The sequence below is a fragment of the Trichosurus vulpecula genome, chromosome 4 (genome assembly GCF_011100635.1).
Source record: "Trichosurus vulpecula isolate mTriVul1 chromosome 4, mTriVul1.pri, whole genome shotgun sequence".
NCBI classification, from domain to species: Eukaryota; Metazoa; Chordata; class Mammalia; order Diprotodontia; family Phalangeridae; genus Trichosurus; species Trichosurus vulpecula.
The window spans coordinates 393,570,346-393,714,524 of NC_050576.1; the positions used below are offsets into that span (position 1 = coordinate 393,570,346).

Genomic DNA, 144,179 nt, shown 5'->3' on the forward strand with positions numbered 1-144,179 from the left:
TTCTTTTTGACCAAATCTTTCTAATAAATAACCTCTGTGGGAAGGAATTTCACCTTTATTTTTAAACCTAAAGTCTTCATGATATAGTTTAAACTCATTTATTGTCCAATAGATTTATTTTGTGGCTACTTTAAGACAGACACGTCAATTCAATGGCTCCTGAATAAGTTGTTAACTTAAGATTTTCTACTTGAGCTAGATTATTTTGATAAACATGGCATAATACTTATTCTAAAGAAGCATTACTTGTTCTATTAAAATTCTGGACTTCCAGAACCTACACTCATTTCCAGAATAAGCAGAACACTGTATTCTCCAAACACAAGAGAAAAAGACCAAGTATAAATGATAACTTTCAACCTCTTCCAATATTTTTGAAGTTGGTCAGTCTTAAATGTATGACTGATCCTCATTTAAATATCATTAACTAAAAACTACGGAAATAAGATTAGAAACAGATCTAAAAAGGATCTTGGGATATCATTTAATCCCCAACTTCCTGTAGTTGAAATCCAATTTTCTGAGAATTTAGCTTGTCATTAGCCATTTTCTTTCTAATGGATTTAACCATGTAACAAAAGAATTTCATCTTTATTTTTAAACCTAAAGCCTTCATGACATAGCTTAAATGAAATTCTCTCTAGTTAAGATGGGTACTTTTATTCAATTAAAAATCACCAGATCCTAAGAGATGGAGCAATTATGATTATTCTATATTTAACATAAAATTTATTTGTAGGATTAAAATTTGGAAGAAATCTCAGAGATTATTTTGTGTGATACTCTGACTTTATAGATCAGGAAAATGGGGTTTGGAGAAGTTAAATTACTTGCCTAAGGTCACCAAATACCCAAGGATTTGTGGTTTTCTCAGCATGGGCAACTCCACTTCTCTCTCACCCTAAAACCCTTCTATTCAGGACGTAGCAGATAAGTCCTAGGGAGTTTCTGGAGGGAGACAGAAGCTAAATAATTTGCCCAGAGTCATGAGGGAGGAAATAGCAGAGCCTGGTCTTCTGACTTTACAAATTCAGTGTTTTCTCCATTATACCACACTGATATATGTAGCTCCATTTCAAGACTGTGGAAGTTGCATGCAATTATAAGTATATTGAAAATAATAATCACATAGTTCTCTATCCATATGCCAGATTCCACTGAAGTGCACTAAAATCACAGACTGGTCATTTCAAAATTTTTAGTATCTTCAATTTTGTTTCAAAATGGTACATAAAGCACATGGAAATTAAGGTGTATTTTGACATTTTTTTGGTTGGTCAAATGTCATAGGATCACATATTTAGAGTTAGAAGCAATCTCAGAGATCATCTAGCCCAATCTCCTCATCTTACAGATGCAGGCACAGGCTCAGAAATTTAGTGATTTGTCCAAGGTCACATAGGCAAGTAAGTGGCAGGTTTAGGAACAGACGGCATTCCTCTTGACCCCAAATCCAAAGCTCTTTCTGTTGGGCCATGGGCCTTTATCAGCCAAATCCATTAATCAAGACAAATAAATGCTAAATGCCAAGCAAAGGAAATGAAGTAGAGACCTAACTTTAATTCAGTAAAGCTTGAAATAAGGCTGGTAGTTGACCTTTGCAAATATGGCAAAAGGTTTCTTTCTTTTTTTACGTTAATTTATTTATTTTTTGTTTTCAACATTCACTTCTATAAGTTTTAAATTTTCTCCCCTTTCCTTCCCTCCTCCTTGCCCAGGATCGTGTGCAATCCAATATAGGCTTTACATATCCATTTCTTTTAAACATATTTTCACATTAGTCATGTTGTATAGAAGAATTAGAACAAATGGGAGGAACCATGAGAAAGAAAAAAATAAAACAAAACAAAAAAAGAAAATAGTCTGCTTTGCTCTGCATTCAGACTCCATAGTTCTTTCTCTGAATGTGGATGGCATTTTCCATCAGCAGTCTTTTGGAACTGTTTTAGGTTCTTCTTTGCTGAGAAGGCCTGTGTAACTGTGGCTGTTATGGTGTACAATGTTCTCCTGGTTCTGCTCACTTCACTCAGAAATCAAAAGGTTTCTTTCATAAGCAATGTAAATAGAAAACTCATTTTTAAGCACCTTTTTCTAGAAGCACTAATTCAATTAGAATTGACAGGATTAGAATTCAATTAGAATTGACAAGGATTACAATCCTTGAATTGCAGAGTTTGGACATGACTTTAGATATCACATAGTTCAAATTCCTCCCCATTTTACCAATGAGAGCAATGAGACTCAAAATGGACAAAATCTTTTCTATTCATTAAAGCAGACCATGTAAGGATATATATTAAAGCAGCACTTTCTCTTTTGTATTTATTTGGTATATATTTTGCATACATGTATATGTTCATATCATCTCTTTTGATGGAACATAAGTTCCTTGAAGGCAGGAACTGTTTTATTTTCATTGTTGGATCACTATGGCACATAGTAGGTGCTTCATAAATGCTCACTGATTGTCTTTAAAAACAAGAAAATCACATTTCTTATAAAATATTCTATAATTCAGGGTTCTCATTAATATAGGTTTGGTTTCTCCTTTATGAGCCCAAGTTAATGAGGTTTCACTATATTTTGAGTACAATTTGAAGAGCTAGTGCTCGAGGAATTCTAGTTGGTAAGTTAAGCCTAAAGTAGCATTTTGCTGGAAGAAGAAATCAAGGACTGGATAAAGAAAGTGAATTAGGCACAGAAACAGAATGGATCATCTTATAGGTAGGGCTTACAAATGAATTAATTACCCGGAGCCAGTCCTAGACAAAACTTTTAAATGGACAATATTTATTTCTCCCATCCTGCCACCCAGTCTTATTCTACATTTAATCCTCACCTCTATATATAATTCTTCACTTTTCAATAATGTCCTCATTTTCTCCTTATCACATTACTTCAATTTACTTATCATTTATTAAGTCACTGCTATTTGCATGACATTGTAATGTCAATGTGTTGGGGTTATAAAAATGAAAAATGACCTGGTCCCTGACCTCAAAGAACTGACAGTCTAATGGAAGGAAAGAATGAGAACAAATAATTGGTATAAAATGATTAAGTACAGAGGATGTAAAAAAAATAGCTTGAGAGATTCAAAGAAGGGATCACTTTGTGGGGGAGGGGCAGGTATCAAAGAGGGCCATAGTGGAAGAGGTGTCACCTGAGCTGGCCTTGACCCAATAGCTATGGCTGGGTTGGGGGAGGTGGGGCAGGTAAAAAAAAAGCATAGGCCTCTAGACAGAATGAACAGTATGAATAAAACACAGTTGCCAGTTGGGGACCATGAGTGCCCAATCTGGCTAAAGCATAGATTATATAATATGAAATAAGACTGAAAAACTGAGTTGCAGCCAAATTCTGGAGGACCTTGAATTTCAGGCTCAGAAGTATATACTTATATTTGGTAGATAATGTGACTTTTTTGAATAAAGGTATGACATGGTTTGTCCATTAGGAGGATTAACAGAACAGTATTGCCTAGGAAGGCTAGGAAAGGCAAGAGAATGGAGATGGGAAGACCAATTAGTCCAGGGAAGACACAACTAAGAACAGAAGGCCAATTGCCAGTCATCCTAACTTACGTCTTGCCACTGGACTCCCAATGACTCCAGAGGAGAAAGTGAGGCTGATGACTTTGCACAGCCCTGCCTCACCTAAATCCAATTCACTTGCAAGTCAAGACATCACCCTGCTGATGTCATTGGTCCTTTTTGAGAACAAAGGTTGGACAACAATCCGTGAGTAGTAGTAGTTGCTCCACTGGGGACCTAACTGGCCAGTTCCAGTTGGGTAATGCTGCTATCTCCTTCCTTCCTTCCTTCCTTCCTTCTTCCTTCCTTCCTACAACTAAGGACATGAACTAGGATGGCGAGATTTTGTAAAGGTAAAGAAGAGAGATACAGAAGCTATTGCAGACACAGAAGTAATAAGGTTTGTACCTCATTGGATTTTTGGAACTGAGGTAAGAGATTACTCAAAGGTTAACACTTGCATATTATTCTATTGTTATTTCTTGTTTATAAAGCTTGTCTTCCTTATAAGATGGTAAGCTTTCCAAAGGCAGGAATGGATCATTGAGTAACCCCATGAACATCTGACCTGGCCAACCCATCCACATGTGGCTCTGGGAACCCAGCCTCTCTCCATCTCCAACAACCTGCAGACTTAGTATGCCCGAGCCCACACTAGTTTTCAATAAGTTGATTGATTTTAGTGTCTCAATATTTGTAGGTAATCTTACAAATCTTTTAGGGAGCAAAAAAGAAAATAACTATTATATCTGGAAGAAAAGACAGTACAAAAGACAAATGGAAAGGATCCTCATTGGCTGAGATGAGACCACGCCTGGCATTAGGGTTTCGAATTCCTTGGGCTTAAGAGAAGGGTAAGATCTAATGATAAGTGACATTGGTGGGGTTTAGTACACATAGTATGAAATAAAAAGCTCAAGAGGCTTTTATCTCCCTCTATGGGGCCTTTTCTGCCTGCTTTCAATGTTTAGCTTCTGAGAGAAGACCATCTGGCTCAAATAGTCTGTGCAGCACATTAAGTGGTCATTACTAGATCCTCTCTACTAATCCCAATTCTTTCTTCACTGATTTCATGAGTCTTTAAAAAAATGATCATTGGTAGAAAGGAAAGCCTGTCCCTGCCACAAGTCAGCCCTCTAATATTCCTAGTGGCTGTTTGACATATGGCCCTTTTGTTCTTCCAGCCCTTTATTCAGAAGCTGCTGTTCCTCCTTATGTTCCTGGGGCAGCCTGACACCAACCCTTCTTTTTCCAGCACCATCTTTTTAAGCTATCGTCCGAAACATGCGCTTAGCTTTCAGCCCCCTTGCAGGCTCCACCAAAACAATAAGGAGGGCCAAAGGGAGTGTTGTGGGTATCCAACAACGTGATATTTTGGGTTTTCCTATCCTGCTTGAGCACCATTGGTTCCAACTCCCAGACCTGGAGGTCTAGAATTATAGTGCAATCAATTACTTCCAAACAGTTTGAAAATGGACCTTGAGAGAGCCCTGGGCTCCCCATTAAGAAGTGAGCATGAAGGTGACTTGGCAATCTGACTGAACGCCAGGCAATCCTAATGCTAGGCAGGCGCTGAGTTCTCACAGGACTCTCTCTGTGATCTTTGATTTGCTTTAAGCCCATCTCTGTTCAGATTGCCTGTTTAGTGAAAAGGGGTGCTATGCTCCTCATTTAACAGATTGGGAAGGAATGCCAAATATTAAGAGGGGCTTTGGCAACAAATAGCACCATATAATTTATAATCACCAGTGTGAATTTATACTCTGCTCAAAGCCCTCTCACAGAGAAGGGCGAAGTTAAAAACAGACCTAGTGTACTCAAGCCAGGTGCTTTGCTAGGATTCTCTGTCTCCTAATTTAGTACCAAGAGAAATATGAGTTATTCTTTTAAGCTAATATTGTATAGTAATTGAACAGTATGGGCAGCTAGGTGGCACAGTGGATAGAGCTTGGTGATAGAACACCAAGCCTGAAGCCAGAAAGACCTGAGTTCAAATCCAGTCTCAGACAGTGATTAGCTGTGTGACTCTGGACAAGTCGCTTAACCCTGTTTGTCTCAGTTCCTCATCTACAAATGAGCTCGAGAGGGAAATGGCAAACCACTCCAGTATCTTTGCCAAGAAAACCCCAAATGGGCTCATGAAGAGTCAGACATGATTGAAAAATGGCTAAACAGCAACAAAAAAATCAAACAGTAGAATTAAAATAAGGTAAATAATTTGCTTTAGGGCCTCAAAGTCATAGGGTCATAGCTCTAGAGCTAGCAGGGACAGAAGATGCCATCTAGTCCCATCCCTTCATTTTATAGATGAAGAAACTGAGAAGACCCAGGGAATTTAAGTAACAATGCCCCACGGGAGAAAGTGGGGCAATGGATAGAGTTCTGGGCCTTGAGTCAGGAAGATCTGAGTTCAAATCCAGACACTTATGCAAGTCACAACCCTGATTGGCCTCAGTTTTCTCAACTACAAAATGAAGATGATAATAACCCTTACCTCCCAGGGTTGGGGGGAGGAGCAAATGAAATAATATTTATAAAGTACTTAGCACAGTGCCTGGCAATTAGTAGGAGATATATAATACATATCTATATATCTATATCTATATCTTATCTCTATCTCTATGTCTATATATCTATATCTGTCTGTATCTATATCTATCTACATGAAAACATATACGTACATATATGCATATACACAGATATACATACATACACACACACACATACACACACACACGCATATATATATATATATATATATATATATATATTAGTTTTTATCATCATTATTATCACTATATGTCAGAAGTGGAAGTTGAATTCAGGTCATATGACTTGAGAGCTGATTCTCTTCCCATTTTATTCCATTGACTCTTCTTTGTACAATCAAAGAACAATCGAATGAAAGAGTGTGAGATCTGCTTGAAGAATGCCATTGTGGTATCAGACATGGTACCGTTTCTGTGTTTCCAACTCACCTCCAAATGACTTAGAATTAACCAGCAGACCTGGACTAATGGTTGATGATCTACTAACACATCTACCCTCAACAGCTGTCAAAATTTCAACTTAAGAGACACAGGCAGAGGGGAATAAAAGAATTTTTTTAAAACCTTGTACCCTATTGACTTCTCTTGGTATGGAAATGTGAGACACATCCAGCTCTGTTACAACAAATACCTCCATAGAACAAATCCCTATATAAAACAACAATAGATTTCTAAATCTCCACCCATCATCCATTAAAAAATATTTCAAACGAAACTCCAGAACGAGATGCCCTTGACATTCACTGCTATAGAATTTCCCCATTAGCCATATTTCCTAGGTTCTTCAAAGCACATAGGCTTTAGTCTGGGGAATAGTTTAGCCACAGGGAAGTCTTCTGTAGACACCGAATATGAAGACAGAAACCTTGTCTACAGGAGTATATAAAGAAACTGGGCAGTTCAGCACAAGAACCAGTTCACCCTCCCGGTTTGTTTAAAAAAAAAAAAGACACAGACACACATACACACTCAGTTAACTCACATTAAAGTACCATAGTGGGGCAAGAACTATTATGAGAGAATTAAATTTTTAAAAAGAACACTAGGGCTGCTGTTGCTGCAGTTCCATTAAAAATCCATTAAAAATGTCAATAAGGGGTGGTTGTGTTATATGGAGGAGGGAGGGGATATTGTTAACAGCTGTTCACAATCCTGGGTCCCTGTGCACACCTACATCTTTGGAAATGTTTCACATTTTTCTGTTATGAGTCAGGCATTAAGTTGGAAGGCTGTAAAGTACAAAGAACTGAATTTTCAAACTAGTGAACGGCTAGAGGTCATACAGATGACTGAAAACTGGATGTGATGATTTTCCTGTGGGTGACACGGTCACAATCTGGATGTCGTCTTCAAAGTCAGGTGGGATAAAGGACATTGGATCAAACACACACATTTCCAAACCTGGTGGGAAGCTTCCTATTCCAGAATAAAAACTGATGCTTAAAGGGAAAACTTTACTTGTGTTTAAGAAAAGAAAAATCTCCTATTAAAAAACACCTACACCAAGAAATAATTCTAATTGAGAATTTTATATTCTAGACATGGGGGAAGTATAGCTTGCATGTTCATATTAAATAACTTTTAAATAATTATCTGTGTCTATGGAGCACACAAACTCCTTATCTGGAATTGACATGACACTGAGTTACATATTTTTGCTTATTGTCATGTCTGATTTTTTGTGACCCCATGGACTGTCCACGGGCTTTTCTTGGCAAAGTTACTGGAATGGTTTGCCATTTCCTTCTGCAGTGTGTCTCCATTCTACAGATGAGTAACTGAGACCAGTGGGAGTTAGAGTGACTTGCCCAGGGCCACACTGCTAGCAAGTATCTAAGGCTGGATTTAAACTCAGATCTTTCTGACATCAGACCTGGTACTCTATCCAATGCACCACCTAGCTGCCCTGTATTATTGTTTACTACTTTTTTATTTGGTCTTTTCAATGTCACTACGATATTAATGGGGGAAACAACATCTCTTGCATCTTGTCTTTCCCCACAATTTCTTCTCTGGTTCAGGCCCATATCACCTCTTGCTTGGTCTTCCAGATTGGATCTCTCCCCTCTTCAATCTCATTCTCTACACCAGAGGTGTCAAACACACTGCCCACAACAATCGTAAATGGGGCCAGAACCAGATTAAAATGTAATTGGGAAATATAACAAAATAAATAAATAACACTATCATATACGACAATATAATAAATATAACAAAATAACAAGATACTATGTAGTGAATATAACAATAAAATAAATAAGAATATAATAGAGCATAAACAATGGTAACGTGTGATTTTCTAAGTCAATATGCAGCTGTAGGGATCCTTATGTATGGTTAGTGGCCCTAATTGTCATTAGTTTGACACTGCTGCTCTACATAGATAACTAATTGGTAATCTCCAAACACTGTGTTGCTTCCCTAGTCACAAATGTTCAAGGGCTACCTAATGACTCCAGGACAAAATACAAACTACGCCCTGTGGGAAAGCTATCACCTACCTGCCTACATTTCCAGTCTTAATTGCTGTTACTCTCCCTTCGAGGGCTCCTCATTCTAATCAAACAGGTCTACTGGCTATCTCATATCCATCGCTTGCCTCGATGCCTATGGATAATCTGGTTCTCCATGTTTAGAATGCATTCACTATTATTACCTCTTTCTGCCGCACCCCACTCCCACCCCAGGCTTCCTTCAAAGTTTTGTTTCAGGTCCCATCTCCTTCCCTGATATTCTCCTTCCCCTCCCCCATTATTAGCACTCTCTTTCTCTTGAAATTACTTTTTATTACTTTATTTTTTATTTGTATTGGTTTACATGTATACATGTTATATTCTGCCGCTCCCCCCCCCCCCATAGATGTAAGCTCCTTGAAGGCGGGATTATTTGGATCTTGTCCCCAGCATTTAACATAGTGCCTGGCACACAATATGTGCTTAATAAATATTTTTTGAATTGAATTGAATGAAAAAATATATTTATTGGAGGGACATCCTCTTTAGGGACTCAGACATCTCCAAATTCCCACAGAAATTAAATATGAATAACAACTAGTTGTAGAATATCTGCTGTTTCTAGTACTGTGATGTCAAACTCAAATACAAATGGGGACCACTGAATTGTAGAGAAAGATCCTTGAAGGGTGCAAATTGATTTAGAAAGCCACGTATTCACATGATCTATGTTCTATTGAATTTTTATGTATTTTGTTAAATATTTCCCAATTACATTTTGATCTGGTTCTGGCAGCACCCAAGGATGCTGTGGCCACACGTAGCTCTCTCTGCATATTTTACACCTCTGCTCTCTTAGATAACTCAAAAAATAGTTCTTGAAAGCAAAAATTTAAAAAGAAAAAGACCCTTTCAACCTACCTACATACAGACATTAACTAAGTCTTGTCGATTCTTCCTTAAAAATATTTTTTCCATATCAGATTGCATGACATCTTGGGGAGGGGGAGAGGGAGGAGAGGGAGAAAATTTAAAACTTATGGAAGTGAGTATTGAGAACTAAAAATAAGTAAGTTAACTTACAAAAGTGTTTTTCCTCTACATAGCAATATGTAGAATGTGACCTAATGGTAATAGCTAGCTAGCACTTATATAGTGCTTCAAGATTTGCAAAGTTCTTCACTAATTTGTCATTTGATATTCACAACAACCTCGGGTGGTTGGTTGGTTGGTTGGTTGTTGTCCATTCCCAAAGAGCACAAAATGATTATGTTGGAATTGAGGCACAGTGTGTCTGACTGTTACTGATCAGACTGATGAGGGTGCAGTCTCTGGGAACCCCCTAGAATCTGGAATACAGTCTCTGGGAGCCCCCTTGAACTGTCCTTGAATCTTCCAACTGGATCTGGCCTTCCCCTAAGGCTACAAGTCTCACATTATCATTAGGCCCAAATCTCTACCTAGCCTCGCCCTTTATTGTCCAGCTACTTCCCACCCTTAATCCCATTACCCCACCTTAATCTCCTTAGACTTCCCCTCAAGACCCTCCCTAAACCCTTCCTCTAGTCACCCCAGACCACCCCTCAATCCCTCCCACAATCTTTGTGTATATAATCTCCATCTTGCCTCCATGAAGGTGCTCAGATTCAATCTAATTCAGTAGGTTGAATATGGCCTGCTTGTGGAAACAGGTGTCACAAGGTGGGGGGATTTCTTAAGACAGCCCATTATGGTGAATCCCTAATAAACTTTCTCTTTTCCCTTGGCTGAGAAGGCTTGAGTCGAATTCTTTTGGACCCGGTGCGTCAATATTTTGGGGTGTCGAGCACCTCTCAACCTTTTATCTCTTCAAGACCAGTATGAGCTGGGAAGGCTCTACCACAGTTTGGGCACAAATAGTCCATATGGACGTTTGGAGTGGAGATGTCTCTGAATTTTGCACATCTCATGTTTCTTCTGAGCTGCTGCAATTCTGCTTCGCTCATAGAACACAGTGCCTTCTTTGATGCAGGCGTGCTATGTTGGGCGGTCCCGTGCCAACGTCTCTCATATCTCACAATCGATTCCAAAGTTCTCCAGAGAGACCTTGAGAGCATCTATTAACAGATGAGGAAACTGAGGCAGATGGTTGTTAAGTTACTTGTCCAGGGTCACACAGCTAATAAGTGTCTGAGGCCAGATTTGGACCTAGGTCTTCCTGATTCCAGGTCTAGTATTCTATCCACTGTATCGCCTAACCTTTGTCCTGGTTCTCTTCCATGTCCCTTACCATCTCACCTCTTAGAATTCTTGAGTTTCCTTCATTTATTAAGACTCAGTTCCTCTTAGGCAGATGGCCTATCCTGGTGACCCAGCTGCTAGTACCTTCTCCTTCCCCCAAAAAGTTACACACATTTTGTCTGTTTTGTGTGTATTAGATTCAGCCCAATATCCTAGCATTAAAAAAAACAAAACAAAACAATTTGACTTATTCTATTGTCTCATCTCTGCTGAGATTACTTTCCATTCTTACTATATTATAACTTACGCATATTATAGTTATTTGCATGTTGTCTCTCCCATCGAATGTGAGGGACCTTGTTTTCTGCCTTTTGTAGCCATAGATCATGGCCCAGGGCCTCACATGTAATAAGTACATAATAAGTGCTTGTTGACTGACTGGCTGTTTTGTGTATTCCTACAAATGTACTTGAAGAGGTTATGGTAAAAATGATGATTGTAAGGAACTATAGGTTTTCTAGGGGTGCTCAAGACCCCAAAATACCTACACGCCGGGTCCTGCCAAAAGAATTCGACTCAAGCCTTCTCAGCCAAGGGAAAAGAGAAAATTTATTAGGGATTCACCATAATGGACTGTCTTAAGAAATCCCCCCACCTTGTGACACCTGTTTCCACAAGTGAGCCGGATTTAACCTACTGAATTAGATTGAATCTGAGCCCCTTCATGGAGGCAAGATGGAGATTATATACACAAAGATTGTAGGAGGGATTGAGGGGTGGTCTGGGGTGACTAGAGGAAGGGTTTAGGGAGGGTCTTGAGGGGAAGTCTAAGGAGGATAAGGTGGGGTCAGAGTCCAGGAACCTAGAGAATGGAATTAAGGATGGGAAGTAGCTGAAGGCATGGATACTGATATATCAAGGGTGGGGAAGTAGCTGGACAATAAAGGGTGAGGCTAGGTAGAGATTTGGGCCTAATGATAATGTGAGGCTTGTGGCCTTAGGGGAAGGCCAGATCCAGTTGGAAGATTCAAGGACAGTTCAAGGGGGCTCCCAGAGACTGTATTCCAGATTCTAGGGGGGTCCCAGAGACTGTGCCCTCATCATACTTAGAATATAAATTCCTTTAAGGCAGGACCATCTTATTTTTGTCTTTGTTCCTTCAGTGCTTATAGTGTGTAGCACTTAGTAGACCTTTAATAAATGCATGTTGATTAGGCACCATGACGGTGGTGGAAGACCTGTACTTCCTGTGGTTCACAGAGGGACTTGGGAACCATAATGGTTTCATGATAAATATGTTCCATCCACCCCTTCCTCATTGATCCTGAGCCATTATGACCCCCACCAGGGTCTTAGAACTGTCATACCCTTTTTCTAGTTCCCTACCTCCACGTTAGTGTGGATTGCAATTGACCTCAGTACCACCTGGTTTAGGGATCCAGTGATGGTAGCTGGGGCTGATGTCATCAGGTATCTATCTTTTCACTCCTCTCCAAATTAAATTTACCCTAAGTTCCAAATTCTCAGTTATGGCTCTACTACATGAGATTTGCATTGATTGGGCCGACTCTATTCTAGGCCCTCCTCATCTTAAGGCCCCTTAGAGCAATAGCCTATTGACTGGCCTCCCTTATCCAAGGTCTCCCTGTTCTAAAGCAACTTGAATATTACTGCCAGATATTTTCTTTAAACACCTCTTTTTATCATGTCACTCTTCTGCTCAAAAAATCTATGACTATTTTTTATTTTTACTGCATTAGATCTAAACTTCTGGGCTTGATTTTTAAGGCCTTTTGGGATATTACCCCACCATATTTAGCCAAACATACTTCCTGCTAGCCCCACAATGTTCAACCTTCATTCCAATAGGTTCTATCATCTTCTCCATATCCCACAAATATACTACATCTATCTCCATTGCCTTGATCAAGTTATTCCTCTGGCCTGAAATTCCTTTCCCTCCTCCTTATTCCCATAAGGCTCATTCAAATCCTACCATTCTTCAAGGCCAGTGTCAGGACCAATTTTTTCCCTGATTAACTCACTGCCCCCTTCAGCCCCCAATGATCCATTCCCTTCTTCTCTAAACTCTTTCAGCATTTGAATTTGTACTATGTAATGTAACACACGCACACACACACACACACACACACACACACATACACACACACACACACACACATATACATATAATCACATAATTGTTAACTTTGTCTCTCCAACTAGATTGTAAGAACTGAGATGGGGGTAATGTATAGGGGTGTATGGTGTGTCCAGGGAGGACTAGCTGTAACCAGAATGGCCTTTGTTTTCTTTTAGTGACTCAGCTTACCTCACTGAGCCTCACTGGATGCTGTGGCTTGCTCTTCCGGGGCAGGAAGCCTAGAGACCATGCCATGAATCAGAGAACTTCCTGTGTGATAAGTCATGGGGCTGGCTGAGGAGAGGTGTTAGCTCCAGAGCCACGCCCTATTGGGTGTTAACCTGGTCTACGCTAGGGGGAGGGCCAAGCTCAAGAACCAATCAGCCCTGGTCATTCAGGCGGCGCTTGATGATGTCAAAAACTCTATAAGAGGGGAGAGGACAGCTTGAAGAGCTCTCTTTCCTTTTCTGGTTGGTGTGGGAGCAGCGGGGAGTGTGACTCTGGGCCAGCCCTTGCTCTCGGGCTGAGCCCAGATGTTGGTAACTATGAATTGTACTGGGTCTGTCTGTTGATATTTGTAATTTGTTTGTATTTTGGTTTTGAGGTTCGGGATGCTGGTTTGTTTTCCCCCGAATTAAATGAATGTTTTAAACCTCAGGGTGCTGGCTTTTTCCCCTGAAGTACGTGAATGAATCTGTATTTGGCATATCTCTTGATGCTTGTCTCTTTGCTCCCCTGAACTAACTGAATGCTAACTGAATGCTGGCCTTTTCCCCTGAACTAAATGAATGTTGTCTATATGCTAACTGAATGCTGGATTAAAGTAAGCTGGTCAACCCCTTCACCGTGCTTTCCTTGTTTAAGCAGATAAAAAGAACCTGTGCTTTCCCGGTATCCTGGCAGCGTCCTGGGTCCCGGCAGCCTCCTGGGTCCCGGCAGCCTCCTGGGTGCTGGCTGTGGGTGCATCTTATGCCCCCACAGAAGCTGCTAGTTGGGTTATTAAAACACTAGCACCTCTGGTATGAGGGCTTACTGAATGCTTTTCAGAACTGCTTATACACCTTTGGTGTCTAACTGGTCACCCAACTCTCACCTGTGGCTCTGAGAAACTGTAGCATGTGCAGCAGCCATGTCCCAATAAACTGTCTTGGCAGATGGACTAAACAAGGTTGAGCACAACCCATCAGTAAGTTAGGGGGATGTCTATCCAAGCATGTGAAGACTTCTCCCAGTGGAGTTGGGTGGATGAGAATAATGTATTCTAATAGCCATGAAAGTGGCTGAAGCAGGCACTGTGGAATGCTTAAGAGCTTGGTCAGACATCAAAGATGCCAAGTTCATCCACTGCATCCCGGATCATTGCCAGTTATCCTGATTTTTATCTTGCTTCAATGATTCTGGAAGAAAGAATGAGGCTGATGATTTTGTGCAATTCTGCCTCACTTAAATCCAATTCACATGCCAAATCAAGACCACCCCATGATGTCATTGGTCCTCTTCAAAAATGAAGGAAAAACAACAATTATATGCTATATACGTACATATAGAGTTGTAATGGCAATTTAAATTTGAAGATCTTTCCCACTCATTAATAGGCCCATGTAACCTGCTTACACCATAGGAAGCCTAAGTCACATGTGGTATGAGGAGCTTGCTAAACAAGAGGAACTGAAAGGGTGGAGCAGGAAATGCTCAGAGTGGTTAAAGCTGGGAGAGAGAGCAGACATGTGCTGGCTGTGCTGTGAGTGTTTGTTGGTGGCAAGGCCCCAGCAGGGGGAGGGAATGGTTTTGAGATGGAGTCATTCTCTGCTGTGATAATGTATTTTAATTTCTTTGTTGCTATGATGTATTGGACTTATTGGTTTTGAGATCTAGTCCTTGGTGTCTGAATAAATGGTTTACTTCTTCTACCTCCTATATGGAGAGTTTGTTATATTTTGCAATACAGAACTGCATAGGCAGATTTACAATTATCATCTATATTGTGATTATTGCTTTGCTAATACAAGAGTACATATACAATTTATATATGTGTGAATATATTAAATGAATATATGTGCATATATACATAATTTTTTTATATCAAGAAGTTTGGCATGGCCTTGGGGAGGCTTGAAGAGACTATGGTCCCTTCAGACCAAACTAAATTGATATGGTGCTCATGTGGTCTTTGTGTCTGGGATTGCTATTAGAATTATCACCACTGGCAGTTCTGTCTCTGCCCAACAGCTGCAACCCAAAGGACAATCTCCAGGTGTATTCTTAAACATAAATAATCTTGGCACATTTTGTACACTCACTCAACTATCTGGCCCACGTATGCATGGTGCTTTACAGTGTACACAGCATTTTTATAAGCCAAGATGTAGTAGTGTAAAAAAGTTACTATCCTCATTTTACAGATAAGGAAAGTGATGTTTATAAAGGTTAATTAACTTGGCTTATTGTCACATAGGCAGTAAGTGTAGAATAACATCCTTGGTACTACTTTTGAATATTAAACTCAACTCAACTCAAGTCAAGTCAATTAGCTCTTATTTAGAGCCTACTGTGGGCCAGGCACTATGCTAAGCTGTATTAAAGCAAAGAAGATATTATTGCTAGGATTCAGATAATCCTATAAATACAAATGAAGGTGCTAACTGGGAAAAAAAAAGACATACAGCTAAGGGAAGATTTAACTTTTTAAATGATGAAGGTATTATTTGTAGGCTCACTTAGGAAAAAATTAAATTATAAACTAACTGAAGAAAAGTTTTTGATTCATGTAAACCTTAATTGTGTTTTAATCTAGCTTAAAAACCTGAGTCAGCTAATGCTGCTTCTAGGTATCACAGCTGCATATTGCAAACAATTCAGCTTCACTTACCACACATGGGGAGAATATAGTATTTCTACCACTGATTCTATATATATGTTTGCACAATAAGAAAAATATCCTAATGTACACAAAGGATATTACATAGAAAGCCTGAGTTGTTGATTTATGCTTGGCAAAGAATAGCACAGTAAATAGATGCCCATCAGTCTGAAATTTAATACTAAAGGTTATAGAAAGAAATGTGATTCAAACCCTTGAAGAGCAGGCTATTTACACTCGTTAAGTTTCTTAGTTTAACCAGTCAAATCTTGATATTTAGAGGTCTCAAAACAATGTGAAATATGGGTCAATGAATACAACATGTAAATTCCAATGAACAGAAATAAGAAATGTCTTTATTCTATTCAAATTCTCCTTGTGCACCAGTATTATTATATCAGTAAACCACAAAAATCCCCAGGAAGGAGGTGAATGCCATCATGTCTTACGCCAAACAAGGAAGGAAAAATAAATTGACATTTTTAGAAGTCCTGCTCTCTGAGACCAGGTTTAAGGACCAGGAAACAACTTTGGGGGAAGAGGGATGGGATAATTATTGTTAGGTATTTGGAGGGCTGTTTTGCGGAAAAAATGTTTGTCTTGTCTTGTTTGGTTCCAGATAGCAGATGGGTAGAAGCATTCAGAGGAGCAGATTTTGTCTCTATATAAGGAAAAAATCTCTCAATGATCAGAAACATCACAAAATGGAATGGCTTGCTTTGGTAGTTAATGAGTCCCCTATCATTGGAAGTCTTCATTGAGGCTGGATGGCTACTTTGGGGAATGTTCTCAAGGCTGCTCCTGTCAGTTATGGGTCAGACTAAATGATCTCCGAGTTCCCTTCCAAGTCTTATGATTCTAGGAAGAGCACAAATGAATTTTAGTATGGCAAGGCTAGATTGACCAAGATTGTCTAGTGGAAACCTCTCATTTTTCATATGAAGAAACTGAGGCCTGGAGAAATTAAATGACTTATTCAAGGTTACATAGTTAATGCTGGATCTGGAATTTGTACCTAGGACACCTTACTTTCACCATACCACCCTGCCTCCTCTGATAGACTAGTCTTTAACACAGATTCTAGTTTTGAGTCCTAAAACTAATCCTAAGACCACATTGCTTTTTCAAAAATAGTGAAACATTCATCAAAACTACTTGGTACTGGCTAAGAAATAGAGTGGTGGATCAGTGGAATGGGTTAGGTATAGAAGACAAAGTAGTCAATGACTACATTAATCTACTGTTTGATAAACCCCAGGACTCCAGCTTCTGGGATAAGAACTCACTATTTGACAAAAACTTCTCGGAAAACTAGAAAATAGTATGGCAGAAACTAGGCATAGACCTATATCTTACACAGCATCGTTTGCAATATGCATCTGTGACACCTAGAAGCAGCATTAGCTGACTCAGGTTTCTAAGCTAGATTAAAACACAAATTAGGGTTTACATGAATCATGACTGAAATAAAGTCAAAATGGGAACATGATTTAGATAAAAAGGCTAATAATATAAGCAAAGTGGGAGAGCAAGGAGTAGTTTACCTTTCGAATGGAAGAATTTATGACCAAATAAGAGATAGAGAACATAATGAAATGCAAAATGGATAATTTTGATTACATTAAATTGAAAAGCTTTTACACAAAGCCAATGCAAGATTAGGAGTGAAGCAGAAAACTGGGAAAGAATTTTTATAGTGTCTATGATAAAGGTCTCATTTCTTAAATATATAAAGAATTGAGTCAAATTTATAAGAATACAAGTCATTCCCCAACTGATAAATGGTCAAAAGATATGAATGGGCAGTTTTCAGAGGAAGAAATTAAAGATATCTATAGTCATATGAAAAAATGCACTAAATCACTATTGATTAGAGAAATGCAAGTCAAAACAACTCTGAGGTACCATATCCACACCTATCAGATTGGCTAAAATGACAAAACAGGAAAATGATAAATGCTGGAGAAGTTGTGGGAACACTGGAACACTAATGACTTGTTGGTGGGGTTGTGAACTGATACAATCATTCAGGTAGCCTGATCGGTTGGTTGGTTGCTGTCCTTTGTTCTCAAAGAGGACCAAAATGACATTGCTATGTTAGGGTCAAGGTACAGTGTGTCTGACTGTGGCTAATCAGATGAATATGAGCTACCACAGGTCAGGCACAAATAGTCCACATGAACATCTGGAGTGGAGACGGTTCTAAATTTGAACATCTCATGTTTCTTTTGAGCTACTGCAATCCTGCCCTTTGATGAGGGCATGCCATGCTGGGCACTCCTGTGCCAGTGTCTCTCATGTCTCATAATTGATTCTAAAGTTCAGAGAGATCTTTAGAGTGTCCTTGTATTGCTACTTCTGACCTCCACGTGAGCTCTTTCCTTTTGTGAGTTTGCCATAAAATAGCCCTTTAGGCAAATGTACTTTTGGCATCCAAATAATGTGGCCAGCCTATCAGAGTTATGCCTTCTGCAGTATAATTTGACTGCTTGGCAGCCTGGTAGCTACTCATATTAATGCCAAACTTACTGTAGATACTCAATTGACTTAGCCTACTGCAGCTCAGAACTCTTGAGCTCAAAAGATCTACCATCTTCAGCCTCCCCAGCAGGCAGGGATTTACTTAACATTTTATTTTCCCCAAATATATATAAAATTGGTATTAACATTCTTTTTTTTAAATTTTGAGTCCAAATTCTCTCCCTCCTTTCCCTCCCCCCACCCCATTGAGAAGGCAAGCAATTTGACAAAGGTTACACATATGTAGTCATGTAAAACACATTTCCATATGTCATTTTGTGAAAGAAAACACAGACAAAAAACCCCAAGAAAAATGAAGTAAAGAAAAAGTATCTTTGAACTGAATTCTACCAGTTCTACCAGTTCTATCTCTGCCAATGGACAGCATTTTTCATCATATGTCCTACAGAATTGTCTTGGATCATTGCATGGCTGAGAACAGCTAAGTTATTCATAGTAGATCATCATACAATATTGCTGTTACTGTGTACAATGTTCTCCTCATTCTGATAATTTCACTTTACATCAGTTCACGTAACTCTTTCTAAGTTTTTCCGAGAGCATCCTGCTCATTATTTCTTAAAGCACGGTTGTATTCCATCACAATCATATACAACTTCTTCAGCCATTCCCCAATTGATGGACATTCCCTCAATTTCCAATTCTTTTCCACCACTCAAAGAGCAGCTATAAATATTTTTGTACACATAGGTCCTTTTCCTTTTTATATTTTATCCCTTTGGGATATAGACCTAGTAATGGTATTGCTTGGTCAAAGGGTATGTGTGGTCTCACAAGAAGACAGGGTTAAGGAATAAGACCTGAGTTACCATACCTAGTTATTCTATACATTGAAAAGCATTATTCTGAGAAGGGGTTCATAGGCTTTACTAGACTGCTCAAAGGGTTCAGCATACATTGAACAACCTCTAAAGGCTCTTGGTCCAGAGGGCTTCCTGGAGGCACTGAAAAGTGGAATAGGGTCACCCAGCCAGTGAAGTGTATGTCAGAGATGGGACTTGCACCCATGTTTTCTGACTCTAAGGCCCTGGCTCTCTACTCAAGAAACCACACAGTCTCTGCTATACAGGTAGTACTAAAGATACTATTGTAACACGCACATTGAAGCCCACCATTAATCCCCTTTATATTCTGGTCTTTGTCTCTGCCCTACACCCTGAAACGGCTTGCAACAGCTTAACACATAGGTCTGGGTAGATTGCCTAAGGCTAGTCCCCTGACCCCACCTTTCTCCTGATTCAGCATTATGTGCAAGGAGCGGTTTCAGGGTAGAGTATAAGTTTATCTTAAGGAGAAACCCCCCTGTTCCCAAATACGGTCCCCACCCTGGGTTATGGTGCAACTATTCTGCTGACCAAGCTGGGTCCCTCCACTCAGACCATAGCTGATCAAGTAGGGGTTACTTTCTGGGAAATTCCACCCTGTATCCTTCACCCAGTTATAGGAAACTGATCACGACCTAAGAGGGACCCCCTTGTCGCAAGATGGTCGCACCCCTGTATCCTTGCGCCATATTCCCAAATTAGCTCTGAGCTATGGATCCAACCAATGGCTGATCTTTGCTTCTGTACGTCATTGCTTCTGCTAGCAATCCTCCCTCATTGTGTAATTGTGGTTTTTGCCTTTATAAGCATTGTAGTCCCTCAGTTCGGGACTGCCTGATTGGAGTGTACTTTGAGTATGTACTCCAGGTAGTCGCGCGCTTGGCCAACAAATCCACACTTAGATTTACCTTGAACTCAGGTCTCGTCTGGCTGTTATTTTCTACACAACACTATGGCTATTACTATACCAATTTACAAATGAGGTAGCTCAGGGTCCAATAAACAAGCATGAATTAATTGTCTGCTATGTGTGTGTTGTTGTCGTTGAGTTGTCTCAGTCATTTCTAACTCTTCATGACCTCATTTGGGGTTTTCTTGGCAAAGACACTGGCATGGTTCGCCATTTCCTTCTCCAGCTCATTTTACAGATGAGGAAACTGAAGCAAACAAGGTTAAGTGACTTGGCCAAGGCCACACAGCTAGCAAGTATCTTTGGTCAAATTTGAACTCAGGAAGATGAGTCTTTCTTACTCCAGGCCCAGTATGCTATCCACTTAGCTGCACCTTCACTATGTGCCTGGTTCTGTGTCAAGTGCTAGGAATACAAAGAAAGGCAAAGAGAGTCCTTGCCCTCAAGGAGCTCACAGCCAGGAGGAGGTGACGTGTAAACAACTACAGTTATCCCTTCCACATCCTGACTTTCCCCATCATGGTTTCAATATATCGTGGGTCAGCACAAGAAATTAAATGGGAATTTTGGGGGAGTTTTGTAGAAGCTGCAGATGACACATGAAGACCAACAGACAACACGGAAAAAATTTAAAAGCTAAGAAATGCATAAAATACATGCATAGTATGGTATAACATCAACATGCTTTATCTTTTAATACCATTATAATTCAGATTTCTTCTCTGGTACAGAGGTTCAAAAAATTTTATGTGGATTTTTCCGACCACAGGGTGGGGGTATTGGGGTACACCCTTAACCCTCACGATGTAGAAGGGATAACTATGTACAAACCCCATAATGTTATAACAATAAGTACCAGATAACTCTTATGACGCTATATGGTTCAGTTGCTTTTCAGTTGTGTTCAATGCTTTGTGATACCATTTAGGGGTTTCTTGGCAAAGATACTGGAGTGCTTTTACAGATGAGAAAACTGAGGCAAATAGTGCAAAGTGTTGCCCAGCATCACAGGTAGTAAGTGTCTGAGGCCAGATTTAAACTCAGGAAGATGGGTCTTCCTAACTCCAGGCCCAGTGCTCTATTCATCTGTGCCCTCTAACTGCCTACAACCCTATATAGGGAGCAGTGAGTTCCACTTTCAGAAAAAGCTAGCCCTACCTGGCCCTCAGGGACTCCATGAGGTCAAGGAGAGTCTTATTCTGTGACTACTATTGGTATGTCATTCTTTTGTAGGATCAAAGTCACAAGCAATGGAGAAGGAAGTTTTGGGGTATAGACCCAGCTTTAGGTGACTGGGAGAGAAGGTTAGTGGCTTTCAGTGTGAAGGGAACTGCAATGGAGTGGCAGAAGAGAAGAGAGAATGAAGAAGCTTGACAATACAGGCGAGAGTATTTCCTGCCTGAAAGGTTTTATGGTTTGGCTTATCTCTGCCAAACCACACATCAAAAGGAGATTGTTGAGTCCTTTCAGAAATAAATCTATACTCTGCCTTAGAATATATATTTAGACTGGGTTCCCACTGGCCAGCCCCACCCCCATGCATCTAAGGAAATCTATGTTTTCTAAAATTTCTAACAATTAAATTTTTTTAAATAGTGCACTAAATTTTTTTGCATGTTGTGTTCCTTAAAATAAATAATTAGTCCCTTAAAATAATAAGTAGTTGCCTTTTATTTTAATGTTATAAAGTAATTATTTTTTTACTTTGTACCCTAGTTTGATTTTTGGTCAGTCTTGAAATGGGCACTGAACCAGTAGGAACTAAGAAATTGAATCTCTAGCAAATGGAAACATCTTTAAATTGATGTTCTGTTCTCTTCCTTCCAACTGTTGAAAATAATTAGTTCAAATGCTAAGCTACTTTCATTTTCTCTAGATCAGAATTAGTAGACAAGCAGTGACTAAAACTAAAATGAAACAGAAGGCTTGGTGTCAAATGGGTTAATAAATAAATATCACCTCTTTTGCTTTCCCCCATTTTGAGATTAACATCTGGTTTAGCAAAGAAGCAAAATAAATGATTGGTTCTCTGCAAAGAGCAATAGATTACGGTTGGAAAATCTGGATCTTCATTTGAATTTTGCTTGGCCACTTAGGCCACAGGGGCCTCAGTTTCCTCATCTGTAAAATGAGGTTAAACCAGATACCATCTAAGATCCTTCCAGTTCTCAATCCATGATCCTGGTCCACCTCCACATCAGTTAGGAAATAATAAATCATCAATAATTTAGATGAACTGGGGAGATTCAAAACTAAATTAGAGAAGTTTAAGCATATTTTAAAGTAAAACAGTGATATCATTTCCTCTCCCTCTGCACCTGTCCTCCCCATCTAAATTAGCTTGAGAAACTCTTTACTTTCCCAGGTAAAAGCTATCAGTTATCTGATAACAAGAGTAACAGTGAACATTTAAATTCCAATTGGAAGTTTGCAAATCACTTTACATATATTTGATACATTTGATTCTTACAAATCCTCACAAACTCTGCAAGGTAGATGCCAGCCACCCCAAACAAGTTAAAATGTAATTGGGAAATGTATAAAAAATAAAAATAAAAATACAATAGAACACAGATGATGCTAATATGTGGTTTTCTAATTTCAGTATGCGGCCAGCAGGGATCCTTAAGTACAATTTAGTGGCCTCTGTTTCTATTTGAGTTTGACACAGCTAAGGATCTCCCATAATATGCCCTGAAGACTATTCCTACCCAATGCATATTAATTTAAGCCTCTATGAGCTTGAAAGCAAAAATAATTCAAAATCCAGGTCTGATTGGTCTTTAGTCAGTGGTAATATTGATAAATTTCTTCCAATGTTTGTCCTAGGCCTCTGGAGGAAGAAAAGTTCATGCTTTCATTTGGGAGAGGAATTAAAGAGACCTATTATTTATTACATGGAGCTTTTCTTTGATTCTCTATGAAGCCTACAGTTGTATTGTGAATGCTCATAAGCAACCAATTAATTAGGCTACAGATTGTTTCAGAGAGTATAACAATAACCCATAGAGCTGTGGACCTTTGGATTGTCACCAATCTCTCAATCATCAACCAACATTCATTAAGTACCTACTGTGTGCCAGGAGCTGAGCTAAGCATTAGAGAAACCAAGACGAAAGTGAGTTAGTTCTTGCTCTCAAGAAGCTTACATTCTATTGGGGAATTTTACTGATTTGCAGTTAAATAAATATAAGTTGTGTTAAAAATACTTGCAAGGTGATGATGTGGTGGGTAGCATTAATAACTTGAAAAATTAGGAAAACTCTCTTGAAAAAGGCTCACATGCTTAAGGAAGCACTTTCCCCCCATCATTATGGAACCTTGTCATAATTTCCTATATTACTGGATAAATAAAATTCTGCAAAGTTTTCCTATCTTTTTTATATTTGGCAAGTAGGGGATATGGTTAAGTTTCTTTCCAGTTGAGAAAACTGAGGCTGCAAGTAAGGCAGACACACACATAGACACACACACACACATGCATACATGCACACACACACATAAACTGAACATTATAGAGCAACTTGTATTGCCTTGTTCTTTTATATTATTTTCACACATGACATATACTACAAATTCTACTTGGTGTGGAAGTTACCCTGGGTCCGTAAATTCAAGGTCTTCTCAATGGCAACGCAATGCCATTGGAATACAAATTCTACCAGGTGCTCCTAAAATGGAAAAGTCCTTTAATATGGGCCTAGTATTGAATTATATATCTATTAAGTAAAGACCAACCCAGTTAAATTCAGAAAGACTAATCATGAGGTTGGGTAGAAGGTAATGAATTTTTGGTGACACCATCTACTAAGCTATAGAGGGTTAAGTTCCCAGTCCAATGGAATTACAGATGCTTACTGATTCATCTGTAACTGTTTTTCATTTGTGTTTGACTCTTTGTGATGCCCCTTAGGGTTTTCTTGGTAAATATATTGGAATGGTCTGCTATTTCCTTCTCTAACTCATTTTACAGAAGAGGAACTGAGGCAAACAGGGCTAAGTGACTTGCCCAGGGTCACATAGCTAGTAAGTGTCTGAAGCCAGATTTGAACTCAGGAAGATGAGTCTTCCTGACTCCAGTCCCAGCACTCTATCTACTTTGCCACAGATTTAGAGCTGGAAGGGAACTCATAGGCCATCTAGTCCAAACTCTTCATTTTACAGTTCAGGAAACTGAGGCACTGGCATATTATGTGACTTGTTCAAAGTCAGACAGTACATAACAAAGCTGGGATCTGAACCTAGGTCATCTCACTCCAATTTTCCCCCCATAGAACCACCACTACTCTGAAGATCGTTCAAAGATTGTTGTGACTTTGGGCACTTTTGTTTAACAGCTCTCAAAGGTTATCCCAGGCCTTTATTCACAATGAACCATTTCATTTTCTAATAACCCCAGAGTGTACTATCTTGTTACTCTTTTTGACTAGCAGTTCCCAGATGATACTTCTATGTTATATTGTCTGAAATGGGATCTGGTTGCATGATTAAACTTTTTCTATGGGTTGGTCTTAATTATAACTCAGCCTATTGCTGTTGCTACAGTATCCCGCTACCATCTATCCATTATCTTTGATACACATCCAGTAACGAATTATGTTGTGGCAAACACTGCTTCATTATTTCTAGATTGGTAGTATTCCAGAATAGCTCATGGTGACTTCATACAACTTTTTATGCTACGTATAATTTACAGGCTGACCCAGGACTAGAGGTAGTAAGAAAAGATAGCTGCTTAGAGTACAACACACAGAAGAGCACAATGAAGGATACTTTTAAATATTACTTTTTAAAGAATGTATGTTCCCAATGCCATAAAATTCTGGCGTGAAAGAATACCTTACTCCAATGCATCGTTATGGTCCAGAGGTGACCCTGATTTCTCCAAAGCTATGCCAAATGGCACACAAATTTTGGCAGGTCCTACATCATGAGAGAAAGGCTTCGAATATGAAGCAAACTGTATTTCTGATGACAGAGGGCCAGACTAAGTTGGGGGAGACTCATCTCCAAAAGGCTGGCTACCAGGTAACTCATTTTTTCAGCCACAGGAAGTCAAGAGGATTGTCTTATGAGGGCATGAAGGATTTACAATCCTCAGAGGTAGAAAGAGTTCCCTTTGGGTGAAATGGCAGTTCCTTGAAGCAGTCACTGAATTCTGCCATTCAGGCTGCATTAGAAAGCATGAAAAAAAGAAAACTTAATGTTAATTGTTTTATTCTATGTGAGGGCAGGTAGGTGGAGAAGTGGATAGAGTGCCAGGCCTGGAGTCAGGAAGACCTGAGTTCAAATGTGACTTCAAATGCTTACTAGCTGTGTGACCCTGGGCAAGTCACTTAACCCTGTTTGCCTCAATTGCTCATCTGTCAAATGAACTGGAAAAGGAAATTGCAAACCCCTTCAGTATCTTTGCCAAGAAAACCCCAAGTGGGGTCACAAAGAATTGGATATGACTGAACAACAATATATTTACAATGAAGGTTTAAGGACTATACTGTGTAGTAATCTAGATGATAGCTGATTTTCCAATGTGGATTAGTCAGCCAATCAACAAGTGTTGGGCATACAAAGAAAGGGAAAATCAGTACCTATGTGCTTATGGCACACACATGCCTCATTTCATTTTTAGTCAGGGAAAAAATTGTTAAAACCACTCACAAGGTCAAATGTGAAAACTGGAGCAAGCCATTTGTACTCTGAACATTGAATGACTCCACTTGAAGTCTGATCTGCTAGACTGGCACCATCCTCATGTGGATCAGTGTTGAAGGGATAGTCAGACATCATAGGGGAATGTAATGCTGCCTGAACGGCAGAGTTCAGTGATGGCTTACATTGCCAATGAAAATCCTTAGGGACATGGAAGGTTTCCCTGATATAGATTAGTAAATGGCCTTAGTCTTTTTCATACTTCTAAGTGATTAAGATGATCTAGGGCGATTTCCTTTCTTTTGTGAATGCTCCATTATCATGAATGTTTAAAGTGAAAACATCTTCAGATTTGGGGACATTCGACTTCTCATGTGGGATCTTTCTGGGTGACCTTGGACAGGTTACCACATCTCTGACTTCTTAGGTACTTCCCAGTTCTACGATCCCGTGACTAGCTTACAGAACATTCTAGTTGAGTCTCAAAGATGCTAATTAGCTGTATGACTTTGGCTGAGTTGTTTAATCCTTCTAAGCAGTAGTTTCTTTATACATAAATGAGAAGTTGGACTAGATGATCCTTAATATATCCTTAACTGCCAAGATTTTCTAACATTCTTAGGCCATGGGAGTTTTTGAGAAGGTCAAAAATATTTCCCGATGCTTATTTCCAGGCTTATTGCTGATTTCCTCATGGCTGCATAAAATAACTAAGGAAAAATTAGATTTTTGCCATGAAAACCTGTTGAAGTTCCAATATTAAGATATACGCTGTTTAACTTGATGCCTTTCATAGCTGGTCCAGTTTTAACCAAGCTCTTTGAGTCTAGTTAAGTTGTATGGTCTCTTCCACTAAAGTCCTACTGTGATGCCTCATCATGGAATGAATGTGACCCATAGTTCCTGAAGGTGATGCCAGGGTAACACAAGTTATGGTAGGTTCTACCAAGTTAGAAGGGCTTTCTAATTTCTAATAACCAACTCTGTTGACAGATTGTGACTCTTTTTTGAGAACTAGACTAGATAAATTAGTAGTCTGGTCACTTCAAGGTTTGATACTTGATGAATTCTTTTGGCCAACCAAACTTGAGGACCACTACTAAGTCATGAAGGGGTTTCAATTTGTCATTAAAGATGGTAAACATGTCAAATGAAGTGATAGATGTTTGGGCACTATTCTAACAGGAATGCTCCTTGGGCAACCAGGTCTCTGGTGTCAAGGACATTTGCAAATTCTGGGGAGTCCCTCCAAAGTCCATGCAATTGTCAAATGGGACAGGGATTCAGTTCAGTTTCCTTTGTGTTCATCTTGGGCCTCTTAGGAACATCCCAGGAATGACTTTTGCTATGATCCTTAGAACCACAGGGTGGTACAGCAGATCTCAGCTTTGATTCTTACTACCTATACCCCCAGGACTCACTGGTACAATAAGGGAGTTCGGCGGATAGCCCCAGAGGTCACATCAAGTTTGAGTTCTGTTCCTGATTCAGGCCTCATTATAGAATCAAAGGAGTTACTGCTAACAGGTGCAGATTCCCCCTAAGGAATCTGACCAAACCAAATGCAATCCCATTGGATTTAGCCAGAATTAAACTAATCATACTGAATTCCTCAGATTGGAGCAAATTTACTACATACTACACTCATACTACGGAAAGTTCTCGGCTTCAAAGGATTCTGTATCATACAAAGTAGCTTAATAAATGCAAAGCTGAATTGTTGATATGTGTTGATGTTAAGATATATATGTATACATATATATGTGTGTATACATATATATATATGTATATGTGTATGTATTTATGTATTTGTGGAATCATAGCATCTGAAGAGATGGAAAGGACTTTAAGGGTCACCTAGTTAATCTCCTACCCCCTAAAACCTTTCCACAACATCCCTAACAAGTGATCATCCTGTCTTTACTTTCAGTAATGAACCGCCACATCCTCTAGTAATAAATTCCATTAAATTTCTCCCTCATATTTGTGATTTCATTAGAGAACTACCAGTGAAGAAAGTTCCTCTGAACTTGCTCTTCAACTTACAGTCTTACAGAGTTGCCTGGGGGAATGGTAAGGTTAAGTGACTAGCCCAGGGTCAATCTGCCATTACAAGGCAGAAATATGTGAAACCAAGTCTTCTATTCATTAAACCTTCACTGACCTCTCTCTATTTCCATTTGCAGGCAGCTCTAATTATTAACAAGCTTGACTTTATAGTGTGATAAAATCTGCCTCTCCATTAAATTCTGAAGCCCAGACAGAATAAACATTTATTTTACATAAACATCTTTGAAGTATTTGAAGTCACTAATTTTGTCTTTCTAATTTCCTATCTATGAAAAAGGTACACTCCCATATATACATATATATGCTATACACATACATATATTAGCATAGATGGTAATTATCTAGAACACCAGTGAGAAAATTTGCAAATACAAATGGAAGTAAGCAAATTCACAAAGCTAGTTTACATTTAGAGAAACTTAAGATGAAGAGTGAAATTCACATTTAAAAACCATACATAAATATATATCAAAATAATATTAAGTGAAAAAAACCTTAAGAAGCATTGAAGCAATATTTTTATATCTTACAGGGATGGGCACATTTGTAGTTCTTTAAAGTCAAGTCATTTCTAATGCATTTATATTTTCCTATAGAAGATACATTTAGGAAACACTTGCCAATGACTTAAATAGGGTATTCATTGTTGTGGTTAAACTTGAAATGTTTACTTTATAAAGCAAAGAACTTTGTTCTTCCAAATGGGGACATACTTCCAAATGAATTGTTCAGAGTACCTTCCGTGAGATATACACTTCCAAGGAAAAGCAGTATTATTTCTTGGAGGTAAAAACAGGACTTCAATCTTTCAGAGAAGTTAAATATAAAAACTGACCAATTCTTCTAGGTTTTAAACTAATAATGAGCAAGTTCAAGTGCTATTAGAGAGAGGAGAGGACTGTGCTTAAATGTGCACAACTCTGCATATTCTTTTCCCAACTTTTCATTTTCATAGAGGTGAAATCTGAGTAAGATGAAAATCACAAAAGCAACACACTGATGGTGTAGAGGATTTCTACAGTTTTAGGAGGGTTTACGGTAGACTGTGATTTCTACCTGATCTACTAGTGGGGTTTTTTTAAGGCATCCTTATGTTCACAAGCTACCTAAAAGAGTCACTTCCCAACCCTACTGCATCAGTGGATGGGGAGGAAGGCCAAAGTTCCTGACAAATATGACAATCTGTTAAAGAAAGACTGCAAACACTGACAACACAACAAAAACTGAGCAAAATTCTAGTGGGTAACTTTTATTTTGGCAAAACGAAAGTTCAACTCCTTACACACAAACCAAACTCTCAGACTCCCAAACTTTTACTATACATATATATATATAAAAAGACAAGGCATCCTGGCCCCCAAGTTTTTAGGCATAAGACACAATAAAGTGGTATCAAATTTTCAAGTTATACAGGCTAGCTGCAGTACACATACCATAAAAAGTTAACAGAATTAATACACATTCAATAGTTTCAAGTGTACCTATGACACACACACGTTCATTTTTTGTATCACAGTTTTTGAATAAGCATCTTTTAGAGTGTCCAATACACATATATCCATGAATAGGCACAACTTTATGAATTTCAGGTGAATACAAATAATTTGATCTCATATTCCTTTGATTTGGAATTTTAAAAAACAACAAAGAGGAAATGTAAAGTGTCAAAAAGTGAAATATATGCTACAAATTTCATAGCACACAAGCACATTATGATTAGGCAGATTTAAAGTAGCTCCTAAATGGAATGATTTTTGAAAATGATACTAATATACTTTTATGTGTAAGCCAAAACAAATACTTTGGTGGGAGGGGAAGGTAAAAGCAAAATATATACAAATTGCTAGATCTACAAAGTGTTGGAATGTTAAACCCATAAAATTCTTCAAAATATCCTGTTCTACTAGGTACCACTCCTATGTAATAGTTTAGTGTTTTGATTGTTCAACAGTACATTCAGATATATTTGTATTCTAATCAAAATGTTATTGAATTATATTTCAAAATAGGAATGCTTAAACTATGCCAACATTTACATTAGTAATTAGAGGGTTAAAATTTTCAGTCAAGATAAATCTTGTCCCTTAGCCTATAGTTTTAATGCAAATTAGGAGCAGGGAAGCCATACTTTATTCTGCATTATTAGATATTTTGAGTTTCATTTAACTGTTTTCCTTATAAGCTATACAGATGATAAAGAGCAAGTGAGTTTTCTTCGCATAAGAAATCCATTTTTTCCTTGCAGAAGATTACAGAGTGTCTCTTGACCCATCTGTGAGTAAAAAGTGCTTTTTAAGCATTGATATGCCCCGTTTTTATAACAGCAAACGAAAAGAAATTAAAGGCACCAAGGAATATAGCTTACATTTTTAAAGGATAATTTTTATGTGTCTTTATGCAAGTAACATTCCTCATCTAATGAAAGATATTACATCAAATTGTTGCTAATTTCTGTATGCTGAGATATAGAACTCTAAATGCAGTAACTCTGTGCATACTATGCAGTGGTTAAACTGGTAATTTAGGGGAAGTTCCCTTACCCTCAATATCTCTACTCCAGTAGGTAGGTGCTTGGAAGTTTGCAACAGAGTACCAGAAATGCTATATATGTGAGAATTGATAAGAGCAGATCTGCTTGGGTTAGCTATCATTTTTTCTAATTTAGTGATAGAGGCCTTGATATGCTTTTGAGCTAGATTTTAAAATGAAATATAAAGCCATTCATTCAAAATATACATATAAAGGAAATGTAATTGGGAACCACACTTTAAAGTCTTGGATTTTAATTGGCATTATTTTAATTTCGTTTATGTACAAAGGGATTGGACAACCAGCAGCATTCAAAATGTAGGACCAGCCCTGAATCTTACTTCTTGAAGGGAAAGTGCCATTTTTAAACTTGGAAGATTCACCACCTGGCTTTTAATTGACATCTTTCTTTAGCATATGTATCTATTAAACTTCAAGGAAGCTGGTAAGATTAGCTAATGGGTTTAGACTAAGATCTTAAAATGTGCAGAACATTACTTCAGAGCACAGGTAATAAGAAAGTTCTATTTGTAAAAATAAAAAATGAATTGTACCTTCAGTGGGATTTAATAGTAATAGTCTATCACAGTCTAACTTAATAGTTACTTCACAGGCTCATGCTAGTATAGTGTCAATGCTAGCTAAGCATCTAAAATCAGACATTGTTTCTTTAAGCATTTCCGCTCCAAAGGCCATGGGTCAAAAAAAGCAAGGCCATTGGTTAAATGACCCTTAGGTTATTAACCAACTTAAAAAGTAACGACTAGGAATATTTAATACTTAAATTGACTTAGGTCTGCCTAAAGAACTATTAATTTACTGCATGATTGGGTCCCGAGTGTTCTAGGTCTGCTGGGTAAAGTTACTAATGATGCACCTGAATGCGGGGCTGTTGTATACAGTTAGATGGAATGTACCACAGGATGGACTGTAACAACTCAAAAATAAATGTACTTAACATTTGAGTTCACAGTGACTATAAACTGAAATTGGTTTTTTTAAACAGTTTAACTGCTACTGAAGACTCCCATTTTCACTCTCAATTATTCTTTATCAGTGCTTTTGCATTCTTCTGACTATACATTCAGTAGTAATAGTACCTCCAACAGCAAATACATTTATAGAAAATGCATGGCAGCACATACAAATTTCAATACAAACTGCGTTATCATGTTCCTGTGGGAGTAGTGCTATTTAAACGGATGCATCAAAAATGATGTATTTATGCATAAAACTCAGTAACAGTAAAAAGTAACACTAAAAAGTTCTTCCCACTTTAAGTTCCTGTCTAGACCCTAAAAACCCGAGATCTAGAAGAAGAAAAAATTCTAAGGGGAAGGAATCTGTTGGCACTGATACACCTCGCCCAAAATAAGCCAGTGTTTGTAGAGAATCGGCCATTTACGCAGAGGTTTAAAAACCTAACTCTGTAGTTTGTTTATACATGGGTTTACCAAAGGGAATGCATGACCTCTTTCCCGCTCCTTCCCCTCCCCCCAAGTACAGAACACAGTTTATTTTCCTTAATCTTCCCCCTCCCCCTTGCTATACTTATTCCTAATTCTGTTTGACATCCAAAATTCCCATACCAGAGGGCACATACTAGAAATTGTGCCCAAAAGATTAATTTTTACCCGAATACATTGGACTTCGGTCTCAGTTTGAAGGAGGATGTGGAGGAGCTGCTTTTAAGGGGCCTTTCTTCCTCTGATAGTGGTTGTTCTGGGTCCCTGAGAGAGGGAGTGCTGTGAATGATCTGTGTTCGGAACCGGATTTTGTTGAGTCTGGGTCTCATCCTACTGCTGTTGCTGCTGCCACCTGATGCTTTGCGACTCATTGACTTGCCGCTCGCTGACCCATCAGTCAAGGAGTGGTGGTGGTGATGGTGGTGGTGATCTCCCCCATCCTCCAGCACGTGAGAGAGTTTATATGTGATAAGATGGGAAGGGAGCACTTTAGAGAGCTTCCAGCGACCACCTCCACTATCCGAAGTGCTCTCTCCATCATCATCTTCCAGGGCGCCCACCAAGTTCTTGATCTCTTCTGCTATGCTCTGGCTCAGGTACTGAGAGGCCTTTTTCCCGCTGTAATCTCTAATGTCCACGTCTGCATCGTAGGCCCCCACCAGCAACTTCACCACCTCCACATGTCCGTGCATTGCTGCTAGGTGCAGAGCTGTATAGCCTGCGCTGGTCCTGGCGTTGATGTTTACCGGTAACTGGTGCTTGTTGGCAAAGTTGACCAGCATGGCCAGGAGTTCCTGCTTTCCGTGTTTGGCGGCCCAGTGAAGGCAGGTGAAGCCGGTGATGAAATCACGCTTGGCCAATAGCCCAGGTTCGCAAGTGAGCAGTCCCTCCAAGCTGTCCCATTTACCATCCGAGGCAGAAAGCATCCAGGCATGCTCCAGAGGGTCCAAGGCCACCGACCCGGCTGCGCTTCCTTCCTCCTCGGTGGAAGATGAAGCCAGGGAAGCGGTATCCGAGTCTCCACCACCTCTGGTGGCACGGCCCCCTCCGGAAGAGCCCCCAGGGCTGTTTCCCCCAACAAAGAAGCTCCTCTTAAGCTGCGGGGAGCTGCCTATCATCAGGTCCAGCAAATTCTTTCGGCCAGGTCTCGGGGTACTGACTCCTCCTGGGGAGCTGCAGATGTCTCCCTCCTCCCAGTTTCTTGGGAAAGGCTCTGACTCTTCCCCACCGCAGGAACCCTGCGGCAGCCCCCGGAGCAGAGGTACATTGCGTCTAGAGTTCTTCCTCCGCGCCCCGACGCCCAGGGGCTGCACCTGCGCCAATCTCGTCAATTCATTCCTGCTGCTTTCACCCGAGAGTAGTTGGGGTGGCGATTCCTGGTCCGCTGACCGTCCACTTTCCTCAGGGGTGCCCTCTGGGAGCGGGTGGTCCTCAGTGGAGGGAGGAGCGCTTCCCTCCGCTGACTCAGGCCCATTAGAGGTAGCCGGGTTAGCGCTGTCCGAAGGGCCCGGGGCCTCCTCGAGCTCGGATGCTTCGGTCACCGAGATGCTAGGTACTACCTGGAGAGATGCTTGCGGCGGTAACTGCGGCTCCTGTTCCTGCAACACACGGTTAGGCTCCCCATTTCCAGGGGAGGTTGGTGGACTCCGAGCATCCTCGTTTCTCAAGTCCGCCGGCTCGGCAGGAGGTGAGGGATGATGCTCACTGCCCGCCCCAGGCTCGTCGCCCTCGGGGGCCTGCGGGGTCGGGGCCCCCGTGTGCACTGGGGGAGGTGGACCACCGCCGCTGAACTTCTTCTTCAGGTACACGTACTTGGTCCCGTCCGCAGGGTCGGTTCGGACCGTGGCCACAGCGTTCACAAGCTGCTTGAAACGCTCCCGGGCCCGAGCTCGCTGCTCGGGCTCGCCCCCCAGGGCCCCCTTGAAATGCTCCACCAGCTCCGCGTTGCGGGCTCGGCCCCCTCTTTGGCTGAGGAAGAGCAGCACCGCCTCCTGCTCGAGCTCCTCCATCCCTCTCCTCCCCTCCTCCTTTCTCCCTTGCAAAGGGACAGCGGGGCGGGAGGCGGCTCAGCCCGGCCCCATCGCAGGCGGGAAGGGCAGTTCGGCTAGGGGACCCTTCTGGAGAAAAGGGGGCGGTGGCTCGAATCCTGCGGGAGCTGGACGGCGGCGCCCGACACGCGGGCCGGACCTGGGAGACCGCGAACCTCTGCTCCAGCGCTCGGTGAGGCCGGCCCCAGTCGGTGCCTCCGGACAGACAGACGCCGCGGTGTCTGCAGCTGCCTCCAGCAGCGGCTGCCTGGCCACCACCTCTACTAGCAAGCAGCAAAAGCAACAGCAGCCGCCCCAGACCCCGCCCCCTACTCCCACCGCCCCGCCCTTCCCCTACCTCCCTCCCCGCTGGCCCCTCCCCGCGGGCTCCGCCTCACTTCCGGTCCCGCCCTCTGGACGGCCAATCTCAGTCACCACTAACTGTGGTTGCCCAGGGGGTTGTGGGGGAGGGGGCGCGCACATTCTCTCTACGTTCCCTTCATTGTTTTTACTCTGGACGTTCTCCCCGCTTTCAGAAAACACACCCCCTCCCCCCAAACTGTTCCAGACTCTCTTTTGTCCTCCTCCCTCTCGGAAACATCATGGGGTTCTCTGCCACGAAGGGAGGTTCCTGGCCTAAACCAAGAAGCGTGGCGAGTGCCACGGATGACTCCGGTGCCTGCACGTACCCCTCCCCCGTCCTCAGCTGGGCTCGGGCCCAGCGCCTGATTGTCAGTCGCGTCGCGCTAGCGCCCCCAGCTGGCCAGAGTCTTCGCACACGAGGACCTCCCCTCTTCGGAGTCTCCCGACTTGACCCCGCCCCGTTTCCATCTCCTCGTGGAGGCCTTTCCGCTAAGGCCCCGCCTCCTCCCCCCTCGGGCTACCGCCCTCAATGAACTCCGCCCGGGTCTCCCGCGCGGCTCGGGGCTCTGGCTCCACCCCACTCCAGCCCCCGGGATCCCGCTCTCCTAGTCCCACCCTCCCCGGGAAGCTTGCTCCAGACTCCTTTGCGCCACTAGTTAAATTCCAGCAGCTGGGCGCCCCGGGCTGTAGTCCGGACCACTCGGGTTCCTCCCCTCTCCTCACTCTCTGCTCCAGGGCTTCTCCAGCACCCTCGGAGGCTAGAGGGCGCAGAGATTGCGGCTCGGGCTTTCTCTTATCCCGCACCCCGGATCCTGGCCAGCTACAGGACATCCCCGGAGACCATGACTTCCTCCGATGTGGCGCGGCACGCAGTAAGTGCCGCCTCCCGGGGCATCCTCCGGGGAATGTTGCCAATGCCTCCGTGCGCGCCCGGGAGTGGGGGGCTGGCGGGGCGGCGGCTGCTCGCCTCCGGGAGGGGGAGGCTTCGATCCTCGGCTCCTATCTTCGGCAGAGTTGTCAACTTCGGAGACCCCCAGCCCACCCCCACTCCCCACCCGACGCTGGACTTACAGCCCCGTCCGCCCGGGCTCTCCTCTCGGGAGCCCCCGGCTCGCCCACTTTTCCTTTTGCTTCCTCTCGACTCCGTCAATTCTGCTTATTGTCTGCCGAACCTCCTCTTCTTCCCCTCCCCAGTCCCCTCAACTCCACGCGCGCTTAGGGGTCTCCCCACTAGCAGTGGAGAAGGGGCGCGCGCCGGCAGACAAAGCCCTAACCACCGGGGCGGGGGAGGGATGCTGGGGGCGGGGAAGCCTCCAGAATCCGGGAGCAGGAAACTTTCTCTCTTGCCGAAAAGGGTGGGAGCGGTTTTGTTGATTAGGTTGCGGGCCTTCAGGAGAAAGCGGTGCAGGGATGAGATGTCCAAACTCCCTTCTTTATATCGCTGTGTATTACAATTAGGACAGACCTCTGACTACATGGTGCAAGCTGTAATTAAGAAGGCAGGCTTGAGCGTGGAATTAGGAGGGTGCTTTTGTACTCTTCGTGTTAGGGCTTTTAGGAAAGAATGGAATGGAAGTTTGCCCACGTTTATGTTGGATAGCGGCCTGTTTGTTCTCCTGTCTGTGGAAAAATTAACACCTGAGATCTTGTGCTATCAAGCGTTTGCTTAAAGTTTTATGATTATGGAAAACATAACTTATCATTTGTGAGTGTGGAAATATAACTTGCACATTTAATATAAATAATAACGTTTGCATGGATTCTGTTTCTCTTGTTACCTGTAGGATAAAGCGGAAACTTGTTATCCTGGCATTCAGGGCCCCGTTTACCCTTTGGCCATTTCCACTATAATAGTCCCTTTTGGGGATCTCCTGGGCTGTTCTTAGACCGTATTCTTTTGGTGCCTTTGCCCTCTTCCCATTCCTGGCATCTTTTCTGCAAATCTGGACCATCCTTTAAGGCTGGGATCATAATATGCTTCAATAAAGGGCGCAAATATTTCTTAGGCATCTACTACAGGCAGGGTATTGTATTAGGCATTAGGAATACAAAAGTGGAAAAAAAAAGAATACAACCCCAGTTCTTGATTAGTCTGTCTCTCCCATCACAGAAGTATGCTATAGGGTAGAATGTATAAAAACAATACCAGATAGAGGGGCAAGCTCAATGCAGTGGTCCAAAATACAGAGCTTTAAGCTTCATAAAACACTTTAACGGAGGTGAATCTCCTTATATTCTCCCAAGAGCCCTGTGAGGTAGTTCCTGAAAGAGGTTTTTCCATTTTAAATATGAAGAAATTAAAACCCAGAAATTAAGCAAATGTGACTTAGGACCATAGAGATTTAGAAGAGATCTCAGAGATCAATTAAGAGGTGAAGAAACTGAGTCTTAGAAGTCAGGTAACCTGCCTAAGGTCACACAGATAGGAAGCTGGGGTTGGAGGTGGATTTGAATTTGACTTCCCAGAGTCTTGGCACTTTTCCAGCACACTCTTCACTATTTCTTGCTGCCACGCAGAACTATACAAACTAAGAGAACGTGAGGGGCAGGATATTACATAACTTTCTTTTATATATCACCCTAAGGTTTGCAAAGCCTGATCTCTGTAACACTCTTTTAACTCAATTTTGCATTTGTTCCCCTTTGTCCAAAAAAGTGGAAATTTCGTATACTGTAGATTTTTTTAAAATTGTGCCTTGTTTTATAGCACATTTCTGAGTTCCCATAACGTTGTGAAATCCTTGAGAGCGGGGACTGTTTTTGTTTTGCCTTTTTCTGTATCCCAATGTCTGTCACATTGTCAGTGCTTAGTAAATACTGGTTGACTGACTACCCTAAAAGTACAGTTCTGTCACTTTAGATTTGAAAGCATATATGCATCTAAGCATGGTCTAGAGGAAAGAGAGCCCTTGGACATGGAGTCAGTTGAAATGTGCATTCAGTTCCTCTTTGACTTATTATTAGCCAGATGGTTATGCTCAAGTCACTTGACTTCACCTTTCCTCATCAGTAAAATGGGGATGTCTGCCTCATAGGCTTTTTGTGAGACTCTAGATAATATTATGCTCTCTTAGAATTATGTCTTAGAGTTAAAGGTCCTTGGTGACCATCTCATCTAACCTTATTTTACAGATAAGTGTTTTGAAGATTTTAAAGTGTCCATACAAATGTTAGTTATTGTTCTCATTGGATATTCAGAGCAGTAACTAAATGATTAACAAATGAAGAAGAGTCAGAGAGGTTTAATTAGTAATGGACTTGGCTCTAGCACTGTTTAGTTTCATTTCCACCATTACTTCCACAGGTTATAAAAATCTTGCTATATCACACCTTGTTAACTTGCTACCCTCTTTGATGGTTAAGCTTCAGAAAACATCTTAATCTAGAAGCCTTATTCATACCTGAATCAAGTCAAAACTTAGTCCAGTTACCATTGCTGATTTTCTTATTCCATGAGTATATCTGGTTTCCTGTGAGCATGACTTGATTTTAAAAATCAACTGAATATCTCTATCTGTAATTTAAGTGTTGTTTTCATTTACGAGCCAGATAATATTCCTTTATTTGGTTACCACTGAAGGTAGGGTTTGGAAGGTTTTGTTTTGGAATATTTTTTTTGTCTGGTCCTTTGGGGAGTCTTTTACAGGTTAGGGATTGTCATATGGCCTATTTTTCAGAGTTAGAACTCAAATCCAAATTTTCCTGACTCCAATGATACTGTTTTCTATCCAATATACTATACTATTTCTCATGTTTATTGCTAACCTCTGTGACAGCAGCAGGACTTTTTTGTCTCTTAATGTCTTGAATGCAAGTGCTTGACATTTGTCTATCTTCAGAGAGCTACTCATAACTTTCCATCAAATGACAGTTTTGTGTCTATTGACTACTTCTGAATAGTATTATAGAAGTCACAATTTCTATTTCAGATGTTGCAAGCCTCGGATTCTCTCATTCTTCTCTTCCATTTCCTTCTTAGTTTAGTAAGTATCTGCTTAATTGAAGATAAGCTTTCACAACTATTTTCTTAATTTTCTTTTCCCCCTCAAATACTTTGTCAAATTACAGAATTCATGCAAATTGCTGCATCATTACCTTTTTGTTTTGATTATCAGACTATCTTAGCTACCTTATCCCCCCAACTCCCAATCCAATTCCTATCCATCCTTCAAGGTCTGACTGAAATCTCACCTCCTTCATGAAGCTTCCCATGTCACTTCAGTCGTCACTGATCATGGTACTGTCTCCTGGGTATGAACTCACAGCACTTAATGATTGTCACCCCTTATCTAGCACTTGGTCACATACTCCTTTATGACATCTTTTGTAATGTCATTAATGACTTTATTTATATATGGTTTTTCTTCCCAGTAAGTTTGTAAACAACTTGTTCTGTAGATAGCACCTTACTCCTGGGTGGTATTTGCTGAATGAATAAATTATTAATTCCTTAGGGGCATCCAGGGGCTTTAGTTTGTCTACATTTTTTAAACTCCCCTAATGCCATACTCTCATTGTGTGCTGTTTCTGTCTATTTTCTAGTTTATTCTAATTCTTTATCACATGCTCGCACGCGCTCTCTCTCTCTCTCTTTCTCTTTCTCTTTCTCTTTTCCCTAAAGTTGAAGAATTCAACATGTAAATAAGTAGGCACAAAAAATGTACATCTTTGTTGAGGCAGAGTGTGTTGGCATAGGGTGCTGGAAATAATAACCCAAATTCACAAATGTAGAGGATCTTCATAGTGCCCTAGTAGCTTATCTTTACATAGAGGATAGAAATTGGTATGTAGCAGGTGCTTGTGTTTAACTGAGTTGGCTAGCGCATTCTGTTAATGAGACCATGTTTATTGCTCAGACCATAAGACAAACTGATTGTTCCATCTCCTTTACCTTCTAAATAACTTAAAATAGAAAATTTTCTGGGATCATGGAAGGCACCTTAATCCCAGTAAGATATCTTGCAGTTATATGTTGCTGTTCATAAGGGAGATCTGAAAAAATGAGTAGTGCAATCTACTACAACAATTGAAACAACTTAAAACCCATGTACTTATGTCATTTTTGTATGGCCATCCTATAAGAAATACAGGATTTGAATTTTTAGCACAGTGTTATTGGACTTTATATTGCAAATTCAGTTTAACTGGTAACAGGAAACTTAGTAGATTGAATGGGGGTGAGGTGGGGAGTGGTGGTGGGGAGCAAGGGACAGTTCTGTTTCTAGCATTATTACTAGATGTGTGATTTTGGGCAAGTTACCAAACCATTAATGCTTCAGTTTTCCTCTGTGGAATGGATTTTATAATTTTTCAACTAATATGGATAGATTTATGGAATAATCCTCACAAAGTCTTACTCTGTTTCCTTTATTGTGCAGCGTAGGTAAGTAGCTCTGTGCTTTTGGATGTTTGCCAGTGGAATGGAAACTCTGGCAGGTCCTATCAAGTCATTGACTTTTTGAGTGAGGGCTGGCAATGGAACCCCTTGGAGGACTACCTAGTTAAGGTTGGGGAGGGACTTATTATCAGGGTCTAATATCAGGTGATGAGTTTTTTTTGTTTTTGTTTTTACTACAGTGACTCCCTTAGAAGGTGGTCTGCTTAGGTAGTGGTCTCAAATTCTGGGATTCATGGGAAGAAAATAGTGGCTTGGGCCACTCTCCTCTCCTCTCCCATTATGACTGAAATCTGATGGAGGTCACTTTCAGTGTCTGTTGGACACTGCCAGCTCCTCTCTCCCTCCCTATAGCTCTCTAAAGCCCAGGCCGAGGTGTTTATGCAATAGCCTTCTGGTTGGTCTCCATGCTTCCCAGTCCAGCTTCCACTCAGGTGTCAAATCGATCTTCCTCAAGTCTGACCATGATCACTGTCCACCCTTGTCAGTTAGTAAACCCTAGGCTTCCTATCACCTCCAGGATCAACTATAAAATCCTGTTTGATGTCCCAAACACTTCAGAACCTGGCCCGCTGAGATCTTTCCAGTATTCTTACACCTTATTTTCCCTAAACCCATGAACTCTGCCATCCAGTGACACTGACTTCCTTGCTGTTTTTCACATACTTTGAATGATTTATATCAGGAGTTCTTAACCTGGAGTCCATAGTCCATGGAGAGATTTCAGGAGTACTCTGAAATTGGATGGGGGAAGAAAACCCTACCTCTTTATTTTCACTAACCTCTAGCTGAAATTTAGCATTTCATCTCAATTATTTAAAAACCTTTTGAGAAGAGTCCTAGAGGGTTTCAAAGGAGTCTATGACACCAAAAAAAAGTTAAGAGTTCCTGACTTAGCTGAAGTTAACTGCTTTTGATAATTCATTTTAGGAAAGAACACTACAAACCTTAGAGAGGGAAGATTCTTCAGTTTCAAACTGGATGGAACTGAAAGTTTATCAATAGTAGGGTGATCCTATATAGCAATTCATAAAGACTAATATAGAGATGGGTCCTATGGGCAGGGGGAATATCAGGGGTGATGAAAGTTGGGATCTTTGCAGTATGTGGGAAATATGAAACAAATAGAAAAACATGATAACTGTTCCCAAATTCTTTTTTTGTTGTTATTTGTTTTACGCAGGGCATGTGGGGTTAAGTGACTTGCCCAAGGTCACACAGCTAGTAAATGTATCAAGTGTCTGAGGCTGGACTTGAACTCAGGTCCTCCTGACTCCAGGGTCAATGCTCTACTCACTGCACCACCTAGCTGCCCCTCTGTTCCTGAATTCTTGTTCTGATTAGGGGAATGTGAAGTATTTATGTCTGAAATAGAGAAACAGTTTTGAGGTAACATGTAACTATTACAGTAGTACACACTGTACAGTAATGATACTTTTTAACAAACACCTATTCTGATGGTGCACTGTTGTCAGAAACATCAGAAGTATAGAGAAGGATACATTACTAAGGTGACAGAAAAGGGCAGGGGCCGTTGTAGTTAAAAATGACATTAAATATTAACATTTATAACGAATGTGTCCAAAAATAATATACATCTGAAATACTGGGTGGAGTCAAGGTGTTAAAGTTAGAAAGGAGGAGAGGGTCCACTGTTATGCTCAGGTAGGCAATGAAGGAAGCAGCAGAAGGAGTAAAGGTTCATTGTCTTAGCTTTAGAAATTCAGTAATTTCAATGTTCCTTCCCCCCCCCCCCCCAACATTTATTTATTATTTCTCTGGGCCCCAAATACAAAGCCTGTTTTGGAAAGCTGTTTCTTAAGACAACTGTGATTTTAATTATTTTATGGTGGTAGTGTTCTCTCCAGACCAAAGAGCCCAGTTGTTCTCCCTTAGGAGGTAAGTCTTTGATTGTAGATGATGTCCTGGATATTCCATCTTATTTTATAGGTAAAGAACATAATGATAGTCCTGTACGTGTTTGGAGTAATAGGGATGGCAATAGCTATTAATAATAGCTAGCATTTATATACGCTTTAAGGTTTGCAAAGTGATTTACAAGTATTATCATATTTTATCCTTGCAACAACTGTGGGAAGTGTTATTATCCCCATTTTACAGTGGGGAAAACCAGGCAGGCAGAGGTTATGTGACTTGCCCAAGGTCATACAACTAGTACTTGCCTTAAGGCTGATTAGTATTCTGGTCTTCCTGACTCTAGGTTTAGCACTCTATCTACTTTATAGCACCTAACTTCCTGTAGTGTAGGTGTTCACAAGGATGGACCTTGCTTCCAGCATGGCATGATTCTTTGTAATTTCACAGTATAATAAGCAAAAGCTGTCTAACAATAGATTTATGAAAACTCACTGCATGTCTATATTGCTTTCTAAAAGTTATTAGGTGAAAAGCAAGGTTTTAAAAAAATTACATAAGGATCATAGATTTTGAGGTGGAAGAGAACTTAGAAGTATGAGTCCAAAGCTCTCATTTATATATACCATTAAAAAAAGTGGAAGAGAACCAGAACAAGTATCTTTTACAACTATCAGTAGGGGATACATTCTTAAATAAGGTCTAGCTGCGATTATGAAAGGTCACATAATTTTGATTACGTGAAATGGAAATGCCTTTGCACAAAATGGAATGAATACAACTAGGATAAGAAGGGAAGTGGTCAACTGGAAGAAAAGTTTTTGTAGCAAATGCCTTTGCTAAGTATATGTAATATGCAACATATACATACATTATTTCTGCCTGTCTATCTATCTACATTCCTCATCTGTAAAATGAACTGGAGAAGAAGTGGCAAAACACTCTTGTAGCTTTGCTGTGAAAACCCCAAGTAGGGTGACAGTGTTAGATGACTGGAAATGACTGAACACCCACATAGATAATGAACAGAATTATAGAAGACCAGAAGCTAACCCCCAATAGTGGTCAATGAATATGAATTAACAGTTCATAAAAGAATTACTGTTAACTATATGAAAGTTCCAAATCACTAATAAAAATACATGGAAATCAAGATAATTGAGACTTTGCTTCACACCCAACAAGTTGGTCAAAGTGACAAAAGATGGGAATGATCTGTATAAGAAGGGTCTTGGACAGAAAGACATTCCCGTGAACTTGTTGATGGAGCGGTGAATTAATCTATTGCAGAGCAATTTGGAATTATGAAGAAAAAGTAACTAAAATGTACATATTCTTTAACTCAGAGATACCTGATAGGCATACACCTCGAGGAGGTAATGCATAAAAGAAAGTCCCTTTTGCACCAAAATATTTATAGCAGTATTTGTTGTAGCAAAGAAGTGGGACCCAAGTAAATTTCCATTGACTAGGGGTTGGCTAAACCAATTGTGGTGCACTCTTCATTTCCCACCCAGCTCTGGACTCTTGGAATTCTTTGGACTTTCTATCACACCCTCAGAAACCTTATCATTGGGAAATCTCAAAGGACTACAAGATCAGATCAGCCTTGGTACTCATACCTCATCAGTCAGTACCCTTTACCCCTCTGATTTGCCACGAACTTTTCCAAAACCTCCACTTAATGGAGGAGGTCCAGACCAACCACATTTTCATTTCTCACTTGGTTCTGCACTCTTCTGGACCTTTTTGGACTCTTGAATCATAGGTTTTTTTGCCCCGCCCCCCCCCCCCCCCCCCCCCCCCGGCCCCTTTTCAGCTCCATTTTGTGTGTTCTTTCACCATTACACTTGTAAGCTCCTTGAGGGCAGGGACTGTTTTTTCTCTCTTGTATTCGTATCCCTAGTACCTAGCACGGTGCCCGACACATCATAGGCCCTTAATAGGAAAGGGAATAAGTGTTTTTATAGAGCCTACTGTATGTCAAACACTCTGCTGAGTGCTTTATAAATATTAGCTCAACCCTGTGAGGGAGGTGCTGTTTTTATCCTCATTGTATAGTTGAGGAAACTGAGGCAGATAAAGTGTCACACTGAGGCTAGATTTGAACTCTAGGCTTCCTACCTTCAGACCCAACACTGTATCTACTGCTCCTCCTAGCTGCCTCAATAATAATAATCAATTAATAAATGTTTGTTTACTGACTAGAAGTGTTATGGCACATTACCATGCTGTTAGAAGTGATGAGTACAAAGAAACATGAAAAGATAAATTAACTAATACAAAGTAGAGTAAATAGAACTAGGGAGACCACATAAAGAGCAACTGCGACAACGTAAATGCAAACAACAGTAGCAAAGTAATCAAAGCTGAATGTTCTGAAATTTTAATGACCAAGGTTGATGCCAAAGAGGAGATAAAAAGGTGGCACCTTTTGGATGGGATGTGCAACCCGGCATATAATGTCAGATTTTTCCAAATGTTGGTTTTGCTGACAATTTTTTCTCTCTCTCTTTAAAAAAATTCTTTGTTATAGGTGTTGGCTCTGTGGGTTTTGCAGAGAGAAGGATATGTTGAGAAATATGGGTGATATTAAAAAAAAAAAGAAAATATAACAACATGTATTTATTTAACATGTATTTTTTTTAAAAGTGTCCTACCGTTAATGTATTTCCATTTCTCTCCCACTCCCCAATATATTTTTGTCAGAGGGATCCCTGCCTTTTTTTTTAATTCTGCATAAGTCTCCTTCGTTAGAAATAAAAGGATTTAAAACACAGGCAATTGATTGAGGTAATACTCTGAAACTCATTTACGATAAGATGAATCTAAGCAAATGACTTGATACTGAATCCCAGGAGTTTAGGCAGTCAGAATCTAGAGATAGGGAGAAATTTCCACACTGGGAGAAATGGAATACTCTGGGTAAGATTTAATAATTTTAGTCAGTACTTTAAAAAATGTTAATTTAAAATTAAAATGAATTTAAATAAGTTAAATTACAAAATAGTAAATTTAAAGTATTTTAGGACTGATCTAGAATGAAATCTGTTGCCCTTTTAGTCTGGGTGACATGGTTGGAGGCTCACTCCTGTCTGGAAGTCGAGTTAGACTGTTGCTGGCCCCAATCCCCCACCAACTAGTTGGAAAGCAATACAAATTATGAGCGTCAGAGCTTGCAGGCTCACCTTTGATCTAAGTCAGGGGTGGGGAACCTGTGGCCTCAAGGCCACATGTGGCCCTCTAGGTCTGCGAGTATGGCCCTTTGACTGAATCCAAACTTCACAGAACAAATCCCTTTAATAAAAAGATTTGTTCTGTAAAACTTGGACTCAGTCAAAGGCCACACCCAAGGACCTAGAAAGCCACATGTGGCCTGGAGGCTGCAGGTTTTCTGTAGCACATCGCAGTCCAACTATGTGTGGTTTGTGGTTAGAGGCACAAAAGTTGCCCAGAACACAGTTTCATCCTAAGTACAAGCTGTATCTGAAAAGGCTCCTTACCCTGGTATACAACCACAGACTCCTGCGAGCTGGCTCTTATTCTCGATCCTGTGTCTTCAATATGAAAAACTGCTGGCTGCAGGCCTTGGGCCTTGAAGAAGACTACATCTGAAGAACACCTGGAGAAACAATGACCCCCAAAATCTCTTCCTCTGCTGTTCCTGCTTTTAGAGGTTTACAGTAATAGGGATCCAGTTTCCTCTGTATGGTCTTGGAAATTGTAGCATCACTAAAATATGACACTGTACCCCTGCACAAACCTATCTACCAAAGCCCTAAACTGCGTAAACACTGCAATGTGGCATATAGAATGAGCACTAGAAAGTCAGGACATGAAGGCTATTGCACAATAAATTTGCTGGATGGTTATGGGTAAATGACTTCTCTGGCCTTCAGTCTTCTCCTCTAAAAATGAGAGAGGTTGGATTATGTGATATCTAATATGCCTTCTAGCTCTGTCATTCTGAGCTGAGGGGGTCTGTAGCACATAACCTTGTATCATATTGGGGGAAGTGACTTTTAGATCCAAGTGAGAATCTGTCTTCTCCAAATCTGGAAGCACATATTCCTTGATTTCTCACAGCAGATGAAGAAGAAAATTAAGTTCAATGTGAATGAATGAATTAGAATTTAGTAAGTGCCTATTGTGCATGAGTGACATAGCTGGCTCCTATTCATGATCCTTTATTGCTATGGATTAATGACCTCATTCTGCAGGCCCCAACCCAGTCTCTTGCTGTATGACCCTACTTGGGTCTTCCTGGCTAGAGCCCTTTTCATGGTGCTAAGTGGCCTTTGGCTGTTGTTATGCTGACCTGGGCTGGAAAAGTCATGCATGTATTTTCTGATCACTTAGTCTGATGTTCTTCCTGGATTTAAATGTTGGAGTAGTTTTAGAAGAGAGCTGGGCTATATTGCTTCTTCCTACTGGGCCATCTTTGTTGGTCTCGTGGGATCATTATTTCTCAAAATTGTCATATGGTACTTTATATTACATAAGTGGTGAGGTCAGGGGTGGAATTAAGATTATCATTTCACTGACTCAAAAATTAGATGCCTCCTTTTTCTTTCTTATCTATAACCTTCATACTTATGTTCATAAAGTAACTAATACAAGAATATTGTAACTTCATTTGGAACCTAAGGTAATTCTAATCCAGTTTTAGAGTTTTCCTAACCCTAAGAATATATAATTGTCAAATTATTTTTCAAAGATTCCTAAATCCTGGTGTGATTTTTAAGATAGCATTTGGAAGTTTTGGAACTGACAAATGTCTAACATGGCTACCTCCATCATCTTACCTCCCTTTTAATAGAATTCCAAGGGATACCTTATGATATTTGGAGTTCTGTAGAATAGTTTAGAACCCACTGATTCTCTATATAGGCCATTTTTCTTTCAAGACATAAAGACTATAAGAGAATTAAGATATATAGCTGTATCAGCAACTAAGGTGGGACTTTTTTTTTTTTTTTACTGTTTTCTCTTTTGGAGCACTTATTTAATCAAGTGCCCTTGATGACTCCAGCCTTTGTTTCTTTGATTAAATTTAGAGTCTTTGATGACCTGCTTACCTCAAGGGAAAGCCTAGTTTACATGGGTTTGAGTCTCATGTTGTGATGCCCTTTAACCCTGAACAGAATATATAAATTCAGAGGTTTGTGTTTTTCCTTTGGGCCTCACTCATGGAAGGAGTGCTGAGACTCTAGGTAAGCTGTTGTAACTGCCCCCCAGCTTTGAAGCCAGACCCATTGGTCCTTCAAATCACTATTGTGATTTGGTCAGACAGATTAAGAGACCTGTCTGTTGATTTATTTATTTGCCTGGTAATATAATATATGATTGTAATTTGTATTTGCTCAGAAGTTCAGGGTGCTGGCTTTTCCCCCTGAACTAAGTGAATGACATATGTATGTTTGATTAAAGTGAGATTGTAACCCCTTAAAGTTGCTTTCCTTAGAAAAGCAGATCAAAGAACCTGTGTTAGCAGCCCTTCTGTGTGCTGGTTGTTGTTGGTTTTACCCAGCCATATTAGCTGCTAGCGGATTGTTGTTACAACAGCTAGTTTAGAAACCTGTTCCCCAGTGTCTCATGATCAAGTTTAGGTGATATGGCAAATTTGCATATAGTAGTGAATTTTAGTAATATTTGGTAAGTAGAGTCTTTGGGGAAAATTGTAAAATGTTTTGGCTATGAGGAAGACCAATGAGTAACTCCCAGCCAAGCACCATAAGTAGTATCTCAATTTTTTTTATATTGCTGCCATTTTAATAAATAAGTGAACCAAGAGCCATTATGATAAAAATGACAATTCTACCTAAATTAGTCTGTTTATTCAATGCTATACAAATCAGACTACCAAACAATTATTTTGTAGAGCTAGAAAAAAATCACAGAATTCATCCAGAAGAACAGAGGTCAAGGATATCAAGGGAATCAATGAAAAACAGTGTGAAAGACAGTGGTTTAGCTGTACCAGGTCTCAAACTGTATTATAAAGTAGTAATTATCAAAACAATCCGGTACTGGCTAAGACATAGAGTGGTGGACCAGTGGAATAGATTAGGTACACATTACATTATAGTAAATGACTATAGTAATCTCGTATATGATAAACCTAAATATCCCAACTTTTGAAACAAAAACTCATTATTTGATAAAAACTGCTGGAAAAACTGGAAAATGGTACGGCAGAAACTAGGTGTAGACCAACATGTCACACCTTATACCAAGATAAGGTCAAAATGGATACATGATTTACTCATTAAGAGTGATAGTGTAAGCAAATTAGGAGAGCATGGAATAGTTTATTTGTCAGATCTATGGATAAGGGAAGAATTTAGGACCAAAGGAAATATAGAGAGCATTACAAAGTATAAAATAGATAATTGATTATATAAAACTAAAAAGTTTTTGTACAAACAAAACCAGTACAACCAAAATTAAAAGGAAAGCAGAAAACTGGAGGGGGTAGGGTGGATTTGCAATAGGTATTCCTGATAAAGGCCTCCTTTCTCAGACATAGATAACAGAGTCAAATTTATAAAGAGGCAAGGCATTTGCCAATTGATAAATGGTCAAAGGATCTGAACTGGCAGTTTTCAGAAGAAGAAATCAAAGCTTTCTATAGTCATATGAAAAAATGTTCTAAATTACTATTGATTAGAGAAATGCAAATTAAAACAACTCTGAGGTACCACCTCATACCCTATCAGATTGGCTAATATGACAGAAAAAGAAAATGATAAATGTTGGAAGGAATTTGGGGAAACTGGTACATTAACGTACTGTTGGTAGAGTTGTGAACTAATCCACCCATTTTGGAGAACAATTTGGAACTATGCCAAAAGGGCTATAAAACTGTGTATACCATTTGATCCAGCAACATCACTACTGGGTCTATATCCCATATACAAAAAGAAAAGAAAAGGAAAAAAAGAGAAAAGGAGCTATTTGTACAAAAATATTTATAGCAACTCTTTTTGTGGTGTCTAAGAATTTGAAATCGAGAGGATGCCCATCAATTGGAGAATGGCTAAACAAGCTTTGGTATGTGATTGTGATGGAGTATTATCGTACTATAAGAAATGACAAACAGGATGATTTCAGAAAAATCTGGAAAGATGTGAATTGGTGCTCAAGTGAAATGAACAGAACTGGGAGAATGTTATATACACTAACAGCAATATTGTACAATGAAGAATTGTTAATGACTTGGATCATTAGTTATTCTCAACAATACAATGATCCAAGACAATTCCAAAGGACTAATGATAATAATACTATCCACTTCCAGAGAAAGAATTGATACTGTCCGAATACAGATGAAGCATTGCTATTTTTCCACTTTCTTCTTATTCATGTCTTCTTGTACAAAATAACTAATATGGAAATGTTTTACATGTTTGCACATGTATATAGTATATCAGATCGCTTACATCAAAGAACGGGAGAGAGAAGAGAGGGAGAGAGAGAATTTGGAACTCAAAACTTAAAAAAAAGCTAAGAAATTGTTTTAACATGTAATTAGGGAAAAAAATAAAATATTAAACAAATAAGTGAACAAAGGATAAATAGATATACATCTCTCCTCCTAAACCTGGAGCAGTACCCATGGTACAGAGAAATGCCCTTACTTCCCCTCAACTCTATACTATTCTAATAAGTTTTTAGATATAATAGCAGGGAATCCTGAGGGATTGTTGGAAGGTACCATGTTTCAGGCAAGTCAAGCCACCACCACCATCAACTTGACCACCATTTTTCCTTACACCCTAATGAAGACAGCCCAGGATCCTGAGCCCAAGAGCCTTGGGAATAGCAGTGCTTCCAAAACCACTAGACCTGCTTCACTGAGGAGTGAAATCACTGGAGGGGGGCCTACCTCCCTCATTACCACCAGTAATAACTTCTGACCAGCTGCCACAAACAGGCAGAAAGGGCATAGGAGCCTTGGGAGTGGCAGCACCCTGTAGACCTGTGATTTCATACTCAAATACAAATGGATCCCTGGGGGCTGCATATCAATTTAGAAAACATCAAATTAACATTTATCTATGTTGTTTTTTTGTTAAAACATTTCACAATTATATTTTAATCTGGCTCAGTGGTATTTTGACACCTCTGCTGTAGATCACCAGATCTACTTCCAGACTAGCCCTTATAGACATTATTCAGGGATGCAACTCCTGTGGAGAAGGGGCTGGGTAACCCCATCAGCTGCCAACCAACTGCTACACATGGGGCAGGCAAGCCAGCCTAGCTAAAGCAGCAAGGCAGGTCAAACAACCACCACCACCTTCTCTCATACCCAGATGGAGACAGCCTAGAACCCTGGAACCAAGAGCCACAGGAGTGGCAATACTTCCAGACTGGTGTCCTCAGCTGTCGTCTTGGGAAGTGACCCCTATGGAGATGCAGCCTAGCAACTTCTCCTGCAGGGGCTATATTCAAAGGAATTGAAGCTCCAGAATAGAAAGTTTCTTGCTGCCAAAGTCCTTGGCACTGTAAAACAGTTCAACATCACAAAGTGATATGACTTTATCAGTGGAAATGCATTAACAAAGTGGCATTAATATCTCTTGCCAGTACTGTTAAAGGACAATGGGACCTTCCAATCTGACAAGGAGCTACAGCCTCCCAGATGTGATGTCTCCCCACCTAAAATGTAAACTTGAGAGCAGGGGCTATTTTTTTCTCTTTTTGTCCTAAGCACTTTGCACAGTGCTTTGCATATAATAAGCATTTAATAAATGCTTTTTTCACTCATTCATGTGTATATTAAATAATATCATATATTTTTTTTTAAAAAAAATTAATTTGCTTTTAGTTTTCAACCTTCACTTCCATAAGTTTTTAATTTTCTCCACCTCTCTCCCATCCCCGCTCCCCAAGACAGTGTGCAATCTTATATGGGCTCTATGTGTACATTCTTATTAAACATATTTTCACATTAGTCATGTTGTATAGAAGAATTAAAATGAATGGGGGGACCCATGAGAAAGAAAAAACAAAACAGAGCAAATAGTATGCTTTGATCTGCATTCTGACAGCACCACCATTTCTTAGGCACTTCATATCTTTTTACAAAGTTTGTAGTATCGAGGGAGCAATTTATGGCGGTGGGCAATGATGATTTTCAGATTTCCCCATGTTTTAGTATCACCTCCTTCTCCATTTATATTTATCTTAGCTTCCTCATTAGACGGTCAGCTTTTTGACTGTCTTCCTTTTGGTTTGTATTTGTATTCCTAGTGCTTATTAATGCTTCACATAGTAAGCGCTTAATAAATGCTTGTTGACTGACTTCAGGATTTCACCTTGTGGAGTGGTTATTCTCCCTGTAATTCCTCTTATAGATAAAAGATTGAGAATTTCTTAACCTTACAATAAGTGCTTTTTGATACAAAGATTAAGAGGATAGTCATTTCTGATTGTTATCAGCACATATTTGGTACTGTAATTTCTACCAGAAAAACATTTTAATCCCCAATTTAAAAAAAAAACAACTACCAAGTAATGTCTGGAAAACATTAACTTGACAAAGTTATTTATAGTCTTTCGAGGTGACTCAGGCTTCCTGATCAAAATACTTGCCCACAAGGAGATTATAAGAAAGCTTTTGGGCAGTCCTCAGAAGCTCAGGAAATGAATAAACAAAGGGGGATATTTGATACGAACTTTGAATAGAAAAACTTAATGAAGATTATGTGGGATTTTCCTATAAAAACTGCAAAACATGTCCTGTTGTCACATATCCATTGTCTTGGAAACAGTATTTGCTTATCAATCAAGTTGGTTATTAAACAGTTATGGTCTAGAAAAATAAGCCATGTATATTAACAGATATAATGAAAGCTGAAAACAAATATCAGCCAGTGTTTGGTCATGTGAGGTCTCTGATTAATTAGATTGATTACTTCAAATAATGTGTTTTCTAACTACCTAACACTATCAGGGTTTAATTGCCATAGTTATTATTAGGTTTTAGGTACTTTTTAATGCCTCTGAAGTTGATAGCCTAAGAAGAAGGTTAATTATAATGGTGATTTTGTGACTGCAAATAGTTTTTCTCTGGCCTGAGATAGATGTTGCTCCCTTATCTGAAAACTTTAGGCCCCTTTTGTCTACCAGTTAAAGTCTGTACTCCTCAGTCTGGTATTCAAGATCTTCCTTAATTTCCTGGAGGTCTGCCTTTTTAGATCTATTGATCTATAGATCTGTCCATATATGGCTTCTTATGCCCTTACATGAAATTTCTCCCTAACCAAACTGCTTCATTCTTCTCCTATCCCTAATTCTTTTTTCCCAGTTTAAATTTTATTTGCCTAGAGACCCTAGAGGAACAACATAGGGGAGAAAAGGGTTCACAGTATTCATTCAGTAAACATTTATCAAGTGCCTACTATGTGCCAGGCACTTTGCTAAGCACTGGGGATACAAAGAGGCAAAAGACAATCTCTGTACTCAGGGAGGTTTCAATCTAGTGGGGGTGACAATATGCAAACAAACATATAGAAAGCAAGGATAAATAAGAAATAATTTTTTAAAAGGGAAGCATTGGAATTAACAAGGTTTAGAGAAGCCTTCTTATAGAAGGTGGGATTTTAGTTGGAACTGAAAGGAAGCCAGACAGGTCAGAAGTTGAATTGTAGGAGGAGCATTCCAGGTATGGCGGACAGGTAGAGAAAATGCCCAGAGCCAAGAGACGGAGTGTATTTGCGGAATAGGCAAGAGACTAATGTCCTTGGATTGGAAAGTACGTGTTGGAGAGTAATGTGTAAGAAGACTGGAAATGTAGAAGAGGGCTAGATTATGAAGAGCTTTGCATGCCAAAAAGAGCATTTTGTATTTGATCCTGGAGGCAGTTGGGAGCCACTGGAGTTTATTGAATAAGGGGGTGGGATGGGGTGATGTAATCAGACTTGCATTTTTACCCGAAGAATCAGTTATTATGTTCATATAGTTCCTGGGTTTGTTTTGGTATTTTTATGCTATTTAGGTGTTTTATACTATCTAGAGTTATTTTAAATGAGGTATCTCTTACTACTTCTTTCAGGGTTTTGTTTGTGATATATGGGAATACTTATGATTTATGTGGATTCACTTTATATACTTCTATTTGCTAAAATTAGTTGTTTCAGCTAACTTTTTAGTTGAGTCTTTGAGATTTTCCAAATATATCACAGTATCATCTGCAAAAAGAGAATTTTATTACCTCATTCCCTATTCTGCTTCCTTCTATTTCTTTTTTTATTCCTATTGCTAGGATTTCCCATATAATATTGAATAATCGGTGGCAGCGGGCTTGTTTAACACTTGATCTTACTGGGAAGGCTTCTAGCTTATCCCCATTACAAATAATGTGTGCTGACAGTTTTAGGTAAATACTTTTTATCAATTTAAGGAAAAATCTATTTATGCCCATACTTTCAAGAGTTTTTAATGGAAATGAGTGTTGTACTTTATCAAAAGATTTTTCTGCATCTATTGATATAATCGTATGATTTTTAAAAATCTTATTATTGATATAATCAATTATGTTAATAGTTTCTCTCAGGTTAAACCATCCCTGCATTCTTGGTAAAAATCCCGCTTGGTTATAACATATAGTCTTTGTAATATATTGCTGTAATCTTTTAACTAGTATTTTACTTAGGACTTTTACATCCATATTTATTAATGAAATTGGTATGTAATTTTCTGTTTTTAATCTTCCCGGTTTAGATATCAGTATCATATTTGTTTCATAAAAGAAGTTTTGTAGGATTCCCTTTCTCCCTCCTTTTTCTTAACCTGTTATTCCAAATAATTTATTTAATTTTGGAATTAATTGATCTTTAATTGAATTAACTTGTAAATCTATCTGGTCCTGGTGCTTTTAAGTTCATTTATGGCCTGTTCAATTTCTTTTTCTAAAAATATTTTTATAAATATTTTTCCATCTCACTTAAATTGATAAATTTATTGGCATATATTTGGGCAAAATAACTCCTAATAATTGCCTTAATTTCATTTTCATTAGTGGTATATTCACCTTTTTCATTTTTGATAGTATTGATTTGGCTTTCTTCTCTCCTTTTTAAAGATTAAATTAATCAATAGTTTATTTTATTAGTTTTTTGTAAAAACCAACTCTTAGTTTTATTTAGTAATTCAGTTTTTTACACTTGATTTTATTCTCACCTTTAATTTTTAGGATTTCCAATGTAGTATTTAATTGGGGATTTTTAGTTTGTTCTCTTTTTTTTTTAATTGCATATCTAATCCATTGGTCTGTTCTTTCTCTTTTATTGATGCAAGCTTTTAAAGATATAAATTTTACTCCGATTACTTTTTTTGCTGTATCCTATAGGTTTTGATATGTTGTCTCATTTATTGTCATTCTCTTTAATGAAAGTATTCTATGATTTATCCTTTTACCCACTCATTCTTTAAGATTAGTTTGTTTAATCTCCAATTAGTTTTTGATCTATGTTTCTGTGGTCCCTTATTAAATATAATTTTATTGCTTTGTAATCTGAAAAGGATACTTTTAATTACAAAATTTTTATGTCCTAATATATAGTCAGTCTTTGCAAAGGTACCAAATACTGTTGAGGAAAAAGTTAAATTCCTTTCTGTGTTCATTCAATTCTCTCCAGACATCTATCATAGCCAGCTTAGCCAAAATTCTATTCCCTTCCTTGACTTCTTCCCCACTATTACAGTACTACTATCTGTCTCCACTTGTAAGTCATTTAACTTTCCTTTTAAAAAATTAGATACTTTAGTATTTGGTACATATGGTTCAGTGTTGAGATTGCTTTCTTTTCTGTGGTACCTTTTCATCTAAATGGAGTTACCCTGTTTATCCCTCTTAATTTTTTTATTATTTATTTAATATTTTTACTTTTCAGCATTGATTTCCACAAGATTTTGAATTGCAAATTTTCTCCCCATTTCTACCTTCCCCCCACTCCAAGACGGCATATATTCTGATTGCTCCTTTCCCCAGTCTGCCGTCCCTTCTGGCACCCCACTTCCCCCCATCCCCTTTTCCCTTTCTTGTAGGGCAAGATAGATTTCTATGCCCCATTGACTGTATATCTTATTTCCCAGTTGCATGTAAAAAGAACAACTTTTTTTTGAGCATTTGTTTTTAGAACTTTGACTTCCAAATTCTCTCCCTTCTTCCCTCCCCATCCATCTTCCCTAAGAAAGCAAGCAATTCAACATAGGTCACACGTGTGTCATTATGCAAAACCCTTCCACAATACTCATGTTGTAAAAGACTGACTATACTTTACTCCCTCCCATCCTGTCCCCCTTTATTCACTTTTCTCCCTTGACCCTGTCCCTTTTTGAAAGTGTTTGGTTTTATTACCTCCTCCCCCATCTGCCCTCCCTTCTATCATCCCGGATTTTTTTTATCCCCTTCCTCTTTCTTTCCTGTGGGGTAAGATACCCAATTGAGTCTGTATGTTATTCTCTCCTCAAGTCAAATCCGATGAGAGCAAGATTCACTCATTCCCTTTCACCTGCCCCTTCTTCCCTTCCAACAGAACTGCTTTTTCTTTCCACTTTTCTGCGAGATAGTTTACCTCATTCTATCTCTCCCTTTCTCCCTCTCTCAGTATATTCCTCTCTCATCCCTTAATTTGATTTTATTTTTTTAGATATGATCCCTTCATGTTCAACTCACCCTGTGCCCTCAGTCTGTGTGTGTGTGTGTGTGTTTATGTTTATGTTCCCTTCAGCTACCCTAATACTTAGGTCTCATGAATTACACACATCATCCTTCCATGTAGGAATGCAAACAAAACAGTTTAACTTTAGTAAGTTCCTTATGATTTCTCTTTCTTGTTTACCTTTTCATTTCTTTGGATTCTTGTATTTGAAAATCAGATTTTCTATTCAGCTCTGGTTTTTTCACTGAGAATGCTTGAAAGCCCTCTATTTTATTGAAAATTCATATTTTGCCTTGGAGCATAATACTCAGTTTTGCTGGGTAGGTGATTCTTGGTTTTAATCCTAGCTCCATTGACCTCCAGAATATCGTATTCCAAGCCCTTTGATCCCTTAATGTAGAAGCTGCTAGATCTTGTGTTATCCTGATTGTGTTTCCACAATACTCAAATTGTTTCTTTCTGGCTGCTTGCAGTATTTTCTCTTTGATCTCGGAGCTCTGGAATTTGGCTGTAATATTCCTAGGAGTTTTCTTTTTGGGATCTTTTTGAGGAGGTGATTGGTGGATTCTTTCAATTTCTGTTTTACCCTCTGGCTCTAGAATATCAGGGCAATTCTCCTTGATAATTTCTTGAAAGATGATGTCTAGGCTCTTTTTTTGATCATGGCTATTAGGTTGTCCAATAATTTTTAAATTATCTTTCCTGAATCTATCTTCCAGGTCAGTGGTTTTTCCAATGAGATATTTCACATTGTCTTCCATTTTTTTTCATTCCTTTGGTTCTATTTTGTAATATCTTGATTTCTTGTCAAGTCACTAGCTTCCACTTGCTCCAGTCTAATTTTTAAGGTAGTATTTTCATCAGTGGTCTTTTGGACCTCCTTTTCCATTTGGCTAATTCTGACTTTCAAGGCATTCTTCTCCTCATTGGCTTTTTGGAGCTCTTTTGCCATTTGAGTTAGTCTATTTTTTAAGGTGTCATTTTCTTCAGTATTTTTTTGGGTCTCCTGTAGCAAGTCATTAACTTGTTTTTCATGGTTTTCTTGCATCATTCTCATTTCTCTTCCCAATTTTTCCTCTGCTTCTTTACCTTGCTTTTCCAAATCCTTTTTGAGCTCTTCCATGGCCTGAGACCAGTTCATGTTTTTCTTGGAGGCTTTTGATGTAGACTCTTTGACTTTGTTGACTTCTACTGGCTGTAGGTTTTGGTCTTCTTTGTCACCAAAGACAGATTCCAAAGTCTGAGTAAGAATCTGAGTCTGTTTTCACTGTCTAGCCATGTTCCCAGCCAACTACTTGGCCCTTGAGTTTTTCGTAGGGGTATGACTGCTTATAGAGTAGAGAGTACTTTGTCCCAAGCTTGAGGGGCTATGCTGCTGTTTTCAAAGCTATTTCTACACAGCAAGTTCTACCACACCAGTGCTCCTTCTCCCCCAAAAACTGCCAACCAGGATTGTGGCCCAAATCCACACAGGGCGAAGCGGACTTTGAACTCCTGATCTAATCCGCTACTTAATTCCTCCCACTAGATGGGCCTGGGTCTGAAGGCAACTGCAGCCGTAGCTCTGGAAGCAGCCTCAGAGCTGCACTACCACCCCTGCCCCCGAGGCAGTGGCCTACCAGGAACTCCTTTCACTCAGTCCCAGCAGTTTTTCCTACTAACCTTCTCTGTTGTCTTTGGCGTTTGTGGGTTGAGAAGTCTGGTATCTGCCACAGCTCACTGATTCAGGGAGCTATGACTGTTCCTGCCTGGCTCCCTGTCTGGTTGGTTCTGGCGCAGCCCACACTGGGCTCTGCTCCACTCTGCTCCCAGCTCCATCCAGGCTGTCTTGGGCTAGAGCCCTGCTTCCCTCTGCTATTTCATGGGTTCTGCAGCTCTAGAATTTGTTCAGAGCCATTTTTATAGGTGTTTGGAGGGACCTGGGGGGGGAGCTTAAGCAAGTCCCTGCTTTCCGGCCACCATCTTGGCTCCACCCTTATCCCTTTTAACTAAATCTACTTCAGACTTAACTTAGTCTGAGATCATGATTGCTACCCCTCCCTTTTTTGCATCAACTGGAGCATAATACATTCTACTCCAACTCTCTGTTTTAATTGTGTTTATCTCGCATTCTTAAATGTTTCTTGTGTTGTTGAATTTTGATTTTTAATCCATATTATAGGTGAGTTCATCCTATTCACATTCAAAGTTACAATGTATATTTGTGAATTTCTCTCCATTTTATTTTTACTTAGCATTGTCCTTCTCAAGGCTGTCTTTTTACCTTATTCCTATTAGCTTATCCTTTCCCCTTACCCTTCTACTCCTTATTCTACCCACATTTCCACAACTCTAAGAGTCTGTCTTTTATCCTGTCCCCCACCCTCCTATATCTCAATCTATACATCCTTCTAAAAGTCCCTCCCTTATGCTGTCCCCTAGTCCTTTTGTTTCTTTATAATTTTAGAAGACTTTTATTTGCTTATATATATATATATATATATATATATATATATATATATATATATATATATATGTTGTTCCCTCTTTAACCAAGATCAAACAAGAATAAGGTTCCAACACTACCAGCCTTCCATCCCTACTTGCTTTTCCTTTGTTTTAGTTCTTCCTTTCACACTCCATTTTAATGAAATAATTGTTCCTTTTTCCTACCCAATTTTGTTTTTAGAATCACCCCATTGTACATAACTCAGCCCCCAACCTTTCTATCAAACTATACTAGTAATGATGACAGTCCTAAGAATACTGATAGCATTTTCATATATAAGAAATAAACAGTTTGACTTTAATGATTCCTTTATGATTAGTCATAAATGTTTTCCTTATATTTCTTCTGGATCTTTTATATTGAATTTTCCATTGAGTTCTGGTCTTTTTATCACAAATACCTAAAAGTCTTTCAGTTCGTCAAATGTCTTTTGTTTTTCCAGTCAGGGTTATACTCAGCTTTTCTGGGTAAATTATTCTCAGTCACAACCCTATTTTGATCTTTGAAATACAATGTTTCAATACCCTGTAGTCTTTTAGTTTGCAAGCCACTAGATCTTGTGAAATCTTGATTGTATCTCTGTAGTATTTAAATTGTTTTTGCTTGTGTTGTTGCTTGTGATATTTTCTCTTTAACCTGGGAGTTTTGAAACTTGGCTATGACATTCCTGTAAATTTTCCCCCTGAGATGTCTTTCAGGTGGTGAATGGTAGTATTTTTTTTTTCTATTTCTACTTTACCCTCTTGCTCTAGAACTTCAGGGCCATTTTCCTTAAAAATTTCTTGTAATATTGTATGAAGAGTCTTCTTTTTGATCATAACTTGCAGGTACTTCAACACTTCTTATATTGTCTGTCCCCACCCCCACCCCCACCCCCCAACCAGTAATACTAGAATATAAACTTAAGAATCCTCAGTTTCTTCCTTCTCTTTGATTTTATTTTTAGGGTAAATTGCTAATTTTACCTTTTACAGAAAATACTTTGAATGAGTATTTGTTAAGTGCCTATTCTGTGAAGGCTTCCCCTTGCCCAGTTCTTGTTTTCAAAGAAGTATTTTCTTCCTTAAGTTTTTGGTTCTCTTGTTTCCACTTGGTCAACTTTGTCTTCATAATTTTCTTGAAGTGCTCTTTTTTTTCCTAATTTTTTCTTGATCTCTCATATTTGATTTTTAAAGTCCTTTTTAAGTTCTTCCAAAAACTCCTTTTTGGGCTTGGAACTGTGACAGTTCTCATGGAAAAAGGAGTGGCTTTTCTAGCTCCACTATCTTCCTCTGAATATGAACCCGGATCTTTTCTGTGTAGCTATCTGTGTAGTATATCAGTGTAACTATAGTAGCTACCTATGGTTGGGTTCTTTCTCCTTTGTTTTACTCATTTTTATTTTTGTTTTGTTTTGAGCAGCTTTTAATATAATCAAGTTCTAGTCTTAAGGTGTGAGGTCAGCACTTGGTGTCCCTACTCAGCCTTCTTTTTTTTTCATATTTTTATTATTTAATATTTTAAGTTTTCATGATTGATTTCCACAAGATTTTGAATTACAAATTTTCTTCCCATTTCTACCCTCCCTCCCACCCCAAGATGGCATATATTCTGATTGCCCCTTTCTCCAGTCTGCCCTCCCTTCTGTTGCCCCCACTCCCCCCCTTCTCCCCTTTCCCCTTACTTTCTTGTAGGGAAAAATAGATTTCTATACCCCATTGCCTATACGTCTTATTTCCCAGTTGCATGTAAAAAGAACAACTTTTTTTTTTGAGCATGTTTTTAGAACTTTGAGTTCCAAATTCTCTCCCTTCTTCCCTCCTCACCCAGCCTCCTTGAGAAGGCAAGCAATTCAACATAGGCCACACGTATATCATTATGTGAAATATTTCCATAATTGTTGTGTTGTGAAAGACTAACTATATTTCCCTCCAACCCATCCTGTCCCCTTTTATTCAACTTTCTCCCTTGACCTTGTCCCTTTTCAAAAGTGTTTGCTTATGATTACCTCCTCCCCCAACTTGCCCTCCCTTCTATCATCCCCCTCTCCTATCCCCTTCCCACCTACTTTCTTGTGGGGTAAGATACCCAATTGAGTGTGTATGTTATTCCCTCCTCAAGTCAAATTCAATGAGAGCAAGATTCACTCATTCCCTTTTACCTGCCCCCTCTTCCTTTCCAATAGAACTGCTTTTTCTTGCCACTTTTATGTGAAATAATTTATCCCATTCTATGTCTCCCTTTCTCCTCCCAATATATTCCTCTCACCCCTTAATTTTATTTTTTTAAAGATATCAACCCTTCATATTCAACTCACCCTATGCCCTCTGTCTATTCATATATATATATATTCCCTTCAACCACCCTAATACTGAGAAACGTTTCATGAGTTACACATATCATCTTTCCATGTAGGAATGTAAACAAAACAGTTCAACTTTAGTAAGTCCCTTATGATTTCTCTTTCTTGTTTACCTTTTCATGCTTCTCTTGACTCGTGTATTTGAAAGTCAGATTTTCTCTTCAGCTCTGCTCTATTCATTGAGAATGCTTGAAAGTCCTCTCTTTTATTGAAAATCCATGTTTTTCCCTGGAGTATTATACTCAGTTTTGCTGGGTAGGTGATTCTTGGTTTTCATCCTAGCTCCTTTGACCTCCAGAATATCATATTCCAAGCCCTTTGATCCCTTAATGTAGTGCTAGATCCTGTGTTATCCTGATGGTGTTTCCACAATGCTCACATTGTTTCTTTCTGGCTGCTTGCAATATTTTCTCTTTGACCTGGAAACTCTAGAATTTGGCTGCAATATTTCTAGGAGTTTTCTTTTAGGGATCTTTTTCAAGAGGCAAATGGTGGATTCTATAAATTTCTATTTTACCCTCTGGTTCTAGAATATCAAGGCAGTTCTCCTTGATAATTTCTTGAAAGATGATATCTAGGCTCTTTTTTTGATCATGCCTTTCAAGTAGTCCAATAATTTTTAAATTATCTCTCCTGGATCTGTTCTCCATGTCAGTGGTTTTTCCACTGAGACATTTCACATTGTCTTCCATTTTTTTCATTCTTTTGGTTCTTCTTTATAATTTCTTGATTTCTCATAAAATCACTAGCTTCCACTTGCTTCATTCTAATTTTTAAGGTAGTATTTTCTTCAGTGGTCTTTTGGACCTCCTTTTCCATTTGGTTGTGATTCTGCCTTTTAAGGCATTCTTCTCCTCATTGGTTTTTGGAACTCTTTTGACATTTTGGGTTAGGCTATTTTTTAAGGTGTTGTTTTCTTCAGTATTTTTGGGTCTCCTTTAGCAAGTCATTGACTTGTTTTTCATAGTTTTCTTGCATCATTCTCATTTCTCTTCCCAATTTTTCCTCTGCTTCTCTAACTTGCTTTTCCAAATCCTTTTTGAGCTCTTCCATGGCCTGAGAGCAATTCATATTTTTCTTGGAGGCTTTTGATATAGGCTTTTTGACTTTGTTGACTTCTTCTGGCTGTATGTTTTGGTCTTCTTTGTCACCAAAAAAAGATTCTGTAGTCTGAGTCTGAGTCCATTTACCCTTCCTCATGTTGCCAGCCAACCACTTGACCCTTGAGCTTTTGGTCAGGTTATGATTGCCTTCAGAGTAGAGAGTGCCTTGTCCCAAGCTTCAGGGGCCTTGCACCGCTGTTTTCAGAGCTACTTCTAAGCCAACATAAGCTCTGCCACACCAGTGCTCCTCCTCCCCCAAGAACCACCAATCAGGACCGTGACCCAGATCCAAGCAGGGCAAAGCAAGAGAACCCTGCCTCTGTGCCAGCAAAGTGCTCCCTTCACTCCTGCAGCTTGATTCCTTCCACTGGGTTGGCCAGGAACTCTGGAAACAGCCATAGCCGGAGCTCTGGAAGCAGCTGCAGGAGTTTCCTGCTGCTGTGGGGCTACCTCCACCACCTCTGGGGTTGGGGCCTGACCCGTACTTCTCTCCCCCAGAGCTAGTAGTTTTCCCACTGACCTCCTCTGTGGTCTTTGGTGCTTGTGGGTTGAGAAGTCTGGTAACTGCTACAGCTCAGTGATTCCTGGCCCCTTGGTCTGTCCTGGTGTGGCCCGTGCTGGGCTGTGCTCTGCTCCCAGCACAGTGTGATAGACCCTTCCCATTGACCATCCAGGCTGTCCTAGGCTGGAGATCTGCTTCCCTCTGTTATTTCCTGGGTTCCACAGCTCTAGAATTTGTTCAGAGCCATTTTTTACAGGTGTTTGGAGGGATTCGGGGGAGAGCTTAAGTGAGTCCCTGTTTTTCAGGTGTCATCTTGGCTCCCCCACGCCTACTCAGCCTTCTGACCCCCACACTATCCTTGTGGTGAAAGTTCCTGAGGCTGAGGATGCCAACTAACCCCAGCTGCCCTCAGGGCTTGTTCTTTGCTAATTGTACAAGGTCTGGAGGTGTTTGTACTTCACTTAGGCTGTGGAGGCCTAGTCTTTCCTGGGGTCTTCTCAAATTGTCTTTGGAGGACAATTGCTTTACCTAGACTCCCTTTTATTTCTGTTGCTTCTATATTCACTCTGAGGCAATGTTCTATCCTTTTTTGTGGAGGAAGTTGGAGAGCCAAACATTTTCTGACCTACACTGTCATCTTCCTAGAATCTTCTCCTCTTATATTTTATTCTGGTTCTCCCCAATTAAGAGAGTTTTGCACAGTCGTAAGTGATAAACGAGTTGCTAACCTGCCTTGGTAAAATAAATTTCTTTTCCAGGAGTCCCTTACTCTGATGAAATCACAAGTTTAGACCCTGCCCTCCTCTTTCCTTCTCCAACTTAGACATAATGTTATTTACAAAGTAGTTTCTTGTTTGATTGTTCACCATAATCATTTTTACTTGTTTTTGTATTTTTGTGGGTTTTTAAAAAAGCTTTTAATTTTCTATTTTCAGGTCTATCAGTCTCTTGGGGGGATGAAAACATGTTCCACCTCACAACCAGGCAAACAAGAAAAAACAGTGAGTACATATTTTAATTAATCACATGATTATCTGAGTTTTGCTTTAAAGATGATGCCGTGATTTGATTCTAAGCACAAGGCCTGGTAGATAACTTATGTGATAAAAGACTGGGAGAAGGAGAGGAAGAGGTGGAGGGCAATTACCCAACTGGCTGGGTTCCCATTCAGGCATCTCTTTCTCTCAGTGTCTGTCTCTGTCTCATCTCCAAAGGAAGGTAAATTTTGATGGCTGGAAGTTGCCTTGTTACCTTGTGGTTTACTGGCTAGATTTCTTTCATAGATTGGACAATAGGTCGCTGCCTAAGCACCACTTAGTGGTTGTTTTTTCGGCCTTCTAGGCTCAGAGTGAATCTAAATAGCAACTGTTTCTCTTTTGGCCAGCAACCCTGAGGGTCTTCACATCTCAGTTTGATTTTTTTTTTTTTAAAGGGGCCATCCCTTGACTCACTTCTTAAAGAGGCCTATTCACTGAGTAAGTCTTGTCTCACTCAAAGTGAGAACCTGAAAAAAGACCTTAGTCTAAAAGGGCCAGGGTCTCCCACTGCATCCTGGGCCATCTCCATTTGTCCTGATGAATATCTGACCACTGGACCCAGATGGCTCTGGAGGAGAAAGTGAGGCTGGTGACCTTGCATAGCCTTCCCTCACTCAAATCAAAGTCAACTGCAAGTCATGTCATCATCTCCGTGATGTCATGGTCCTCTTCCAGAAAGAAGGACAAACACAACAACAATAATGATAGAGACTTATGCTTGGCTTTAACTTATCCATGAATATATTCTTGACTTAAAGCCACAATGATGAATTTATAGTCAGTGAAGCTTTTCAAATGTTTTTAATTTAAAAACCATCAGATCTCAATAGCTTTAAATGCAAAGAGCAGCATTATTTTGATGGATGCAGTCTTAGACATTTGTAACTAATAAAGCTCTCTGTGTAAATAATAAAGCTGTCATCTGCCCCAAATGGGTAGTTAGCTCTCCTTTCCTTGGAAATATGTAAACAGACAGGATACCTGTCTAGGGATGCTTCATTGATTGAGGGATTGGAATAGATGACCACTAAAGGGCCTTTTCAGCCCTACATTATTTCGTTCTCTAATAACATAATGAGTTTAACATATTGGTAATTTGGATTTAAAGGGAGGAAGGCTAATTATATATAGCATTAAAGGTGTCTTTTCAGGGGCAGCTCGGTGGCACAGTGAGTAGAGCACTAGCGCTGGAGTCAGGAGGACCTAAGTTCAAATCCAGCCTCAGACACTTGACACACTTAATAGCAGTGTGACCTTGGGCAAGTCACTTAACCCCAATTGCCCTACTTTCAAAAAAAAAGTCTTTTTTTTTCTTTTTAAAAAAATTTTTATTTTACAGCACTCAGTTCCACAAATTTTTGAGTTCCAAATTTTCTCCCACTCCCTCCCCTTCCCCCTCCCCCACAAGACAGCATGTAATCTGATGTAGGTTCTACATATATCTTCACATTAAACTTATTCACACAATAGTCAAGTTGTACATCTTCTTTTAAAACTTTGAGTTCCAAATTCTCTTCCCTTTTCCCTCCCCACCCACCCTCCCTAAGAAGGCAAGCAATTCAGCATAGGCCCCATGTGTATCATTATGCAAAACCCTTCCACAATACTCATATTGTGAAAGACTAACTATATTTTGCTCCTTTCTATCCTATCCCCCTTTATTGAATTTTCTCCCTTGACCCTGTCCCTTTTTGAAAGTGTTTGTTTTTGATTACTTCGTCCCCCATCTGCCCTCCCTTCTATCTTCCCCCCTTTTTTATCTCCTTCCTTCTTTCCTCTGGGGTAAGATACCCAATTAAGTGTATATGTTATTCCCTCCTCAGGTCAAATCTAATGAGAGCAAGATTCACTCATTCCCCCTCACCTGGCCCCTCTTCCCTCCCAACAGAACTGCTATTTCTTGTCACTTTTATGCGAGATAATTTACCCCATTCTATCTCTCCCTTTCTCCCTCTCTCAATATATTCCTCTCTCATCCCTTAATTTGATTTTATTTTTTTAGATATCATCCCTTCATATTCAACTCACCCTGTGCCCCCTGTCTCTGTCTCTCTCTCTGTCTCTCTCTCTCTGTCTCTCTCTCTCTCTGTCTCTCTCTCTGTCTGTCTCTCTCTGTCTCTCTCTCTCTGTCTCTCTCTCTCTGTCTCTCTGTCTCTCTCTGTCTCTCTCTCTCTGTCTCTCTGTCTGCCTGTCTGTCTCTCTCCATAAATATACATATATGTGTATATATATATATATACATTTATATATGTGTGTGTGTGTGTGTATATACATATATATGTATATACATTTATATATGTGTGTGTGTGTGTGTGTGTATGTGTGTATATATATATATATATATGGGGTGTGTGTGTGTATGTGTGTGTGTGTGTGTATTCCCTTCAGCTACCCTAATACTGAGGTCTCATGAATTATATACATCATCTTTCCATTTAGGAATGTAAACAAAACAGTTCAACTTCAGTAACTTCTTTGTGATTTCTCTTTCTTCTTTACCTTCTCATACTTCTCTTGATTCTTGTGTTTGAAAGTCAGATTTTCTATTCAGCTCTCGTCTTTTTACCGAGAAAGCTTGAAAGTCCTCTTTTATTGAAAGTCCATGTTTTGCCTTGGAGCATAATACTCAGTTTTGCTGGTAGGTTATTCTTGGTTTTAATCCTAGCTCCATTGACCTCTAGAATATCTTATTCCGAGCCCTTCGATCCCTTAATGTAAAAGCTTCTAGATCTTGTGTTATCCTGATTGTGTTTCCACAATACTCAAATTGTTTCTTTCTGGCTGCTTGCAATATTTTCTCCTTGATCTGGGAGCTCTGGAATTTGGCAACAATATTCCTAGGAGTTTTCTTTTTGGGATCTTTTTGAGGAGTTGATCGATGGATTCTTTCAATTTCTATTTTGCCCTGTGGCTCTAGAATATCAGGGCAGTTCTCCTTGATAATTTCTTGAAAGATGATATCTAGGCTCCTTTTTTGGTCATGGCTTTCAGGTTGTCCAATAATTTTTAAATTATCTCTCCTGGATCTATTTTCTGGGTCAGTGGTTTTTCCAACGAGACTCTATTTGACATTGTCTTCCATTTTTTCATTCCTTTGATTCTGTTTTATAATATCTTGATTTCTCATAAAGTCACTAGCTTCCACTTGCTGCAATCTAATTTTTAAGGTAGTATTTTCTTCAGGGGTCTTTTAGACCTCCTTTTCCATTTGGCTAATTCTGTCTTTCCAGGCATTCTTCTCATTGGCTTTTTGGAGCTCTTTTGCCATTTGAGTTAGTCTTTTTTTAAGATGTTATTTTCTTCAGATCTGGTACAGCTAACCCACCTTCCTTCACATTTTTTTAATTGATTCCCTTGATATTCTTGAACTTTTGTTCTTCCAGATGAATTTTTTGTTATTTTTTCTACCTCTAGAAAATAATTTTTTGGTGGTTTGATTGGAATGGCATTGCAACTGGTTTAACAATGCTTCTTTATTGCTCAGTGTTTTTCTCCCGTCCCTTCTGTATAAGTTGGACATTCCTATTTTGAAACCCCTCTAAAAAAAAAAAACAACTTTAGCTTTTTTTTCTTCAAGCTTTCTTCCTTTTTTCATTGCTAAACTTCCTGAACACCACTATCATTTTAGTTCCTCGTGTTTGAAACAGTGCTGTTATATTTGACTTATTTTCCACTGTTTCTCCTATCCAGTTGTTAACCAAGTTCTGTCTGTTTAATTTATGTAATATCTCTCTCACTGCCTCTCTTCTCTTCTCATTGCCATCACTATAACACGTGTTTTCATTGCTATCTTCCTAGAACACTTCAGTCTCTGCTCACCTCCACTTTCTTCCTCCACTTACTGATTTTCTATACTATAGACACTTGAACCATCCTTATGTATAGGTTTAGTCATTTCACTCCTCCATTCACTGATTTCCAAGTCAAATTCAAAGTTCTTTACCTGTGCTTATAACTTTTTCATGTTACTCTCCTCTACAGACTGTGCTCTAAACAAAATAGACTGTTCCCTCCCCTTAGAACTTGGCTGCCTCCCTCCTTTTGCTTATTTCATTCCCTATAATACCTAGAATGTTTTCTCTTTCTGAGCAGTCATACTCATCTTCTAAAGCCTAACTACATTCCACCTCCCACTTGAATTCTTTCCGTTTGTTAATAATTCTGTATCCTCTAAATATGAATTTCCCTCTTAGACCTTATATATATTATGTTATAAACTGCTATAATGTACTTATTTTTTGTTTCTCCATTCATGTCTTATCTTCTCAATAGGAATGTAAATTCCATGAGTGCAGGGATTATGTTTTATTTAAGTTTGGTATCTCCCCCATAGCTTAGTACAGTATTTTGCACACAGTAGTTGATTAATAAATGTTTATTGAATTGAATGGTTTACATTTTATTTGTTCAGTTCCTATATATCTAGCTTCTGACCTCATCACTGTTGCAACAACTTCTCATAAGGTCATCAGTGGCTTCCTAATTCCAAATTCTGTTGCTTTACTGGTTTTTTCATTCTCAGGAATTACCTATCCCTTATATCCTTATCCTTATTCATCCTTGTCCCTTTTCTGCTTCTCTGAATTATCTCTTCTCCATCCCCTTTGCTGGCTCTTCCATTTGCTAACTGGGGATTCTGGAAATTTTATTCTTAGGTCCCCTTTTATTTTACTTAAAGAGTTTATCTGTCTTAAAGACTTAATTAAATCAGGACCTCTAAGTTTGTCAATACCAAATATGCATCTCTGTTTCTGACTTCCCTTCTCCCCCCATGTTCTAATTCCATCTCATCTATTATCTTTTTGATATTTCTATTGCTATCTTCAAATGAAACATGTCTAATACCAAGATCACCTTTTCTCTAAAACTGACTCTTTTTCCTAAGTTCATGTCAATGACATTTTTTTGTTTTAAAATTGATTCTAATTTAGCTTATATTTTTCTTCATTTCAATGAGCAAAGATTCTTTGAACTATACTTCGTTCACATTTGCTTTGGTTCGTTGGTTTCTTTGTTATGTAATGTTTTCTAGTATTTAGGCTATTATCTTGGTCACCAACCTTTTTTTAGAATTTGCTATTATTAACATTAGTTTCCAGTGAGCATATAAAATATTTATCAGAGTTTTTACTAGTGTTTAAACACAACCAGCAATTGAGTTCTTTGGCATAAGCAAACAACAGTGGATTTAATGAATAGCACATATTACACCTTTCCCTGGCTCAGATTCTTGTTCTGCTGATTTTGTATTATCAGATTGATGAGACTTAGCTCACATCCCTTACCTAGGTGTATGGTTTATAGAATACCTATTACGTATATGTAATAATAGTAAAGGGTCTTACGTATATGGAGGTTAACAATGAACAATATCCCACCTCAGCCCTTTGGGGTGGGGTCATAATGCCATGACTGAAGTCTTTTTAATTGTTTAGAAAGTAAATTTTCTTGGCTATGGTCCAAGTTAGTTTCACTTTCTAGGGAATTTAGTCCATTCTCAATTAGAACAAGATTTCATTGTATTATTTGAAATCAAAGTACAAAGAGTATCTATGAAAGAGGAGTATTTGGGGAGCTAGCTCTTTTGATATATTCTATAGATAAAAGTTTTTCTTTTTATGGATTTTTTTAATCCATTTGAATCTCAGGATAGAGTTGGTCATAGGATTTAGAGTGGGATTGAGACTTTAGAGGTCATCTATTCTAAAGCCCTCATTTTATAAATTAAGCAACTGAGGTCCAAAAGGGGTTAAGTAAATGGCTCATAGTCAGTCATACAGGTAGAAGAACAAGGTAAAGTGGGAAACAAATTTTTCCATTAATAATGATATGAATTCTTTTTAAAATGATCATATTGTATATATACTGAAAGTTTCTTCTTCTTATACTCAGGATGATACTCCTCGTTGTTTAAATATTACTGGCCATGTTGGTTTTGAAAGTTTGCCTGATCAGTTAGTCAGCAGGTCCATTCAACAAGGGTTTTGTTTCAACATTCTTTGTGTGGGTAAGTGCCAGACTTTCTTCACATTTTCTAACATTCCCAAAACATACAACATTAAGTCTTTTTTTTTTTTTTTTTTGCCAATTTAACACTTGTCCCAGTGCCACTGTTCCTAACCTGTAGGATGTAGGGCATCTAGGAAGTGGAGGAGTTTTCCTTATATGCACAGAGTATTGTTATTTTGATCTTTATTTAGTTTCAACAAAATGAGTATATAGCTCAGCAAACAAATGTACCTGCTGTTGACAGAATAAATATTTTTTAGAGTTTTTGTAGATGTGAATGATAATAAAATTTAGGGAGCCTGCTAAATTTTTTTGGCTTTATAAAGATGTCCCCATACTCAAAAATCATTTGGAACCACTCTTTAAATCATAGTTTTATGATGACAATTCCTATTTGAGACAGTGGCCTAGAGTTTTAAAATTAATCAAAATAGCATTTTAATTATTGAAATCTAATACTTAAGTTGTTCTCTAATTCCTTTAAGCATTTAACTACTTTTTCCAGAGTTCTGGTATGTTCCACATATGTTCATTACTATTACTATTAATTACTTATTAATTATGTCCTTTCAAGTGCTTGGGAGTCCTGAAGCCACTATTGGATTTTTGTTGTTTCTTACCTCGCTGTGGTGCTCAGATGTGTTTATGAAGTTGCTTTTCATTTCAGGAGAAACTGGAATTGGAAAATCAACTCTGATCGACACATTGTTTAATACGAATTTTGATGATCTTGAATCTTCACACTTTCACCCAAATGTAAGACTTAAAGCACAGACATATGAACTCCAAGAAAGCAGTGTTCGGTTGAAACTGACCATTGTCAATACAGTGGGATTTGGTGACCAGATAAATAAAGAAGAAAGGTTAGTTTTTCCTTGTTGATATAATGTTTATTTGAAATTATATTTATCATTTGAAATATTGGGTTTAAAAAAAAACCTGTTTTCATGGAACAATGATCTGTCTTTCTGCTGTGGCAGTTACATTCTTTACCTCTGTTATGCTTTTATGATGTTACATTTTGTATTTTGTTATTTTTGTCTGATTCTTAAATCTTTTCCTCTTTTAAGGACTTCAGGGATAGGGGTCATATTGTTTATATCATCTCCATTGACTAGAACAGCACCTCAACTTTTTTCAGTCATTTCAGTCATTCCAGGTCTTTGTTGACCCCATTTGGGATTTTCTTGACAAAGATACAGAGTGGTTTGCCATTTCCTTCTCCAGCTCGTTTTTCAGATAAGAGAACTGGAGGCAAACAGGATTAAGTGACTTACCTAGGGTCACACAGCTAATAGGTATCTGAGGCCAGATTTGAACTCAGAAAGATGAGTCTTCCTGACTCTAAGCCTGGAGTTTTATCTACTTCACCACCTAGCTGCCCACTCTTTCACCCCCAACCTGAACTTTTTTTTCCACTTTTAAATCATATTCTATTTTTGTTTCCTAATTACATGTCAAGACAGTTTTTAGCATTCATTTTTACAAGATTTTGAGTTCCAAATTTTTCTCCCTCCCTTTTTTTTTTTAGTTGTTTTATTTAATGTATTTAGTTTTCAGCATTGATTTTCACAAGAGTTTCAATTACAGAGTTTCTCCCCATTTCTACCCTCCTGCCCACTCCAAGATGGCATGTGTTCTGGTTGCCCCGTTCCCCAGTCAGCCCTCCCTTCTGTCACCCCACTCCCATCCCCTTTTCCCTTCTTCTCTTGTAGGGCAAGATAAATTTCTATGCCCCATTGCCTGTGTATCTTATTTCCTAGTTGCATGCAAAAACTTTTTTTTTTGTTTTTAAACATCTGTTTTTAAAACTTTGAGTTCCAAATTCTCTCCCCTCTTTCCTCCCCACCCCCCACTCTCCCTAAGAAGGCAAGCAATTCAACATAGGCCACATGCATATCATTATGTAAAACCCTTCCACAATACTCATGTTGTGAAAGACTATGTTTTGCTCCTTCCCCCTTTATTGAATTTTCTCCCTTGACCCAGTCCCTTTTTGAAAGTGTTTGTTTTTGATTACCTCCTCCCCTCATCTGCCCTCCCTTCTATCATCCCCCCTTTTTTATCTTCTTCCTCCTTCTTTCCTGTGGGGTAAGATACCCAATTGAGTGTGTATGGTATTCCCTCCTCAGGTCAAATCCGATGAGAGCAAGATTCATTCATTCCCCCTCACATGCCCCCTCTTCCCTTTCTACAGCTCTGCTTTTTCTTGCCACTTTTATGCGAGATAATTTATCCCATTCTATCTCTCCCTTTCTCCCTCTCTCAATATATTCCTCTCTCATCCCTTAATTTGATTTTATTTTTTTAGATATCATCCCTTCATATTCAACTCACCCTGTGCCCTCTGTCTATACACACACACACACACACACACACACACACACACACACATACATACATATACACACACCTGCATATATACATACATACATACACACACACACTCACATATATATGCATATTCCTTTCAGCTACTCTAATACTGAGGTCTCATGAATCATACACATCATCTTTCCATGTAGGAGTGTAAACAAAACAGTTCAACTTTAGTAAGTTCCCTGTGATTTCTCTTTCTTGTTTACCTTTTCATGCTTCTCTTGATTCTTGTGTTTGAAAGTCAAATTTTCTATTCAGCTCTGGTCTTTTCACTGAGAAAGCTTGAAAGTCCTCTATTTTATTGAAAATCCATATTTTGCCTTGGAGCATGATACTCAGTTTGGCTGGGTAAGGGATTCTTGGTTTTAATCCTAGCTCCATTGACCTCCGGAATATCGTATTCCAAGCCCTTTGATCCCTTAATGTAGAAGCTGCTAGATCTTGTGTTATCCTGATTGTGTTTCCACAATACTCAAATTGTTTCTTTCTGACTGCATGCAGTATTTTCTCCTTGACCTGGGAGCTCTGGAATTTGGCGACAATATTCTTAGGAGTTTTCTTTTTGGGATCTTTTTGAGGAGGTGATCGGTGGATTCTTTCAATTTCTATTTTACCCTCAGGTTCTAGAATATCAGGGCAGTTCTCCTTGATAATTTCTTGAAAGATGACATCTAGGCTCCTTTTTTGGTCATGGCTTTCAGGTTGTCCAATAATTTTTAAATTATCTCTCCTGGATCTATTTTCCAGGTCAGTGATTTTTTTCAATGAGATATTTCACATTGTCTCCCACTTTTTCATTCCTTTTGTTCTGTTTTATAATATCTTGATTTCTCATAAAGTCACTAGCTTCCACTTGCTGCAATCTAATTTTTAAGGTAGTATTTTCTTCTGGGGTCTTTTAGACCTCCTTTTCCATTTTGGTAATTCTGCCTTTAAAGGCATTCTTCTCGTCATTGGTTTTTTGCAGCTCTTTTGCCATTTGTGTTAGTCTATTTTTTAAGGTGTTGTTTTCTTCAATATTTTTTTCAGTATTTTTTTGGGTCTCCTTTATCAAGTCATTGACTTGTTTTTCATGGTTTTCTCGCATCATTCTCATTTCTCTTTCCAGTTTTTCCTCTACTTCTCTAACTTGCTTTTCCAAATCCTTTTTGAGCTCTTCCATGGCCTGAGACCAGTTCATGTTTTTCTTGGAGGCTTTTGATGTAGGCTCTTTGACTTTGTTGACTTCTTTAGGCTGTATGTTTTGGTCTTCTTTGTCACCAAAGAAAGATTCCAAAGTCTGAGTCTGAATCTGAGTCCATTTTTGCTGCCTGGCCATGTTCCCAGCCAACTTACTTGACCCTTGAGTTTTTCATGTGGTGTGACTGCTTGTACAGTAAAGAGTACTTTGTTTCAAGCTTGAGGGGATGCGCTGTTGTTTTCAGAGCTATTTCTGTACAGCCAGCTCTGCCACACCAACACTTATCCTTCCCCAAGAACCACCAACCTGGACCTGACTCAGATCTTAAGCTGGCTTTGCACTCCTGCTCTGATCTGCTTCTTAATTCCTCCCACCAGGTGGTCCTGGGGCCAGAAGCAACTAGTTCTGTAGCTGTACCACCTCCGCTGCCCCTAGGGCGGTGGCCAAACTGCGAACTCTTTTCACTCTGTCTCTGGCAGCTTTTCCCACTACCCTTCTCTGTTGTCTTTGTTGTTTGTGGGTTGAGAAGTCTGGTAAGTGCCACAGCTCACTGATTCAGGGCGCTAGGGCCTGTTCCTGCCCGGTTCCTGGTCTGGTTGGTTCTGGCGCGGCCCACGCTGGGCTCCATTCCCCTCTGCTCCCAGCTCCGTGTACAATAGACCTCACCCAGTGACCATCCAGCTGTCCTGGGCTGGATCCCTGCTTCCCTCTGTTATTTCGTGGGTTCTGCAGTTCTAAAATTTGTTCAGAGCCATTTTTTATAGGTTTTTGAAGGGACCTGGTGGGGAGCTCACGCAAGTCCCTGCTTTCCAGCCACCATCTTGGCTCCACCCCACCCCCACCTGAACTTTAATTTGTGCTTAATAAAATGTTTGAATGAAGTAAATCTTCCACTTATTTGAAAATTAGATTTAGAGTAAAAAATTTTTTAACATTTATAATTATTTTACTTTGTTAAGATATAATTTATTTGTACTTTGTGGAAGATAGAGACAGACATTAAATGTTAACACAATGATTAGAATCAAATGAAGATGGTAAATTTTTAAACTTTTAGGTTCATTCTACCCAGAAATAAGAAATTCCCTGAAAATTTTAAAAACAATTTAAACAGGGTAATCATGTAAATAAACAACATTCTTTTGTGGAATAAGTCCCTGAAGTTGGCATAAGGATACCTTTCTTCATATAACAGTCATTTTTAAAGAATTCTATTTACAGCTTTTTAGGAAGTTGAATTTATAAAATTGGACCAGGGGGAGTTTGGAACTTAAGGAATTTCTATTTTATGTCTTTTTATGTGGTAAATTTTTTAAAAAAGTGAATAGTCCTCATTTCTTTTTTTCCTTTTTTTTTTTTGAATTTGTGATCTTTATATCTCAGTTTTGTGTAAAGTGATATATATCTGTTTTCTTCTACTGTGCTCCACTTTTTTGTAGTTCCATTACTATGGATGAGTGTCATGCGAAGTGGCCTGATTAGGATTCTGTTTTTAACTTCTTTTCAAATTAATTATTAACTATTATTCTTTTTAATAGTTCTATTTGCAAATGAGTAATTCATATAAGTGCTCAGGGAACAGTTGAATGATTAACCAGAATCTTCTCTGATAATCGTTGGTGTTACATTTATAGTAGAAATTGCTTTTGTTGTGTTAAAAAAAAAATCCTTTTTTTATTTTTGTTCATACTTATTTAAAAAAAAAAAACAAAAATCAAAAGATGACTAGGTGTTCATTTCAGTGTGTGTGGGTGGGGGGTAGGGGATAGTGTAAGTAAAGGCAAGAAGGAAAGAGTGGATAAGATCGAATACACATTTCCTTGTATAAAACTACAGATTGCAAATTAAGTATCAGTATCTTCGAGCAGATACTTCTAGTTGAGGGTGCTTTCTCCCTAATACATCACAGGCTTTTCCATGGCAATCTGTATAAAAGGAGAGAAACTACTCTTGGTATTATGAATACATTTTAATTTTCTTGTGCCCAGCCATTCTTCCAAACACATCAGTGACATGCCAACTACTTTACTTCAGTCAATGGCCATAGATTTGTACCTTCAGAATGAGCCAGTGATCTTGCAGATGTGCACCTTGATCACAATGAGGTCTTGCTGGAGGTATGAATGAGGACCATCCATAACCACCTCTGGGAATGGTTCAAAGTGCATACTTTCCTGATGGGTCAGTCTCATTAACTCTGTATAGGAAGTAAAGCACACTTTATTCTGGTGCAAAAGTTGTGGATTTAGCACATATCTTTGCTATAGCATAACTGAAATATCTTACTAGAACATGAATATATGTATAAAATACTTGAATAATTGTATTTTTTCTCCAGCTATCAGCCGATAGTTGATTACATAGATGCTCAATTTGAGGCCTATCTCCAAGAAGAATTGAAGATAAAAAGGTCTCTCTTTAACTACCATGATTCTCGCATCCATGCCTGCCTTTACTTTATTTCACCTACGGGACATTCCCTTAAGACACTTGATTTGTTAACCATGAAGAGCCTTGATAGTAAGGTGAGATTTAAAAAGCAGACAATTTATTACTTTACTCATTTACTATTCTTTTAATTTATTTATGTGGGGGCTAATTTTATATATATCTACATCTATATATTTATTTAAAATGCACTTACATATATTTATGTTGTTCTTACTTGTGAGTAATCATCTTTTTTTCATTTGTTCAGTGATTGGGATATTTTAAATATTTTTGGATATCTTAATATCCCCTAATTAATTAATGTCCTTATATTAGGATATCTCTTAAAAATATTTGAAGACATAGGGGTGTCTTTCAATAATTAACTTTCAGAACAACCCTATGAGGTAGGTAGGATAGGTCATAATGAGATTATAGATTTAGGATAGGAAGGGGTCTTACAGTCTGTATTAGCAAGGCAATAATCACAATATAGATGATAATTGTCAATATGCCTATGTGGTTCTGTATCGCAGAATATAAGAGACTCTGTATAGAAGGTAGAAGAAGTAAACCATTTATTCAGACACCAAAGAACCAGATCTCAAAACCAATAAGCCCAGTCCATCACAGCAGCAAAGAATTCAATACACAGTATCACAGCAGAGAACCACTCCATCCCATTAGCCTTCTGCCCCCCTGCTGGAGCCTTCCCACAAACACCTGAAGCACGGTTAGCTCACCTACATCTGTGTTCTCCCTCAGCCCTGACTGCTCTCCCAGAATTTCCTGTGACACAACTTCCTTTTACAGATGAGGAAACTGAAGTTTATGTGATTCTTTCATGGTCACACAGGGAATATAGCCAGGATTTAAACCCAGGTCCTCTTACTCCAAATCCAGCATTCTTTCCACTAAATCATAGCTACCTCTCTTGGCTTATCATTCAGAGACTCATAAATATTTACGAGTTGGTTGGTAAAGTGAGATATAGACAAGGAGCATTGAAGTTAAAACTTTAATTCCTTTGCTTTAGCAAGTCAGTCTGTTTTTAAATGAATTCCATTACTTATGAATTGCCTTCATAGTGAAACGTAAAGAGAAAAGATGTGAATTATTGCAGTATGCTCATTTTAAACCACTAAATTCACCTCTTGGCACTATTAAGTAAGAGAAAAAGAGGAGGAAACTTACTAAGAAAGCTCTTAGGTGATATTCCCTAGTATTGCTGATGGTGTGAGGAGGAAGATTTCAGTATGTGTGATGATCATGGTTCCTTGTCAAATGAGAAGGAAGGATGCAGAAAGCAGGGATGTTTGATGTAAATGCAATCTAATGTTGAAATAAGAGTTGAAAACTCTGATTCTGAGACTTGATTAATGTGCCGGAAACACCATAGCTGTTGACTGTTAACAACTCCATGTTGTTGACTAGAGCAAAAAAGGTTTTATGCTTATAGTATTTTAATGGTTTTAGCAGAATTTCAATGAAACTGAATTGTTGTTCCCTTTTAAAATAGTAAAGATGTCATTGCCAGTTAAGAGTTGTGTAACATATATAAGTATAAGCATTACTACTAAGAAACATTAAGCTGTTTTATATTAATGAAGCAAACATGCCTGAAAAGTGAGGTGCAAGAAATGATTATGAGCCATTTTGCAGAGTCAGCAATCACTGTACATTAGCACAATACTGAATAAAAAACAAATGCTAAATAACAAATATCACTAGGAAAATACTCCAATGTCAAAAATTGAAGAGGAATGCCTAACTTAAATGGAAAATATTTATGTCATAATAGTAAAAGCAGAGTGGTATCATCATTTTAAGAGGATACTCACTTTGTTAAGCAAATTGCTTAACAATGTACAAAAGTATCTGTTTTGAATTTGTTAAATGCAATGTGTTTCAATATCTTATCTTTCTTGGCATCAAGAAGTTTTTCTGTTTATGCACCTAGTCAACTGAACTACTAATAAAGTGAGCATATAGATTAAAGTTAAATTGATTTGTTCACATAGTAGGGAGCCAGTGGAAAATCTTTTCTGGGATAGTTGCTCTTTAGGCAAATGGGTACCAATAATCCCCATTTTAGTCCTTTTCAGTTTTAATCATTCTTGAAGATTTTCCAGCCCAATTTCTTAACATACAATGAAATGTCAGGGTTTTTTTTTTTAAGTGTAATTTACCATATCATTTTATAGATTCTCTATTCATGTTTGGTACTGTGAAATCAATAGTATATATAAAAAGAAATTAATTTTCTGTTTTGGAAAGGGGAAAAAAAAACACCCTGGAATTTTCTAGTAAATTTTATCTGGTAGTAATTGTTCATTTAAAAAAAATCTTTTGTTTTGAAATTTTCCTTTCTTTGTTATATGTATCCAATATTTACCTCCTACACTATTTTTTTATTCTATAGATGTACTTTTAGCAATTAAACTGTTATAGATAGGCTGATAAAAGAATATAGGAAGCCAAATTCCATGACAGCAAACACGAGTGAGATGACAATCTTGATAAAGTAAAAAACATCAGAAGACTTTCAAACCCTACTTGATTGCTCGCTTATTTCAAGAAATATTTGACACCATAGCAAAAGGAAAAACTCCTTGGAGCCCATTGTGATATATGAAAAAGGTCAAATCACGTTAAAGATGTATGGAATTTTATTGACTTAGACTGGAAAAAGCATTATGGTGTTTCATTTAATGGTCCATAAAAAGTGTTTACTGAGTTGTATTTTCTTTTTTATTGTGGAATGCTGTTTTCAAAGGTACATGTAGCAGTGACATCGTTTCCTTTGAAAGATATTTCTATAATCAAATAACTTGGCTGTCAGATTTCTGATGTTCATACAATTGATGTTCAAGCAATTTATTATTAGTAGCGCAAATAGGCGTTAAACAAAAATCGCATAGTGAGTCAGTGGGAATTGGTAGAGGGGAAATGACGAAAGCAAGAAATAGGCTCTAAGTACTATTTTAGTGCTTTGTGCTCCAGAATCTGATGCTTTACTGTTCGCAGCTTGAAGCTCTCACCTCTCCAAAGTGAATAGCCCAAACTGCTGTGCAGCTTTTCCTTCTTCCTCAAAGGATCTTTCCTATTACTAGCCTATCAGAGAGTATGAAATTGTACAAGTATATATTTATTCATGAGTCTCAGAGGCTTTTTAATGTTTAAAAACTTCACATGAAGACTCAGATGCTCTTGGGAGACATAGCAAGTAGGCTGATACCTAATTGGAAAAAGGACCATGAGGAGAATGGGGCATATCCAATGAATGAGCCCCAAAGCAAAATGCTAACCTCAGAGTATACGTACACTTCTTCAGGGTCACAGGGTGTCACAGCCATGCCACTCAAACTCATGTGACTTAGGCTTTCTTGTGACTCAAGCAGGTCATCAAAGACTTTTGATTGAAACAAAGGCAGGGCTCAATCAAAGGCACTTAATTATCTTAATGCTGAGAAGCACTCCAAAAGAAAAGACACCAGAAAGTCCCACTTTACTTGCCATTACACTATCGCATAGAGATAACTAGTTTGGTGGTGTGAGGGGAACGGAGCAGAGGCAAATTTCCATTGCTTCTGGCATAGGGTTAGCCCTGATCCCTCAGCTTCTAAATGAAAAGGGAAGTAGAACTATCTTGTGGGTTGAACCATAAGATCTGAACAGTTCCATATATTATTATTAACGGAACTTTTTGGAGTAGGAGAAGTCAGGAAAGAAAAGACTAGATTTCTGCACCTGGGTATATTGATACAGATGGAAAAAATCTTACAAGAACACTAGGTCTTTTTTTGACACGATTTGCAAGGTAAGCATCTGTAGTTTGTGTGGTGCATAAATGATATGCTGTAAATATAGGATCCCATGATTATTAAGGTAAAAACGTTTATGGTCAGACTTAATTTTGAATGGGAAAGTCTTCATATAAAAATATGAAAATAACCTTTGGTTGTTTGATATTTTTTTCTTTTTTTTCTTTTATAACAATGCTAATAGGTAAATATCATCCCTGTGATTGCCAAAGCAGACACAATTTCTAAAAGTGAATTACAGAAGTTTAAGATCAAGCTGATGAGTGAATTGGTCAGCAATGGAGTCCAGATATACCAGTTCCCAACAGATGATGAAACTATTTCTCAAATGAATGCCGCAATGAATGTAAGAACTTAATATTTGAATTTTTTATGGCTACCATTATTAGCTACTAATGTGCTTTGATTTTAGTTTCCTTCAACTATAAACTTTGATCATATTGAATTAGAAAAATCTGATGTGGATCTTTTTATTTTGTTGATCAGGGAAATTCCTCTGCAGATTTAAATTCTTAAGAATTATTTCTTTTGTCCTTACTTTTCAAGCTCCTTCAGGGCTAGAAGGTACTTTCAAGCTGGATCTTGTTTACTTATCCAAGAAGTATAGTTTGCCTTTTTAAAAAAAATGAAGGTGTGATTACAACTTTCTTTGTCAAAGCATTCTAGAATGTTTCAATCATTTAAAGTTGAGGAGAGCTTCCTAATGTTGAATTAAGATTTAAACTAATTTTCTCATAAATTAAAGTTGGATGGGACCTTTAGGTTGACTCAGTTCTTTTACTCTGTCTTCAATGAAAACAGAACATATGTGTGTATATAAATATACAATCTAACAAATATATACATAATGTATTTATGTATTCTTATTTTTACATTGTTATTACATATATAACATATGCATATGTATTTATAGTATTCTTATTTTTTTGCACAATTATTTTTTATTAATGATAAGTTTGTCTTACCAAGGTGACCTCAGGGCAGCCCCAGACCTTCTGGTTCAGTAGTTTTGTTGATGAACAAGCCCTTGTAAGGAAGTTTTTACTGCTTCATCCAGCACTTCTCTTTCCAAGGAAGTCACTTTCTTGGTGAGAATATGTATCCCTTTCTCATACTTGTATCTGCCAAACCTGCTCCTCATATTGGGCATATCAAATGGATAGATGAAGTCCAACTTGGTCTTGATGATCACATAGAGATCTATCTTGCTCCCAGACCCCAGGTCATTAGAGATATCAGTTGAGATGGTCTCATTAGCTTCTTGGCTTCCTCTTTTTCCATGTCTGGTTTAAACTTACCTTCAAATACAGCCATTGTTGGTGAGGACCCAGAACCCATGGTGAAATGAGGCAATTTTATCCATTAGGATAGACGATTTGTGGAGGAAAAATCCAGTAACATCTTCTCTTCCCAGAACCAAGGCTGTCCCCATGCAACCTTGATACCCAAAAAGCATCTGTTTAAGCATTTGATTACTAGTAACAATTTTGGGTAGACATTTTATGGAAGGGGAATGGAATGTCAAATTAGAAGAGATCCCCTGGGTTGCCATGTCAGTGTCTCCTGAGGTGATCGCACCACAGCAATAGATAATAGGAAATAGAAAGTGTTTTTCTCAACAGCTCTTATCAGCATCAAGCATTCTTTCTGTTGTTCTTCTATCTGCCCCAAGAGTTGTATACCACCGTTGTATACTACCTCCCGTGATGATTGTGTTTGCTTTCCCAGCTTTTGGAAGCTTAAGCCACCCACTCTACCCCTCTTTTTGTTGTTGTTAAAAACTTGATTTCAAGGTTGCATTTCTGTGGCAGTTCTCCAAAAGAGAAACTGCTGAGTGGAGCCATCATCTTCCCTGGGGAACACTTCTGGGGCTCTATATTCACGACTTGAGAAGCATATAAATTTTTTATTGGCATTTTTATCAGACTAAATGGTTTCTTTTAAAAAACACAGTTTTGCCTCAAAGAACATATTTTACAAATCTCTAATGATAGCCAAGCATGTCTTTTGCAGTTTTATCTTTCAGTCTTTGCTTGTACTCATTTTTCTGCTTGGAATTTCTTTGCCTTCCTCACCACCTATGGAAATCCTATGAATTTTTCAAATCCTAGTCCAAGTCTTAACATCCACCTACAGAGCTTGATTACTTTATTTCTCCCCCTTTTCCCTTCTTTCTTAACATCTATTACTCATTTGACCTTTTAAAATATGCTAGCCTGAGTTATTGTCTTTCTAGTTTATAGGTGGAGGTGTGCTGGAGCCAGAACAAACTATATCTGTGAACTGATTGTTAAATTTGTGAGCATTTATGCATCAGAAATTGGCATACTCTAAAAATCAGGGCTTGGTTTATTGTTTTGTTGCTTGTTTATTCTTAAGAAGGTGATGGAGAAGATGTTCATAATCTGGGTTAAACTTTAAAATCTGTCGGGTGTACATGGATTTTGTCTTTTTTTCTCTCTCTCAGAAAGTCGGTCATTAAATATTAACCAGAACACTGGCATTTATAGGCCTTGTATTCCTAATGAGTTAAATATATTTCCCAATAAGGAAATATATTTTTTACTCATTATATTCCACATAAGATCGTCACTATGCTTTGTGTAATAGGTATCTAATAAATGCATTTTTAATTGATTGATCTGATTACAGAATGTAGGGTCAACTATTAGAAAACTCAACTAATATATACAGTGTTCATTATACTTGTCTTTCTCTAACCCTTATGATGATTCATTGTTAGCTATTCTTTCAGAATATCCCTTCAGCTAGTTACGTGTCCACTTAATTTGATCTAAACCAGTTTTTTGAGTTTCTTAGTGAGTATGTCAGCCAAACCAGAGGTGGTGCCAGAGTCAATAATGACTGACATTTATATGGTGGCAAAGTAATTTATCTTATAATCTTCACAACAGCCTTACTTACCTGTCAAGATCTAAAGCTGAATTTGTTTTAGGGGCTGCTGTACAGTCATCTCTTAAGTTAATGTTAGGTAGAAGTAAAATGTGAGTTCCTTCAGAGCAAGGGCTATTTTTGTATGTGACATTTTATCTTCAAGTGTCTTGCTAAAATGTTTGGTGAATTTTAATTTGGTGTGTGTGTATTATTATTATTAATATTATGTATGTTTTGATTAATGAGGGTAAATAATGAGCTGTGAAACCTAGTTTTAGTAATTTAAGGTATAATGCAAAATATAAATAATATGTTTTAAGCAATTTCATTATGTATGTTCTTTTCATCCAAATACTTGGAAACTTTGGTGTATCTGTTTTCACATTGGTATGAGAATGTAAAATTGATAAAAAGAGATCTTTTCCAGGGATTTTTGCCATTTGCTGTTGTGGGTAGTATGGAAGAGGTCAAACTTGGAAATAAGATGGTGAAAGCTCGTCAGTACCCATGGGGCATCGTTCAAGGTGAATATGAACAAGTATTTGGATGATTGTTTCAAGTATAATTTGTTCATAGTGTAATGATTATAATTTTCAATAAGATGCATCATTCTAATAATTTATTCGTAGATATTGTTAATTTAGAAATTTATTTAAGGAAAATGGAATTTGCGTCCAGTTTTTTTGATCCAAGGTAGTGCTTATTGTAGATGATAATTGGTTCTAGAAAATGTTTCTTAAATTTTGGGGGAGAGATAGATCTAAAATCTTCAAAAAATAAAACTAAACAATTTGAATAGGTACAATAACATTAAAACAGATTTCTTTATCAATGAAGATGTGCAGTGCATAATGAACAATGTCTCGTGGATAAAAGTATTAAGTGATCCAATGATGCACATATATGCTTATATCTGTGTGTGTACACACACACAGACACACAGACACACACACAGTCCTTCCGTGCAGGTTATTTTAAAAAAACAAACCAATAAACCAACATCCAATCACAAATTCTATCCGTGTGCCTTTTTTAAATTTCACCGTGTTTTCATTGGTGTGACTGTTTCTTCTAAGCCAGATCACAATTTCTTTAGACTTTAGTAGTAGACAGTTTTGAAAAGTGTTATGCCTTCTGTCCTTTCTCCCCCTCCCCATCATCTGGTCCAGTACATATTGGGAACCTATTAAATGTTTGTTGATTAACTGTTGTGGGGACAAATCCTTTGGTGCTAAGCCTCTATGCTCAGCTGGTCCTGAGGTCTGTTCCAGTCTGTCCCTGGGATTATACATCAAATCTTTCTGAGTATCTGTCACACTTGGTGCTTCTTCTGGATACTAGATATAATAATAATGATAATAATAACAATAGAAATCATTATATGCATGTGTGTGTATGTTATATATAATATGTATTTCACCGTTGGATATCAAACTCTGATAACAAAATATACCTGTATTTTCTTAATGTAAGAAATGTATAAAAAATTGGCCGTTGTAGCATATCACATTGTGTTTATGCTTATTTGGATACAGCACGTTTAGGCTGTAGGGAAAACATACTTTGTGTCATGTATAATATGGTAATATGAGTCTATGAACACTTAGCAACTATTTGACTAAAATTAATCAGAATCTTGAGAATTTTGTATCATTAGACTTAACTACTTTAAGAATAGCAAGTGTTTTCAATCAGCTCTAGATGAAATGGCCTGGTGACATTTGTTTATGGATTGTTAACAGAGTACCAGTTTCTATATAAAATGGTATAGCTATATCTGTGTTATATATTATATATCATATTATACCTGTGGATAATTAGAAAATAGCATAAGATGCTATCTACCTATTAGACATTGAATGTTTAACATTTTCCTGATTTATTAATTTTGCTTATAATTTAATTATAATGCAGCTCTTTTGCCCTTGAAAAGAACACTTGGACTATAGCTTGCTTGCTTATTAAACTTGTAATTTATAAGTTATTTCAAGTGTTTACATTATATACCACTTTTCCTACTGTCCTTTTTCTGACTAGTGGAAAATGAAAATCACTGTGACTTTGTAAAGCTCCGTGAAATGCTTATTTGCACAAATATGGAGGACCTGAGAGAACAAACCCATACTCGACATTATGAACTATATAGGCGATGCAAACTGGAGGAGATGGGTTTTAAAGATGTAAGCCCAGAGAACAAACCAGTCAGGTAAATTGGACATTCTTTTATATGAGAAAGAACTGACATTGCATTGCAACACTTTTTAATATACTAGAAAATGACCACCTAAAGGAGAGATTTAACAGACTTCATAGAGGGATATATGGGAGAGACAGTTTGCAGTGTGGCTTAGTGTAATGAGAGCTAGCTTTGAAGTCAGAATTGACTTAGATTGGGGGGGGGGCAGGGCAGTTGGGGTTAAGTGACTTGCCCACGGTCACACAGCTAGTACATGTGTCAAGTGTCTGAGGTCAGATTTGAACTCAGGTCCCTCTGACTCCAGGGCCAGTGCTGTACTCACTGTGCCACCTAGCTGTCCCCTTGACTTAGATTTAAGTCCTATTTCTGATGCATACTGGGTGTGTGGTCATAGATAAATCATTTAAACTCTGTATTCCCTATGCACCTCTTATAATAAAAGACTCTAAAGTATGGAGATACTGCTTTTATGTGTTCATAGATGGAATTAGGAAGTTTCCTTATTGGGAGCTCCTTATATTAATGAAATTACAGGTCTGTTTCAAAACATTTGTTTCTTTATCTTTTTATAGAAGCAACATGTCATAGTCTCTAGAGGACTGGTCTCCAAGTCAGGAAGACTTGGGTTCAAAGTCCTGCATCTGATTCATATGGCTATATGACCCTGGGCAAATCACCCAATCTAAAGGTTGCCAGTCTGCATTGGTAAAGGGAATTTGCTTGCCATCATATTCCTATACTAATGAAAGAACAAATCCACTCTCTGACCTTAATATACTCATGTATGTAGGAAAACAAGAAAAGCTCATTTAAAAAATCATACAAAAACTGAGCATCAAGAATTCTGTTGAAAATTTGCCTGGGGATAAATTTTACATTTCCAACATTTTTTTGTTGAAATAATTTTAAGTTTAAATCTGAATATTTCAGGACTTATGCAAACTTATAATTCTAATTAGATTTATCTTGATAAAGCTTTGCAGAAAATTGCCTTTCTGCAGATATGGTTATTTTCTAATGGGATTTTCTCTTTGCATTTGTAAATTATTTGGGCCCTTTCTCTTCCTTCTCCATCCTGCTGTCTGCATATTGGCCATATCTTGGCGTTTTACAAGTATAAGCACAGAAAGTAGTAATGTTGAACCTCAAATCAGATTGATTTTGCAGTCTTGTTAATCATAGATCAAGTTTAAATTTTTGGGCAAGAGTTTTTTAATTTACTTGAAGCTCTCGTTTTTGTAGATGTTCTGCCATAAAGCATTATTTGACTCATCAAGACTTCTTAAAAATCCCTTTCTTGATGGGATTTTTCAAGCACAGACACTATGGCTCCAGTCATGATGTTGTGAAATTAAAGTATTCTTCCCTAATTGTGCAGCTACATAATTCACAGCAGGTGGCTGTCACTCTTTCCAAAGGAAAATCTACCTTTAATTTGCCTTTTTAAGATGGGGAAAAGGAATAGCTTTGGTGGTCAGCCTGCAATTGACTAGGTTACATTTATTTCAAGATAGATCAGCTGATCGATTCCCACCAAACCTTAGCTGGAGATATGTAGCAGCAGAGATGTCCTAGATTTACATACTCTGATACAGCCTGCCAAGGGCTTCGGTTACTATGACTCACCACCTGCTTTGTTTCAATATTTATTGAAAACACAATGTTTTCAGGTAGGTGCTCACATTCAAGGAGCCCACTCACACAAGGAAATAGTTCATGTTTAAGTCACGTACTAAAAAGCAACTGTCAAATTAATGGTTTAGTTAAGTACTTTTGTTAGCTGTAAAATTTAAGGGAGCTAGAAAATTTTTTGTTCCTGATTTTTTTGCTTTTGAAAAACTGGTAGTTAGTGTTACCAGTTTCTCCTAAAAATTCAGTGCAATACTATATCCTTATGTATGAATGGTTTCTATAGGAACCAGGATCACAAGCTACAGGTTAATATAGGGATTGGACCAGGTTTTCAAGAACAGAAGTTACAAGCGAAAGATGAGGCCCAGTTCTACTTACATTTACTTGAATGCTAGATGTTTTATTTTGAAAACACTCAAAACTGAGAATGGTGCACCAGAACTGGGTCATGAGGTATGGGTTCCAATCATTAACTCTGATGTTTCTTTGCTATATGAGTTTCTTAACATTGCTCAGCCACCATTATTATCTGTAAAATAATAATAATACTTTCATTAGCTGCTTGTAGGATCATTGTAAGAAAAGCACTTTTAAAACTTTAAAGCAAATAAGTTAATGATTTTTTAAACCGCTTATCTGCTTTCCCTTTGCTATCATTAAGACCCTTAGAAAGCATCCAAAGATTTGTGGGACTGTTTCTAGGACAGGAGGAACAGAGAAGCTGAGATCGTATTTGATCTGTAATAGATAGCGGAGGCTAGAAACCTAGTCAGAAGCCACAGGTGGTCACAATGGAAAGGGAGAGATGAGGAATCCTGGGTTCTGCTGCCAGTCCCTGAGTAAGTGTGACATTCCTGGAATCCAAAAACAGGCCTTCAGATGTATTTTCTCTTGGAAACATCTTGACATATGGCGGGTATGATAAGAATAATATAGTACAGCTTCTTAAATGGGTATATACTTTAGAGTTTTAATCCAAAGTTAGGTTTACAAAAAAATTCCCTTAGTTACAGATGTAATATTGAGTAGGCTAAGAGTATAATGCAGCTTTATGTATTTTTAAAATTGACAATTTTTATAAAGATTAGTGGCTCAATTTAGACTTTCTCATCAAATTTTTATGTTTAGCACATAGCTTAAGAATATAAAAAAATAAGGCCTATGAAGTTAAAGAAACAAATTTCATATCTATATATATATACATATATATACACACATATATATACATATATACATACACACACACACACATACACACACACACACACACACACACACACACATACAACATTTGCGAGGTGGGGAAGGAACTAAGGGGTATTTCAGTAATAAAATATCTCATACAGAGCAGCTTCTTTTGTAGACCACTTCTTCCCCACTGTCTTCTCAAGCATATGCCTCATTTCTGCTATTTTCTTGGTTTTTATTTCCTTTTGTCCCTTTTTCATTTGGTCTTACCTCTTTCTCTCCGCTTACCATCTTTTGGAAATGAAACAAATCAGCATAATATGTGAAATTAACAGTTATGGTAAATAAATAAAGTTAAAAAACAAAAAGAGAGAGTGAAGAAAGCCAGTCTGATACACTGGAGAAAGAGAGAGGGTGCAAGGAATCACTGAAGGTCATTCTTGCATCTTGAAAACATCTAGTTCAACTCTCTCATTTTATATACATGGTGAGTAAAATCCAGACGCGTTGTGCCCGTATAATGGATAGCAAATATGAGACTAGAACCCAGGTCTCTTGACTCCAAGTCCAGTATTCTTTTTTACTTTACATATTCTGTCTACACAGAGTATTGAGAAATGCAAATATAGGAAGGGGGTGGGAAGATAGAAGAAATAAGTTTACTAGTGGAAGATTTGTAAGATACATGATTTATATAAATCAGAGACTGTGTTATACAGTGGAAAGAACATTGCATTTGGAACCAGAGGATTGGGTTAAAATACCAAGGTCTTTTACTTATTTTCTGTTTGACCTTGGGCTAATGACTTAAGCCCTCTGGACCATAGTCTCCTAATCTTTGGAAAGAGGGGATTATATTAGATGGCTTCTAGAATTCTTTCCAGCTCTAAATGTGAGATCCTACAAAACTAGAAATAGAAAATGGTTCTAGTTTTCTTTTATTTGTCTTAACATCAGAGATATATGATTTCCAGCAAGATGCTTAGTCTGCTTTGTGTGAATGGATCTTTTCTACCACATTATGCTATACAGGAGGGGAAATGATCTCAAAAGATTATTTAACTGCCTTTGGAAGAAGGTGATTTAGGTAGAGTAAATGTAGAATTGTTGCTCAGCTTCATGTAACTTTCGCATGGTAGCCACCAAAAGGATATGAATTATTTACATTTCCATTTTCCCAAGTTAAAAGACATATAGAAGGAAATCTGAAAAGATGGTGAAATCAGAATACTTAAAAAGGAAAGGTAGAAAAGCTATATAAAGAGGCATGGGGGGAGACCCATAAGCATAGAGCTTGTAGTTTTTTTTCATCTAGCTTAATGCCCTGTACATTTGTAGATACTCAGTGTTAAATTGAGTATTATAAGAGAAATAAGAATACAAAATAGGCATCTAAAGAACAAAGATATTAAGATCTTTATTCTATAAAACAAAAAGTTTGGAAGAAGAAATATAACATGACGTATACGTAACGTAATGATTAAATGCAGTGCAAAATTTAGAAAAAAATTGCAAAAACAATTTGCTTGAGAGAAAGGAGAGTAAAAGAGAAGAATTAATATCATTTCTGGTAAGCGCTTATGATTATAAGGGAACTTAGGGATCATATAGGATAAAGGAATTAAGAAATTATTATTGCAGAGAGATTAAATGGAAGTGGCACATATAATGAATAAAAACCACATATGAAAAGAACAAAAGTATAAATTGGCAAGTGTTTAGTTAAGAGGTTCATAAGCACCATAGGCAGGAGAACTCAATTCAGCTGACATTTAGTATCTGTTGTTGTTGAGTCGTTTCTGTTGTGTTCAACTCTTCGTGACCCTATTTGGGGTTTTCTTGGTAAAGATGTTGGAATGGTTTGCCATTTTCTTCTCCAGCTCCTTTTACAGATGTGGAACTGAGGCAAACAGAGTTAAGTGACTTGTCCAGGGTCACATAGCTAGAAAGTGTCTGAGGTCGCATTTGAACTCAGGTCCTCCTGACTGCAGGGCCAGCACTCTTTCCACTGTGTCACCTAGCTGCTGTGTCCTTTTTTTTTTTTTTCCAGTTTTTCCTACCTCTTTTTTCCTGACATTATTTGAAGATAAAATCAATCAATATATGTTTAAAATATATAAATATAACAGAAGAAAAGAACTCTGATTGGAAATTTGAATTTGATAATGAATTTGTGTTTAAAGGCAAGGAAATTGATATTTTATAAAGACTTTCAGATTCAGCTAGCAGCTGTTGTGGGGGTGAAAGACCAATACAAGCCCAACAAACAAGAACGCTGCCAACACAGGTTCTTTGATCTGCTTTACTAAGGAAAGTAATGGTCAAGGGGTTAACAATCGTACTTTAATCCAACATACAAATATCATTCACTTAGTTCAGGGGGAAAAGCTAGCACCCTGGACTTCAGAGCAAATACAAATTACAGACATACATTATATACAGACCAAATACAATTCATAGTTACCAAGAAACTATCAATGTCTGGGTTGAAGAGCCGGGAGGCTCTTAGAGCAGCTGCCCAGAGTCCCACACCAACACTCCTCCAGGAGTGACAGCCTCAAGCAGATAGCTCTGTTCTCTCTTTTTTTACAGTCTTTGGACATCATCAAACGTCATCTGAGTGACCAGAACTTAGGCACCTACTGTTGGCTCTGGTCTTAGCAACTCCCCTTAGGAACCTGAGGGCTTCACAGCCCACATAGGCTTAGCACCTAGTGATTAGGGGTTTGGGCCTAGGGCTTTGCACCTAGTAGTAAAAGGGTGTGGACCTGGGGTTAGCACCTCCTAAGACTCAAATCAAAGAGACTTAATTAATTTATCACTTTAAAACAGTAAGAAAGTCCCACCTTAGTTACCAATGCAAGAAAGTGAGTATATTTGGAAAAGGTGTAAATATGTTTCTCAATAATATACAAATTACATGAAGTCTTTCCTTGAAGATTTTTGATCAAATTTTATTCTGTTTTAAATCTGATGTTGTCTGTTTGGGAGAGTACTATGACCACCAGATCATCTCTCAAGAGCCTTTCAAGTCATTCAATTCCACGATTATTTAACTGTTTAAAATTGGGTTTTTTTGCAGTTAGTTTTTATAGCTAAATGGTAGTGTTCTTCTTGGTTCCTGCCTTCCTCATAGGGATGAGGGAGAGAGGGAAAGGGAGAGAAAGAGATGTGTGAGACAACAGACCACTAGCTCAAATAAAAAAACAGAGGTGTCTCAGTTTTCTCAAGGTAGAAACAAAACAGAAGCTTTATTTGATCAAGTCTTGCGAGAATTGGGCATCTCCCACTACCAGGGCGGAAAGGGTAGTGAAGAGAGGCAAGGGGGAGAGGGCAGGCAAGGGGATATATAACCTTGTACAAACAATTCTAAGAAATCCCACCCCCAGAGGCTGGACCCCTGTCCCTATTTGCGGGGACAGGTGGCCTCACAATCTAACCCAGAATAAGTTTACCCAATACCAGCACAGAAACTACAGAATTACCTTATAGGGAAATTTTAATGTTAAGATGGCGGTTTGTGAGTAGGCTAGGGGAGGGGGAGACCACTTGATTTCCCTGAAATCATATGATTTACAGGAAAACGAAACTTAGGCCTAGTGAGGTGTACATCCCAACTAAATTTGTACTATTTGAGTATCACCTTGCCTAAGTTATTCATAGGGAAGCTTTCACACTCTTGTATCCCACACAGAGAAAAGAGCGTTTATTAGGACACTGTGTGACTAACGGGGGAAGGTAAACAAATAGAGTATGAGAACATGTTGAAGAGATGGCAGGAAATAGCAGTGGTGTAAAAGTCCTGCTTCCAAACAAGATAAACCAAAGAAAGAGATTCACCTGTTAGAGCTGGGGAGAATGAAAGGTGGAATCCAAGTCTCTGATGGGATGGAGATGGCTTTATAGAGGGGCCATGGTGAGGAGACAGTATGTCACAAGGCTATATATTGATTACCTACAGAAAAAAGAAATTAGTAATTTTGTTTGTAAGGATCCGCATTTAATTTAAGAAAAGTAGTAACATAAACTTAATGTTGAACGTAAATTTAACCTAAAACTTGAAAGTAAATAAAGATAAAAATATTGAACCCTTTTCCAGAGTTAGGCTTGATTTAGTAAAAGTAATCATCTGCCTGTGGCGTAAGGGTCATTATAATATTACTATTTTGTATTTTATCTTTTTAAAAATTAAATAATGGTTAGGTAGCTTCTCTCTGATTTCTAACAGATTTATAATTTCTTAGTATTTTCAGATTATGTGGTGTATTTTTTTAAAGAATAATAGTAAGATCCACATTTACAAAGGAGCATACATTTTAGTGGGGAGATGACCTGTACAGAGAAGTGTATAGTGTATGTGGTAAATATAATTCATGGAACGGCAGGATTATTGACAGGACAGAGAATTGAACTTGAAGTCAAGAGACCTCTGGTACTCATCAGTCCTGTGACTCTGGGCAAATCACTTAACTCTCTGAGCTTCAAATTCCTCATCTGTGAAAAGGGAATAATAATAGTACCTCCCTCAAAAGGTTATTGTAGAGCTCAAATGAGATATATATATATACACACACATATATATATATACACACAGACACATACACACACACATACATATGCATATATATGTATATGTATACTTTAAAAAAACCCTCAAACCTATGTAAGTGTGACTTCTTATTACAATATACTATAAGCTCATAGGATGTAAATACTGTTTTCCTGGCACCTACTAGGTGTTTAATACGTGTCTACTGAATTTAATTGATCTTTACAGATAAGAAACTCATTCATTTGTCCAAGTTTTCATAGCTCATTAGTATAGATGATATGCACTACCTTAATTCATTACTGAATTATTGTGCTCCTTCAAAGTTGACATCTTAATCTTCTAGTGTATATCATGTACAAGGTCATGAGACTAAATAAATGGCATTAGAATGTCATGTTTTTAATTAATTGAGTATAATCTTATTTATATTAAGTAAAAGAAATGCCTAGATTGCACATGTTTAATTATTTCAGATTTAAGCCAAAGTCTCCACTAAATCCTAAAAACAACCTGCCATCCCAGAGGGCTGATATGTTTGCTATTAACACACTAATCATTATAATTTATACTTTAGAATTGTTGCCTGGTGACATTTTGGAATCTTTAATGCTCAGCTTTGGAAAGCAGGTATACCCTATAGTCAGAGTTGTAGAGTGAGTTAAAATCCTGGCATAATCATGACAATAGACCTGTGGCCATGGTTAGTCCATGGGGGAATTGATCATTGAGTAGCTAAGTTTTCTAGGGACCTAAAAGTTTTTGTTTTATCAAAAAGCTTTTAAAATAAATTAATCATTTGCAGTAAAACCAAAAAAAAAATATGTCAATACCCTTTTTGCCTCAGAGTACATTGACTGTCTTTTAGATAAAGCCGCTGATGGCATCGGTGTAAGGAACTCCTGGTGAGGAACCTCCTGCTACCAATTCCTATGCAATTGATAGCCTGAGAGTTGTTTACTGAGAAGTGAAGGGACTTGCTCCTAGGCCCACATGTATTAGTGTCAAAACTTGAACCCAGATCTTCCTGACCTTAAGGCCATCTCTCTATCCGTTACATAATATTGGCTCAGAATTGTCATTTTTAACACCAGTTATGCTATGTAGGAGTGAATCAATCAGCATTTAATTTAAAATGTTTGTTGATATCTTTTGTTTTTATATCACCCTCATTTCTGAATTTACCCTTTCCCTTCCTCAGCAAGCCATTCCAGATACCAAAGAATTTTTTTAAAAATCAGTTTAGCAAAATTAACCAATGAAGATTCGCAAATTTAGAGAAGCCATCCCAAATGTTCACATGGACTATTTGTGCCCGACCTGTGGTAGAGCTTTCCGAGCTCGTATTGGACTGATCAGCCACAGTCAGGTACACTGTAACTTGACTCTTAACATAGTGATGTCATTTTTGTCCTTTTAAAGAATGAAGGACAGCAACCAGACACACATACACATGCATGCACACACACACACACAGAATATATATATGTGTGTGTGTGTATATATATATATATATATATATGTATACACATATATACATGCTCACGTGTATGTGTGTGTATAGATACATGTGTATGTATCTATACATACACAGATACACAAGGCAATTTCATAAGATCTTTCATTTAGAGCTAGAAAAGAATTTAGAGGCCCCTGAGTCCAACCTCCTCATTTATAGCAGTTGAGAAAATTGAGGCATAGAGAGGTTGAATGACTTGCTCCCACATGTCCCATATGTTTAAGGTGGGAATTGAACCCAAGTCTTCTTGACCACAAGTCACCTGTGTCCCCCTATCCGCTGTGTTTGGGGAGAGGAAGAACAAGAACAGCCTCTGGATCAGGAAAGGCCTCCTGTTGGAAGTGATACTTTAGCTGAGTTTAAGATGCTAACCTAGTTAGCTAGGCATTCTTCTAAGAAGTGAAGGTGAGGGGCCGCTAGGTGGCGCAGTGAGTAGAGCATCAGCCCTGGAGTCAAGAGGACCTGAGTTCAAATGTGGCTTCAGACACTTGGTGCATGTACTAGCTGTGTGACCTTGGGCAAGTCACTTAACACCAATTGCCCTGCCAAAAAAACAACCAAAAAAACCCCAAAGAAGTGAAGGTGAGTGGGAAGTGCATTCCAAGCATGGTGAGAAGGTATAGATGGGAAATAGGATGTGTCATGGGAAGGATAGAAAGCATGCCAGTGTGCCTGGGTCATAGACTCAGTAAAGCTTAATACGTTTGGGAAGGTAGGCTTGAGCTAGACTGTAGAGGTCTGTAAATAATTTCCCTGCCATTAATGTCTCAAAATGTTAACTTTCTGAAGTTTTATGCCTTTTCCCTAAGGATCTGGTCACTTTGTTCCTCTCTCATTGTGTCTGATTTTATTTTTAGCAGCCTTGTTCCTTGTTCTAATTTGATGTTTATAGTCTACAGTGGGCTTAGAAAATAGACATCTCAACTTCTTAGTATGTTCATAAAATAGAACAAATCATTCAGCACCTACATTATGCAGAGCACTGTACTAAACTCCAGGGAGGTAGTAACAAAAATAAGTGTGAGCCGTCGTGTGGAGTCTGTTTTATCCTAGAAACAACTTCCAGTCACTAGAACCTCTTGAGAAAGAAAGGATATGTTTAGATCTGTACTTTAGGGTTATCATTTGTCAGCTGTGTGGAGGATGATTAGAGAAACTTGAGGGAGTGAGAGAAGTTAGGTTATTGCAATAGGCCAGATGAGAAGAGATAAGGACTTGAGTCAATTTGATGTCTGAGTGGAGGAAAAGGGACAGATGAGAGACTTGTTTTGGAAATAGAACTGAAAAGATGATAGGAAGAGGGGCCATTTTGAGAAGAACAATAGCGAGCTCTGTTTAGGACATAAATAGTTTGAGATTTTAGGGCAGCTAGGTGGAATGGTGGATGGAGTGCCCGCCCTGGAGTCAGGAGGACTGGAATTCAAATATGGCTTCAGACACTAGCTGTGTGACCCTGGACAAGTCACTTAACCTTGTTTGCCTCAGTTCCTCATCTGTAAAAATGAGCTGGAGAAGGATGTGACAAACCGCTCCAGTATAAAGGAAACCCCAAATGAGTTATGGAGAGTCGGACATTGCGGAAATGACTCAACAACGAGTTTGAGATCCACAGTGTCTGTTGGCTTTTGTGCTTGAGTAAAAACTATTCCCGTGATTTTTAAGATTTCATCTTCTCTGAACTATAACTTTTCTTGACTTATTTATCATTAATGAATATAATCTGGGGCAAGTCACTTAGCCTTAATGAGCCTCAGTTAGTTAACTCAGCTGTCAAAGTTGTGCTCCCTGGGCATTGTCAAGGTCAAAGGGAGATGCTTTATGGGAAAGGTATTTGAAAACTCTAAGTTGCTATCACAAAGTGTGGTATTATTATACTGTATTTTGCCTTTAAGCACCTGGCACAGGTTGAGTGTGTGAAGATTATTTGATACCTGACAGTTTTTTAAAAATGTACTAGAAACAGAATTTTCTGTTGATTGATAGAGCCATCATGCAAGTGTTGCAAAAAGTATTTTTCCTTTGTAATTACTATACTATCTCTAATATTTCATATTTTAAATGTAAAATGCCATATTATAGGAATAATTTAAATAGAAGTTGCTATTTTGACAAATGGAAATCTTTGCCTTTTCCACAAGAGGACAATTAATTTTATTTGTCTTTTAGAATTCTTAAGAATTAACTTAAGGGAAAAAAGTTTTTATTTTTGAAATATTGAAGAGAATCTTTTAGCACTGAACTTCTGCAAATGAGAAAACCTGTTTTATAGGGATCGCTCTTACTCTCTTTTCGGTAGAATTGTGCCTCAGGGAATTTCAAATTGTGTTAAATGGATCAGTTATGTGAATCCTGCTGTTAATTAGCTAGCATCCTGCTTCATCAATTTCATAGGATGGAAAATTCTGTATGTTGGGTTGCTCTGATGGAAGGGTGTAAAGTGCAGTTAGATTGATCATAGAGCTTGCCTATGTTTGCATTTCATTCCTACCTAAGAATGCGTTGCATTTTATTACATTGCTTTTAGTCTTCAGGAGGCCTATGAAATCAAAAGACATGAATTTTATGGTGAACGTCAAAGGAAAGAAGAGGAGATGAAACAGGTGTTTGTGCAGCGAGTGAAGGAGAAAGAAGCAATCTTGAAAGAAGCTGAGAGAGAGGTAAGTGTTGCCGGTTTGAGTTTTTGTTTGGTTTGTATGTATCCTGTTTATTTCATTTGAAAGAGTTTATTTACTCTACTTTAGGAGTCCCCCTGCTCTTGCTTAGAAAGTTATCTTGCTGGCAAGCATATTTTAAATAAATATTTTACATTTGAAATGACAAATTTGGCTTACAAAAATTGGGCCCATTAGGAGGAGTACTGTTTCAACGGATAAATCCGCTCATGTAAGTGATTGTGCCTGCATACCATTCACTGGGTAATAGGGAGCCATAGATTTTTTTGAAGAGTAGACTGATTCAATCTTTCCAAATTTTAAAAAGTAGGTCTGGAAGTGATACAGAGAATTGATTGGAGGAAAGAAAGGGATGGTCAAAACACTTGTTCGGAGGCTGTTGGATTGACTGAGGAGTATGGTAATAGGAGAACAGGTAGAATCACTTGATTTGTCAGGATTTGGTCACTGGTTGGGAGAGAGGTAATTGAAAGGTAATATTAAGTTTTTGAATCTTAGAGAAATAATTATCTGAATGAGGAGCAGGTTTAGGAGAAAAGATAAACTTGGTTTTAGACATTGAGCTTGGAATGCCTATGATACATACAAATGGAGATGTCTTATAGACAACTGGAAATAAATGTGAGTGTGGAACTCAGAGGAGTCAAAGTCTGGATTTGTAGCTATGTGAGTTATCTACACAGGGGAGCAAAGTGGCATAATGGATAGATCACCAGACCTGAAATCTAGAAGACTCATCTTCCTGGGTTCAAATGTGATCTCAGACATTTACTAGATGTTTGACCCTGTTTGCCTCAGTTTCCTCATCTTTAAAATGACCTGGAGGAGGAAATGGCAAACCACTCCAGTATCTTGGCCAAGAAAATGCCAGATGGGGTCATAAAGAGTTGGACATGACTGAACAACAAAAGAATTATCTGCAGAGAGGTGATAGTTGAAGCCATGAGCAATGGGAGACAGTAGGGTACAGTAAAAAGAATTCTGGATTTTGAGTCAAAACCTGAGATATCCCTTCTTGCTGTGATCTGTGATCTCAGAATAGAATTGCCAGGAGAAAGAGAAGGTGGCCAACGAGTGGCCTTTTTGAGAAAGCCTACTTTACACAATCAGGTAGAAACAAAGGAGATGGGTTCTGAAACTATAGCCAGTTCTCTAGAATATTGGAGATCTTTTTGAGAAAAATGTTATTAATGTTGTAAACTTTGACACTGAGTAGTTCAAGAAAACACTGGCAAGCTGCTTTTATTTTTTTCCCCTTTAAAAAATTTCTGGTCTTAACTAATGGATTTTTTTCTTCTTCTGAACTTGACAAACAAGAAATAAAATGAGTGGTTACCAACACATTTTAGAATAAGAGGAGGGTATTGTACATGAAACCATAAATCTTTTAGGTAGAGCTTTTCTTTTTAGTATGTGATAAATTAAACATTAATTTTCATAGCTGTTCAGCTTATTTGTTAAGCCCTTCTGGCTTTCTCTTCCATCTTTGGAAGCACTGGAAAAAGAAAATAAATTCCCACACTGCATCCAAAAATGTATATCTTATTCTGCATCTTGAGGCCTCCACCTCTATATTAGGAGGAGAACGTCGTGCTTCGTCATCAGTCCTCTAGAATCATTGATGGTCATTACATTGAACAGAATTTGTTTTCCTGGTTCTGCCTGTTTTCACTGTGTCTGCCCAAGCTTCTCTGAAATGGTCCTCTTCATTTCTTATGGCACAGTAATATTCTGTTACATTCATATACGTTAAGTTCAATGATTCCCCAATTGATGAATTTCTCTTACTTTGTGGTTCTTTGCCACCACAAAAAGAATAGCTATAAATACTTGTGTGGATTTATTAAAGGGAATAGACAGTTTAATAACTTTGGGGCCATAGTTCTAAATGGTTTTCCAGAATGACTAAGTGTTAGTGACTTAGAGCATTTTTTCATAGGGCTGTGGGAGGCTTAGATTTCTTCCTTTGACCCTTCATCAGAGAAACTTGCTACAAAGATTTCCCCCCCACCCCAGTTACCTATTTCCTTTCTGATTTTAACTGCCTTAGTTTTGTTTGTATGAAAACAAGATTGTCCATTTTCTCTTCCGTGATCTTTTTCTCATTTGGTCGTGAACTGTTTATCTATCTAGAGATCTGTAAGATAATTTCTTGCTCCTCTGATTTGATATGAAGTGACTTTTTATATATGTCACATATCTTCTTGGAGCTTGTCTTGGGATTTTTTCCTTGGATTTTTTTCCACAGTGCTCTCTAGTTGTGCCAGTAGTTTTTATGTGGCTGGAATTTTGAGGTTTAACTAGACTAGACAACTAGGGTCATTTGCTTCTGCATATTCTGAGCCTATACTGTTCCACTGATCTGTTAGTTTGTTGTTTTTAACCATTATCCAACAGCCTTAACAGTATCAAACTGCTTTGTTTGGCATGTGGTACTGCTAGATCTCTTTCCTTTCTACTTTTCTCCCTATTTTTTCCCTTAATCCTTTGATCTGCCTTTTTTTTCCTCTAGAAGAATTTTATTTTTTTTTAACTTTATATAAAACAATCCTTTGCTCTGACACCGAATTAGTAAATTAAGATAGGTCGTATTGGCATTTTTTTTATATTGATTTAGCCTACTCCTATTAATCAGTTCTTTCAGGAGTAATAACTTTAACCTGAATGGATCTATTCTGGATGGCAAAATATATTATTGTCGAAAGAGTGCTTGAATAAGGAGAGGAGATCTGGGTTTGAATTCACTTTGACACTATTAGCTGTGTGATGAATCATTTACTGTGAGGCATTTTACCTAGTTCCTAGCCTCTTACGAGATTTGCATTAGGCAATATAGATAAAGCACTTTGTAAACCTCAAAGGCTACATAAAAGGCAGCTATTGTCATTAACATTTTTATGTGGACCAGGCTAATTAGGGCTATGTAAATATTCACCTACGTTGTTTCTCAGTTGTGTCTGGTTCTTTGTGACCTCATTTGGGGTCTTAACAAAAGATAGAGTAGTTTGCCATTTCCTTCTCTAGCTCGTTTCACAGATGAGGAAACTGACGCAAACAGGGTAAAGGGGCTTATCAAGGGTCACGCTTAATATCTGAGGTCACATTTGAACTGGGATCTTTCTGACTCCAGTCCCAGCGCTCTATCCCCTGTGCTATCTAGATGTCTACTTTTCACATAAAATAGATGCTTAATCAATGGTTGCTGAATGAATTAATGAACCTAAATAAGGGTCATTGTTCCATGAGGAAGCTCTTTTTCACAATTTTATAGTAGTCCTGCAAAATGGTGCACAAATTAATTTGGTTTTTTTTTTCAAGTTGAATAATATTTTAAATGCAGTAAAGGAGCTTGCCATTGAACAGAACCCTCTTGTGAATTTGAGAAAATGAATCATTTCCTAGTTTCTTTGTTTAAATTGGGATTTTTGTTTACACATTTCATTCACACATTCAGATTTGTGTAAAGCAAGCTACATGAGGGGTTGCTTTTTGTACAACAATTTTGTGCTTTGTAATAGCATAAATAATTTAGCTGCTTTTACTTTTTATAATTTATCAATTGGCAAACATATAGCATTGGTAAGCTGTGATGGATTACTGGATACTTAGAGGTAATTCTAATACATTTGAATACTTAATAACAACTATTTTAAAAGTTTGTTGGGGAAGAGTTTTGAAACTGTTTCTCTCAGAGGCAATTTCATGTATTAGAGAATTGGGCAGGGGAGTCAAGAGAGCTCAGATCTAGTTCTGGCTTTGTCAAATAAACTTGAGTAGGAAAGTCACTTCAACTGTTTACTTCACTTGCACAAATGAGGGGTTTCTAAACCCCTCTAAATGGTCTCTAAGATCCTTTTCATCTCTAGAGTGCCATGATTTTAAGCATAGGCAATGCTTAGGTTATAAATTATTTTAAACTTGTAAATGGATTTGTAAACATATTTTTCCCATAGGTACAATCACAAATGATTATTAGGTTCCAAAGCCAGCCTACAAAATCCCGTTTAACCAACCAATGTATTTCAAATATAGTGTATGTCTATTGCAATATAAATTACTGGTGTTGTAATACTAATATTTGGAAAAGGCAGGAAAGCAATTCACTTCTTAAAGAAGCTATTTTGTATTCACCCTGAAATTCCCTTCTTCTCTGTCAGCTTGAGGCATGTATTTACTTCTTTACTTTCCCTCAAAAAGCTAATTCTGTCTAGAATTAAGCCCCTGCTCTACTGCCTCCTCCCCACTTTTGAGTGGGGTAGAGGCAGTAGAACATTTAGATTGAATTACTCAACTACCCCTCTCACTTTATCAGCTTCCCCACTACCACTCTGACCTGGGAAAAAGTTACATGGGCTATGGGTCCAGTAGGATTCCACCCAGTTGATGTCCTGGTGAGGAAAAAGAAGAGATTCCTTGATTTTTTCCTACTGTTAGCCTCCTTACTTAATGAGGGGTAGGAAGAATCCAGGAATCTTGGTATATAGTTAGTTAATGTACCAGGTCAGGGAGGGATTAAGGGATCTCTGTTTTTATTTCATCGATGTATTCTAATTTTTAACTTTTAAAAAATTAAATTTTTATCAATATCTTTTGTTTTTATGTCATCTATATTTTTCCCTCTCCCCCCTCACAGAAAGCCATCCCTTATAATAAGTTCTCATTTACAATTATTTTCTGTGTTGTCAGAGATGGGTCAAATTTGAAATTGGTGAGAGTAGGTGGCCTGGAGCAGAGATTTTTGAATAAGAGGAATCCATGCTGGTTATATTGGCTGATAGTCCAGCCAGTTGGAGAGAGATAGAAAAGAGGATCTTAATTTCATAGATTTATACATGAAAGAGACCATATAATCCCAACTCATTTTGTTGATGAGGAGCCCATGCCCAGAGGGGCTAAATAATTTGCTTAAGGTTATACAATTGGTAAGTTTTTATATTATCAATATATTCTATCCCCTTCTCTATTGTCACGGTTAATAGAAAAGTATTTCTAATATATGTTTAATATTGACAAACTAAGCCTACTGCTATGTGAGGTACCTACTATATGGCATCCTTTTGGAAAAATGCAGTTTAACTTTTTACTTTTTTTTACCAAACCAAGTATTTTCAGCAGTTATTATGATATTGTCTAATATGCTCACAATTTAATAATAGCAAACATCAGTGGTTCAAAGAAATACAACATCAGTAAGCTGGATAGTATAATAAAATGATGTTTTTATGAAGTCTTTGGGCCAGTGAAAATATTTGACTTGTATGCTTATTAAGATTAAAGAGTTAATCTCAAAGCAGAAATATATTAAATACTAAAAAAGATAGTGGATAGAGAAAACCAAACATAGTTTAAAATCACAAAATCAAAGAATTCATAGAATTTCATGTTTGGAACAGACTTCATAGTAGCCAGCTAATCCTACTCATACCTCTAAAGGAATCTTTGCTATAAAACACCTGACAGGTGGTCATCTAGCATCTGCTTGAAGAGCCTCTCTGGGGTGGGAATCCACCTCCTCTAAAAATCAAACTCTAAAGTGGCACTTTTAGACACCTAAGCTCACTGAACCAGATTAAAATGTAACGGACAGACAATCTTCTAAGAAAAATAAAAATGCAATCCAATATACATAATGGTAATCTGTGACTTTCTTAAGTTAATATGAGGCCCACAGGGATCTATTTCTTTTTGAACTTGATACCATTGGTATACTAGATGTGTCAACACAGAGCAAATCACTTAGCCTCTTATCCTTATATGTAAATAATATATATATGTAAATAATAGTTCACACTGTTGTGAAGAACAGAGAATATAATATTTATAAAATACTTTGCAAATGTAAAATATGTGAATGTTAGAAAATACTTTGAAAAGAACAGAGGGCTCTGAATATTAGCATTCTGATTTATTTTATAATCAAGCATATCTTTAAAATGATGATAAAAGACATTGGGGAATTTCTATATGTGAGTTTTTACTTGAATTGTCTTAAGTGCTTGTGAAATAGTTTCTTGCTGAATTGATTCTTGGAGTTATGCTGCCACCACATGCATGGTAATCAGAACTACACACTTGCTTCTCAGCTGCAGGGCAGATTTGAACATCTTAAAAGACTTCATCAGGAAGAAAGAATGAAACTTGAAGACAAGAGAAGGTATTTGGAAGAAGAAATAAGTGCTTTTGCTAAAAAGAAAGCTGCATCTGAGCTACTCCAAAACCAACCTTTAAATGCATCTGGTATCGGTGTGAAGAGAGAAAAGGATCGTAAGAAGTAAGTATTCTCTGAAACCTAGACCATCAGTGCCATTACACTGAAAAGGGATGTGAGCCAGGAAAACAGATAAGTTTTCTCTGAGTCTTACCTGTGTCTGGAGGTATACCTATGATAAATTCAGACCTGCTATTACCTCTGTATAAGCTCAAACTAAAATTAGTATTATAGGCTTTAAAGGCAGTGTAAAGATATTTTTTAAAAAATATGAGATTAAAAAGGCCTTTTATTTCTAAAATAGTTTTTCTTGTCAAATTTTGCTGATATGAATGCTATGACAATTTTTATTTCAATAAGACTTCCAGACTTTAAATTCTGGTGCCACAATGCCAAACTTGTAAAAAGGCTGGTGAGCCAACATAAAGAGACAGAGAGGGCCACACTCATAAAAGAGGGTAGCCAAGAGTAACATTTGCATTATCTTGAGGGTTATGGCTATGTGTCCAAACAAAAATTAACTTATGTTCAATATAACTTTGGCATCTGCCCTTTTGAGAGTGAAGAGTCCCTTCTGCACATTGCCTCTGTTCACCTTTCTGGCTGTTACTGGAATTCAAAATAACCCCTTCTACTAGTGACTCCTTTGGGGATCTAACCTCACTTTCTTTTGGGTCAGTGGCTTGAACACTGCCAAATAATTTTCGTTATTGTTATTGTGGTAGTATCCATTACAGACCCAGCATTTTCAGAAATTAGAACTCTTTAAAACATTCCTAAAAATGTAACTTTGGTGCACAGTACCTTTTGAAAGAGGCTTTCCATACACATCAAAAGAAAAGAAACCAGGTTTTGGGGGGTTTCATGGAGATTTTTAGGTTAGACCAATCTATGGCTTTTACAGCCATCAGAGATGTTAGGAAGGAGCAGTTTCTATTTTAAAAAACGGCAAAATGAAGAACATGTGCTAACATGTGATGCCCGTTGTAATGAATATAATGCTGGTTTTTAATACCTACAATTTATTCAAGTTCTATTTCATTACATTGTTCATAAAAATGCTTAAATATTAAGATTGACAGTAGAAAGAGTTCTAGACTTGAAGTCAAGACTCAAAGTCTCAACCCTGCCACTTCATCTATCTTTGTGACCTTGGGCAAGTCACTTAATCTCTCTAGACCTTAGTTTCCTCATTTGTAAAATGAAGGTGTTGCACTAGATGACTGACATCCAGCTGTGCTACACTGAGTAGTTTAACTTTGTTACTGCTTTTCAGTAAGCTTGTCTTACAATAAAGAGGAGAAGCTTTTTCCTTTTTTTCCCCTTTTCACTATTTTTGGTTGCTTTGGGTAAATTTAATGTCAATGGAATCAGTAGTTGTAGGCTTTCTGAGAGTTACAGGGCATTGATCTTGCAAGCATTGTTTTCAAAGTTAAACGGAGTCAAACTCCTCACACTCTTATCTGAAAATTCAAAAATATTATTTTTTTCTCATTCTTATAAAAATCCAGTAATGTAGTTTTTGAAAATGCATTTCTGCGTCTTGATTTTTTTTTCTTTGCAGTATTAAACAAAAATTGGGTTTTAGCAGAGGTCATGCCAAACACATTCTAGGCAATTCTGTTTTCTGTTGTCTTTTCTTATATGCCAGTCAGCACTCTTTTTTTCCCCTCTTTCAGCTCCGGCTTTATGTGATACAGAAGTTCCAGATTTATACAGCGAAGACGATCACACAAGCAAACGTTATGTTTAGAAGTATGCTTTGATTTTCTATTCTTATTATGTAGTGGTGGGTTTTTTTTTTGTTTGTTTTTTTGCGCTGTAATTTTTTAACTAAGGACACGTTAGATGACCATAGCAACTAGCAGTTATGTAAAGATATTTTAAAATAGAAGGCCAATATATAGGCCATAAGTTACTGATATTAGTCTTTATTGCTGCTACTTTGAAATGCACTTAAGCTGTCTCCTTGTATTGCCAAATTATTGACCCTTTGCAAATTCATTGTACCAAAGATAAGACTCAATGCCTTTAAAATACAGCACTTGGTCACAGTACAAAGGCTGTATTGCATTTATATTCACATGAATATGTACAAGAATCATTCTTTAAAAAAAAAAGATATTTTGACTATTTTAACATACTAAACACCATTTAATTTTTAGAGCTTTAAAGGAATACCTGAGACTGTTTAACCATTTACTAGTTATAGATGATTGGTAAGGACTTTTTATAGCTGCGTTATCCAATTATGGAATATGATTGAAAGTTTTTCTATCTTGACTTGCCGTACTGATGAATGAGTACATGAGCAAAACTACCTAAGTTTGTCAGCCTCTCTAGTGATTGCTGCCCTGTGCATTTTTACAATATTTCCTTGTATTTCATTGATTCATACCACCAAATTATTTGAGTACTTTAAAACCCTGTCTGGTATGTTTGGGAGAAAAAAAAGTGTTAAGTACATAGAGACAGAAGTTAATGCTTAGATAGTAATTGCAAACATCTTACTATTAAAGATGCATACAAATTTTAGGTATCTCTGCCCTCTACTACATTAAATATTTGAATTCAAAGTGCCTTCGTATCATGCCCGAGAAAAACATGATGATTTCTAACCATTAGTTAACAGTAGTAATTGTTGGTTAATATTATTCTTTTTTGTATTGGAATATCTACAGTAAAACTGACACTTAACTCTTGACTAATAAATTGATATATTTGCAAAATGTGTCTAAATCACTTTAAACCTAAGTCATCAATGAGAAGCCTTTGAATGTAAGTCTTCCTGATTTATTCAGCCTGTAAGCAGCCTTTACTTCACTTTAAGGGTCTCTGTCTATTTCAAGGAGCACCTTTAACATATGCATAGCACAAAGTTTGTCCTGTTGTTATCACTTGGAATCTCTACCATCTGGTGAGGTAGATAAGATAAGGACTCTATCTGCCTTTGCCGTACTGACTCAGGTAAAGCCTCTCAATTCTTATGCCCTGGTTTTCCTAAGGTTACTTTATATGTATCCTAAGGCTTGGTCTGCTTCTCCTGTTCTTAAATGTTAACAGGCTTGTGGGTATGATAGAAACAAAGGAGAGACTTCTTTCTACAGCTGAATAAAGATTCCAGTTCTGTTGGGGCTAAAGGACACAGTTTACCTTCCTGTCTATATATGCTGTATGATATAGCTTGAACTTTACTTGTTCTCTTGATCATACTGGCAAGCCTAAATTTTCAATGTTTAAAAAGGCACAAGGACTATTTAAAAATTTAAATTCATGAAAAAATGCGTTGGGAAGTGTTTATTTTAATTGGTGAAGGAACTTTGGCTAGACTAAAGCATTCACCATATGTGTCCTTTCAATGCATCACCAAATCTCCTTAAAACTTAACTTAGTAAGACCCTATTCCAGGCTTTCAGTTACGTAATCTGAGTGTCACTTCTACTACAGGACTCAATTGAATGAAATTTTTTTTAATAGGAAGCAAGTCATGTTTAAAAACAGTTTGCATAAATTGTGCAGAGAGACTGCCTACATTTACAGCTATGTGAGAAAATGCTTCCGTGCAAAGCTTCTATCTGTTCTGGCTGGTTACCAACCTTTAGCAAAACTTGAAAGTCTCTCTTCAATTTCCAACTTGATTTTGTGAGACTCAGACTCCTCTCCTCTTTCTTTATATTATTTTCCTCCTGGTTAGTGATTTCTCTTTTTCACTATAAGTGGCCAGAGCATTCTGTTCTCTTTATCTACCTCCCTTTTTAAAATCAGGAAGGAATGCGTGTGTCATTTGAATAGGTTGGTTGAATGACTGGTTACATTGAGTTTGAATGAGTTTCAAAACAGTAGTCCAACTAGTATTTGCATTTTAAGTATTTAATGCCTTCATTTGTGAAAACACCTATCTACTGCTTAAATTAGGGATTTAGGTTATTTGTGAGCAGGTAGATTGTGAATTTTTTGAGAGGGAAGGAAGAAGGCCCAAGGGGAATGGGCTGGTAAAAGCCCGTTACTAGGGGGAATTGCTAAGAGGAACTTGTGATCACTGATTTTGCTAAGACCAGTAGGCTACAGCTCCATAACACAAGCTCACAATCACTCCCTTTCCAGAGATCCTATTCCCTTCCTCTCTTTCCCAGGTACAAATCACACTGTCCTTTCATTTTATACAACTCTTTTCCTAAGCCTCCAGATACACACTTTTTTCTGGTACATTTAATGTCTAAAATTTAATATTTTGTATCAGAACTCCCCTTTGCATGCTATACTGATATATAGCCTTATGTCTTCTATCAGATTTCTACATAATGTTAGTGGAAATGGGAAGAGTAGGGTAGGGAGGAAGGTGAATGATATTTCCTTTTTTAAGGTCGGTACGGCATTGTGTTCAGAAGTATTTATCAGTTTTTTTAGGATAAAAATAAGCCTGTATGAATGGACTGGTTGGGAGCATATTTCTGGGATGTCTTAATCCACACCTTATGTAAATGATTTAAATAGCATCCCTGAGCCTTGTGGCAGAACCATCTCTGAGCCAGCCCCCCTACTACCAGGAACATGGGTTCAGTTCCCTGCCCCCAGTACAACTTCCATCAAATTCAGGTATTTACTACATTTCAAATCTGCTACTGTTACAGTGGGAATGAGAAAACTTCTGTACCTTGGCTGATGGCCGGCCCACTGTTCTCAACCAGGATATGAATCACCCGTAAGCCTGTGGGGGAAATAACGTGGCCAGTGTCCCAATACAACTTAGACGTCCCGCAGAATGAGTTCAATGCCCCTTGGGTAGAAGTCGCTTGCCCCTGTATGTGAATCAGGGGCTTCCCCAATGATGCTTAAAAGAATGACCAGTTACTCTAGTATACAGTTCAACAAATATCTATTAAATGTAGTGGATAGAGTGGGATCGACATTTTTTTCAAGTTTGGAGATGAGTGTGTGGTAAACTAAAAATAAATAAATAAATTTAAAAAAAAGTTTGGAGATAATGGGAGAAAATGAGATAAATAGTAGATGAATAGCGGAGGGAAGACTTTTCTAAACAATTGGGGAGAACTAAGCATTTTTGTAGGCAAGTGACAAGGAATAATGGGGAGGAGATTAAAGATGCATGAAAAAGGGGGTGGTGATAGAGTCAGGAAGACTCATCCTCCTTAGTTCAAATCCAGCCTCAGACACTTACTCTGTTATCCTGGACAAGTCACTAACTCTGTTGCCTTGTTTTCCTCATCAGTAAAAGGAGCTGGAGAAAGAAATAGCAAAACGCTTTGGTATCTTTGCTGAGAAAACTCCAAATGGGGTCACAGAGTTGGATGTGAGTGAAAACAATTAAAAATTAACAAGTGTCTAGGACACAGTACTAAGCAAAGACAAAGTAAAACAGTCCTTACTCCCAGAGCTTATGGTCTCCTGGGAGCATGTCACATTTTTAGGGCATGTTGTAGTAAAAAGTGTACTGAACGTGGGAGTCACAGGACCTGAATTGGATTCCAAAGCCTGCCCTGTATGACCTGTATATTTTATAAAAAATTTATCAAACACGACGCATATGGCTCAGAAAGGTAGTTTGAGACGTAAGAGGGGTGCCAAAGGAATGTTGTCTTTCTGAAGCCAAGGGATAAGAGAACATTCAGGATGAAAGGACAGACAGGAATGTTATAGAGCAGTCAAGCAAGATGAAAACAAAAAAGTCCATTGCATGTGGCAATTCAGAGGTCTCTGGTAACCGTAGAGGGCATGAAAGCAGGTGTTAGGTCAGAAAGGGATGAAGAAAGAGTGGAGGGGTAGCTAGGTGTCACAGTGGATATAGGAATTGTCCCACAGGTCAGGAAGACCTGAGTTCAAATTTGACCTTGGACACTTACTAGCTGTGTGACCCTGGGCTTAACTCTGATTGCCTCAAAAAGAAAGAGTGAGAAAGATGTGAACAGGTATCGACATCTTTTTCAAGTTTGGAGGTGAATGGGAGAAAATGAGATAAATAGTAGATGAATAGTGGAGGGAAGACTTTTTTTAAACAATTGGGGAGAACTAAGCATTTTTGTAAGCAAGTGACAAGGAATAATGGAGAGGGAGATGAAAGGTGCATGAAGGAAGGGAGTGGTGATGGCTGGAGCAAGGTCCAGTCATCGTAGAAAGAATACACATTTGCAGTAAGAGGAACTGGATTTGAGTCCGCTTCTGATGTTTATTACCCCTTTGACATTGAGTGGCTTCTGTTGTCCATCCAAAGAAATTAGCCTTCTGTCAGTTTCGTGATGGTGAAGAATAGACTTTTCTGTTTAATTGAGGCATAGCTTTATTTGCTAAGCCATTCATGGGAGCCCTGTATTCTCGCAGGGGAAACAACATGTACTTATATAAAGTATTTACAAAATATGTGCCAGATAAATATGTACAAGATAAATTCCATAGCAATTTGTCATGGGGAAAGAAAAAGCATGAGCTAAGGGGGAGATCTGGAAAGGCTTTTTAAAAGCCTTCAAAAGGCTTTTTTTTCCCTCACCCCAAAAAGTTGGAGCTTGAACTGAGCCTTGAAGGAAATTTGAGATTCCCAGGGACAAAGGTGAGGAAGGGAGTACCTTCCTGGCATAGATGAGAGTCAGTGGAAAGGCATAAAAGATAGGTGCACTGTCACGTATGCAGAATAGTAAGAAGGTCGGTTTGACCAAAATGTAGAGTATGGAAAGGGAGTAAATATATAATAAATCTGGAAAGGCAGATTGAGGCCAGATTGCAAAGGGCTTAAAATAAGCCTACCAAGAAATGTAAATATACATATATTCTAGAAGTGAGAGAGAGTCACTGGAATTTATTGAATATGTGTAGGGAGCTGAGGGTGGGGAGACTGGTGTAGTCAGGCCTGTACTTCAAGAAAATCACTTTGGTGGCCGTGTGAAGGATGGATTAGAGAGGATAGAGCCTTAATGCAGATGGAGCAATTCTGAAGCTATTGCAATGGTACAGGCTAGAAGTGATGAGGTTATGGACAGTGATGGTAGCCGATGATGGCTATGTAATTGGAAGAGTAAGAGAAAGAACATGAGAAATGTGGAGGAATTACAAGATTAAGCAACTGCTTGTATATGTGGGATAAGGGAAAATAAGAAAGTCAGAGGTAAAGAAAATGTGACTAGAAAGATGGTAGTGCTCACAATAGAAATAGAGGAGCTCAGAGGAAGAGTGGATTTGAGAGGAAAGATAGAACATTCTCATTTAGACATGTTAAGTTTGAAATGTTTATGCGGTATGAATTTTGAAGTGTCCAATAAGGTAGTTGATTATGCAGGAATGGAGCTAAGGAAAGAGAGTGAATATATGTGTATGTGTGTGTACACATTATTACATGTATGTATGTATACACACATGTAATATTTTATCTGAAATATGAATGGATAGTTGATTATGGCAAGTTTTACAAGCATGCTACGCAAGCATCTCATTTTTCTTCCCGGAGACAAGATTTCCCATTTGAAAGTACTTTTTTTTTTTTTTTGAGGGAGGAAGGCAGGGCAATTGGGGTAAGTGACTTGCCCAAGGTCACACAGCTAGTAAGTGTCATGTCTAAGGCTGGCTTTGAACTCAGGTCCTCCTGACTCCAGGGCTGGTGCTCTACTCACTGCGCCACCTGGCTGCCCCCTGAAAGCACCTTTTTATAGTTCTTCAACATAGCGATATCTAGTCTGCCTATGTCCCTTTGCAGTAATGCCAGAATTCTAGAAGCAGCATGGGGGTTGGGGGAAGGGAGAGAATTATAGGCTTGGGATCTAGTAAGCCTTGAATCCTGATTGCACATTCTATTATTTTTGTGCTTCTAGAGCAGTGCTCTTGTTGGAGTGGGAGGTGGGAAAGAGGAAAGGGTCAGGGTAGCACAACCCCAAGGGGTATATGTGATCAATCGGTCAGTGTGGAAAGTTGAGTCACATCCCATCCTCCCAAGATAGCCAGTTCTGGGGTTTATCTCCAGTCTTTCACCCTGTGCACCTCTAATGGCAAAACATTCCCCCCACTCCACCACCTGTACCACCATCAGTTTAACTACTGTTGGGAAAATTGCCCCCTCTCTGCCCTTTTCTCATCATGATTATAGTAGGTGCTCCTACTAAGGTAGGCTCTACCCCTACTTCTTTTTTTTTTTAATTTATTTATTTAACATATTTAGTTTTCAGCATTGATTTTCACAAGAGTTTGAATTACAAATTTTCTCCCCATTTCTACCCTCCCCCCCCAACTCCAACATGATGTATATTCTGGTTGCCCTGTTCCCCATTCAGCCCTCCCTTCTGTCACCCCACTCCCCTCCCATCCCCTTTTCCCTTCCTTTCTTGTAGGGCAAGATAAATTTCTATGCCCCATTGCCTGTGTATCTTATTTTCTAGTTGCATGCAAAAACTTTTTTTTTTTTTGGAACATCTGTTTTTAAAACTTTGAGTTCCAAATTCTCTCCCCTCTTCCCTTCCCACCCACCCTCCTTATGAAGTCAAGCAATTCAACATAGGCCACATGTGTATCATTATGTATAACCCTTCCACAATACTCATGTTGTGAAAGACTAACTATATTTTGCTCCTTCCCAACCCATCCCTATTTATTGAATTTTCTCCCTTGACCCTGTCCCCTTTCCAAAGTGTTTGTTTTTGATTACCTCCACCCCCATCTCCCCTCCCCTCCATCATCCCCCCCACTTTTTTTAATCTTCTTCCCTCTTCTTTCCTGTGGGGTAAGATACCCAATTGAGTATGTATGGTATTCCTTCCTCAGGCCAAATTTGATGACAGCAAGATTCACTCATTCCCCCCTCACCTGCCCTCTCCCCTCCTCCCACAGAACTGCTTCCTCTTGCCACCTTTATGCGAGATAATCCACACCATTCTATCTCTCCCTATCTCCCTCTCTCAATATATTCCTCTCTCATCCCTTAATTTGATTTTATTTGTTTTAGATATCTTCCCTTCATCTTCAACTCACCCTGTGTCCGCTCTTTCTTTATGTGTGTATATATATATATATATATACACACACATATATACATACATGCACATTCACTTATATACATATAAACATATATATATGCATGCATATTCCTTTCAGGTACTATGATACTGAGGTCTCATGAATCATACACATCATCTTTCTATTCTACCCCTACTTCTACAACATCCCTCTCATCTTTGTCCTTTCCTGCACTCACAGACCACCGTAATAGACCCCCATAATCTCTGGCCTGCACTATTAGCAATGACTTTCTACTTGGTCTCCCTGCATCAAGTCTCTCTCCCATTTCTCCTCCATTCAACAGCCAAAATAATTTTTTTAAAGTACACATGTGGCCATTTCACCCTCTGCTCAACAAACATCAATGGCTCCCTGTTACCCTTTACAACCTGGTTCCAAAGTACCTTTCCCACCTTATTATATATTACTTCCCTCCTCGAACTCAATAATTCAGCCAAACTGGCCTTCTTGCTGGTTCTCACTAATAAGACAGCAGAACTAAAGTATCCAGATGTTAAAAGAAAACCATCCATTACACAGAACTATGCTGAGTTGAAATCAGAGAAAATTCACTTTTGCTTCTTTTTGGAGATGGTAAAAATCTACATGAAGAGAAACATGACTCCTGTTGAAAAGCTGTTCTATTTACCTACTGCAGTGACCTGTTATTTGATTGTAATGTTGTGTATTTCTCAATAAACCAACTCTCAAAAAAGCTACCTTTTTAACTAGTTCCATATGTGCAATTGATTGAATAATTATCTAATAAAGAGTTATTATATATAGATCTTCCCTACTTCCCAGAAATTAGGGATTTTTTGAAAATAATGAAATATTCAATCATATTGCTCTTAATGGTCTTTTGTATCATAAAATTATAAATAAAATTTTAAATGTTTACATCATTTCATCTTTAAAATTTTATTTTTGTGTGTGTTTCATAAAGTAAATACAGTCTATCCTCAATTTTTGTGGAGGCAATGTTCCTAGAAAATGGTGTAAAAGTAAAAAAAGTAAATGATGATACATTGAAATAGAGGTTTAGATTCCCATGACCACCAAAAAACTAATCTTTTGGTAGACACTGCTGAAAATGAACTTTCCTGCATAAAATTTTTTTTTGTAAAATTCTTTTGTAACAAAACAATTTAATTCTGATGATGCACACTGTATGCTTTTCCTGACACAGTAACCATGAAGTAACCCATAAAATGAAGTACGTAAAATTGGCAACATGCAAAACATTTTTCCTCACTAGCAATTACCTAGAATTCTGGGTTGTGGAGGGGGGGGTTGGTGCTATAATTTCAATTAAAAAAAAACACATTAATTTCAGACAATACTATACTGCTGTAAACCTCTGTGCCTTGGCCACTCTCAGAAAACAATGGGAGAGGTTGCTGAAACTTTATTTACTGCTGTTGGAAGATGCAGAGACTGGCAAGGTCTCACCATCACCTTTGATACTCTGAAAGTATAGGGAGCTCTTTACTGTGGTATAGTGAACAAGACCAGTAAAGCACCAGATAGGATACCAGCTGCTCCACAAACTTAGACACATTGTGCCTCTCATTGTTTTCTCTACTGAGCATAGCCACAGATGCGTGTGGTTGCCAATGTGAAAGTGAAAATGAGGTTACTGATAAAATCCTACGCACGCTTGAAGTCATTAAAATTAAATGCATGAATGTCAAAGGTTGACTGAATACTAGCATGATAGTTCATGCATACAATCCATATACATGAACTCAGATACTCATTTTTTTTTTACTGATATGCATAGAAAAGCAAAAATGTTTGAAGACTACTATTTCTAGAGTAAAAGAATAGTTTATCCTGGATATTAGGACTGTCAGTCATTCAATCAATCAAGAAGCATTATTAGTTGGCTATGTATAAGGCACTAGGGATACAAATGCAAAGAACAAAACCATCTCAAGTCTCAAGTATTTTACATTCTAATGGGAGAGACCACAAGTATTTAAATCTATGCCCAAATAAATATAAAGAGTCATTTTTGGGAGATGGTTAACTAGCAACTGGAGGAGAGATGATCAGGAAAGGCTTCATATAGAAGGGAGTGATTGAGTTGTGTCTTAAAGGAAGAGAGGGATTCTGTGAGGCTTAGGTGAGGAGGGAATATAACCTAGGCATAAGGCACAACCTCATCTATGAACGTGGAGTGATTAACATCTCCAGCTAAGGATGAGTGGTCCTTTTAAAGTTCTAGGACAATGAGGCCATCTTTATTCCAAAATGTCTGAGATAAAGGTACTAAGTAGTAACGTGCCAGAGAATGACATCAGCCTACTCCCCGCATATTTAGTGCTAAGGAGATCTAGCCCATAACTGTGGCATCCAGGGGGCCAAAGCCAAAAATATTAGCCAACTGATCAAAGAGCCCACCTCTGCTTTGGACTTAAGGAAAGCACTATAGGCAAGTTAACTCCCTAGGAGATGTTAGCTAAAGCCTCTGGGATGAAGGTGCAACTAGCATCCCCAGTAAAGGTAAATGTTCTGCTTGTAGAGGCTAGTTTACAGGCAATCAGTTTTGTAGTAGCATTCCCTTGGTGGCTGAGCCAAAGGCAAGTAGTGACATTGGTGGCCTTATTAAACTTGCGTGTCAAGGCCACAATCTCCATCCTGGCTTTTCCCTAATCGTACCACGGAAGGGCTCTACCAAATAAATACTCTGTCTTAGAGATGAAGTTGTGAGTCCTTCCTATGGATAGGACAGAAACATTCTGAATGGCTTGGAAAACAGCCATAGAAAGAGATGCCATACCAACTAAGGAGAAGTAACCTGTAGGCTCAAGATACACATAGTGGAGGTAACATCAGACAGAAGTGTAGGTTTGCTCAAGATGGGTTTTATTCTAAAAATAGTCATGACCCTTCTAAATCATTCCATTTTCATGGATTGTATGAGTGATATGAAGGACATGCTGAACATAAGTGGACTATTCTGGCAAACTCTCCTGTCTAGGCACAGTTTCCTGGGCAGTAGGTTTGCCACTTGGCTGCCCAAGGGGTATTACTGGGATCTAGACAGAGATTGATTGGCTGTACCATAGGAAGAGTGTACTTTAAGGGGATCAGGACATGCATTGAAACAGCTGTATCCTTCCACCAAGAGTATTTTTGAAGTCTAGAGACAAGACTACTCTTGTTAAATTACATTCCCACAACCTAATCTTTATAAAGTCAGCAAAGGGCAAGGCACAGAAAGAAAAGGTTATCCCTGATTGACTGGCTCCTTGTTTGCTGCCTACAAACACAGACTGGTCTCTTCCATTCTTAAAAAAATGCTCACTAGATCTTCTCCAAGCTCTGCCTCTGTACTTTGCCATGATGGCATGATGTACTTCAGCCTGGAAGTTCCCTCAGCTTCAATGAAGAAGGTCTCCTGATCCTGGAACATTCCTTCTGTTGTCCCCTTCCCCCATTGGTAAATACATGCCAGAATCTTCATTTTGAGGAAAGACCCAGGCCAGCCACCCTTCTTCACTCCTTGCCTGAGCAGGAAGAGGTACATACAGCCCAGCTCCCCCAGCACACCCTCCTCCCCAAAGATTTACAAAAAATACCCGACTAGATCCTGATTGAGAAACCCAAGGACAAACCCATGAATTTTTTTTTTCTAGCCTAGTTTGGTGTAGACAGATCCATAGACACTGGGGACAGGGTCTGGCCAGGAGTGTGCTCCATGAGGTGTTACAGCTTCCAGGGACTGAGAGAAGACAGGCTGTGCTCCAGGGAAGGAAGGGAAATGAGTACTATCTGGCAGCTCTGTCACTACCCAGTTCTGGGTCATAGAACCAGGGTGGACTGCAAAGGGGACTTGTACCTAGGGGTAAGGGAGAGGAGTGGTCATTGGCCCTAGCTGTGTACTGAGCAAGGAACAGGTTCAGAAGCACGAGGTAGCTGTGTGATTCTGACCTGGGAAGAGAGAAAGGACTCAATTCTAGCCTCCAGCCCAGGCTGAAGCCTGCAGTAGAATAATTAAGACAGGAAGCCTAAACCAAAGGAGAGCCTATTGTTTGGTCACCGTAGAGCTTCCCAGCTCATGGATAATAGCTTAGTCTAGAAGGAGTCTACTGAGACTTACAAACAGGAATGAGCTGACAGTCTTGCTCAGAACCAAACTACAGTCAGGACCCTGAAGAGTTTAGATCTGAAGGGCAGTCAGTGGTAATCTCTCTGGATCATATCCATTTGGGAGCACTGAAAGCTTGCAGGTACCCAACCTGAACTGTCTCTTAGATCATGGAATAACATAACACTCAACAGCCCAAGGAAATAGCAGAAGAACCCAAGAGGACAATAATTAAGCCCAGACCTAACATAAGGTTCAAAGTCAAATAGATTGGAAGCATGAACAAACAAAAAAGAATCTCACCACAAAGAGCCATTAGGATGACAGTTAAGATCAAGACATAAACCCAGAAGAGATTGACTCTATAAGCAAAGTCTCAGAGGAAAATGTAGCTTGGGAACAAGCAAGAGATAAAGCAACAGTTGTTTGGATTTTTAAGAGCTAAAAATGATTTTAAAAACAAAGTGGGAGTGGTAGAGGGGGGAAAATGGGAAAAGAAATGAAACTTATAGAAGAAAGAACTGAAAAGGGAATTAACAGCTTGGAACAAGAAATGCAAGACCATACCCAAGAAAATATCTCCCTGAAAATTAGAACTGACCAAATAGCAGCTAATGACTTCATGAGGAATCATAAAATAACAAACAAAATATCAAATATAATAAACCAAATAAAATATCAAAACAAAGTCAAAGACCAAAAAACAAAATAGAAGAAAATATAAGGAATCGCATAGCAAAAATAATTGACCTGAAAAACACATCTAAGGAGAAATTTTTAAAAGAATTGTTGGGCTCCCTAAAAGCTATGGCCAGAAAAAGGGCCTAGGTGTTATATTTTTCTTATCATCAAATCATCAATTCAAGGAGAATGTTTAGATCTCATGGAACCAGAGGGGTAAAGTAGAAATAGAATTCAATAGCTGCCTACTGAAAAAAAAAAACCCACCAAGATGAAAACTCCCAAAATAATTCAATCCTAAAGAATGCTTGAATCAAAGAACATACAGAAATAATTAATTTCATTGGAGACAATGACAACAATGAGATAACATACCAATTTTGGGGGGATGCAGCCAAAGCAGTACTTGGGGGAAATATATATATTAGAAAATATATTTTTAAATAAATGTTACTTGTTATTATAAAATATATTAGAAATTTTATAGTTTCATCAATAGAGGAGAGAAAGCAGATCAATGAATTGGGCATGCAACTAAAAACAAAAAAAATCCAGTTAAACAGCATTCTGAAAACAAGAGCTGGATGAAATTGAAAGCAAAAAACAAATAAACATTAGATTTCAAAAAAGTAATAAAATAGATGTCATTAGCTAAATTGATTTAAAGAAAACAAAATCACCAGCATCAAAAATGAAAAGAAAAATTCACAACCAATTAAGAAGAAATCAAAGAAGGTAGGAGCTATTTCACCCAATTATATTCCATTAAAACTAATAATCTAAATGAAACAGATCAAGATTTATAAAAAAGATAAATTGCCCAGATCAACAGAGCAAGACATAGAAGACTTAAGTAATGATTTGGAAAAAAAAATTGAAGATGCCATAGATGAACTCCCAAATAAACTTCAGAATCAAATGGATTTACAAGTCAATTCTATTGAACATTTAAAAAACAACTAATTACAATGTTATATAAACCATATATATTTATACATATATATGCATACATGTATATATATGCATATATATATATATACATATATATATATACACACACATATGTGAAAAATTGGGAAAGAAAGGGTCCTACTAAATTCCTTCAATGTCACAAATATGGTCTCGGAACTTGAATCGGGGAAAGTCAAAACAAATAAAAATATATTGACCAACATTCCTAATATATAAATGTAAAAATTTTAAATAAAATATTATCAAGGATACTATAGTAACATATCACAAAAATGATATACTCTTATTAATTTATTTGGCTTTGAATTTATATGGGTTTGAATCTTATCAGCTGAATTTCGCCCAGGCATGCAGGGCTGGTGCACTGTTAGGAAAACTATACACATAACAGACCATATCAATAACAAAAATAACAAAATAACATGATTATCTCAATAAATACAGAAGAAGCTTTTGACATAATGCATCTATTCCTTTAAAAAAAAAACCTAGAAAGCATAAGAATAAATGGAGCTTTCCTTAATTTCATAAGTAGCATCTATCTAAAATCAAGAACTAGCATTATCTGTAATGGAGAAAAACTAAGGAACTCATGTGTGGACATGAGCTCTATAATGCTTGTACTAACCAATCAAATGTGCTAGAGCTTCCCTTTTTCACAGGGGAACCAGACAATGGAATAACACAATGACTAGCCAATCAGGAAGACTTCTAACACGTAGGGCTGCTTGACCTATCAGTGATCCTTTGAGAAGTAAACTTTAGTTGAGCTCAGAGATGCCTGCAACTGCTGAAACCAGCCTTGTCCAGCTCAGAGAGAAAAGCAAACATCTTGACTTCTGACTTATTTAAGGGGAAACAGATATCTTGGTTCCTGACTTATTTAAAGAGCAGCAAACATCTTGCTTTCTAATTTCTTGTATTTACAGATATCTTCTCCCTAGGCCCCTTCCCTCCCCCACTTCTCACCTGACTTCCCAATTTTTTGTGTTTCTCCCTTAATACTGACTTAAATACTTATAAATACCCCATCCTTTCCCACTTCACTCTGAGCAGATGAGAACATTGTCTCAGCTTGCAGGCTTCTTCTTGGGCAAAAAAAAAATGCATTTAAGATCTTTGTAAACTGATCAGACTCTGGTAATTCCAGCTCCCCCTTTTGGACCTGGGGTTCTTCCATTTTAGCAGTTCACAGGGGTTTTTATTTTAACAAAAATCAGGAGTAAAGTTAACATAGTGCTAGAAAACTTAATATATTATTAGAAATGCTAGCTATAGCAATAAGACAAGAAGAGGAAATTGAGGGAATGAACATGGGCAGAGAAGAAACAAAATTATTACTTTTTGAAGCTGAGATGATTATTTAAAAAACCCTAGAGGGTCAACCAATTCTGCATCTGACTCTTGGCAGACCTTGCCACCATACCCCTTCATATGTTATCTATTCTTACCTCTCTCAGTTCCCTTTTATGTATTATCGTCTGCCATTAGAATGTAAATTCTTTGAGGGCAGGAACTGCCTTTATTTTTGCTTGGATTTGTAACCCCAGTCCTTAGCACAGTGTCTGCCACACAGAAAACACTTAATAGATGCTTCTTGTCTTGTTGCTGGTCAGTCAATACATATTTATTAAACACTGCTCAGGACTGAGGATACAAGAAAAGGGTCCCCTCACCCAAAAGTCCGTATTGTCAAGGAGCTCATGGTCTAATGGAGAGGATAACTTGTAAGCAACTATGTATAAACAAGGTATATACAGAATAAATTGGGGATAATTTCAGAGGTAAGGCACTAAGAGTAAGGATGACTAGGAATACTTACTAGCGAAAGGTTTGATTTTAGGTAAGTATTGAAGGAAGACAAGAGGCAGAGAGGAGGGGGAAAGCTAGAGGCATGGAAGATGACCAATGAAAATGCTCAGTCAGGTGATAAAGTTTCTTATTCAAGGAACAGCAGAGGAGGCCAATGTGACTGAATCACAGAGTATGTGGAGGGAAGAAGGTGTCAGGAAGGGCTTAAGTTAGCAAGGTTTTTAAAAGCAAACAGCATCTTGGAGGCACTAGAGAGTCACTGGGGTTTAATGCATGGGAGGAGGGTGCTATAGTCATCCCTGTGCTTTAGGAAGATCTATTTGATAGATGAGTACAGGATAGGCTAGAGGGGGGAGAACCTTGAAGCAGGGAGACCAACCAGAAGAAAGGTATTGAAATGGTGTAGGCATCATGTGTTGAAGGCCTGCATCAGGGTGGTAGCAGTGTAAGAGGAGAGTACATATACAAAAGATGTTGTGAAGGTAGAAATGACAGGACTGGCTGACTATTGAATATGAGATATGAAAAAGTTAGGAGTCAAGGATGACATCTAGGTCATGAGCCTGGGTGACTGGAAGGATGGTGGTACCCTCAACAGTAATAGGGAAGTTAGGAAGAGGGGAAAAGACAATGAGTTCAGTTTCAGAAATGTTGGGTTTAAGATGTCTATTAGACAGCCAGTTCAAAATGTCCAGTGGGCAGTTGAAAATGTGAGACAGGAGGTCAGAAAAGAGATTAGGGCTGGACAAGTAAAACTGAAAATCATCAGCATTGAAATGATAATTGATTCCATGGGAGCTGATGAAATGCACAATAGTATAGAGGAAGAAGAGAAGAGGGCCAAGACAGAACCTTTGAGGACAATTATGGTTATCAGGCATGATCTGGATGAAGATCCAGAAGAGGAAGTTGAAAAGAAGCCATCAGACTGGTGGGAGGAGAACCTGGGCCAAGAGAACAAAAACCTTGAGAGAAGAGAGTGTCAAAGAGAAGAGGATGATCAATAGTTTCAAAGGCTGCAGAGAGATCAAGAAGCATAAGGATAGAGGACAGATCATTAGATTGAACAATTAAGAGGCCATTGGTAACTTTGGAGAGAGCAGTTTCAGTTCATTGAAGACTAGAAGCCAGATAACAGAGTAAAAACAATGAGAGGAAAGGAAATGGAGATGCCTATTGTAGGTAGCCCTCTCAAGGAGTTTAGCTAATAAAAGGAGGAGAGATAGGCTAATAGCTGAGATGAAGAGTTCAAGTGGGGATTTTTTGAGGACGGGAGAGACATGGGCATTTTTGCAGGCAGCAAGGAAGCAGCCAGTAGATAGGAAGCGAATGAAAATTAGTAAGATAATAAGGATGATAGAGGGTGCAACTTGCTGGAGAAGATAGTAAGGAAAGGGATCATTTGTGTATTTGGAGGGGTTTGCTTTGGCAAGGAGAAGGTCCATCTCTTCATGTGAAACAGGGTGAAGAAGGAGGGTAGCAGCAGGCATTTGAGTGATGTGAGATGAGGACAAGGGGAAGAGAGGGAGCTTTTGGTGAATAGTTTCAATTTCTTTAGTGAAATATGAGACAAAATTATCATCTGAGGGGATGGGAGGGTTGAGGAGGAATGAAAAGGTTTGGGAAAGTGGGAACAATGAGTGGGAGAGTGATTGCCTTGCTATGGTGAGGGACCAGTTGAGATTTGTATAACATAAATTTGTTTTGAACTCAGCGTAATTTCATGATTTTCTCCAGCTTTGTTCAGTAACACTAGAGTAGGAGCGAAAACAACAGATGGTAGGAGTAATCCGAGGTTGGGATTTGAATAAGATTTGCAATAGTATAATTGGGCAAATGACTGGAGAGGAGAAGACCATGTAGAGTTGATCTGGTTCACCAAGGGGTCAAGATGGGGAAATTAACAAAGTATAGCCAGTACAGAGGTGATGTCCTGGGAAAGAACTGAGAGACAGAGGGATTAGAGGTCTCAGTGTGGGTGAAGAACAGGGTTTGGAGTTGCAAGTAGAGAGAGAAGTAGAATGACAACATATGATCAGATAGAAGAATTTTCAGAGTTCATGTACATGGATGTGGAACACTTGGGATGATGGCAAAGATCAAGATGAGAACCATCTTCTCGGGTAGGTGTAATAGCAATTTAGATTTGAAGATCTTTCCCGCCCTTTAATAGGCCATGTGACCCACTTATGTCACAGGAAGCCTAAGATACATGTGGCAGGAGGAGCTTCCTGACAGGAAAAATAAGTTATGTCACAGAAAATGCTGAGAGAGAGAGAGCACTTATGGCTGTTAATGGCTGCTAATGGTTGCCCTCATGATAGTTAGAACTCAACAGGCTGACTTAGCTGTACTGTGGGTTTGTTTTGGGGAAGGCCCCAGCAGGGAGTCGGAGAGGTTTTGGGATGGTGAGGCTCCATGTTGTGATATTGTGGATTGAATGTTTTACTGCTCTGATAGATCGGATTGTGAGATATGGTTCTCTGGTGTCTAAGTGGTTTACTTCTTCTACCTTTTATGTGGAGAGTCTTGTATACTTTACGATACAGAACTACACAGGCATTTTGACAATTATCATCTACGTTGTTATTATTGCCTTACTGATACAGCAGGTGAGGTGGCCTGGAGGAGTAGGTCATTGGAAATGAGTAAGTTGAAAACCTGGGAGGCTAGGGTGTTTGGAGGAGTGTCAATGTGTGTTGAACTCTGTTAGTGTGAGGGAAGGAGTTGAGGAGGACAGAAAGACTGTGAGCCAGGCACTGAATTTGTTGAGGAAGGAAAGAAAGAGTCCGAGTGATCAGGAGACAATAGCTACCAAAATCTTGTTTGGGTGGTAATGAGTGATGAAGAAATCGAACCTGGAAATGGCAGTGGGGAGCAAGGAGCAATCCACAATCTGTGAGTGGGGGTCTAAGTCAAAGCACCACTTCTACTGGAAAGAGTAGCCAGAGAATCTGTCATTAACAGAGAGCCCAGCCTCAGACTATCAGCCAGACTCTAAAAAAGCTGTTTCATTGCCTATATTTCCTCTTCTCTCACTCTTTTCTAAACCCTCTGCTATCTACCTTCTGATCTCATTATTCAGCTGCTCTCTCCAAAGTAACCAATCATTCCGTCATTTTTTTCAGTTGCGTCCCACTCTTTGTGACCCCATTTGAGGTTTTCTTGGCAAAGATCCTGGAGTGCTTTGCCATTTCCTTCTCCAGCTCATTTTACAGATGAGGAAACTGAGATAAATAGGGTTAAGTGGCTTGCTCAAGGTCACACAGCCACTAAGTGCCTGAGATCAGATTTGAGCTCAGGAAGATGAGTCTTCCTGATTCCAAGTCCAGCACTCTACCTGCTGTGCCATTTAGATGTCCACTGATCTTTTAATTGACCAGTCTGATAACCTTTTCTTAATCCTGATTCTTCTTTACTTCTCTGCAGAAGCGAACACTGTTGGCCACCTTCTTCTACACTCTCCTCGCTAGGTTTTTGCACTGCTGATCTCTTCTTTTTCCTTCTGCCTGTCAGACCCCTCTTTGTTTTCCTTTGCTAAATCATCAGCCATGTTATGCTCCCTCACTGTATATATACCCAATACTCTCTTTTCTCTTTACACACTCTCTTTTTGTGACCTCAGCAGCTCTTGGTGAGTTCAACTATCTTCTCTCTGCAGTTGACTGAACTGGTGAATATCAGGCTACTGGACCCAGATGGCTCTGGAAGAGAAAGTGAGGCTGCTGACCTTGCACTGCCCTCCCTCACTCAAATCAAAGTCAACTGCAAGTCATGTTATCATTTCGCTGATGCCATGGTCCTCTTTGAGAACGAAGGGCAAACACAACCTATGCAGATGATTCCCAGATTTACATATCCAACCCTAGTGTTCCCCAAACTCCAGTCCTTCATTACCAACTGCTTACTGGACGTTTCAAACTGCATACACTATTGGCAGCTGAATCAAAGTATCTGAAACAGAACTCATTAACCTCTTTTCCCCACCCTCGCCCCACAAACTCACCCCTCTTGTGAATTTCCCTATTACTGTTGAAGGCACCACCATCCCTCCTATGCCTCTGTCATCCACGATTCTTCACTCTCACTTACAAACATTATCTAAGCAGCTGCCAGATCTTGTCCTTTCTATCTCCACGGCATCTCTACCATGTGCCACCTTCCCTCATTCATACAGCCACCAGCCTAGTTGAGACTCCCATCACTTTCCTTCTGGACTATTGTGATGGCCTTTTAATCCGTCTCCTCACCTCAAGTCCCTCTCCACTCCATGCCAGGAGGTAACTGGGTGATTTAGAGTTAGAGAGTGGCCCTGGAGTCAGCAGGGCTTAATCCCTCAATCCTTCCTCAAACACCATTTACTAGCTGTGTGATCCTAGGCAGGGGACTTAACCTCTGCCTGCCTCAGAATGTTTACCTTAAAATGAGGGTGGTAATAGCACCTGCTTCTCAGGACTCTTGTGAGGATTGACTGAACTGATGTTTGTAAAGTGTTTAGTAAGCTCATTAAGGGTGCTTAATAAATGCTTGTTTCCTTCTAATCTCTACATCACAAACTACCAAAGTGATTTTCCAAAAACACAGGTCTATGCCACTACCCTATTAAATAAACTCCAATGGTTCCCTATTCTGTTGTTGTTTGGTTTTTTTTTCCCAGTGGTGTTGGACTATTTGTGACACCATTTGGGTTTTTTTGCGGGGGGGGGGGGGGGGCGCGGGGGCAAAGATACTAGAGTTTGCCATTTCCTTCTCCAGCTCACTTTACAGATCAGGAAACTGAGGCAAACATGGTTAAGTGACTTGCCCAGGGTCATCCAGGGTGTTCCTAAAGTCTGGACACATAGGCAAAAATATATATTTTCAAGAAGTGAAATGAATGAAATTTTCAACGAATATTAACAAATAACATCTTCAATGTGATTTCCATCATGTGTGATGCAAAGGTTGCAAGATTCACATGAACTTGATGCAATAACTCCACATTGCCATCAATTGCCTATATGTCCAGATTTTAGGAACACCCTGTACAGCTAAGTGTATTTGAACTCAGGTCTTCCTGACTCTACGTTGGATATGCCGCCTAGCTGCCCTGGTTACCTAATATATTTAGGATCAAATATGTACATCTTTACAATCTGGCCCAATCCCACCTTTTCAGCCTTCTCACGTATTACTCTCCTCCAGGCACTCTATAGTACAATCATACTATTACTCACATGCAACACTCCATCTTCCATACCTTTGCTCTGGCCTATTCCTAGAAAGCTACAGTCCTCATTACTAACCGCTTAACGGATATTTCAAGTTGGATACACTACAGGCATCTGAACCAAAGTATCTGAAACAGAATTTATTATCTTTTCCTTCTTATTCCCTCTTGGAATCCCTGGTGTCTAATGCTCAGCTCACATCTCTGGTCCAAGATACCTTTCCAGGTGATCCCCAGCTGCTGGTGTTTTTGTATTCTTCTTCAAGGTTGCACTGCATATGCTTTAAATATGTTTTGTGCATACATATGTATATTGGATATACCTATTATATGTGCAGGTCTGACTGTTAGGACACAAGCTCTTTGAGACAAGGAGCTCCTTTGCTTTTGTCTTTGTATTTCTAGCACCCAGTTATTAGCGGATACCTAATAATTGTCTGCTTGTTTGATTGACTCCACATCCCTTTCCTGACATTTGTTAAATTTTGCATGGACACATAAGACAACCAGAATGATAGTTTGTGTCCTTGCTAGCTTCTTTCCTTATTGCTAGTAAATTTTAGATAACTTTGTACAGAATGTGTCTAGGGAAGAACATAGATCTGAGTAAAGCCACTGACAGAAATAAAGCCATTACCTCCCCCACATTATTGAGGCCCTGCTTCTCTCCCTAACAGGAAACCACCTAAGGTTATGGCTTCGTCACTATTTCCCAAGAAAGTTGAAATAGAAATCTCTGCCCTAGAAAATGGATGTTCCCTTGTCCCTGTTCTGCAGATGCAAATAAAACTTAACTATGTTTCCCAACAGAAAAAATCTAATTTAATTTCTTATGAGGACAGAGACAGCAGGATATCAAAAAGGATAAATCAATTCCTCAGTACTTAGTTTAGTTGCTTCCTGCCATGCGTTCCTATAGCAATGAAAGCAGGAGAGCTTGGAAGTCTCTGTAGCATGTCTCCCTTGGTACTGATAATGGGAAGAGAGCTGAATTTAGAGGCAGAGGACCTGGGGTCAAATCCTACACTGATTACTCACTGCCTGGGTGACTTTGGTCAGATCCTTCACCTATAATATGAGGGGGCTGGTCTAAATGGCCTCTGAGATCTTTTCTAGTTCTAAATTGATGATCTGTAATCCTTTTTAAAGAATTACCTTTTTAGCTTTTTAAAACAAGGTTCAGCTATTATTGGCTACTGGAGTGCACACAATTGTCGTTTTGGTTGTCCTAATGAGAAAACCTGCCTATGGCACTTGAATGTTCGTAATGAAAAGACGCAGATATGGCTTTTTGCAAACACAACCCTCTCCTTTGCAAATTCATTGTGTTTATGACTTTGGCCAGCAGATGTTGCTAAACAGTCACTTTGGATTCAGGGTATAGCTAGAGGACTAAGGGACAGCCAAAGCTATCTTCCTGACATTCATCAATCCTGCAGGGGCATATTAATTGATTTTAATACGAGGCTTATCCAGAAGCAAAAAGACATATCTCAAACCAATGTGGAGCAAGTAGTATTCTGTTAAATTGATCAAAACTACCTAGGAAATCCAGGGATGGCATGATTATGGATAGAATCTGATGAATGCTAGGAATGAGCATTAAATGTTCCCAAGGAAAGTTGACATATAGAAGACTGCACAATGAGCATAAATAATTTATTACCCAAATAAAAATAATAAGCTCCCTAACCAAGAACTACACTGGTCATTAAATCGACCCTGGTGCTCCTGAGCTTATATGATGACAAGCTAATTATAAGAGCAAAATCAGCTTCTTCTCAAGATAGGCATCTGATCTTAAGGTTTTCCTGTAGAATGCATTTAAATGGTCAGTCATCTGCCCAAGGTCTGTTGTTCATTTGACAAATGTTTCCTCGATACAAGGTATAGCAGAGGCTGAGTATGTGCCACATGCACAGTTTTAAAGGGTAAAATTTAAGCCCACACAAATCACCAGCATTCTTATATATTGTCACAAATTTTATCAGCAGGGGATAAAAAGAGAAATTGCATTTAAAATAACTGCAGACAGTATAAAATCCTTGGGAGTCTACGTGTCAGGGCACACACAGAAACTGTATGAACACAATTATAAAACACTTCACACAAATAAAGAGAGATCTGAATGACAAGAGAAATACTAATTGCTCATGAATAGACTGAGTCAATATAATCAAAGTAACAATACTACTTAGATTAATTTATCCCAGAGACACCACTACCAGGACTATACCCCAAGGAGATCAAAGAAAGAAGGAAAGTATGCATGTGCACAAAAATATTTATAGCAGCTCTTTTTGTGGTGGCAAAGAATTGGAAACTGAGGGGATGCCCATCAATCGGGGAATGGCTGAACAGTATGATCTATGAATGTGAAGGAATACTACTGTGTAGTAAGAAATGATGAAGGGGATAGTTTCAGAAAAACTTAGGAAGAATTTTATGAACTAATGCAAAGTGAAATGAGCAGAACCAGGACAGTAATTTATACAATAACGTTAGATGATCAACCTCAAAACACTTAGTAACTCTGATCAACATAATGATCAAAGAACTGGACCAATTTTAAAGGACTCATGATGAAAAATATTAGCCACCTCTAGACAGAAAGCTGATGGATTCAGAGTGAAGATTGAAGTATATTTTCTATTCTTTCTCTTTTTATGTGTTTTTGTAGGGAGCATGGCTAGTATAAGCATTTGTTTTGAATGACTGTGTGTATATATAATGGATTTTGGTTTTTCTTGCCTTTTCAATGAGTAGAGGAGGAGAAGAAGGAAGGGAGAGAATTAGGACTTGAAAATAAAACAAAAGTGAATTAAAAATTATTTTTAAAAAAGAAGTTGTATGGAACATTGGATATAACATCAGACTTAATTGAGAAGGCTGTTCCCTGGAGCAGCAATGACTGGTCAATCAATCAATAAATTAAAATACCTGCTATATGCCAGGCACTATGCCAAATGCTGGAGATAGAAGAAGAAGCAAAAGACAATCCTTGCCCTCACTGAACTCACAATATAATGGGGGAGGCAACAAACAAAGCTATAGAGAGAGCAAACTATATACAAAATAAATAAGAAATAACCAAAAGATCATATTAGAATTAAGAGAGGTTAGGAAGAGTTTCCTGTAGAAGGTAGGATTTTAATTGGAGCTTAAAAGAAGCCAGTAGGAAGAGATGAGAAGGAAGAGCATTCCAGGCATGTGGTATAGCCAGAGAAAATGCCTAGAGGAAGTGATGGCAAAGCAGGAGAGAGTGGCCAAGCAATAAAAGCAGGAATGGCCTGGCATGAAGGGAAGAGTCACCATCAGAGAGAAGGAGACTGGTAATTGATCAGACTGTACACAATAAAGGTGAAATAAAAAATGGCAAATTAGCAACCTTGCAAAAACAAGTTTCCATGTCCCAATGAAGCTGGAATATTAGCCTCTTAACTGATTATGCAGGTAGTGATATGCTACTGAATTCTATTTTAATTCCATGTTTATCATTTCCTTTTCTATGTGGAAATAAAGGATCTGTTCCAAACCTAATTCATGTTCATACACTAGGTACTTTTGGTGATTTCTCTTTTGGGAGAAACCTTATACTAGGGTCAAAAATAAAATTGTCCCCAAAGTAGACAAAGTGGGGACATTGAACCAACTAATGTGAGAATAGATTTCTCCCACTGAGAAGATAGACTTCCCAGCAATGGACCCAATATACAACCACACAGATGGGTTCTGAGAAGAGAGGGATAGTTACCTTGAGCCCCTATAAGTCCTAGAATAATTTGCTTTTAGTCCGTATACTGAATCTGTCAATCCTTACAGTGTTATTAAAATCAGTTATGGTGTTGCTCAAAAACATGGCAGTAGTACCTTAATTAGGGAGGGATTAACCATGTGAGGGCCTTTCCCCAAGTTCTAAGACATTGTCACTGAAAATTTCCCCATCATGTCGTGTCCATCACCAGTCTGATTTATGGTGCCCTCATAAGCATGAATGGTGGGAGTGGAAAATGGGATAAAAAGGGCAGGGCAATATTCCTTCCGGGCAAGATAGCTTGGCTTAATGTATAAAGAGAACCTTAGAATCAGATAGTCTTGGGTTCAAATCTAACCTCTTATACAAAGTGGTCACATTACTGGACAAGATGCTTAAATGCTCAGTGCTCTCAGACAATTCTATAAGACCATGAGTTGCAAAGCAGGTGGTGATCTGCAACTGGTATAGGATGAAATCATGGGTGTGGTTGAAAAAGTTGCTTCCAGGTGCCATCATTGATTATGCATGCCCCAAATTATTGTCCTCCACTTGAGGACTTTATGGAGTCTCATTTGATCCGAGATTGGTCACACTTGATAATTGTATTCTGAAGTTATTCTTTCTTCATCCTAATTTGCACCATAAAGTGGACCTCGTTGCCTAAAAAAAGATTATTGGCACTGGGCACTTAGTTCATTAAAAAAAAAAATAAAGGCCATGCTTAATCATTGTTTTAACTTGTCTTTATTTTTAAAAGGGGAAAAATAGCCCTCTTAGTGTTTTTATCCTTTCCTTTTCCCTCCCCGTTCCCCTGGTAATTGGTGCGTTGGTTCTAAATACTGTAGCAGTGGCACCCTCCAGCTGGAGGGACAAGCTGTGCTGTTAGTTAAAAGTGTCTCCTGCTGCCGAACCCTGCTGATTCAGGCTATTACTCAAACAGTAGCCACTCTGCGGTGGGTCTCATTCCCTTTATAATTCTTCCTATGAACAGCTCTCCTCGGACTCTCCCTCTCTCCTGGATAAAACACCAAGGAATGCTTGAAAGATGTGGTCCTTTGTGTACAGAAAGACAAAGACAGTGGGATATGATTAAAAAAAACCAAACAGACCAAAAAACTTAAGTCCAAGGAGATTAGTTTTCCTTAATCTTTGTTACATAGTACTTTACCTACAAGAGATGCTAATTCATATTAGTTAAAATTAAATTTTCTGTGAGGCTCCCTCATATAATTATGATAAAATAGAGATCTGTATGAAAGCTAGGTGGGGCAGTGGATAGAGCACTGGGCATGGAGTCAGGAAGACTCATCTTCCCGGAGTTCAAATCTGGCCTCAGGCAACTGTGTGAGTCACTAACTGGGCAAAGTCACTTAATCCTGTTTGCCTCAGTTTCCTGTAAATAAGTAAAATGAGCTAGAGAAGGAAATGGCAAACTACTCCGATGTCTCTGCCAAGAAAACCCCAAATGGGGTCACAAAGAGTCAGACACGACTAAGAATGACTAAACAAGAATTCTGAGGTTAATGGACTTAGAAGACTACAGTTAGAAGTCAATGTCATGGCGTGGTAGAAATTACTGGAGCTGGAGTCAGAGGACCCAGGTTTAAATCCTGGATGTGACATTTGCTAGTGGTATGACCTTGGGAAAGTACTTCATCTCTCTGGGTCTAAGTTTCTTCATTTGTGAGATGAGGAAGTTGGACCAGCTCACCACTAAACCAACCCTTCCAACCCTAAACCAATGACCATAGAATCATAGATTTAGAGAGGCCCAGGGGGATAAAGTGAATTGCAGTGATCACATAGTTTCAGCCTCCTTATTTTACAAACAAAGAAACTGAGGCCCAGATAGGGGAGGTGATTTGCTGAGTATCATACAGCTAGTAGGTGGTAGATTCAAGGTCTGAATCCAGATCCCCCGACTCTAGTGGCTCTGCTACTTTGATGCATAGGGGCCTCTCCACTATAACATGCTGTCCTCAGGACAGAGAAGGAGAAAGTTACCATCTTCCAAATAATGATGTAAGCGGGAAATATGAAGAAATTCAAGACGTTTGGAAAAATTTGTGAATGACAAGAGCTATGAGTGGCAGCAAAGAAGAACTGGGACATTATTAATCTTTTTTTTTCTCTTTGAGGGAGGAAGGCAGGGCAATTGGAGTTAAGAGACTTACCCAAGGTCACACAGCTAGTAAGTGTCAAGTGTCTAAGGCTGTATTTGAATCCAGGTCCTCCTGACTCCAGGGCCAGCGCTCTATTCACTGTGCCACCTAGCTGCCTCTGACATTATTAATCTTTTACGTCAACATTGACTGTCTTGAATTAGCTCTGAGGAGTCTCAGACTCTAGATATGGCAAAGAATAAATACTCTCAGACTGTAATTTTTGTTGGTTGGTTGTTTTCAGTCATGTTTGACTCTTTGTGACCCCATTTGGGGTTTTCTTGGCAAAGATACTGGAGTGGTTTGCCATCTTCTTCTCCAGCTCATTTTACATATAAGGAAACTGAGGCAAACAGGGTTAAGTGACTTGCCCCTGGTCACACAGGTAGTAAGTGTCTGAGGTGAGATTTGAACTCATGGAGATGACTCTTTCTGACTCCGGGCCTGGCTTTCTGTCCACTGTGCTACCTAGCTGACCCTGAGACTATAACAGTATTTATTAATTAAACTTCATTGCTTTACTGAGAATCATCAAAGATACATGATAAAAAATCAGTCCTAATGGTAGTTGTAATCAGACAGAGCAGGAGTGGGGAACCTGTGGCCTTGAAGCCACATGTGGCCTTCTAGGTCCTTGGGTGTGGCCTTTTGACTGAATCTAAGTTTTACAAAACAAATCCTTTTATTAAGGGGATTTGTTCTATGAAGTTTGGATTCAGTCAAAGGGATACACTTGAGGACCTAGAGAAGGCCCTCTTGGCCTTGAGACTGCAGGTTCCCCACCCCTGAGATAGAGTGTCAGGTTCCCACGCCTGTCTCTCACAGAGGCTCAACCTAGGCCCCAGTGACAATAGCTGCATGAATGGTGAATACCTTGCCAGGGTGAAAGAGGAACGATCCTAAGCGCTACGTTTACTATTGTGATTCCTTTAATTATCCAGATGCTTCATGTCATTTCATCCTCTGGGTCACCTGGACAGTTGTCAAAAAGAGTCTACGTGACTTGGAAGTCCACATTTCTAGACCCCACAACTCTCCTGTTTTATAATATTATACCACTGGGCTTTTCTCTTACCCTCTTCAGCTGCATTTTTCTATTGAAATTCTTACTATGCCTACTGTTCTTGGGGTACTTAAGTTTATTTCTATGTAAAGCAATTGGGACTTAGTGGGGACTGCAGTAGGGCAGGCCTGCACAACCTGTGACCCATCAAAGGATTTTAGGTGGCCCACAAAAAATGTAGAGAATGTTTTCAAGGGCTGCCTGAAGTCCTTTGGAATGCCTGTAGGCCGTAAGTGGCCACACTGGCTGCAGGTTGTGCAGGCCTGCAGTAGGGTCTATTCAAAGTCTACTACATTCCATCCCTGGGTTTGGGCTATGAGTTTTCTAACAACACTTCCTTTGGGACTTCTGTTGGCTTCTCAGTATTTGCCAGAATGGAGCATGAATCTGACTCATATAGCAATATGATCTATGTTCCTACTGGTGTTTTTGTGTTCAAGAAACCTGGCTTATCATTGAATAATTCCATATCTCATGGTAAAGGGTTCTATTCCACATCCTCTCCCAGGAGAATGTTTATAAGAATCTCATATTTTAAAGGAAATTAGTGGTCATCTAGGTCAACCTCCCACACAAAGCAGGGCTCCCTTTCATAATGTCATAGATGGGTGGTCATCTAGCTTCTGCTTGAATTCTTCTGGTGGATGCTCACTATCTTATAGGACAGTCCAATTAAATAGTAGTTTTTACCCCCAAAAGTTCTTCCTTATCTTTAGACAAATCTGTAGCCTTGTAATGTCTACCTTGTATCACCCTAGTTCTATCCTTTGGTTCTACAAAGAATAAATCTACTTCCTTGTTCACATAACAATTTTTTAAATACTGGAAGACAGCACATTTCTCCTGCCTTCTCTTCTGTAGGTTAAATATCTTTATTTTATGTAATGGTTTCCAGACCCTTTAACCTTTAACATATTTGTGGTCCTTCTGTAGTTACACCAAAGTTTGCCAATGTCCCTCATAAGATATCATCTTGGATAACACATGATTGAACACAGTATTCCAGATATGGTCTGACCAGGGTAGAGTGTAGTGAAAGATTATATTCCCTGATGTAGACACTATAATTATATTAACACTATGCCAGATTGCATTAGAATTTTAGCAGCTGCATTACACCAAAGGTTGATATTGTCTATAATAACATAAAACATATAGTTCCCTTTTCACATGAACTGCTATAAGGTGAGACTTTATTATTTGAGTTTATAGAAGCAATTTTAAAAAACCCAAATTCAGTGCTCTGTATTTATTCCTTTTCCACTTCATCTGGATAATTTGGGCTCACTGTTCTACTAAGATCAAAAATTGTAAACTGTTTGACAGCAGGGATTGTGTTTTATCTATCTTAATATAAATTCTACACTTAGTCACTTAAATCTCCCCTCCTATCTGCCTAGAGTATGTAGCACAGTAAGTATGTAGGGAGACATCAAAGTTGTCTGTTATCTGAAGTCTGGCACCAAAGCTATGGAGATTTGCCGCTTATATAAACAATAAAAATGTAATTTTATTGTTTCCAATGCCTGGAATTCTCTCCTTCCTCATTTCTGTCTCCAGGATTCCTTCAAGTCTTAGCTAAAATTCCAGCTTTAACAAGAAGCTCTTTCTGATCTGCCTTGACACTAGTATTTTCCTTCTGTTGAAGGTCTGCAGTTTATCCTGTTGTCCCTCCATTAGACTGTCAACTTCTTGAAAAAAGGGTTTTGGTTTTTTTTTTGCCTTTCTTTGTATTTTGTATTTGAGGAAGGTGGTGCAGTGGATAGAGTGCTAGGCCTGGAGTCAGGAAGACCTGAATTCAAATGTGGCCTTAAATTGTTGTGTTTGTCCTTCGTTTTTGAAGAGGACCATAACATCAGGGAGATGAGGACATGAGTTGGAATTTACTTTGATTTGAGTAAGGGAGGGCTGTGTGAGATCACCAGCTTCATTTTCTCCTCCAGAGCCATCTGAGTCCAGTGACCTGATATTCATCAGGACTACAGGAGATGGCCCAGGATGCATTAGGAGACCCTGGCTCTTCCAGGCTAAAGTCTTTTCAGGTTCTCACTTTGAGCGAGGTAAGGCCCATTCAGTGAAGGGGCCTCTTTAGGTGTATAATCTTGGGCAAGTCATTTAACCTGTATTTACCTCAATTTCCTTAATTGTAAAATGAAGATGATGATAGCACCTACCTCCTAGGGTTGTTGTGAGATCAAAGGAGATAACAAGTACAGTGCCTGACACATAGTAGGTGCTGAAATAAATGCTTGTTGTTGTTGTTGTTGTGTTTGTCCTTCATTCTAGAAGAGGACTGTGGCATCAGGGAAATGCTGATGTGACTTGCAGTTGACTTTGATTTGAGTGAGTGAGGTCTGTGCAAGGTCACCAGCCTCACTTTCTCCTCCAGAGTCATCTGGGTCCAGTCACCTGCTATTCATCAGGATGACTGGAGATGACTCAGGATGCAATGGAAGACCCTGGCCCTTTTAGGCTCAGGCCTTTTCGTGTACTCACTTAGAGTGAGGTCATGCCCATTCAGTGAATAGGCCTCTTCTAGAAGTGAGGGATGGCGCCTTTAATTAGAAAGAAAATCAAGCTGGGAGGGGAAGACCCTCAGGGTTGCTGTTTCAAAGAGAAACAGTTACCATTGACATTCACTCTAAGCCTTGGGGACCCAAAACGCAGGCATTAAGTGGAGCTTGGGCAGGGACCTATTCATGAGTTTCTGAGTGGGAAGCAAGGAAGGAAGGAGGGAGGAATCTAGTTAGTAAATCCCAAGTTAAGTGGGCAGCTTCTGGCCATGAACATTTACCTTCCTTTGGAAAGGAGCAGGAGAAGGAGAGGGAGAGGGAGAAAGAGAGAGAGAGAGAGAGAGAGAGGATAAGTTACGCAACTAACTGCAAATCATGTCAATTTCCCTGTGTTGTACCAAAAGCGAGTGAGACACGCCACAGAGCTGTAACCAGAATGGCCTTTGTTTTCTTTGAGTGACTCAGCTTACCTCATTGAGCCTCGCTGGACGCTGGGACTTGCTCTTCCGGGGCAGGAAGCCCAGCGACCATGCCGGGAATCAGAACTTCCTGTGTGATGAGTCATGGGGCTGGCTGAGGGGAGGTGTTAACTCCAGAGCCATGCCCTGTTGGGTGTTAACTTGGTCTATGCTAGGGGGAGGGGCCGGCTCAAGAACCAATCACTGTGGTCACTCAGGCAGCGCTTGATGATGTCAAAAACTCTATAAGAGGGGAGAGGACAGCTTGAAGAGCTCTCTTTCCTTTTCCAGTTGGTGTGGGAGCAGCGGGGAGTGTGACTCTGGGCCAGCCCTTGCTCTCGGGCCGAGCCCAGATGTTGGTAACTATGAATTGTATTGGGTCTGTCTGTTGATATTTGTAATTTGTTTGTATTTTGGTTTTGAGGTTGGGGATGCTGGTTTGTTTTCCCCCGAACTAAATGAATGTTTTGAACCTCAGGGTGCTGTTTTTTTCCCCTGAAGTAAGTCAATGAATCTGTATTTGGTCTGTCTCTTGATGCTTGTCTGTATGCTACCCTGAACTAACTGAATGCTGGTGTTTTTCCCCTGAACTAAATGAATGTTGTCTGTATGCTAACTGAATGCTGGATTAAAGTAAGCTGGTCAACCCCTTCACCGTGCTTTCCTTGTTTAAGCAGATAAAAAGAACCTGTGCTTTCCCGGCATCCCGGCAGCCTCCTGGATCCCGGCAGCCTCCTGGGTCCTGGCTGTGGGTGCATCTTACACCCCCACAGAAGCTGCTAGCTGGTTTGTTAATACAAGAATATAAGTTTTAAATGGAGAATGTATTAGCCGGCAACCATTCAGGGTCTTTTACCCAGATCAAAATGACCCCAAGTTGGGGTGGAGAAGTAGCTTAAATAGAAAATACAGGGTACAGTGGTGAGTCATCTCTTGGAATTTTACAGACCAGGTCACAAGGTGGTCAGGGGCACAGGGACAGATCAAGGATTTTGACAGGTTATCGTTCAGTGAGATGATCTTATCTATTGACATTCCTTGGAGGAGTCACGGGGCCCCAGGGACATTTGCTAAATGCCGAAGAGGTCTGAGTCCATTCTTTCTGGGGGTGTTGTCAGAGGCTAGGAGTTTCCTCAGGGGTCTCCTTAGCAGTAACTGATTTCCCAGTACCACACCTGATGTCATGGTTCTCTTTGAAAATGAACGACAAATACAAATGCTTGTTGACTGGTTGATTTGACTGAGGGTAGAATGCTGTCTTAGGCGGGTAGACAATAATTACCTTGCTTTTTTTTTGTTCTGGCTCAAATTTATTTGTAGAAGATCTTGGGAATTGCTAACCCTAAGTCAGGGAGTTGTCTGGGACAGACTATACTGAACCCTGCCATGGACCTTTATATTAATAAAGAAAGATTTAATCTACTAATTAATCTTAATCTACTAAAACTAATCTCTTGGGGCCATACTGCCTGGGTTTTGTAAGCTGAGTGTGGGCTGGTTATAATTAAATAGCTGTCAGTCTGCCATTGTCAGGCGAAATGCTTTGTCTTTTAGGGTCACTACTACATAGTGGGCTGCAACTGATGAGGGCACAGTCTCTGGGAACCCCCTTGAATCTGGATTACAGTCTTTGGGAGCCTACTTGAATTCTCCTTGAATCTTCCAACTAGATCTGGCCTTCCCTTAAGGCCATAGGCCTTACATTATCATTAGGCCAAAATCTCTACCTGAGCCTTGCCCTCTATTGTTACTATCAATATGCATGCCTTCAGTTACTTCCCAAGCCTGATATTCCTTCAGCCACTTCCTGCCCTTAAGCCCATTCTCTTGGTTCCTGGAGTCTGACCTTATCTTTGGACTCCTCCTCAAGACCCTCCCTGAACCCCTCCTCTAGTCACCCCAGACCACCCCTCAATCCCTCCTACAATCTTGGTGTATACAATCTCCATCTTGCCTCCATGAAGGGGCTCAGATTCAATCTGGCTCAGTAGATTGAATCTGGTCTGCTTGTGAAAACATGCGTCACAAAGGGTGGGATTTCTTAAGGCAACTCATTATGGCAAATCCCTAATAAACTTTGTCTTTTCCCTTGGCTGAGAAGATTTGAGTCGAATTCTTTCGGCAGGACCCGGTGTGTAGGTATTTTGGGGTCTTGAGCACCCCTAGAAACTTATGGTTCCCTACCATCATCATTTCACTTAAACCTCTTCAGAACTGTGATATTTCTCAGGTGTCTCTCAGGAACCGGTGGAAGGGAGCATCACCCAGCAGACACCAGCAGAGTGAAATATTCAGAGAGAAGCAGAAAAACATAGGAAAGAGCCAAAGCAGGGAGTAAAATGAGACATGTGATACTTAGCAAGGAATAAAAGAGGCATTATGGAATATCCATGTCCAGACCCAGCAGAAAGTAGCACTTAAATTCTCCCTCTCTTACTCCCTCCCTTCCTTCCTTCCTTTGTTGTTTTGTTCTTTCCTTCCTTTCTTTTTTTTAATGAGATAATGAGTAAGAGGATAGAAAATAGGTTTCTGTTAAATTTTTTTAATGAAAAGGTGGGGGGTACTGCAGATATGAAATATTGCATGTACTTTCACTTGAAGTCACTGTTAATACTTTTACTTAACTATTATACTTTGTTATGAGACCTTTCAAAAAGTGAGAGTAATTTGTAAATGAATGTCTGTAATATAAAACAAAGCATATTAATAAAATTTAAAGAGAAAAAAATAAAAAAAAAGAAAGTATCCAATGGAGGTACTTCCAAAGAAAATAGTGAGATACCATCACCAGAAGACATTAGTGGCCCTACAGCTTCAGGGATTTGAGTTGGCCTTCCATCATATGCTTTAGGCACATCTCTTTTACATGGGGGACCCTCATATATGATTCCCTGTGTATGTGCATACTTCCCACTGACAGTGTATTTGTGGGGGAGTATGCTCTGGGTTTATAGAAGGGGAATGTTCCATTGCTACTTGTCTCACTATGCTGTTTCATTAAGTGTCTTTAATTAACTAAATCTTTAGTTAAATCTTTAAATCTGTTCTCTGGTCGATTAGAAAAAACAGCAGTGGGGGCTCTTTGGGGAGGATACAGACCCACAGAGTACCTTGGATTTGAGGGAGCTGTTTAAGGGTCCCCACATATGAGAGGGGATGTCTCTGGTGTTGTACCTATAATTCAAAACTTCAGTGTGATCTTTTCAATGTGAGCCCTCCTTATTTGCCAGTGGACCTTATCTGCCTTTCCCCAGTGCCCTCTATTGTCCCTAGGGCTCATCACCCTCTCATTTGTTCTCCTCTCAGAAAGGAAATGAACTTGAAGGTCCTGGAAAAACAATTCCACTCCTATTGGACCAGCACCATCTGAGCGACTCAGAGTACGAATGTAGAGAAGAGTCAGGTTGTGTTGGTTTTTTTGGTTCACATCATAATAGTTAGCATTTAGACAGCACTTAAACATCTGGAAAGCATTTTACACATATAATATCATTGTGAAGTTGGTATTATTATCACCTCCATTCTACATGTAAGGAAACTGAGGCTCAAAGAACATATGTCACTTGCCCAGAGTTACAGAGCTAATAAGCATTTGATAGGACTTAAATTCAGGTCTTCCCAACTCCAAGTTTGTTGCTCTAACTACAATCCTATTTAGCTGACATCATGGCTCACAGCTTTGCTATTTCTCTAACAAAAGGACCACATAGATAATCATGCTCTCCCTAAATGGCCAGCACAGTCAAGGACCTCCCTTTTTTCTTCTCTTTCCCCGAACTCTCCGTGAACTTGGCATTGTCTGGGAAATTATCCCTCCTTGCTCTCCACCATTCAGGATGCTGGGTTCTGGAATGCTCTAAAAAAAAACTTGTCGAGATGAAAGAAATGCCCCTTTATCTCTTCAGGAGGCTAGGATTCAGGAACTCCCATCATTCTGCTACATGGTTCCCTTCTCCACAGCCGCAGACTCTTGGAGTGAGAGATTTTACCATAGCCTCCCAATGACTTGGATCTTTCCAACCTGGCATTGCAACTGCTGTGTACTTCTGTCCCAAGGCATCCATCAGTGGCTCCAGTTCTGTAGATTTCCTTGACAGGAAAATGGAGTTTCCCTGTCAGAATTAGCTGGTAGTATCAGCTAGCTACCAATTCTCCAGGAGTCTTCCATTTTTCCCTGCCATTGTGAATTAGCACTTGTCTCCAGATATGTCCCTCACTCCCTTCTTCCTTTAGGCCCAGATAAGAACTCTATAAAAACCCACCAGACTTTACTGATTTGGAGAGGGTTCCATTTCTTCTGGGTCCCAGAAGGGTGCCCAATTCCACTTGAAGCTCCAACAGTGGTCCAAATTCCACCTAGGGTACCGGCAGACCTATTTCTATCATTCTCCCCATCTTCCATCTTGAGATATCTCCCTACACTGAAGCTGGCTTGCTTTACTGTCTTGGAGTGAGTTCCATGTTTCCTTGTACTGGACTTTGGTATTCCCCAGACCTTACTGAGTCTGTATTAAGGCAGTGGTACATTGGAAGAAGTGCTGGCTTTGGACTTGGATGGTCTGTGTTCAAACCCCATCTCTTCCGCTTACTGCTTGTATGACGTTGGGATTAGATCAGATGGATTGCAAAGTCTCTTCTAGCTCTAGATCTATGTTGCTGTGATCTCTCTGGGGCAAAAAGGCAAAAGTGACTATTCTGCAACGAAGACTTCCTTTTATAGGCCTAGTGCAAAAGATGACCTCTGACCCGCTCTATCCTGAATCCACCAAATCTTCCCTAATAGTCAGGAGTTGTCTTTACTTCTCTTAATGAGGTTGTTAGTGGGCCTACCTCTCTAAAGGCCCATCACATGTAAGCTTATCACATCTATCGGGGACCCTCCCAGTTACATGATATCTGGGATTATCTTGTGACTTCCGAAACTTAGCTTACCTGTGATATTTCCCCCATTAGAATGTAACCTCTTTGAGAACAGGGAATTTCTCCCTTTAGTATTTGAATCACTAGTTCTTAACTCAGTTCCTGGCATATTTTATTGTTGTTCAGTCTTTTCAGTCATGCCTGACTCTTCCTGACCCCATTTAGGGTTTTCTTGGCAAAGACACTGCAGTAGTTTTCCGTTTCTTCATTTTACAGATGAGAAAACTGAGGTGAACAGGGTTAAATTAATTGCCCAGGATAACACAGCTTTTAAGTGTCTGAGACCAGATTTAAACTCAGGTCTTCCTGATTCCAGGCTGGGTGCTTTATCCACTGTACCACATAGCTGCCCTCTTGGCACATAGAAAGTGCTTAATAAATGATTTTAAATTAATTCATTCAGTCAGTGAGCAAGCATTTTTTTTAAATTGTAAGTTTATTTTTATTTTTAGTTTACAACACTCAGTTCCACAAGTTTTGGATTCCAAATTTTCTCTCCTTCCCTCTCCTCCCATACCGCCCCCCCAAGACAGCATGTAATCCAGTGTAGGTTCCACATATATCTTCACATTGAACTTATTCACATAGTAGTCCAGTTGTAAAGAAGAATTATAAGCAATGGAATGAATCATGAGAAAGAAGAAATGAAACCAAAAAAGAAGGAAAGAAAAAAGAGCAAATATGTTGCCTCAATCTGCATTCGGACTCCATAAAATTCTTTCTCTGGATATGCATAGCTTTTTCCATCATGAGTCTTTTGGAGCTGTCTTTGAACCTGAGCAAGCATTTACTAAGCATTAACTATGTATGCCAGGTATTGTGCTAAGCACTGGAAATGCAAAGAAAGGCAAAAAAGTCCCTGCCCTTTGAGTGGGGGGTACAACATTTATTCCCTCATTCATTCATTAATTCATTCAGAAATCTCTTTCAGTTCTAAGTTCTAATATCTTTTGATAGACGTCTATAACACAACACTTAAGATTTTCCTTCAGGTTAATGTTAGTCTGACCTTGTCACCTTCATTGTCAGGGAAAAATAAAGACTGCCACGTCAAAATACCTCCAGGCTTTTAAGAGCATTCTGAAGTTTTCTAATTCAATAGAAGTCATTGCACAGAATTAGTTTCAAAAAGATAAATCAGTAAGGCTTCATATTAACAGATGAAAATCGTTCAACAAACTGAATTACATTTATTAGGCCATGATGGATTCTGAAGTGCTATATTAAACAGATGAGTTCAGAGTAACAGATTGGATTTGCCATCATTTTAATAACTCAGATATGCCCCTGGCTCTCTGCCTGCCCTCAATGTACAAGTGCACAGTGTCGGCTATCTGCCGTCAGAGTGGGAAAAGGCAGACAGAGAAGAGACTTCTCGGACCACATTTCTGCTGTTCCAAAGAGCATATGCCCAAGGCTGAAAAGACCAAACCTCATTAAGAAGCCAGTCTAAGAAAGAGGGATTGTTCTTACATGAGAAACTGAGGTTCAAATGGCTACTTTGAACACTTAAAAAAAAGACCTGTATTAATGATAGACATGTATCAGCTCTGGGACCACACAGGATCATGGAATTGCAAAATCTTAGTCAGCCTCAGTGCCCATTTAGTCTGACCCAAGAATCCCTACTACAATTTACAAAGCAAATGGTCATCCATCCTCTGCTCGGAGGAAGGGGGAGGCTGTTACCTCTCAAGGCAGCTCATTCCATTTTTCAACAGATCTAATTGTTAGGATTTTCCAGTAGCAGTATATGCCTGGTGAGAGCTGGACTATAAGGAAAGCTGCAGAATTGGTATTTTAAGATTGTGGTGCTGGAGAAGACCTTTGAGAGTCCCTTGGACAGCAATGAGATTAAACCAGTCAGTACTTAAAGAAATTAATTCTGGCTTTTCACTGGAAACTCAAATACTGAAGCTGAAGTTTAAATACTTTGGCCACGCAATGAGAAGATGAGACTCATTGGAAAAGACCCTGAGGTTGGGAAAGTTTGAAAGCAAAAGGAAAGGAGGCTAGAAGAGGATGAGATGGCTAGATAGCATCATGGAAACAACGAACATGAACTTGGGCAGTCTTTGAGAGATAGTGGAAGACACAAGGGCCTGGCATCGCTATGGTCTTTGAGGTCATGAAGAGTCAGACACAAGCGACCAACAGAACAACAGCTATAGCAAATAGTTAGGAAGAACATCGAGCCTCATTACAACCTCCATCTACAGTTTATAGTTCCACTTTCTGGGGGCCAAACAAAACGTGTCTTATCTCTCCTCCAGTGACAATCCCTCAAATACTTGAAGGCAGCTGTTTATGGCCCCCTGGACCTTCTCTGTGCTAAACATCTTCAGTGTCTTCAGCCAGACCTTGTATGACATGGCCAAGTTCAAAAGAGCTTTTGATTCTCACATCAATTTTGTTTTTCCGTGAGCCTGTGGGGTTGTTTCAGCGCGTAGATGGTTTGTGTAATGGGAGAGTGAGTACGCCTATGTACGCATCCGTTGGAGATTATGTGAGGAAGGTTTGTGGATGACTGTGTGCAGAGGAATATTGGGGTATGAGAAGCCAGGCCATTGTAGAGTCAGTTCACATTGGCTCGAAATGAGAACCGATTGTTATATTTTCATCATGAGCATTTATATCTCAGGAATTGGAAAAAGCAGGGCTTGAATTATTGGTTTGTTGATTGTATAGGCTTAAAAAAAAAGCTATGACTTTTAGCTGAATTTGTATGTTTGGAATGCATGAAGAGGGACAATGGGAAAGTGTATGTGTGTGAAGGGATGTGGGTGTAAATGTGTAAGAAAAGGGGCTGTGCAATTCTAGGGCTGTATCCCAAAGACATCACACAAGTGGGAAAGGGACCTGTACGTACAAAAATATTTATAGCCCCTCTTTTTGTGGTAGCAAAGAATTGGAAATCAAGGGGATGCCCATCAATTGGGGAATGGCTGAACAAGTCATGGTATATGAATGTAATGGAATACTATTGTGCTATAAGAAATGGGGAAGATATGAACTTCAAAATAACCTGGAAAGACCTACATGGTATAATACTGAGTGAGGGGAGCAGAACCAGGAGAACATTGCACAGAACCACAGACATATTGATTCTGTGATTGATAAGGGCGCAGTCTCTGGGAACCCCCTTGAATCTGAAATACAGTCTCTGGGAGCCCCCTTGAACTGTCCTTGAATCTTCCAACTAGATCTGGCCTTCCCTGAGACTATAGCCTCACATTATCATTAGGCCCAAATCTCTACTTAAACTTTGCCCTCTATTGTTACTATGGATATGCATGCCTTCAGTTACTTCCCAACCCTGATATTATCAGTATCCATGCCTTCAGCTACTTCCAACCCTTAATTCCATTCTCTTGGTTCTTGGGCTCTGACCTCATCTTGCCCTCCTTAGACTCCTCCTCAAGACCCTTCCTAAACCCCTCCTCTAGTCACCCCAGACCACCCCTCAATCCCTCCTAGTATCTTTGTGTATATAATCTCCATCTTGCCTCCATGAAGGGGCTCAGGTTCAACCTAGCTCAACTCAGATTCAGTCTAGCTCAGCTTAGATTGAGTCTGGCCCGCTTGTGAAAACAGGCATCACAAAGGGTGGGATTTCTTAAGATAGCCCATTATGGTGGATCCCTAATAAACCTTGTCTTTTCCCCTGGCTGAGAAGGCTTGAGTCGAATTCTTTTGGCAGGACCTAGCGTGTTGGTATTTTGGGGTCACAAGCACCCGTATGGTTCCCTACCAATAACCTCTTCATGATGACCAACTTTGATAGACTTGGCTCTTCTCAGCAATACAAGGTTCACAGACAACTCCAAAGGACTCATGATGGAAAGAGCTAGCTACATCCAGAGGAAGAACTATGGAGTCTAAATGCAGATTGAGTGAGGCAAACTATTTGCTCTCTTTTTTTGGTTTTGTTTCTTCTTTCTCATGATTCATTCCATTGGCCATAATTCTTTACAACTTGACTATTGTGTAAATAAGTTTAATGCGAAGGTATATATAGAACATATATTGGATTCCATGTCATCTTGGGAGGGGAAGGGGGAGGGGAAGGAGGGGAAGAAAATCTGGAGCTCAAAAACATGCGGAACTGAGTGTTGTAAACTAAAAATAAAAAAATCTTAATTAAAAAAAAGGGGGGGGTGTGAGGTAGGTTTGGGAATCTGTGGATGAGTGTGTAAAGTGGCTTAGGGGTGTGTGTGAGTGTGTGTGTGTGTGTGTGTGTGTGTGTGCTTGTGCTCTTACAAGTGTAAGGTTATGCAGGGATGGGAGAAGGTGAGAGGCTACAGATTAGTATCAGTGTGTATGTGAGGGGTGGACATGGGTAGGTATACATGTGGAAATGGGGAGTGTGAGAACATGTGTGTATCTGGATGTGTCTGGGTAAGTGGACTATTTTAATATGGGGAAAGGGAATCTATGACTCCCAGTGTGGGAGCCAGACAATGACAGATGAAGTCCCAGTGTGAACAGTGTGCAGAGGAATCTACTCAGGGCAGAGACATAATGAAACTAAATTCTTTACTAACTGTGCCCCATTTTTTCTTCTGCGCCTTTTCAGAGCTCATTCTTAATTTCAGTGGCTTAGTTCTTAATTGAAAATGAGTCCCCTGCAGGGATATGGGCAGCATGTAGCAGGTTTGTATTGCCCAAGCCCGAGCTATCGCTGAATGGGGTCTTGCAAAAGGCTATGGTTTTTCTGGGATCGAGGGGACAGTCACGTGCTGTATATTTTGTCGTCTCCTGCACACTCAGCTGCCGAGTGCAGCTCATTTCAGAGGCTATTAATGCTGAGGATTCTGATTAAGCAGAAACAAGTTAGACACGAGAACCTGCAGTGGCAGCAGAAAAGAAACGATCCTTCCATCTGCTTCAGAGTGCGGGCTGGAGAAAAGAGACCCCCAAATAATCACCCAGGAATGGAGAGCCAAAAAAATAACCCCAGCTCCCCAAATGATGTTTTTATCCGCCTGGCTGTTCACTGGAAGGGCACAAAACTGTGAGACTGATGAAGAGGAAAGGCCCCATATATTTTAGAAATGGAGTCAGTTTTATGTAGTAGGATAAACCTAATGACCAAATAAATCACCATAACTCTTTTCACTTTTTCTTCTTTTTATGACTAATGAGTTCTGGGCAGAGTGTCCTTCACTGCATGGCCCAGGTGACCAAAGAATCATTGACTCCCCACCCCCTTCAAAACCTTTAGAATGTTGGAGGAGACAAAGTCCTTCAATGTTAATTCTGGGATAGTAGAAAGGCAGTTAGGTGGTGTAGTGAATAGAGCACCAGTCCTGGAGTTGGGAGGATCCAAGTTCAAATCCAGCCTCAGACACTTACAAGCTGTGTGACCCTGGGCAAGTCACTTAACCCTGTTTGCCTCAGTTTCCTCATCTATAAAGTGAGCTGGAGAAAGAAATGAAAAAACACTCCAGTACCTTTAACAAGAAATCCCCAATGGAGTCACAGAGAATTGGACACGACTGAAATGGCTGAACAACAATAAAGTGGCAAAGAACTGGAAATCGCAGGGATGCCCATCAATGGGGGAATGGCTGAAAAAGTCGTGGTATATGATTGTGATGGAGTACTACCGTGCTATAAGAACTGATGAGCTCAATGATCATAGAAAAACATGGAAAAACTTGCATGAAATAAGGAAAAGCAAGATGAGAAGAAGCAAGACAACTTTGTGTACATGGCGATATGGTTTTAAGAATGATTTGGAGTGAATGCGTCATTTTGACTATTATAAATACCCAAATTAACTATAAAAGACATAGGAAGAAAGATTCTATCTGTACCCAGAGAAAGAACTGATAAATAGAAGTATGTATAGAATATTTCACACATATATGCACATATGCACACCTATGTATATGTATATACATACATGTATGTGTATATACACGTGTGTACGTATACACGTACACACATATATTATATACACACATATATACATGCATACCTATTTCTGTCTAATGGTAGCCATCTCTAGGGTGGAGGAGGGAGGGAAGAAAAGAAAAAACAAATTTACATAACTTTGTTATATATTTAAAAGGAATAGCAAGTTGTACATAATGGATTTGCAATGTCATGTGCAATCATCTTTTTTATTATACTATGTTATGGAAATGCAAGTTTTATTCCATAAATAAAAAATAAAATAAATTATTCTTTTAAAAAAAGGAAGAAGGTAGGACCAAGAGTTTTAGTCTCAGCTCTACTACTAACCACGTGACCTTGTATAAGTCACCAGTACCTCTTTGGTTCTCAGTTTCTTCATTTATAAAATAA

At 38.8% G+C, this 144,179-nt stretch overlaps 2 protein-coding genes and 1 pseudogene across 2 annotated transcripts; 1 reads left to right on the forward strand and 2 right to left on the reverse strand.

Annotated features, from left to right (window-relative positions):
• Positions 1-28,979: 28,979 nt before the first annotated feature.
• On the reverse strand, positions 28,980-34,092 carry SOWAHC (sosondowah ankyrin repeat domain family member C). The gene has a single exon (XM_036758027.1). The coding sequence runs from the start codon at positions 33,754-33,756 to the stop codon at positions 31,912-31,914; it is 1,845 nt and encodes a 614-aa protein (XP_036613922.1). The 5' UTR covers positions 33,757-34,092; the 3' UTR covers positions 28,980-31,911.
• Positions 34,093-34,679: 587 nt separating this feature from the next.
• SEPTIN10 (septin 10) lies at positions 34,680-103,962 on the forward strand. The gene is made up of 11 exons (XM_036756835.1): positions 34,680-35,009; positions 62,450-62,515; positions 68,444-68,558; positions 69,228-69,423; positions 74,458-74,644; positions 78,558-78,719; positions 81,696-81,792; positions 83,306-83,474; positions 94,878-95,010; positions 101,109-101,296; positions 102,913-103,962. The coding sequence occupies exons 1-11, from the start codon at positions 34,980-34,982 to the stop codon at positions 102,926-102,928; spliced, it is 1,359 nt and encodes a 452-aa protein (XP_036612730.1). The 5' UTR covers positions 34,680-34,979; the 3' UTR covers positions 102,929-103,962.
• On the reverse strand, positions 79,374-81,110 carry LOC118845980 (annotated as a pseudogene).
• Positions 103,963-144,179: the final 40,217 nt, after the last annotated feature.

Excerpts from the sequence above, each read along its gene's own strand:
- SOWAHC (XM_036758027.1), bottom strand. The coding sequence starts at position 33,756 with ATGGAGGAGCTCGAGCAGGAGGCGGTGCTGCTCTTCCTCAGCCAAAGA.
- SEPTIN10 (XM_036756835.1), top strand. The coding sequence starts at position 34,980 with ATGACTTCCTCCGATGTGGCGCGGCACGCA. Across the intron at positions 74,645-78,557 it reads TGAAGAGCCTTGATAGTAAG|GTAAATATCATCCCTGTGAT; the intron begins GTGAGATTTAAA and ends CAATGCTAATAG. Across the intron at positions 83,475-94,877 it reads CCAGAGAACAAACCAGTCAG|TCTTCAGGAGGCCTATGAAA; the intron begins GTAAATTGGACA and ends CATTGCTTTTAG.